At 45.3% G+C, this 144,179-nt stretch overlaps 2 protein-coding genes across 3 annotated transcripts; one reads left to right on the top strand and one right to left on the bottom strand.

The window, feature by feature from the left end:
• Positions 1-528: 528 nt before the first annotated feature.
• Positions 529-2,484, bottom strand: CCDC177 (coiled-coil domain containing 177). The gene has a single exon (XM_066611644.1). It carries the CDS (start codon positions 2,482-2,484, stop codon positions 529-531), a length of 1,956 nt encoding a protein of 651 aa, XP_066467741.1.
• Positions 2,485-39,067: 36,583 nt separating this feature from the next.
• On the top strand, positions 39,068-127,963 carry SUSD6 (sushi domain containing 6). Of its 2 annotated transcripts, none has more exons than XM_066638902.1 (6): positions 39,068-39,329; positions 80,580-80,778; positions 114,171-114,368; positions 115,787-115,925; positions 118,868-119,295; positions 120,516-127,963. In XM_066638902.1, exons 2-6 carry the CDS (start codon positions 80,658-80,660, stop codon positions 120,539-120,541), a joined length of 912 nt encoding a protein of 303 aa, XP_066494999.1. In that variant the 5' UTR covers positions 39,068-39,329; positions 80,580-80,657; the 3' UTR covers positions 120,542-127,963. The 2 variants fall into 2 exon arrangements, with proteins under 2 accessions (XP_066494999.1, XP_066495007.1); XM_066638910.1 differs by lacking the exon at positions 39,068-39,329 and adding an exon at positions 41,078-41,165.
• The last annotated feature ends 16,216 nt before the right edge of the window (positions 127,964-144,179 follow it).

The following is a 144,179-nucleotide window of genomic DNA, read 5'->3' as shown; positions in this document are numbered from 1 at the left end:
ATTGTTTCCAAGTTTCAACTGCATGGGTAAAGTGTGCTAAATGGACCATACTCTATATGGACTTCTATAAAATAAACTCTTCTTAAATATGGACACATAGTAGAAGATACTACAAGTTCCAGCATGCAACACTGCATCGTGATCCAATCAAATACAGTCCAAATTAAGTTTCAGTGTATAAGGATGAAAACAGCCATTGCTTGATTGTTTGGGAAAAGCACATTGAAATGGCCCTTGATTTTCTTGGAAGTTTTTATCTAGTATTCAGCAGTATGTTGCACTTTTTTTCTTTGTTTACAACTGTTGATTCAGCAAAGAAAGAATACATCTTTTTTTCTGTGCAGATTTTTGAATAAGTATAACAGAAGCATGTTGAAAATGGTTTATGAAGTAGCTGCCAGAGTTCATGTGCTCCTCAGATATAATAAATAAATGTAGGTTTTTTAAAAAATAAAACACATTTTTTCCCCCCAGTGGGAACTAGAATATACAGTATATTCCCATTTAACCTGAAATAGAAAAGACCTTTTATTTTTTAGTTAGGTTGGCCTGCAATTGTGCCTCCTTGGCCATTCTGTCAAAGGTACGCATGTTCATCTCTTCCCGTACCTTTTCTCGGACATGGAATGAGGCCCGAGCAACAGACCTGGCATTTTCCAGGACCGTTTTTTTCTCCTTACAAAACTGTTCACTCCTTTCTAGCTTTTTTTCAATGGACAGAAGGATCTCCCTGCGCCGGATATCTTCATATTGTTCCACCTTCCTCTTGTTCACTCTCTGCACTTTCTCCTTCTCCATCCGGCTCTGGACCACCTTCCGGGCTTTCTGCTGGACGACCTCCTCGGCCACCTGTGTAGCGTGCTGGAGCTTCCTCTCGGATGCTTTGGCTAAGGCCTCCAAGTGCTCCTTCTGCTCCTGTCCCCTCTTCTCCGCTATTAACCTTGCCCTCTGAAACTGCATCTCTTCCCGCTTGGCCTTCTCCCTCAGCTCCTGGTTCCTCTTCTCAATGAGATGCTCATAGTTGTCTTGAGCCTTGTTCAGGCTCCCTTCCACGGATGCCCGGAGCTGGGCCTTCTCCTCGGCTTCCTGCTTGGCCAGTTCCTTCACGATGGCCTTGTGCTTCCGCTTCTCTGCTTCATTCAGCAGCTTCTTCTCTCTCTGCAGCAGCTGCTCCTTCAGGAGCTTCTTCTGAGCAGCCAAGGCCGCCTTCTCCTGCAGCAGCTGCACCTCTCGCTCCATCGCCTCCTTCTTGACCTCTTCCTGGGCCTTGAGGTTGTGCTCCTGGTGACGCTTCTTCTGCTTGTCCTCCAAGGTGGCCTTCTGCAGCTTCTCCCTCCTCATCTTCCCCTGCCTCTCCATGTGTTCCCGCCACTTCTCAGCCTCCATCATCTTCTGCCTCTGCCTCAGCAGGGTGGCCTCCTCCTGCTCCTGGTTCAGCTTGGTGCGCCGCTTCTGCAGCTTGGTCTCCCACATCTTCTGGCACTGCAGCAAGGCCCGCTGCTTCTCCTTCTCCTCCTGCTCCCTCCTCTGTTCCGCCTGCCTCCTCTGGATGTCCCACTGGAGGTGGGCACTGTAGCGCTGCTCGTTCAGGATGCTCTGCTCCTGGTGCTTGGCGATCATCAAGGCCGCGATCTTGCGGTCCCTCTCCGGGACCACCTTGAGGCCTTTCTTCCTCCTGACCTCCTTGACGATCATCTCCACCTTCTTGGTGGTCTGCGGGGAGTGGCTCAGGTCGCCCAGGCTGAAGCTGCGGCCCACCAAGGAGGTCGCTGCGGCCACGGTCCTGGAGCCAGGCAACTCCTTAGGCCACCTGTCCTTCAGACTGTCGCCACTGTAGGAGGAAGAGGCCCCGGAGTCGGAGGAGGTCTTGTTGGAGCAGCCCTCCCTCCTCTTCTGCAGGGAGTCCAGCGAGTGGCTCTTCTTGGCCCTGGTGCCTGCGGCCTGGGCCTGCGCCACCCCTGGCGTGCAGGCCCCGTTGACCAGGCCGCCCTTGAGGGCGAGCCTGGAGGCGGGCGAGGGGGGCAGGCTGCCCAGCGGGAGGAGCCTGCGCTTCTCCTCGCGGATAATCCTTTCCCGTTCCTCGCGGCACTGGCGCAGCTTCCTCTGCCGGTCCATCTCGTAGACCTCGTAGAGCCCGGCGGCCACGCGCATGGACCTGCCCGGAGCCTCCCGCACCAGCTCGCCCAGGCTGCGCGGCAGCAGCTCCACCGGCTTCACCGCCGAGCGCGCGCAGGCCTCCAGCGAGCGCGGGCTGGTCAGCACGTAGCGGCTGCCCTCCGCCTCCGGCCGGTCGAAGTTGTACAGGTCCAGGTGCAGCAGCGGGGACTCTTCGCGCGCCCTCCCCGCGGGGGGCGCCTCCGCCGGCGCCGGGGCCGCGGCCGCGGGGGGCTCCGCCGCGCTGCCCGCCTCCGCCTCCGGGCTGCCTTCTCCCCCCGGATCCGTGCCGTTCTCCGAGCCCTCCGGCTCCGCCATGGGGTCCACCATGCTGCAGCACCTGCAGGGCGAGAGCAGCAGCGCTTCAACAGCAGTCCCAGGCGGGGCTACTCGGAAGTAAGCCCCACCATCTTCAATGGGACTTACTCCCAGGAAAGTGTACGACCGGGTGGCAGCCCAATCCTAGGCAGGTCTACTCAGTAGTAAGTCCCACTGTGTTCAATGGGACTTACTCCCAGGAAAGTGTGCACAGGATGGCAGCTTCGTCTCTCCGGCTCTCAACAGGGAGGATGGGGCTGCGATCCTGTGCACACTTGCCTGGGAGTAAGCCCTATGGACTATAATGGGACGTACTGATGAGCAGGCATGCATAGGATTGGGCTCTGAACCCGGCACAAATAGGACCTCGTTGGCATTTAGAGCCCAATCCTGTGCGTGTCTACTCAGAAGTAAGTCCCATTACAGTCAATGGGGCTTACTCCCAGGTAAGTGTGCATAGGGTTGTAGCCGGAATGCTTTGCAAACGAGGGATGCAGCCGGGCGCTGCGTCTCCACGCCCAGGACGCGGGCGGAGCAGCAGAGGCGCCCCGGAGTCCCCAGCCCACCACCATCCCTTTCCCTCTACTCAGGCCAGTGGCGTAGCAAGAGGGGGGCAAAGCACTCAGTTTGGCAGGGAGCAGCCTCACCGCTTTGCCCCTCTCCTCCTCCTCCCAGGGCCTGGCTTAACCTGGTTGGCTGTGCTGATCGGTTAAGCCCTTCCCCTTTCCCCAAATAATACACAGGGAGGGTTGGGCGGGGGAAAGAGCCCCCCTTCTCCCCCGCACGGTTGTTTAGCAACCTTGAAGTTATACCAGGAAGGTGGGGGGGGGGCAAAGGCTATCGCGGCCCCGATTCACCTCTGATCGCGTGGAGAGGGGCATTTGGTTCTCTGTGCCACCCGTTCTGCTGCCTCCCTTCCTTCTGGGGCTGGACTGCGGTGGCAGCGACCTCCCTGCAGGTCTTCCCAGGCTGGGCCAGCAGCTTCCAGCATGACGCTGGGCTGCGATCCTGGCCATACTTTCCTGGGAGTAAGTCCCATGGACTCGAATGGAATGCTCTTTTGAGTAGACACGCATAGGGCTGGGCTCCTGCTACCCTCCCATCCTCCCTCCAGGGGGCTACCTACCAGCCACCCCCAGCACGATCGCCTGTCGCCTCCCCCAGCATCTCCCCCCCGCCCCTCCCGGACAGACGTGCATCAATCCAGCAGCCCGTCTCTGCAGACAATGCACGGGGGGGGGGGGGTTTGATGCCATCCACTCGCTCACCAGCCTCGCCCGGGCGCTGGGGCTTGCGTGGGTCTGGGCGGCTCCTGATCCCCGTGGCCCAGCAGATGCAACCAACCGATGTCTCCGGGCTGCTGGATCAGGTCACCGGGAGTGACAGCGGCGGGGGCCTCTGCATGGCTCCTAGCAAACCCCGCGCGGAGCCTTTCCCTGCGGCCAGGAGGCTGCTGCGGCTGGGCTGGGGGCTTCTCCCCGCATCGATCCCCAGCATCTTCTGGCTGCAGGAGGCGGAGGGCGGCTTCCCATCTCCTTCCCACCGATCTCAGGCAGGCAGGCAGGCTGGAAGCTCACCTCCCTCCCTCTCCCCCTCCAGAGCTCCTCCCGCTAGAATGAAGCCAGTGAGCCTCTGCTTTTCCAGGGAGAGAAGAGCTGGGGGTGGAGGGGGGGCGCCCAGCAAAAACCCGCGATCCACCACTTCCCCCAGCAAGCAGGGTGCAGGGAGGGGTGGATGCGGCGCCCAAGAGGGGAGATGCATCAATGAGAAGAGGCAGTGAAGCCGTCTCAGAGTCTGGGCTTGGCCAAGAGGGGGGCTGTGCCATAAGCCGGTGGTGTAGCTAGAGGGGGGCAAAGCACTAAGTTCTGCAGGGAGCCTCACCACGGTGTGCAAGCGGGGACCGTGGCGAGGCCCCCTGCAGAACATGGTGCTTTGCACCCCCTCTAGCTATTCCACTGCCTTGAGCAGACCTGTGTCATCTTTGCGGTCCTCCTGCGTCTCCCATTGGAGTACCCTTTGGAACAGCGCATTGACTTCTTGATTACTCAGCATTTGTGTAGTGCATTTCAAGTGTACAAAAGGCACCTTTACAACAGCCTTGTAAGGTTGACCTCTGCCATAATGGATGGATTGCAGGTGGAGGGGGGAGGGATTGAGAGGGAGAATGTACATGGGTTTTTTTTTTGCCTAAGGCAAACAATCTTCATCACTTTTTCATTTCATGGCACACTGATAAGGTGCTAAAATTGTCAGTGCACACCATCAGGTGTTTTGACCATTGACAAGGCACACCGCACTGCTACCAGGGGTTTACATCCCCCCATGGCCCTACTAATATATGACCCTCCCCCAAACTTCCATGGCACACCTGCAAACCATTCATGGCACACCAGTGTGCTCTGGCACAATTGTTGAAAATTGCTGGCCTAAGGCCACATAATCAGCTCATGGATAGAAAAAGATACCACCCTTTCTTCCAAGTACAGATCAAGGTCAAGATGGCTATTTATTTATTTAAAAAATGTATGCCCCCCCCTTTCCACTGCTGGAGCAGATGGCTAGTAAATTCATATGCAAATTCTTCAGTATAACCTCAGATTTCTTTGTAGTTGAAAAATGTTCAAGATTTTGTGCACAACTTGCAACACTCTGATCCCAAACCTCCACTGCCTTGTGGCTACATCCAGTTATGGAAAAGGCTTCAGGAGTCAACCTCGAGGCAAAATCCGGAGCCGGAGTCCCTGAGGCAGTTCATGGCTGAACACAGCCACGTTCTGGCAACTCCTGCGACGCCGCTGGAACCAACCGTATTGGCCTCTGCCTTTCCATTGGACCATTTCAGCGATGTGGAGAGGGGGGATTTGCTGCATGGGTAACAGCCTATCCTCCATACCTACTTTACCCAGGCTTTGCGCACTGGAGAGGACACTCTGTTCCGGAACCACCATTCAGAGCGTGACACCATAGTCTTCCGAGACTGAAGGATGCCAACAACTCTGCAACATGTTGTATTTTTGCACAGTCATTTCTTTTATTATGATTATGATTATACCACTTTTTAACAAAAAAGTTTACAAAGTGGTTTACAGAGAAAACCAAACAGCTAATGGCTCCTGTCCCAAAAGGGCTCACAATCTAAAAAGATGCAAAAGAACACCAGCTGACAGCCACTAGAAAAGACACTGCTGGGGTGAGGAGGGCCAGTTACTGAGCCATTGGGGAACAGTGATCATGCTGCGATCCGTTTACATGCACGCTGGGGGAAGAATACCAGGCAAATCTCTAACAAAAACCCTTGACTTCCGACGGGTGCACTTCCCTCAAATGAGGAGGCTGGTTAGAAGGAGGTTGAAAGGGAGGGTAAAAAGAGTCCAATCTCTCCAGAGTGCATGGAGGCTGCTTAAAACAACAGTAATAGAGGCCCAGCAGAGGTGTATACCGCAAAGAAAGAAGGGTTCCACTAAATCCAGGAGGGTGCCCGCATGGCTAACCAGCCAAGTTAGAGAGGCTGTGAAGGGCAAGGAAGCTTCCTTCCGTAAATGGAAGTCTTGCACTAATGAGGAGAATAAAAAGGAACATAAACTGTGGCAAAAGAAATGTAAGAAGGTGATATGGGAGGCCAAGCGAGACTATGAGGAACGCATGGCCAGCAACATTAAGGGGAATAATAAAAGCTTCTTCAGATATGTTAGAAGCAGGAAACCCGCCAGAGAAGCGGTTGGCCCTCTGGATGGTGAGGGAGGGAAAGGGGAGATAAAAGGAGACTTAGAGATGGCAGAGAAATTAAATGAGTTCTTTGCATCTGTCTTCACGGCAGAAGACCTCGGGCAGATACCGCTGCCCGAACGGCCCCTCCTAACCGAGGAGTTAAGTCAGATAGAGGTTAAAAGAGAAGATGTTTCAGACCTCATTGATAAATTAAAGATCAATAAGTCACCGGGCCCTGATGGCATCCACCCAAGGGTTATTAAGGAATTGAAGAATGAAGTTGCAGATCTCTTGACTAAGATGTGCAACTTGTCCCTCAAAACAGCCACGGTGCCAGAAGATTGGAGGATAGCAAATGTCACGCCTATTTTTAAAAAGGGAAAGAGGGGGGACCCGGGAAACTATAGGCCGGTCAGCCTAACATCCATACCGGGTAAGATGGTGGAATGCCTCATCAAAGATAGGATCTCAAAACACATAGACGAACAGGCCTTGCTGAGGGAGAGTCAGCATGGCTTCTGTAAGGGTAAGTCTTGCCTCACGAACCTTATAGAATTCTTTGAAAAGGTCAACAGGCATGTGGATGCGGGAGAACCCATGGACATTGTATATCTGGACTTTCAGAAGGCGTTTGACACGGTCCCTCACCAAAGGCTACTGAAAAAACTCCACAGTCAGGGAATTAGAGGACAGGTCCTCTCGTGGATTGAGAACTGGTTGGAGGCCAGGAAGCAGAGAGTGGGTGTCAATGGGCAATTTTCACAATGGAGAGAGGTGAAAAGCGGTGTGCCCCAAGGATCTGTCCTGGGACCGGTGCTTTTCAACCTCTTCATAAATGACCTGGAGACAGGGTTGAGCAGTGAAGTGGCTAAGTTTGCAGACGACACCAAACTTTTCCGAGTGGTAAAGACCAGAAGTGATTGTGAGAAGCTCCAGAAGGATCTCTCCAGACTGGCAGAATGGGCAGCAAAATGGCAGATGCGCTTCAATGTCAGTAAGTGTAAAGTCATGCTCATTGGGGCAAAAAATCAAAACTTTAGATATAGGCTGATGGGTTCTGAGCTGTCTGTGACAGATCAGGAGAGAGATCTTGGGGTGGTGGTGGACAGGTCGATGAAAGTGTCGACCCAATGTGCGGCGGCAGTGAAGGAGGCCAATTCTATGCTTGGGATCATTAGGAAGGGTATTGAGAACAAAACGGCTAGTATTATAATACCGTTGTACAAATCTATGGTAAGGCCACACCTGGAGTATTGTGTCCAGTTCTGGTCGCCGCATCTCAAAAAAGACATAGTGGAAATGGAAAAGGTGCAAAAGAGAGTGACTAAGATGATTACGGGGCTGGGGCACCTTCCTTATGAGGAAAGGCTACGGTGTTTGGGCCTCTTCAGCCTAGAAAAGAGACGCTTGAGGGGGGACATGATTGAGACATACAAAATTATGCAGGGGATGGACAGAGTGGATAGGGAGATGCTCTTTACACTCTCACATAATACCAGAACCAGGGGACATTCACTAAAATTGAGTGCTGGGAGAGTTAGGACAGACAAAAGAAAATATTTCTTTACTCAGCGCGTGGTCGGTCTGTGGAACTCCTTGCCACAGGATGTGGTGCTGGCGTCTAGCCTAGACGCCTTTAAAAGGGGATTGGACAAGTTTCTGGAGGAAAAATCCATTATGGGGTACAAGCCATGATGTGTATGCGCAACCTCCTGATTTTAGGAATGGGTTAAGTCAGAATGCCAGATGTAGGGGAGGGCACCAGGATGAGGTCTCTTGTTATCTGGTGTGCTCCCTGGGGCATTTGGTGGGCCGCTGTGAGATACAGGAAGCTGGACTAGATGGGCCTATGGCCTGATCCAGTGGGGCTGTTCTTATGTTCTTATGTTCTTACTCTCTCCTTGCTATATAAAAGAGGAGTACCCACTTGAAAAAGTACCTCTTACCCAGTTAGCAGGGGTTAATTTTTAATTTAAAATTAAATATTTGAAATATTCAAAGCGACAAAATTATGTGTCCTAGATTCTCACGTCCTCACATAACTCTCAAGTTGTTGAAAAATACCTGCTTGGCGCTCACATTAAAATGATGGCACATCATCCAGCCACAGTTAAGCACCTTTAACCCATTTTCCCCAGCCAACACATTTGATCCTTGTTGCGTATATGCAATGTTGGGCAGAAATTGTTTAAGTTCCATGTATTTCAATGGAAGAGTTCAACACATTGGGACTCTTATTTGGCTTGTAGGGTTGTGACCATGGCTATTGGCGTTGTAATCCACAAAGTAGTTGCTAAATTGTCAGTTCTAGGAATTAGTGTAGTATATGACAGAAACCTAGAAATGTCAATCAGGATAATAAATTAAAAATTAAGATTTTTAAATTAAGGTTTTATGTGCACATATGGCTACAGAAAATGCACTTGAACTGACACTTTTTTTCCAGTTCCAGTCCAACTGAATGACAACCAATGACACAGAAATAGGGACTGCCCATTGAGAGGGGAGGAGGGGAGGCATTAAGCACCCCCCCACACACACACACTTCTTGGTCCTGTCCTTTAAATTGCAGCTTTCAAATAAGAACTGGAAGTGAGGGCTGAGTAGTAGTAGTAGTAGTAGTAGTAGTAGTAGTAACTTTATTGTCATTGTGCTACAGCACAATGAAATTTATGCACCTTTGAGATACAAGCATAAATATATACTACAATTCCAACAATCACATTCTACACACTCACCTACGCATTCTATATGACATGCATCATAAAATAAAAACAGTATAACAGACCATAATGCCCAGGAGCATGGTAACAACTATATTGCCTTATTCAACGTAATTATGGCTGTGGGATAAAAACTGTTCAGGAATCGTGTGGTGCTGCTCTAATAGTTCTGTATCGTCTACCCAAAGGCAACAGTTCAAAGAACTTATGAGCCGGATGGAAGGGGTCTCTCAGAATGCTATGTGACTTCTGCAGGCAGTGAGATATATAGATGTCCTCCAAAGCTGGTAGATGAAGGTTGATGATGTGCTGCACAATCTTAATAATTCTCTGCAGAGCTTTTTTGTCCCGTGCAGAGCAATTTCCGTACCACACCAAGATATCAAAGGTTAGGACACTCTCAATGGTGCAACGATAGTAAGACATAAGCAGCTGCTGTGACAAATTTAACCTCCCAAGCTTCCTTAGAAAATATAACTGCTTTTGTGTCTTTTTTATCAATATGCTGGCTATAGTAATTCCCAAAATTGATTGATTTTCTGATTTAATTTACTTTATTTAATGGACTTCTATACCATCTTTCAACAATGTTTCCAGGGTGATTTACAAAATACCATAGTAGAAATAACATTCGGAAGTACATGATGAAAAAACATACTGTTTTTCATGAATAAGCCACAAAAATGGTTTCCTTAAGGCAAATTATCTCTCATCTCAAAAATTGAGGGTCTTTTTTGGAAACGTTAGATGTTTTTAGGTCTTACTCAGAACATTCAGGGTGCAATCCTAAACTTATTTTGTGCCAGTGTAGGCCTGCTGTGGCAGTTCTCGAGTGTCACAAACGTGCTATAAAACACATCTGTGGTGACTCGGGACCAGGTTGCACCAGCATAAGGACATGCTCTGACCTGCTCCCACTGGATTCCATCCCTGCAGCATCCTGAAGGCATAAGTTTGCGCAGGCACAGGGAGTGGGAGAGAGTTGGGGGATATAATGGAGGTGGGGAGAGGGCATTTTGGGGCAGGTGAGGGCGATCTTGGAGGCAGATCGGGTGGGAGGGTTGGAATCAGCTGTGGCAGCCCACGAGAATCCACACCTCTGTCCCTAGCTGGAGCAGCCTTACATGGGCTGCTCAGATTTGCACCAGTGAATTTGCTGGCACGGATCCAAGTCCACCATAGGGCAGACTGGGGCTCGACATAGGGTAAGGGGAAAAAATATTCCCCAAAGTTGCCCACTAGCCACCTCTTAACCTGTAATGGATACAGGCCTGGCCAGTCAGCCTGCCTGTTCCAGTGTAGGTTACGATTGATCTGCCAGTTCGTTTTTATTATGTACCTTTGCATAGTATTCATTAGTGTCAAGGGGGCTTGCACAAGGCAGTTTTCCAGTGGACTGTAGCCACTATCTTTAATGGGGTCAACTTGTGTTCCTTTAGCAGGAATGTATGTGTGTGCACCACACAGATGTTTCATTTTAATTCCTTAGATAACTGGGAATACTGCCAACATTAGAGATTGCTGGAGGAAAATCTTCTGAACCCTGATAACATTTGGAATAAGCCTCAGTACCAGATGTGGAAGAGTTAATCCCGTGGAAACCCACAGAAACCGTGGGGCATGCTGCCATTGAAATTAGCATGCATTGAGGTTGGCACTGATGTTAATTGGAGATTTCCTTGTCCTTGGGTCCTTTCAATTGCTGTCTCTGTGTTAGCCTGGCTAAAACATACACACCCAAACACACACCATAGCATGCATGTGGTTATAACCAAAAGAAAAGCTGATGTCTAACACATTTTTAATGTTTGTCTTCTAATGAAAAGGTAGGGCAATGTGACAGAAACATTGGTCTGCTAACACCATTTCAAGAGTGTCTTACATTTACAAAAGCAGAAAGTGTAAAGCTTTACGATATGGTGAGAAAATGACAACTTCACAGTGCTGGTGTGTAAACCAGGACATAGTATAGTAAGATGAGATGTCCACTTGCTTTTAGCAGAAAATGGGAATTTGCTTCTTAGAGAGTGTGAAAGATTAAACTACGGAAGCAGAAAATTAATTTCCTTGGCCTTTATCTTGGTTTCTCAGTTAGGGCTATTCAAATATACTGTAGTCTTGTACATTCTGTGCACAGTGTACACATGAATTCCCTTCATGTTTCTGTGAAGGCCATTTAGGGCAGTAGCGTCACTAGGATTCACGTCACCCGGTGTGGGAGGCCTGTGCATCACCCCATGGAGCAGGCGGGGCAACACCCCAGGTGGTGGGCGTGGTGATGTACCATCGCCCAACCCTAACTGGTTTTTTGGCTGTTCCTTTTGATAAAACACAGATATTTCAATGTGGTTTCTTTCATTGCATTCTTCATGAAATTACGCATTGATTGATATATAACATGATGGGATTATTCCTCCAAACTCCAATTTTAGTGATATTGAAAACTTGTAGAGTCACACACACACCCTCCGTGTCAACTTACCAACACCTTATTGCAGCAGTTCTCAAACTTTAGCACCAGGACCCACTTTTTAGAATGACAATCTGTCCAGGACCCACTGGAAGTGATGTCATGGCCAGAAGTGACATCATCAAGCAAATTAAATAATTATAATTAAATTAAAATAAAAGAAATAATTAAATACGAGGGAGCCAGTCCTGTCCCACCAAGTGAATTTTCTCTGTAGCCTGCCTACAATAACCCCCCCCAAAGAATCAGTGAGATTTCCAGCCCTTCCCACTGCCCAGTTTAAAGTTCTTCTATTTCAAGTACATCAAGATAAAGACCCACCTGGCTTTCAAGTGCAGAATAGAAAACTTCCCCTGACCAGTTCAAGCCTCTTTTTTTGTCCTTTTTAGTGGGGGGGGGGGCTGCCTGCTGGAGCATTTGGTGTGCTCCAGTTCCATTGGATCAGGACCATTCTGGTGTCCTCGCATTCCCCTTTGCCTGGTCTGATCACAAGCCAAGGCACGCCTGCCTACTCACAAGTAAACACAACCCTGTGGCTTTGTTTTGCTGTCCATAGGACTCATGCAGTCTGAGTAGTTCATTTGTTAGTCCATTGGTCAGTGCACCAGTCTGCAGTCTGTCCTCCAGTCCATCCATCAGAGTGCCAGTCCATTGTTCACTTGCCGGTCCATGAATTAGTGTGCCAGAAAATCAGTCCAACAAGTAGAGCCGTAAGTCCACAAGCAAGTAGGTCGGTTTAGCCAAGAAGTCAATCCATTTTGCCAGTAAGTTTCGTCTCATCTCCTCCACTCTCACTCCACCTACAAGCCACAAACTCTCTCCGCATCAGGTGCTCCTTATATCCTATAATGGCCTGATTGCCTCTGGTGGTTGCAGCTGTGCAGCATACCCTCTGCTCAAAGCCCAGGCCTTAACCCTTAAAGGGGCCACTGCTGCCACCACATGCTATCTCCTCGTCCGATCTTCTGCAATTCCAGTATAGCATGCAGTTGGTCTGTGGAACTCCTTGCCACATGATGTGGTGATGGCAACGGGCCTAGATGCCTTTAAAAGGGAATTGGACAAATTTTTGGAGGAAAAATCCATCATGGGTTGCAATTGTGCAACCTCCTAATTTTAGAAATGGGTTATGTCAGAATGCCAGATGCAAGGGAGGGCACAAGGATGCAGGTCTCTTGCTATCTTGTGTGCTTCCTGGGGCTTTTGGTGGGCCACTGTAAGATACAGGAAGCTGGACTAGATGGGCCTACAGCCTGATCCAGCGGGGCTGTTCTTGTGTTTTTATGTTCTAAGCCAGCACACTTCTGTTTGCTCCCTCATGCATTGGCCCTCCAAGGGGCCATCATGCATGAGGAGTTTTAACTGAAACATTTGTGTGTAAACTTATTATTCACACATTATGTTCAAGGCACATACAGCAATACCAGTGGCTACCCAAGGGTGAGATGTCTTCCATCAAGCAGCGAGCTGCAGGGAGAGACAAAAAGACTTGGGATACTTTTCTTTTTACCCCAGGTACGCTGCATGTCCCAGAAGCTTGCCATGGATGGATCTGCTCCCTAAAAATGAGTAGAAGTAAATAGGAAGGTAGCGAGCCTGCCCTCTACTTCCTGACTTTTTCCCCTTTTTGCACAGCTCTGTTTAACAAAACACCCCTTGTTAAAAAAAAAAAAAAAAAAAAACAAGACCAAAAAACAGAAAGCTCAGAATGCATGTTCTCAGTGCATTTTGCACTTCTTGCCTTACTTAAAGGAACTGTACAAAAAAGATAAAGGAATAAGAAGGCAGCTCAGTGCCTTCCGTATGGGAGGGTGCAAGGTGGAGATGATGTCAGATATGGTTTACCTTTGGCCACCTGGAGCAATACACACAATCTGTAGGCTACATTTGAGAAATCTCTGTCACAAGAATTCCAGCCACTAGGTTCACTTGTAAAACAAAAGCAGAGATGTGCAAATCCACTTCGGCTAGATTTGAGTTGAATCCCGAGTCCCCGCCTCCTTTGACTTGACTCATGCACGGCCATGGGGACTTGACTTGTGCATGGCCATGGGGACTCGTCCAGAGCATTTCCAGGACTCTATTTGAGTCAGAGTCTTTTCCATAAACAAGTCAGGTATGGCTCTGTGGAAGCTGCTGGCAGTGTTTGTGTGTTTGTGTGTGTGTGTGTGTGTGTGTGTGTGTGTGTGTTGGAGTTCCCATTAAGCATTCCCCTCATGTCCCTACCCATTCTGTCAGTAAACAAAAGCTCTGCTGGTCTTCAAGTGACGACAGCAGTGCAGAAAGTGCCCATCGGTTCCTGACAAACCCCAGTACTGAATAACCTCACCCCCCCCCTTGTTCATATCATGCCTTCACACCAGGTATGCCAGAGCATGAAGCAACAGGGACTGGGAGGCATCTGAGCTCAGCAAGGCGGAAAGGGATGGGATGGACTGCATGAGAGCAGGAACAGAAGCAGCAAGCGGGAGGAGGGTTGTGTGCAGCAGCTGGAAGGCTTATCAGTACATCCCAATCCTTTGCAGCTCTTCTCAGAAGTAGTCCCATTGTGGCCAGTCATTCAGTGAGCCCACTGGAACCATGAATTTCTCTTGGATCTAGGAACCGCTTCCCCCCTACTTCCCCACCTCCTCCTTTTTACCCTTCCATGGGCTCTTCCAGCCACTCCTAAGGCAAGAACCTCACCCCATCCCTTGGGCTCCTCCTTCTCCCCCTCACTAGTCCAGAGAAAAAATCTTCATCCAATGATCATTGGTTCATTTAGAGATGGACAAGAGAGCCCGCTCACACCTCCTGTTCGATGCACAGCAAAAACATTAACCCTTCCCTGCATCCTGGCTGGAACTTCCTTGCTGCTCACCTGGTCTGAATGATGGCCCCACGAGGTCTTTCATGCTGCAAAAAAAGTAAACAAGCACACCCAGACTCGTGGATTCGAGTTTTTTTTCAGATTCATGACTCATTTCAGAGTCAGTGAACCGAGACTTGAGTCAGTGCCTGAGTCACTGATATGTGTGACTCGAGTGTACACATGTCATCAAAAAATACATGTTTTGCAACTCTGACTCGAGTCCTGAGACTTGAGTTCCCATCCCTGATTAAAAACTTTCACACAAAAACATGTATGCATGAACTCATACCTGTACACATATACAATATAATATGTAAATACTAATAGTCCAACAGCTACTTGAATTGCTGCCCTACTCACATGTTACATTCAATGTGTGCAGTTTGTGTACAGTGTACACATGATTGACCTGTAGGCACTTATAGTTATTCGTATGTTCAGTGCAAATGAAACAGTATACACCCCCTGTATTCTACATTTTTGAAGGGTCCAGTTCCCAGTTTTAACATGTATGTATGTATGGTCATTCATATAAAAACATGCACACATATACAGACACTATACATGTGAACAATATAACATATGGATAGCCTTAATTTTTAGTGTCTCACTTTTCTCAGTGACAATTAGGGTAGATGCGTTTTGAGAGCTACTTAGGTGAACTGTATCAGCACATTTCACCCACAATTCACATGGGGGCAGTGTCATTTTCCTGATACTGATGACTAGGAATCCAAATGGATTAGCACTGATGGCACAGTCACTAAGGCAGCCTAATCTTACGCTTTGGAAATGCCATTATGTGTGTGTACAGTATAGGATATGGTACATGGTACATGTACCTTTATGGTATGGTATGGTATATGGTACCTTTATGGTACATTAAAGATCAATAAGTCACCGGGCCCTGATGGCATCCACCCATTGGGGCAAAAAACCCTGATGGCCCTGAGTTATTAAGGAATTAAAGAATGAAGTTGCTGATCTCTTGACTAAAATATGCAACTTGTCCCTCAAAACGGCCACGGTGCCAGAGGATTGGACGATAGCAAATGTCACACCGATCTTTAAAAAGGGAAGGAGTGGGGACCCGGGAAACTATAGGCCAGTCAGCCTAACATCTATACCAGGTAAGATGGTGGAATGCCTCATCAAAGATAGAATCTCAAAACACATAGACGAACAGGCCTTGCTGAGGGAGAATCAGCATGGCTTCTGTAAGGGTAAGTCTTGCCTCATGAACCTTTTAGAATTCTTGGAAAAGGTCAACAGGCATGTGGATGCAGGACAACCTGTGGACATTATATATCTGGACTTTCAGAAGGCAATCAACATGGTCCCTCACCAAAGGCTACTGAAAAAAACTCCACAGTCAGGGAATTAGAGGGCAGGTCCTGGATTGAGACCTGGTTGAAGACCAGGAAACAGAGTGGGTGTCAATGGGCAATCTTCACAATGGAGAGAGGTGAAAAGTGGTGTGCCCCAAGGATCTGTCCTGGGACCGGTGCTTTTCAACCTCTTCATAAATGACCTGGAGACAGGGGTGAGCAGTGAGGTGGCTAAGTTTGCAGACGACACCAAACTTTTCAGAGTGGTGAAGACCAGAAGTGATTGTGAGGAGCTCCAGAAGGATCTCTCCAAACTGGCAGAATGGGCAGCAAAATGGCAGATGCATTTCAATGTAAGTATAAAGTAATGCACATTGGGGCAAAAAACCAAAACTTCACATATAGGCTGATGTGTTCTGAGCTATCTGTGACAGATCAGGAGAGAGATCTTGGGGTGGTGGTGGACAGGTCGATGAAAGTGTCGACCCAATGTGCGGCGGCAGTGAGGAAGGCCAATTCTATGCTTGGGATCATTAGAAAAGGTATTAAGAACAAAACAGCTAATATTATAATGCCGTTGTGCAAATCGATGGTAAGGCCACACCTGGAGTATTGTGTCCAGTTCTGGTCGCCGCATCTCAAAAAGGATATAGTGGAAACGGAAAAGGTGCAAAAGAGAGTGACTAAGATGATTACTAGGCTGGGGCACTTTCCTTATGAGGAAAGGCTACTACGTTTGGGCCTCTTCAGCCTAGAAAAGAGGCGCCTGAAGGGGGACATGATTGAGACATACAAAATTATGCATGGGAAGGATAAAATGGATAGAGAGATGCTCTTTACACTCTCACATAACACCAGAACCAGGGGACATCCACTAAAATTGAGTGTTGGGAGGGTTAGGTCAGACAAAAGAAAATATTTCTTTACTCCGTGTGTGGTCGGTCTGTGGAACTCCTTGCCGCAGGATGTGGTGACGGCATCTGGCCTGGATGCCTTTAAAAGGGGATTGGACAAGTTTCTGGAAGAAAAATCCATTACGGGTTACAAGCCATGATGTGTATGTGCAACCTCCTGATTTTAGAAATGGGCTATGTCAGAATGCCAATGCAAGGGAGGGCGCCAGGATGCAGGTCTCTTGTTATCTGGTGTGCATTTGGTGGGCCACTGTGAGATACAGGAAGCTGGACTAGATGGGCCTATGGCCTGATCCAGTGGGGCTGTTCTTATGTTCTTATGTTCTTATGACTAGATGGGCCTATGACCTGATCCAGTGGGGCTGTTCTTATGTTCTTACATGCCCTCAGATGCTGATGCAAGTACACATGGGATAGCAGTGATAAATCCCTGCTATTACTGCCCCAGTTGTGTGGGGGAATGTGTTGTGTATGCTGGCAAAATGTTAACCGCTGTAGCTTCACTGCCAGTGCTCTGGTGTAAACCCTAAAATGTGGTGGAACTGTGGACGGAATGGGGAGGAACCAATATATACCAAATCCTAAACCACTTCCAAATATCAGACATACCCCAAATGTCAACAAAACACCTTGATGATGTCAATGCTGGCATAGGAAAGCCCACCAACACCAGGAAATTTCGGCTCCCACTGCTCCCTCTGCCCTGCCCACTCTCCTAAAGTGGGTGGTAGAATACAGTCTGCAGTCACAATACATCAATTCAAGTACTAAAGCCCCTTCCAGAGATCCCAGATGCCAGAGTGTACAGTATGGGGCACTACCTTCCTGGACTGAGTCATGCATACTTGGAGCATTCCCATGAACCTTGATGATAGGGACCGTACCATGGGGAAAGAACTTGTTGCACACAAAGGGACCGCTACTCTCACACCATGTATTTGTATGTATAAACATTTGTCTGCTCAGAATTCTTATTCCAGTTATTCTGCACCGAGAGCAGTCCACATACAGACATTTAAGTAGTGTTGGAAATGAGTGTGTGTGTGTGGGGGGGGGGGGGGAACAGAGCAGAAGGATCTTTTCCTTACAGTAAAATCCACCACCTAGCTATCAATTGTCAGAAGGCCAGATGCAAGGGAGGGCACCAGGATGAGGTCTCTTGTTATCTGGTGTGCTCCCTGGGGCATTTAGTGGGCCGCTGTGAGATACAGGAAGCTGGACTAGATGGGCCTATGGCCTGATCCAGTGGGGCTGTTCTTATGTTCTTATGTTCTTTAATTAACATATACAGGAGCAGAGGCTGGTTCAAGCTTCAAAAGAAATGCCTTGCTCATAGTTTCCAAGATAGCTTATCTTCTGAGTGGTCAGAGGTTCCTACTTGTGAAACAGAGAACACGGAAGGCTGTTCTCCTTGTATGAATGTGTGTGGGAGGAAGTAGTCTGCCATTGTGGAGGCAGAGCACACATTCTCCTGCCTGGAATGTGTGGGAGAGAGAGGTGGGAGGGAGAACAGCGAGAGAGTATCAAGGACCATATCTCCTGCTAGGATCATAGAAAGCAGGTCTCAGGTGTCTGAGCAGTACACTGCCCTTAAGAGCCCTGCAGGCAGAGTTGCACCCAAATTCCAACAAGTGGAACCTCCACTCCAGCAGGGTGAGCAAGGACAATGCATCCTGTACAGGTAAACAAGGGGTGGAAGGGAATCCCATGTGCGATACAGTATACTGATGCTGCGTAGACATCTCATGTCTCTACCCCTCCCCCAGTATCACCAAAGCATCTGTGCCACACAGTGTCACCTAACCATCCATTCTTTTTTTCAGCAGCTAATTGGCATGAGTCTCTGCTTTCTATTGGTGAATACCAGATACTCCAACCATTGCCACTGCTGGCCAAACACTCATCTGGAGCCCTTTTGGTTTTTAAGAATGTGGCATTGCCACATGTTGGAATATGCAGCAATGTTTTTTTGTCACATCTGTACCAGCAGGGGGCAGTACAACTAGCTATAGTAGTAGAAGGACAGGGCGTTCTTTCTTTGTATTATCTGGTAATAACATGCCTTTTGGTTACCAAGAGAGTTTTTCTTAGGCCAGTGATTTTCAGCCACTGTGCCATGGCACACTGATATGCCATGAATGGTCCACAGGTGTGCTGCAAGAGTTTGGGGGAGGGTCTTTCATTAGTAGGGCCATTGGGGGATGTGAGCCCCCAGCCAGCAATGTGGTGTGCCTTTACAATTGTCAAAAAACCGATGGTGTGCCTTGACAATTTTAGCACCTTGTCAGTATGCTGTGAGTTGGAAAAGGTTGGAAATAGCTGTCTTAGGCCTTACATCTCTCTCTCTCTCTCTCTCTCTCTCTCTCTCTCTCTCTCTCTCTCTCTCTCTCTCTCTCTGAGAAAATATGAAAGTACACTAAGTCTTCCACATACATCATACATACTGATTAGGTTCTAGGGATCTGTATGTAAGTCGAAACCTATTGTGCACAGCTCGTAACATCCAGCTCTTGCTGGGCCAGCACTATCATGCTTGTGAGAAATCACCACCAAAGAATGTACTGCAAGCACACTAATGCAGCTGTGTGTAACTTTGACATCTGTAATGTGGGGAGCGAATGTATCCATATCTGTTTGCATGTAGTTAGACAAACAAACGGGATGATCCACTTCCATCCTTGCCTATAAAGATGTATTTTCTTAAAATCTTTTCCTTTTGAATACAGTATATGCCTTATGCAGAGGACTTCCCTACACAATGTTCCTGTTGTGTGGTTTTATTATCTCTGTCAACACCACATGAGGTAGATCAGTTATCACAGAGTTCCAGTGCAGCCCCCAGCAGGAGAGGGAAAGATATTGGTCTCAACTTCATGCTCTCACCCCCCACCAGAGCACTGGTAAATGAGCACTAAGGCAGCACCACTCTCCCCCACGAACACTATGCAACCCCTCCAGAGACCATGTACTGCTGCTGTCTATTCCATGCATCTCTGCTCTTCTCAGGTAGCTGTCCAGCAGAAAGACCCTCCACAGGGTCAGTCATGCAAACCCAAAAGGAGGTCCGTAGCATGCTTGGCAGCAGTGACCAGTGTGATCCCAGATGTTCCTCTGTGGTGTTGCTGACCTATTTGTTTCCAGACAGACCACTGTTGCTTTGCAAACTCCATGACAGACAGTGATATAACTCACTGACATCTGCTCCTTTGCTGTCTGTTGGATAACTTGCTGTCTTGTGGAAGGTTAAAACATGGACAGAAATCCAGTTGAGAGTTTCCCCCCCAAGCTCTTAAGTTTGAAAAAAAAGGCAGGAAGGGCAATTTTATTTGAATTCCCCTCCCAAAGGGGGGCCCTAAGCAGCTCTGAAAAGCATATAACAGCCAGCTCCTTGGTGGGAAATTAGAAGAGAATACAGGTGTGCGCCGCTTAACGTTCATTCACTTAATGACAGACCGCATATAAGACAGTGGTCAAAGCACAATAAAGGCTCTTAATGAGGCAATTGCATCTTCCATAGCCTGCAGCAGAGTGTCTGTTTACACAACAGAGAGGCTCTTAATGCAAAGAAGAGGCAATCTATCTCCTGTAGCCTGTGCAGCCAGCAAGTGTCTGGCAGGGAGAGTCTGTTTATACAACAGAGGCAATAGATTGGACTGAATGTTCACTTAATGACCTAATCGCATAAAAACAGGGATAGGAGAATGTATCCCTGTCATTAAGTGGTGCATGCCTGTATACAGCTAGTGAGTGGTGCATTGCTGGTTTGAGCTGGTGAAGTAATTGAGAGGAATATTATGACCAAAGTTGTTCTTGTAACCTTGTTTGGCAGGAAAAGCTGCATTGATTCTGCTTGCATTCCTCCGTTAAGTTCTGGCACAGCACCAGGTTACCAGAGGGTGGTCAGGGCTCAGGGTTGAGAATTCAGAGGGGAAGCATCCCTACTCCCTCAAGGCCTTGCAGAGAGTGGAGCCCTGGTAAGCTTGGGACTGGTTGCAGCAGAAGAAGACCAGGCAGGTCACAGTCTTGGGTCAGGAACTCCAAGAGCACCAGACTTGCACAGGCATGAGATCCCAATTGGGATGAGATGGTTGACAACCCTGCTTGTTTCTCTTTCAAGTGCTGCTCTTTCTTGTGGCTGGGCAATAAAAAACATTGACCTGATCACACATTGTCATTCTGTTAGCAGATAGGGATCCTTTTTCCCACCCTATCTGCTTCTTATCTTAGCTGGCCTCACAGTGGAACTCTGCAGAGGACAAAGAACGGCCTCTCTGTTACCAGAGCTTTGCAGCATCCTCACACCATGGGCTCTAGGGACTCTCTCTCTCTCTCTCTCTCTCTGTGTGTGTGTGTGTGTGTGAAGCCCCTCATTGGTCAATGTGAGTTGCCTGCTCTCTGCTGCCATGATGTGTGAAGCAGACAGTTGTGGGGGAAGCTGGAGGACAGCACAATGACAGCTATGCTGGGGCTACTGTGCAGCAGGAGTTCGAAATGTTGCGAAGGTCACAGTGTGGAGCTAAATGGGTGGGTGCCTACATCGTGTGCAGCAACTGGGACCCTTTGTAATGTGCAAGTCCAATGATTGGCCCATAAAGTTCTCCCTCTGATTGGCTCATGTCCTACAGTCAGGTATGCCTGTTTGTGGTGCTGCAGGAGGCTAAATGCCCCCACATGGTTCTCTGTGCTTATCTTCAGCTGTGGCAGAGTGATTACAGAGCAGGTTTGTGAACTGGTCAGTGTGGATTCCAGTTCTACTTTCACCTCCTTTTTTGTCCTTCTCATGGGTGTTTCTGGCCAGTCTTGCAAAGGGTGAGTGTACTGTTGGTTACAGCAAGCCCCTTGGCTGGGCTCAGACCTTCCTTTGCTGACTGCTAAGCTGGGTCTCTGTGCAGCAGGCTCTGTGCTGTTCAGGCTCCCCTTGTGGCTCATCTGAGTCACTCCTCCGGCAAAAGGGTTCCTCTCATGGCAACTCAAATGTGTGTTTATTTCACATGGGTGCTCTTGCCCAAGGAAGCTCTCTTCCTTCCCTTGAACTGCTGCAGTTTGTTGGAAGTGTGTGTTTGTGTGAAGGGCCTATGGGGACTTGAACTCTGGGATTCCTGGCATCTCTCTACTTTTACTTGTGCATTGGAGATGTGTGTGTGTGTGTGTGTGTGTGTGTCATAGTCCCCATGGTTGGTGGCAGCAGCTACCACTATGTTACTCATTCCTGGGGACTGCTGATGAGGTGGTCAGCCTGGTGATGGCTTCTCATTGGACCTGCACCTGCTGCCACCCCCTGATTGGTTGACCTTGGCAGTACTTCCCTGACCATCAGCATTGGGATTGGATATGTTGCAGTGATGCCTTGCAGGTTTCTCTAATGTAGGGCCAATACATGGCCGTTGTTGGGCCACCATCCTGTGACTAGTAGGGTTTCATGAGCACGGGTGGAACTGGGAGGGCAGCACTACCATGAAGTGGTTTGAGCTCAATCCTCCCCCCTAGTGCTGGATTGTCTTAGGATACGATGGAAGTTGCATCAGCTCAGCAGGGACACCAGTGCTACTCAGGCATCAGATTGCACTAAGAGGTACTCTCTCTTGCCCCAAGTTCTGTTTCATGCTAGCAAAGCAGGGGGAAGATAAGGTGGCAGTGTAGGGCAGCTGCGGGGTTGCGGAGACAGCCTAGGGTCTCATGGAGGTGTGCCAAAAGACAACACTTTCAAGTGAATGGCCTATCACAATAGTAGTCATCTATCCAAGGTGATTCTTTCTCCTAGCTGACACTAACAAGGTTGTTTTATCTATGGACAGTTTTGCCCCACTCCTACCCCTTACTATGATTTAAAATACCCTGACAGTCCCCAACCACTGATATGCCATAGGCCTTGAGGATGATACTGTCCCACTGAGATCCATAGTTTTGCAAGAACAGTTTATGTTGACATTGTTCCAGTCCTGTTAAAGTGACCAAAGACTTCCGGCTCAATCCTCTCTGCGCAGGCCGATAGCGGAAAGTGCATTTTGCTGCTGGTGACTGCCTTATTGCAGTTGTAAAACACACTTCAGCATTGCGCAGATTTATGCACTGCAGGAGTGCCAGTGGAAAGGCTAGAGCCTTTCTGTGCCTGATGGAGGTGTACTCCAGACCCACAGGGCAAATAGGATATTGGAAGAGGCAGGGCAGGATGGGGGGAGGGCAGAACAGGGCAACGATGAGGCAAAGGAAGGGTGGATTGAGTCTGGGAAGGGGGTGGATGGCAACAGTGGCAACCACCAAATCTTAGCCCCCTTCCTGGACCTGATTCTGTGGCACAGATCCACATGGACCTGAGGCATTAAATCCCCTTACATTCCCTTACCCAGTGAAGACTTCTGCAACTCCCCCCTGATAGGATGCAGTGGTAGCCATTTTGGTGCTGCTGATCAGTGGAGAGGGAAGAATAGGATTGGGCTAACAGCGCAATCCTATCTTGCACTGGAACAGGCAGGCCAGGAGTCCTGTGCTCTACCCAGTGTAAGATAGGGCCCCAAAGTTGCTCAGCCGGAGGTAAGGGGAAACTCTTCCCCTTACCCCTGGGTAAGCCACTGCATCCCCAATGGGTCTTCTTGGACTTGTGCTGCTACCTCTGGAGGTGGCATAAGTCCGAGGACAGCGAAGTGGCTTGAAGTTGCTCTGTGCTGCTCCGCACTGCTTGGGGAATGGGTTTGGGATCTGGCATAACTGCCCCGCTTCCTGCTCCTTGCTCACCTCCGGGACTTGCACCCGCCCAAGGGCACCTTAGGTTTGTGCTCCAGCTGCCATAAAATATTACTTGCTTTGTTGTTCTTGTTGATAAGAATATGTACACTATTGTTAGTATGGTTTTCAAATGGTATTTTCCAGAGATTCCAGGGATTTTTCAGTTGCTTAGCTGAGGTTGATCAAAGGGCATTGAAGATGGTTATTTCCATCTGTTGAATGCTGCCAGCTGAGTAGTGTTGCCATCGTGGCCCCTACAGTTGACCAATAAGGATAATCCTGTCCTTAATTTTGGTGTTAGGGCTCAGTGCACACACACCACTTTTTCTGCCTGTTCTCTTCCTGTTCATCTGATCTAAAGTCCTCCTGAACTACTACCAGCAAATGGAAATATGTGGTAGAACTCATTCTCCACAAATTGACAACTGTGCATGTAGAAAATGAGGGGAAGGGAGGGGTGGAGAGATGGGAAAGACTGCTCTCAGTCCCAACTGCCTATGGAAATTCCCAAGGCTCTTCAAAGCTTGGGATACTGTGCCAGTTTCCCCTGTTTTAATTTAGCCTTTTGGGAACAGCATGCTCTCATATTTACATCTTGTCTAACTAGTCATAAATAAATGATTTATGCTGCTGTGGCTAATACGTAAGAGTTTCTTGTGGATCCATGGAGTTTAGCAGCAAACGTTCAGAAGGGGGGGAGGAGGGAGGGGTGTGAGAGACTCTTTGTGTCTTTATCTTCCTATAAGGAGATGCAAAAAAAAACACCTGGAGAAATATTGCAATGGGGAAAGAACTCACGAGCATGTTAGGGAAGAAGATGAACAAGTTGAAGAAGCAAGCACCATTTGAGTTTTTCAAGAAAACTGCAGTGAGGACAAGTTGTGGGAACTTCCCCGTTGAAGTTTTTCCAGTGTGGGCTGGATAGCCACATCTCAGTGATGCTGTAGTTGCCTGCACTGAGCAGAGAATTGGACTAGATGACCTCCAGGATTCCTTCAAATTCTATGATGCTGTGATTTGAAGAAAGCCTCTGAAATGTTTGGAATATAAAAAGATAGTTGATCAGATCTTTTGATGTTGAGACTCCAATCCTATGTATGTTTATTTGAGAGTAAGCTCATTGACCACAATACTGTTTACTTCAGAGTACAGAGAGTGCACACATGCGTATGACTGAGCTGCATAGATACACTGGAGTACTATAAACTAACAAGAACTAGCTTAATTTACACTGTAATCTTTCAAAGTTTTTGCAAAGTATTACACTGAAATTGGTTCACTGACAACAATGTTTGAATTCCCGGATGAATGTTATGTGTTTAGTTATGCCATAACCCAAAGAAGAAAAGAAACTAATGCTTGCATTTGTGGCATGCATTTAATTTTGGATGCACAAATGTGGATTTTATTTTGAGTCAAGTCTAGTTACAGATTGCACTTGTAGACCCCAAGAGGATGTTTAGAAATGTAAGCAGGCAGGCACCAAAGAGACACCACACTACATATGTGTTTAAAATCTTTTTCATCACTAGAGGGCACTCACTGATCAAATAATTTCATCTTAAGTTTCAAAATTCAGCAAACTAAATTCCCACAACTTCCATCACAAAATCAGAACAGACAAAAAAAGTCAATCAGGCTAAAGGCCCATTTAGGCCAGCAACCTGTTTCACACAGTGGCCAACCAGTTGCCTCTGGGAGCCCACAAGCAGGGGAGAAAGGCAGACTCCTCTCCCGATATTGGTCTCCTGCAGCTGGTGTTATAGTGCCTCTGAGCCTGGAGGTAGCATATACCAGCATGACTAGTAGCTGCTGATAGTCATGTCCTCCATGGATCTGACTTTTAAAGTCATCTGAGCTAGTGCCCCTGTACCACCTGAAGTCTTCCCCCAAACGCTGCCTCTACGTACATGTGCCCAACAAGGGTGAGAGGGGAGAGCAGGCAAGTGAATGGGCAGTGGGGGTAAGTGGGCATGAGCCATAGCAGCTTTTTTCCCACTCCTTCCTCCAGTATACCAAGAGTGCAGCATACATGCCGCCTCCATTGCGCTATTTGTTTAAAAAAAAAGAAGAGGTGTATTCTGGTTTCCCAGCATGCATCACTTGTATTCATTGGAAATAGAAGTGGCATGGAGCAGGCAAGCAATGCACTTTGCTTCTGGTAAGTAAAGGGAAGGAAGGGGTCAGGCTCCAAATACCCTCTTCCCGCCCATTTGTAAGCACTGAGTAGGCAGGGAGAAGTGATTTGGAGCCGCAGCAACCTTTCCTCCCCCCTCTTCTCCCCCCAGCAGTGCTAGTGCTGTTGCAATCCTCTTCTCTCATGAAGTTGAAAGAAGATTGAAGCCCCCAGTGGAGTGGCAGGTTGGAGAGATGGTGGACAGGTGGGCTGATGACTCATCCGTTCACTGCCCTTCCAAGGGTGCTGCCCCATGCGATATTGTAAGGTTACTGCATGACAAGGTTGGTCCTGCTGTCACCATATCTTGTGCCAATTAATTCCACATTAGTGTATAATACTGATCATACATTGTCTTTTGTCTTTCCTGAACTTCCAGTCAATCAGTTTCAGATGACTCCTGAAAAACGTGTCTCTCCACTTTCTCCAGTGGCATAATTGTAAAAGTCCCCATCATGTCCTCCCTTAATTACCATTTTCTAAAGCCAAAAACCTAAAAGGTTCCACATTCCAAACCTCTTATCTTTTGATTGCCTTCTTTGGACCTTTTTCATTTCTGCAATATCTTTTTTGAAGGATGTCGATCAGAACTGTACCCAGCATTCCAGTGTGGCCCTAACATAGGTTTGCATAGGGACATATTAGTAGCATATTAGCAGTCATGCTTGCTCCCTTTCCTAATGAATTACAGCCCAATCCTAAGTTTTCTGGTGCCCAAGGCTGCAGTGGCGCCAAAATGGCTGCAGCTGCATCCCATGGGGCTGGAGAGCAGTAACGTGGCTACTTGTGGCTACTCAGGGTAAGGGAGCTTATGCTCCCTTACTCCTTGTAGAGTCTAGGCAGCCTTGATCTCCTTGGATCTGCATCTGTTATTGAGCAGGCACAGATTCAAGGAGAACCGTGTCAGATCTCCTGGGCCGAGAGGGTAGATAGGATGCCACACCTTCCCTCTGAAAGGTATTATTGTAGTTGCTGCAGCGAATGGTAAAATGAACTGATGGAATGTCTCCAAGGACCGAACAGACAACCTATACTGAAGCTAGAGTACTGTAGAGCTTTGTATGATGTATATCTATTGAGAACAATAAAATACGTATGAAGTGATTTGTATATCCAATTGTGCACTGGACATTGCTTTTTCCATGTGCAAGCATGTGCAATTGCCACATGCTTTTCATTAACACCGTGTTTCTCAAACTGTGGGTCAGGACCCACTAGGTGGGTCGCGAGCCAATTTCAGGTGGGTCCCCATTCATTTAAATATTTTATTTTTAATATATTAGACGATGCTACTATGGTATGTGACTGCATTTGGGGAAATGTGACATATTTGTACTTTTACAGGCTACTATGTATATGCTTTTAACAATGATAGTAAATGGGACTTACTCCTGGATAAGTGTGGGTAGGATTGCAGTCTCGGATTGTTAAAAATGTTCCTGCTTGATGGTGTCACTTCTGGTGGGTCCTGACAGAATCTCATTCTAAAAGGTGGGTCCTGGTGCTAAATGTGTGAGAACCGCTGATATACAGCATGGTAACCAATTGCCACATGCTTTTCATTAACAAATAGCAACAGTTACAGCTTTCATTTTGAAAAAGAAAGAGCTAAGGTTAGCACACAGATGAAAGTGTTGTTGCTCTGAGCACTGACTGGTATACTGAGTGTGCCATACCAGCAATCTATCACATCACAGTGGAAGTTCACATCTTCCTTTCCCAAAGGCTGCTTTTCATGGTAAAATTCCATTCGTGCAAATCCTGTGAGTGAAAATCTGTCTATTTCACAACATGGGAAAGCCTGAGTGAGTAACTTTTTCATTTTGGTATATATTTCTGGAAGCTAATTCCAGCTTTGTCTTCCAGATTCATGAATGGGACCAAATTCCACAACCATTCTCACATGACAAAATCCATGCATCTAAATGCATCAGTGTGGATGTGTACATGAGCAATGGGAGAAGCAACACGATACACCATTACATATGCCTTTATTTGCAAACATAGTGTAATAATATGTGAATCCGCTCAGCCTTCCCTAATTTGGGTAAATCTTGTGAACTTTTATATGCACGCTTGCAGGAATAAGCTTTCTTATTTATTAGGTTTATAAAAATATGCGTGGTGTGTGAAGGAAGTAGAGGTTTTTATCCCTCTCCCATATTCCAAGAACTCAAAGTTATCCAGTGAAACAATCTGGCAGAACCATCTCCTGTTTAAGGACTTTTTCACAAACCACATAATTAATATATGGGTTTACTGCTGTAGAAGGAGATGCTCAGTGGCTTAGATCTGTTTGAAAGGCAATTAGACAAATTCATAGATGAGAGATCTGTCACTGGATATTAATCATGTTGATTATGTGGATGTTTTAGAGGCATGTTTTAGAGGTAGTGTAACACTAAATACCAGTTGCTGGAGGAGGGCAACAATAGGGGAGGGATATTGCACCCAAGTCTTACTTATGAACTTCCAAGGGGTATTTGCTTCCCAGGGGTATTTGTATGCAGGGCATCATGATGATGCAGATGATGTCCTGCAAGCCCCACTACTGGCTGAGGTAAGGCTGGTGAAGAAGCAGGACAGGGCTTTCTCAAAAGTGGTACCCAGGTTGTGAAATGCTCTGCCAGATGGCCTGGTTGATCCCAGTGGCTCATCTTTAAAAAAAACAAAACAAAACAAAACTTGTGAAGATGCTGCCCTTAGCTTGGCTTTCTGTTAGATCAGTTGAGCTATTGTTATCTTTGTTTCATGCTAGCATTAAATTTTGTACTTCTGCTTGCATTTTACCTTGTTATTGATTTTTTTTTTTTGTATTTAAATTGTTCTAATATTGTTTTAATTTTGTTGCTGTCATTGTTGTAAACCACCAGGTCCCTTCAGTTGGACCAAAACAATTTGGGTATCAAATGGGTATCTTTAATGGGTATCAAAACAGTATCAAATGGGTATCTTCAATGGGTATCAAAACAATTTGGTTGGCTATAATATGACAAAGAATGCTGGACTTGAAGGGTCCTCGGTCTGACTGACCAGGGGCGCAATCCTAACCCCTTATGTCAGTGCTTTCCAGCACTGGCATAGTGGTGCCAATGGGACATGTGCTGAATCCTGCAGTTGAGTGTCACTCACTTCCCTGAAGTGAGGTGACTTTTTGGTTTTAAACTGATGCAGACGAGCAGATATCAAAACCTTATGTGGATATTTACTTACTGTAATTGATGCCAAATTCAAATCAAGTTCAAAATCACATTTTTGATGCCAATTTTTTAAAAAATAACTTCACAACAGTGTTATTGTATTCAGGAATGTTGGGGTGGGGTGGGGTGAAGGGAAACATTTTTTGAGAGACTAATACCAGCCCAGAAAAGAATTGCAAACCATACAGCTACAGAAATTTTATTTTCCGTATACTGTGTTTTCTTTAAATACTGATTTTTATGTAATTGTGATAATTGAAAAATGTTCAATAAAAATCTATAATTTTAGGAAAGGAAGAAAAAAAGAAAACAATAGTTCATTAAATGCTTATGGGCACCATCCTAAGAGGGACTTGGGCGGGCCCGGTCCAAGAGTGTTGTAAAAGTGCCATAAAGTACTTTTGTGCCACTCTGCTGTGGGTTGGGCCAGTGCATGCACATGTGCTGGCCTCCCTGCCCTGCTGTGGGCCCTGGGGACAGAGTGAATTGCGCTGGCCAAACTTGGCCAGCACAGGGGTCTGGGGGTGTGTGGGGAGGGTGGGGAGGAGGCGGGAGGGAGGTGTGCTGAGGCAGGGGGAGGGTGGGCGGCGGGCATTCCTGGGGGTGGGTAGGTGGGGAGCGGAAAGTGGGGCTAGGACCTGGTGGTTATGCCAGATCTTGACCCCTGTTCCCAGGTGGCACTGAGGTGGCTCAGATCTGAGTAGACCCATTGGGGCTGCTGCAGCGCGACACATGGTAAGGGGACTGGCTAAGCGCCCTGTGTTTTCGTGCCTTATACTCCGGGTGCTGCACACATGCTTTACATCACGTTTGTGACACCCAGTGCTGTAGCTCAGTGCTGGCACTCAGCCCAGATAGGATTGGGTCCTTAAGTAGCCAGACATCTATATGAGTTTCTGCCAGGATAAAAATAGATGATATATTGATAACGTGGGTGTGCCATAATTTAGCAATCCTCTTTCACAATCTACCCACACAAAGATTGCATCCTGGATCTGGTTTAGCAATAATATTACTCCATGTTTCATCTCTAATTTCATGGTGAAATACTGACTCTCAATGGAAGTGTGAACACAGCTTTTTCTTTTGTTACTGTACTTACATTGTGACTGCCTCAAGCTTGGGGTGGATGTGGAATATAGGAAAAGCCAGTTGCTCCTGGATAAAAGGCTAAGGGCACAGAACCAGCCTGTCTCAGTGACTCAGTGTTTGCCCCAAGGAAAGGGTCTGGGGCATTACAAAGATGGATTTGAACCCCTCCCCCCCCAAACCTTCAGATCATTTCAAGGCTCCTTGGCCACCCTCATTCAGGGTGTGAGCATTTTTTTTCTTGCTAAACTTTCCGAGCCTGCAGCTCCTGTATTTGGTTTCATTTTCTCCCATGTAGTGGTTCATGGTGGGAGCAAAATGGTCCAGGTAGGTAGGCAAAATGCTGGTAGGCAAGGGAACATTTATGCCATCCTTTCAGGGTAGGTGAAACTGCTGTATCTGTAATTTTTTTCTCTCTCCTTCCTTCAGAGGTAAACGTGAGCAGGTATGTGAGAGTACTAGCATAATGGTAGGCAGAGCTGCAAGTGTGTCACCATGCGGGGACAACCTCCTGGTGCCTGCAGCACCAATGAACTCTCACTCACCTCTTGAGGTACCTGTCTCTGCTCCTCCCACTCCTAGGAGGTCATTTTGACACCCAAATATTTCCTGAAGTCCTAGAAGATCCCTGCGGTGGAAGAGACCCTCTCCAATCCTGTCTTCCCTGCACTTTGGCTCCCAGCACATCTACCAATATAGGGAATGAACACTCACTGTGGACATAAGTGGGAAATCAGGATAAAACATCCATGTGCACAAACAACAAGGGAAATCTTGTGTGGCTCTTTCACCGTCTCTAAGTCCACCTTGTACTTTCCTGTCTCGGTGCATATTGTCTCTAGCTGATAATACAGCTGCTTCCTGCCTCTGTATAGACGTTGTTTATACAGGGAACATTTTGAACAGCTAATGTTTTGTTCACAACAAGAGTGAAGTCATGTCCTTGGGTTAAATATACGTAGGTTGCATGTATGTTCCAGTACAATCCTTCTCATCAGTATTCTGGTTCAGTCACCGGTGCAAACAAAATGTGTCCTGCCATATGGGCCCAATCCTATCCAACTTTCCAGGGCTGATGCAGTTGAAATGAAGCCCCGTGGTAAGGGAACAAATGTTCTCTCTGTCCCTCTACTGCAGGTTGCGGTGCATCAGTGGTGGAAAGATGGATCGTTGGATAGGACTATGAACAATAAGGAGGGTTTCTTTCACAAAGAAGAACCACTTTTTTCTTGATAATGGCTCAGATCCAACAATAGATGTGTGCCACAGGCAGAAATTCAGCAGCTTTCCCCATTATTCCATTTCCAAGATGAAGCTACATCTGGTGAAAGGCTGTCTGTCATCTAGTTCTTAAAGACACTCAGCTTTATTTCTGTTAGAAAGAAGGTAGCAATTTGAGGTCAAATGCCACTTTTTAGCCATATACTTAGGTTTGCAGTACCCATTTGTAAAGTGCAGGAAATGGCTGTTTTATGAAGGACTGCTGAATTATACAGGAAGCGAGTTTATAATTAAGGGGCTAGGGAAGTGCTTGTCAGAATGATGGGTAGGAGGAGACCTCTGTTACAGCCTTGCCTTTCACTAAACAACGTAACTCACTCTACGTGTGTGACTGATATGTTGTCCTTAAAGCACATTCAACATTACACATTCAACAGCTAACAGGTCCTCTTACCCAGAACTGGCCTTGCTGCTGAATAAAAGAGACAGCTGAGCTTCACAGCAGGACTGGGCTTTGCAGAGAGAAGGAGTCTTAGATATTAGTGACAATGTATCTTCCCATCTGCCACTGGGGAAGAGGGCAATTTTGCATCAAACAGGCCAGGAAAAGCACACATGTCCCGCCACTGTTTTCCATCACTGTCGGGAGACTGATTGCTCATCTTCTAGCATCTTGTCTATTTTAGTCCTTATACCAAATCAAAGCACTGGTCTATCTAACCCAGTGCTTTCCAACAGTAACTGAATCAGAGACCTTTAATGTGCAAAGTATGTGCCCTACTACTGAGTCCTGGCCTATGGAGGCCATGCAAAATGCATGCAAAAGGTCAGTGAAGTGTGTCCAGTGGTTTCTGAGCCCTTTGAACTCCTTGTCTAATGAGCAGAATCATAAGTGGTGTCTCATATGGGTTACCATGGGGGGAGGCAATGCCCCCTCCCCCTTTTCAGCCCAACTACAATGAAAATGGGAACTGAGGACATATTGTCTGGCAGCACCATCCTAACTTGTGTGGAACAGGCAGGTCAGTTGGCCTGCACTGTATCCAGCATGAGTTTCGGGCTGCAAGCAGCTTGGCCTGGGGCAAGGAGAAATGCTTCCCCTAACCCTGGAGAGAGCTGCTTCAGCCCCAATGGGTCTACTTGGATCTGCACCACTTAAAGAGGTGGTGCAGAACTGAGCAGCCTGGAGCCATGCCACACTGCCCAGGAATGGGGTCAGGATCCTGCACAAGTGCCAGTTCCTGCCCCCACCCCCGCCCTCCTGCCACCCACCCACAAGCCCCCCTGCCGCCTGTCTTCCCCCGCCTCGAAATGCCTCCTCCCCACCATCCCCACTGCCCCCCAGACCTCCAGGCCAGCCAAGCTCAGCTGGTATGAACCTTCCCATCGTCAACGGGAAAGGCAGCCTCCACGGGCCCGGCACATGTCCTTGCACCAGCCCAGCTGACTCCTAAGGAGGTACAAACGTGCTTTATGGCATGTTCGCAACCCTCCCAGGCCAAGCCCTCAGTTTGGATTGCGCTCTTAGGGCCCAATCCTATCCAACTTTCTAGCTCCTGTGCAGCCGCAATGCAGTCCCGAGGTAAGGGAACAAATGTTCCCATACCTTGAGGAGACGTATGTGACTGCTGCCCCCACTGCAGGATGCAGAGCATGCCCCATTGGTACAGCTGCACTGGCCCTGGAAAATTGGATAGGAACTGGGCCTTAGTTGATAATAGTGTCAAAAGATTCATAATAAAGGCCTGTCCTATAGGAGATCATTCTATAGTATGTACAGTATGTACATACTTACCTGGGAGCAAGCCCCATTGAACTGAATGGAACTTATTTCTGGGTAGACATGCATAGGATTGCAATGTAAGAAACAGTCAATAGGACTTGAACTGTTTGTGGCTTTTAAGGATATATTTAGCACATGATTCATATGTCTCTTTTGTACACTGAGGATTTGTTGTTCCTTGCTATAATTTTCCATCCCTTCAGAACCGTTTTTGTGCTGTTGTTTTTGGCTCATAGGAACTATATGTTGCCAAGGGTGGGTGGGTGCGTGTGTGGGAGAGACAGAGACAGTGGTGGAAGAAAGCAAATCTTGACTGTATGGAGAACAAAGGAATGGAGAACACGAGAATTTCACTTACACTGTTTGTGCCTTTCCTAATGAAAAACTCTGTTCTCAGTGGAATTTGCCACTCACTGCATAGTGTTCAAGAGGTACAGAGATGTTGTCATGAGCTGTTCCACACAGGTAGGAATTTCTTGCATCTGTGGCATTAAATGATCAAGCACTTAAAACTATTTGGCTATTGTGGTTGATGAAGGTATCTGACAACAGATCATAATTTTTTTATTATAAGCAAGGCATTAAGGTAATAGTTTGGCTCTCTTTTTATGATGGATTTCAAGCTTTTAGTGGGGCAACTACCAAGAGGAATATGAGTTTTGTGCAACAATTATAGTTCCGCATCCTGATTTCTATAGGACTTTATGATGCATTGTTCTTTTGCCATGTAATCTGCCTCCCCACTGCAGGATGCAGTGCACACCACATTGGCACAGCTATGTCAGTGCTGGAAAGTTGGTTACGATTGCGCCCTGAGTGTGGTAACATCACATTGTGTTGCTGCTGAAGAATTTATTTACACATTAATGCACAAATGAGTCCTACATGATAACATTCCACTGAAATAAATACAGCACATGGCTTCAGAACTATATTGTGGCAGTCCTCTCAGTTTCGCTTTGTCTGAAGAATTGGAAAATAGGAAGTGTGACAAACATGTCATTAGATTCTTAAACATACCCCAGAGAAGGAAAATGAAGAAGTGCACAAAGTTGCGTACTTGCAGGATTTTCAAGACTGAAGTATGATTCTTAATGGGAAAGTAAAGTGAATGAGCAAATCCAATGAAATTCCAATAGAAAATAAAAGCTTCTATGAAGACACTTTTTCAAATCTTCTTCAAATCCAATGCAATATAAAAGCCTCTATGAAGACACTTACCTTGGGTTGCAATTGTATACACACTTGCCTACGAGTAAGTCCCATTCAACACAATGGGACTTCTGTCAGAGTAGACATGCGTAGTACTGCGCTGTATCTTGTACCTACTTGGGCTTATGGGAAAACTAGCAACCAAAAATAGCAATTGTTAATACCGTATTTATCTGAAACCTTTTGTCCTGACCCCTTGCCTCCATCCCTCATAAATGCATTTATTGAGGAACAAACATTTTTTATAGAGAGGGGACCAAGCCTGACCAGTCAACATTCTGTATGGGTGTGTTTTTCTTTTTTCTTTCTTTTTTCTTTCTTTCTTTTTTAAAACTATAATTTAAAAAAAGAGAAGAAGAAGGAAACGCACAATAAAATGAAAAGAAAAACGAACAACATTAAAAATTAGAAAACCTCAAAAAATGTAGCATGGACGGAGTTGAATATTCTAATTACTTATAACTTTATATCTTAATAATCTAAATTTCCACCTGTATATACTTTATATCTCCAACAGCCCATTTCAAATTGTTATTTCAGAATAATGTTCTCTATCCCTTACAATCTAGTCTTCAAATCCACAACTCATTAAGAGCCCAATCCTGAGCTTGGTGCTCCGGCTTTTCATAAGGCACGTTTGTGAGGCTTACCGCCGGGCTACTGCCTGTGCTAGCCCAGCGTAGGCCAGGCTAGCACTGGCCAGGCACCCAACCTCCGCAGCTTGGCAGTCTCACAGACCATTGAGCCGTGGAGAGGAAAGCGAGGGTGGAGGGAGAGGCAAGGAGGAGGCACTCCGGGGAGGGGGAGGGTGGGCGGAAGGTGGAGAGAGGGCAGGGAGGAGGTGTGACAGGGAGTTGGGGGGTAGGGAGAGGGTGGGCGGGAGGTGTGCCAGGGGGAGGGAGATGGGAGTCAGAGAGGTGGGTCTCCTGTCCTTTCATGTAGGGCTTGGCTCCCTACACAAATGCATTTAACTTACCACCGACCTTTTGGTTGTCAGTAAAGTGAGTAGCCCCATTGTGGGGCTGCTTCCCTTACCGAGGCGCCGCCGGTGGTAGCCCAAGGCACACAGGATGCGGCGGCAGCCATTTTTGGTGCTGCTGAAGCTGGGTGCCCTGCGCAGTTCAAGATTGGGCTGCCCCTCATTATTCTCTCTCTCATGAAGAAAGTCGATGATTTGTTTCCAGTGCTTCATAAAGTTTTCTGTTGAGTTCTCTCTAAGTAAAGTCATCAGTTTGGCCATTTCTGCAAGGTCCATAACTTTTGTCCATCATTCTTCTATTGACGGAGTTTCTGTAGTTTTCCAATATTGTGCATAAAGTATTCTAATTGCATTTATTCTATATAAAAATAAAGTTTCAAATCTTTTTACCACGGGCAGCCCAGTCCTGAGCTGCCTGGCGTGTGGGACTGCAGCGGTGCCGAAAATGGCTGCTGCTGCATCCTGCATGCTCCAAGCAGCCGCTGCCACCTCCTCAGTAGAAGGGGACTTTTGTCCCCTTCCCCCAGGTAAAGGGAGTAGCCCCGCAATGGGTTACCACTTGATTACCTGCTACTCGATTCACCGCCGACCAAAAGGTCAGCGGTGAGATAAGCCTTCATGTCAGGAGCTGAGCAACGCTCCACCAGTCCCATCTCCCTCCCTCCCCGCTCTCTCTTCCTGGCATGCCTCCCTTGCCCTCTCCCCACCTCCCCGTCACGCCTCCTCCCCACCCCCTCCCCGCCCTGCACCCACCTCCCTCCTCTCTGGAACACTGACTCCCCAACTCCCCCCACTTTCTGCTGCTCGATGGTCCATGTGACCGCTGAGTGGTGGAGGCCGGGTGCCTGCCTGGCCAGCGCTGGGCTAGCAAGGACACTCACCTGGCGTTGGGACTTGCCAACATGCCATAAGGTGTGCTGGTCGAGCTAGGATTGGGCTCTTACTTGGTGTCATATACTATCTATAAATTATATTGTATATGTTTTCCTTGATGTTGACATTTAGAGTAAATTTCATATGCTTATTCATAGTTTCTCCCATTTTTCTATTGAAAGTTAATGAGCCACATTTTTAGTCCAATGAATCATACATTCTTTAACCTGTTCATGTTCCATTTCAAGCAGGGGTGTGTTTTTTTTATGATATTTTTTTTTCCAAAATTTCTTGTTTCAAATAGCAAATTGTGGTGTTATATGTTTTTATTCCAAGGGTGCATTTTAATAAATTATAATTATAAATGATAATTATTTTTAAAATGTACTAGGTGGGTAATATAGATGATATAGTGTCAGCAAATGCAGCCACAGTATTATTTCTTACTGGAAAAGTAATCTATTTTAATTTCTGGAAAATTAACCAAAATGCGGTGTTTTGTGTTTTTATGCAGATATTTTAACACCAAAAAGACTGTGTTTGTGTTTTTATGCATTTTTAACAAAGCAAAACAAAAAAATCACCCCAGCCATGAGTGAGAAACACTTCAGTAACAGTTATGGGGGGAGGTGCAGTAAAGGAAGTTTACTATTGTATATAAGGAAACTTCCTATTGGAAATGGAGAGGGTCAAAGAAGGAAATGGGGCAAGGGAAGGGGAACATTGTGGAAAAGATAATGGGGAGCAGGAGCCCCAGCTATCTGCATGTCCCTTTGATAACCCCGATAACTGGGCCTGATTCACTTTTCCAAGTGGTGCTCCTCTTATATTTAACAGGGGGAGAGTAACTGTCCTTTTTTGCCCCAGCACAAGTTCTTTTTTAGTGGCTGTTTGCTGGTGTGTCTTCTGAATCTTTTGAGGTTCTGAGCCATTTTGGGACAGGGAGCCATTTAGTTCAGGGGTGTCCAGCATAAGGCCCGGGGGCTGAATGCAACCGCAGAAGCTTTTTATCTGGCTCTCAGCTGCTGAGCAATGCTGAGGTGTCACTGCTGAAAGTGTGGCCCACATTATATTTGGGCTCTCCCATATCTTGCAATATGACTTGTGTATTTTCTCTTCTGTCATTTGCAGCTAATGAGTTCCTACATGAGAAGAGAGTGCTTATTTCTGGACCTGGACATTTGACCTGTCTAATGACATCACTTCCTGCCTAGTGACATAACTTCTGGCCCTCAGCAGGCATCATGAATGCTATTCGGCCTGCTGTATGAAATGAGTTTGACACCCCAGCTGGGCAGCCCAATCTTGAGCTGCCTGGGGAGCCCAGGCTCCTGGGCGCCCTGGGCTACTGCAGGAGGTGCCTCAGGAGAAGGGGACTTTCGTCCCTTTCTCCCGGGTAAGGTAAGCAGCCCTGCAATGGAGCTACTCACTTTACCACTGACCAAAAGGCTGGCAGTAAGGTAAAGGCACTTGTGTAGGGCGCGGAGCCCTATACGAGTGCCTTGGATCCTGGGGACCTTGGATGTGGTGCCTTGGATCTTGGACCTGCCTCCCTCCCTCCCTCCCCCCCACATGCCTTCCCCCGCCCTCTCGCTGCCCCCCTGCTGGCCTCCCCCCTCCTTGGAACACCTCCTCCCCACCCCGTCCTGGCCCACGCCTACCTGCTGCAGCAGGGCGGTCCAGGAGCCTGCCAAGGACCTGCCAAGCAGTGGAAGCTGGGCGACCGCCCCACGCTAGCCCAGCTCGGGCTGGCGCTGGGCTAGCACGGGCGGGAGCCTGGCAGTGAGTGTTCAGCGGCACAGAGCCATGCCGCTGAGCACAGGATTGGGCTTTTAGTTATTTGACTTTGGGCCCAATCCTATCCTGGTGCAGCTGTAATGCAGCCCTGAGGAAAGGGATCAAATATTCCCTTACCGGGAGGAGGCCTCTGTGGCTTCCCCCTTACCATAGGATGTAGCGCATACCTCATTGGTATGGTTGCACCAGTGCTGGAATGTTGGATAGAATTTGACCCTTAGGGTCCAATCCTATCCAATTTTCCAGTGCCGGTGCTGCTGTGCCAATGGGGAATGCACTGCTTCCTGTGTTGGGGTTGCAGTCCAGAGGCCTCCTTAAGGTATGGGAACATTTGTTCCCTTACCTCCCGGGGTGCATTGCAGTTGCACCAGTGCTGGAAAGTTGGATAGGATTGGGCCCTTAGTCTGTAAACTGCTTTGTGAACTTTTTGTTGAAAAGCGGTATATACATATTGTTAACAACAACAGCAACAACATTTTGCATTCAGAAGTCTTCCATACTTGGGGCACTTCTAGCCCAGAGAGTGTGCACATACCCAGTGGTGTAGCTGGCAGGGATACAAAGTACTATGTTTTGCAGGTGCCTGAATGAAAAACTGAGTGCTTTGCCCTCCCCCCTAGCTACGCCACTGAGACAATCCACAGGAAAGTGAGAAGAGGATTGCAGTCTCAGAGCCATAAGAACATAAGAACATAAGAACAGCCCCACTGGATCAGGCCATAGGCCCATCTAGTCCAGCTTCCTGTATCTCACAGCGGCCCACCAAATGCCCCAGGGAGCACACCAGATAACAAGAGACCTCGTCCTGGTGCTCTCCCCTACATCTGGCATTCTGACTTAACCCATTCCTAAAATCAGGAGGTTGCGCATACACATCATGGCTTGTACCCCATAATGGATTTTTCCTCCAGAAACTCGTCCAATCCCCTTTTAAAGGCGTCTAGGCTAGACGCCAGCACCACATCCTGTGGCAAGGAGTTCCACAGACTGACCCATAGCCCAAGCCTATGCCTGACTACTCAGAAGTAAGTCCCATTATAATCAATGGAGCTTACTCCCAGTAGAGTGAGGAGAGGATTGCTATCTCAGAACCAAATCTTATGCCTGTCTGCTCAGAAGTAAGTGCTATACTAGTCAGTGGGGCATACTCCCAGGAAAGCTTATAGCCCAATCCTATGCCTGTCTACCCAGCAGTAAGTCCCATTATAGGTAATGGGACTAACTGCCAGGAAAGTGTGGCTAAGATTGCAGCCTTACAGCCCAAGCCTCTGCCTGTCTGCTCAGAAGTAAGCCCCATGACAGTCAGTGGGGCTTACTCCCAGGAAAGTGTGGCTAGGATCGGGCTGTCGGTCCACGTGCGGGGAGGGAGGGAGGGAGGCGCTGGCTCAGCCACCTGGCCCCGGCGAGCCCGCCCCCTCCGGCCAGCGCAGCCTCCTCGCGAGGCAGTCTCTTTAAAGCCTCCCGGAGGCCGGCCCCTTTCTCCTCCTCCTCGCCAGGCCCGGCGCGTGAGGCGAGCTGGCGCTAGAGCGCAGGCGGAGCCAGAGCCGGGCGGCTGGTGCTTGCAGCGGGCGGGCAGTCAGTCAGGCTCTCTTCCTCTCTCGCGGGGCGCTGCTGGTGGTCCCTGTGCGGGCGCGCCCTGGATGCTAAGGCTGTCCATGCGGGCACCTTCCGGAGGCTGCGACGCCAGGAGGAGCCGGCTCCCGCCCCGCCCCGCCTCCCCCAGCCAAGGGCACACGGCCCTCGCAGCAGCCCCGGCCCCGGCCCGGCCTTCCAGTGCCTTGCAGCGCGCAGGGGGACCCGCCGCAGCCCGGTGAGTGGGCGCGCGTCGCAGAGCGCACGGGGAGGCTGGCTGCGCTGCTGCCGCCGCGGCGCTTCCTCTGCCTGCAGTGGCTCTGGAGTGGGGGAGGAAGAGGGCCAGGGCTGGGCACAGGCGCTGGCCCGGGCGCCGCTGGACGCAGCTCAGCCCCACTGCCTCACACCTGCTCTGGGGAGGAGAGGGACAAAGGGAGGCGGCCTGGGTTTGGGTGAGGGGCGGGGGCTGGAGTCAGGCTTCCTGTGAGGGGGGCTGTCTGTCTGTGGGGGGGAGGTTGACAGTGGAGGGCACTTTCCCCACCAGGCCCAGGGAAAATCCCCACTGCTTGGGGGGGAGTTGAGAACTTGTCTGGGCAAAGCTGCTGTAGGAGCCAGACTTGCTTGCACTTCCTGGAAGATGGGCTGGCTGGCTGCCTGGCTAGAGCGTGGGTTTTTCCTGTACTGACTCCTGTGGGAGCCAACCAGAGGCGTAACTAGGGGGTCCTTGAGGGGCACTTGTCCCAGGCATTATGCTGGTGGGGGGGGGGTGCAACACACAAAGCAGTCTCTTCCTGGTACTGCTTTGCACCCCCCATTCCTTCTCCTGTGGAGGCTCCCCTTCTGTTTATCATGTAAGCCTCTACCATGTAAAGGTAGCGGTACATTTTGGACTCTTATGACCCAGAGTTTTCAAGGTTGCTGAATATAGGCTGAGTGTATATCTGACAATCCTAGGCAATACATTCCATGCACAATTGACTAAAAATATTTATTCTACAAATAACTTTATGTAAGAGAGAACTGAAAGTTCTCAGTAACTAAGTACAGGCATGCCCTCTTATCCACAGGGGCACTGTTCCAGAACCCCCATGGTTACCTGAAACCACGGATACAGACAAGTGCCCATCCCTGTGGTCTGTGGGTGCTTATAAGGCATTAAAGGAAGTTTCTCTGTGAAACCGGAAATTGCGTTATTTGAGCTATACGCTGAGCCTATCAGAAGCCAGGGACAGATGTTCCCAGCCTCTATTGAGCTCTGGAGATGAGGGAATTGGAGCTCTGCTTGTCTCCAAAGGGGGGGGGCAGGAGTGTGCATGCTGGGAGGGCCCAGACCTGATCTGCGGATAACTGAATCGGGATCCGCAGATAAGAACATAAGAGCCCTGCTGGATCAGGCCCAGGGCCCATCTAGATATGGGCCCTCCTGTATTAAGATAGGCACAGAACTAGTTTAAAAAACCAAAGCAATCTCTGACACCAACTCCCTCCTACCAGAGTACTGCAGAACCCCAGATTACTAAAAAAAAACAACCAACTCCAAGATTTAAGAGTAGGAAGCAAACCCAAGGGACAAACAGAAAGGGAAGTTGACTGTCTGTAGTAGAAGTAATGGGGGGGGGCACAAAGCTGCCAGTGCTGCCTCCCCTGGGGAGAACCAGGAAGTGACATCACAGTCATGTGACATCATTATGTAACTGCCCCAGGCACCAGGGCTTGTAGTTACACATCTGGATCTGACCATGCTGTGGCTGTGCTGAAGGCCATGGCCAGAGAGATTTGCTGAACTGGATGACTTAACAGAACACAATCCTTATTTTGTATCGAGTATAAAACCCTCTCTTGTGGAGTGGAGTGGGTGGCGGAATGACTTCTTCAGGCTCTGGTTGTGAGCTTGTTCTTTGTGTCTCAGTTGTAGCTTGCTTGGGAGATGTTTGAGGAATTGCTGGATTTCCTGGGGGAAAGCTGGAGATTGCGACTGCCTGGAAAGAAAGCAATTTTATCTAATTCATATTCTCTTGGAGAACATCATATGCTTTGCTAGCTACTTACTGGAACAACGCCACTGCTTGGGAAGGTGAATTAAACTTTTGCTTTTGGGACCTACCTTGGTTAAAAAGAAGGGCAAAGTAAGATGTGGTAGGGAAAAGAATAAACAGTCTGTTATTGGAATAAGAGAATGAATGCTTTGCTTTTCTGTAACATGTGCCTCTTCTGAGAAAATGCATTGCTAATTGTATATAATGTGGCCGTTGTGCTGATTCTGGTTGATCTTAATATCAGCCTGCTAACAGCTAGAATGTGTTCTACAATCAGTTTAACTTATGAAGTAGAAGAGGCCACAATAGTCTGTTAACCTGATGAGGGAGGGTTTATCTTTGGCCTTGTCAGTTCCTTGTAAAAATGTATATGCAAGATCAGCATAAAGATGTTTCTTGAAAGCAGTGGCAGCCTTAAAATCTCTTTAAACTTTGTTGCAAGTTGTGATGGTTGTGTTTGTAACTATGATGACACTATCCTGATTCTTAGTAACTTGATGCTGAATTTTCTTATAAAAGCTCTAAGGCTGCAAACCTATAACACTTTTCTGGGAGTAAGCCCCACTGATCACAATATAACTTCTGAATAGGCTTACTTGTACTGTAAATCTGTTCCAGCTTTTCACGGTTAGTGAATTTCAGACACTGATGTATATGGAAGAAGCTGGCAGAAAGTGCCAAAACAATGCCTGTCTGACAACTTGCATGATAAGAGTTTAAGTTCTTAGCTTTTTGGTTCTAGTGTATTTGTCAATTTTCATTGGGGTTTGCTGTATATTTTTTGAAACTTCACTACCTTCCAAATGGTAGAATTGCTTCTAGTATATAGTTTTATCTGAAACAAAATCCCAATTGATATTTGTTTTTAAATGTCTACAGACTTTTTTCTTGAAATAATTTTTGTGTAAGCATAAGTGACACTGTTAGGCTTGAAAAGCCAGAGCGCCTGCGTCAATATGGAAAGCAGTTTGAAAATTGGTGGTGGGGGGCGGTGGGAGGAAATGACACTCAATACATGAGAGAGCTTAGTCTTGTACTCAATACCTATTTTTAAAATCACAAGTAAACAGAGTATAATTCCTTTTAAATTTAGTACTGTCAAATAACTCATTAGGCTCGATTGCCTTTGTTTAGGATGTTCTAGTAGGCGTTGTTTGAATGGCTGCTTATGACTGTAACTGCGTATCTGGTTGTAGTGGGAGGAAGAAGGGAACTGGAAGATATTTGAAGTTCTTTGGTAATCTGTTGTTGCCATTTCCTTTGTGTTCCTGTAAATGTTATGTAATAAAGGTTTCACTTGGCAAGATCCTTCATATCACTCTAGCTATGCAGTGGCTTTTGAAAGAATGAGCTTGTAGAAGACACATTTATCTTCTATCACCAGTGAGAAGGTTTTGAAAACCTAGGAGAGGGCTGTTTCTTTAAGTTTTCAGCATCCTGATCCTTTCCTAAATTTATACACTAGATTGTCTAGTCTTGTGCAGTCTAAGGCCTCTGGCCTACTGCTTAGATCTTGCAGCAGAAAAGACACTGTATGTCCATTTCAGTATGCTTGGCCTGTTCCAGAACAAGGGCAGAAGTGAAACTGAAGCACATACAGAGCCCCAAGATCTATGTAGGTAGAACACAGAAGGAAAGCAAGATAAATTGTTTGTGTGCGCCATGGCGAGATAAAACAGTTGAATGACCTGTGTGTATTCTGAGTGCTTTAAGGACTAAAAAGTTTGTCTTCCTGTATTTTGTTTTCCTAATTCTGAAAACATAGCTTCTTAACTCATTTCTGCCGAGTCCACAGATGTACACATTTGTTCCCTGTTGCATATATGCAATGTTGGGCAGAAATTGTTTAAAAGAAATCTAAAAGTCAAGAGAACCTAGTAGTTAAAATCCTTCTTCCCTTTACCAACTAGGAAGAGGTAAAATGCTGTTTCAAAATTCTTAGCTGCAGAAGAAGCTTTATATTGAGTTGGACTTTTGTCCATGTGCCATATTAATACTGACTGGCAATGTCTCTCCAGAGAGTCAGACAAAAATTTTTCACTGCCCTATTGGGAGATGCTAGGATTGGACCTGGGATGTTCAGCATTTGACATACATGCTCTTTCACTGAGCTGTGGCCCCTCCCTATGTACACCTCCCTGTACACTTATACCAGGAATTTAATTTTATTTACATTTCCGTCCTGCACTTAATGTGTAATTTCTTTCAGCTCTGTCTACAATCATTTCAGATATTGTCATCATGGAGACGGTGGATGTGCAGACCTTGTGAATCTGAACTGCCTGTATATATAGTGAAAAAGTGTCATGAGGAAGGCTCATAATGTTATGTTGTAACTAGTTTAATGATTAGCCTTATTTATCATAGTAAGAGATCCATTATTTTGGGAAGAGTTCTAGTTATATTTCTTTAAGAGATAAACTTGGAGTTGGTGACTTGTCAGTTGTGCTCTGCATTTTTCTCTGTTGTAAAACTACTTTTGTCACACAAAAGGAAGACAGTGTTATTGAAGCTGAGGCAATTTAAACTGATTTTTGTTAGTATTCACAGGCGTACCATCTGACCAAATATTCTTTTGCTAGCTGTTCGCTTTGGGATGGGAGAAGAAGGGGGAAAATGTGACTGTTTCATCTATGTAGGATTTATTTTTACCTTGGAGCATCTTTGCACAAAACATTTGGAACACTTTTTTTTTAAAATGCTTTATTGGGAGCAGTTACTGGAAGCTTAATTCTTCTGGAAGTGAATTCATTTTGACAGCCAGAAGAGCAGAATTAGCTTTATATTATGTTGGTTGCCTCACAGAGAGGGAACAAAAACAGGAAACTGTTCAGAGAGCTTGTTCTGTGCTGGAGTTTGCTAACAGGATGTTTTCACTGAACCAAAGTTGCTCGGTTAAACCTAATGGTACTTATAAAGATTATTTTGATATAATGCCATGACATTTTTGGAACAAGGTTTAATTATTGCGTTTGCAAAACAGTGTACATCATTGGTTTCCAAGCAGGAGGGTCATGGCCTACCAGGGGAACCAGAAGCCGGCCATGCCCCCTTAAGTGCTGCAGTGATTCTGGCACCACTGTGACCAAGGGGCTTTGTAATGTGCCTGGGGGAGTAGGGCTGGCCATCTGGAGTATGCAGGGGAGGCTCACAGCTCTCTCTGCGGGCCTTCCCACTGCCCCAAACAGTTCTTATCTCTGATCATGGCCCACTTCCCATTTGCGATCACGAGGCATTGGGGGCCATGACAAACTTGAGTGATAGGTACAATACTTGTTACATCACCTATGCTAACACCACTTTGCTTGAATCATAATGACTGCAAAAGTGAGGAAGGCGGCGGGCGGTGGTAAGGAAGACGGGCTCTCAAAGCAGGTGCTCATGCTGATCTATCTTCACAGCAGAAAGGACCAATTTGTCTCATGTCACTTAAAGCTGCCCTTGAGGAATTAGTAGTCTTCCTGGAAATCAGCCCACCTGCCAATAGATCCACTTCACATGCATGAAGTTGAATGTAGCAGTATTCTTGGCAGCAGCTTAATGGACTTTTCTTTTACAGTGTTGTGATTGTACTTGCTTAGCTGATGGGGCATGAGAGGAAGAAGAAATGAGTTCTTAAAAATACTTGAACATGTTGAGCTCTCTGTTTGCTATTATTCTTTGAATAGGTGTTTGGTGGCACAGATCTTTTGATACCATATGGAAAATGTCTTGAAAAATGGAGTCTTGAGGTGGCACAACTTTTTTTCTAATATATAATTCATGTCTTGTGAAAATTTTGAAAGATCTTGGATGGCTGTCCTAAATGGTGGGGTTTAAAACCAAGCTGGCATAGTAAAATTGAGAAGTATAATCTTGGTTTCTGGAGACCCAGAATTTTCCATTTAAATAAAAAGCTAATCAAAAAAGCTAGTGCTGCTCTGTAAGTCAGTACAGGTGCACTAAAACATTGACCGATCAACGTTTGCTGCATAAAATACAGTACGGTTGTTCGTTTGTGATCCAAATACAGATCTTTTCCTACAAGTTTCCATTCTTCTAACTTCTGCTGTGGGAGCAAATCATTTTCCTCCCACTGAAAGCACCATATTTTGTGCTTTGGGAAATACAGCTGGCATCATTGGCACTTCTAGGTTTTAAAGCTTCAGTTGTTCACTGTTCAGCACATTTGTGTCTTGCCCTTCCTTTAGGGAACTAAGAGCAGCAATTAACCACAATAACAATCTGAATTTGCCAAAGGACATGCTGTGAGCTTCGTGACTGGGTGGGGATTTTAAACCTAGGTTTGCCACAACCAGTGTTGCACTTCAGGCGCTGTACCATGCTGACTTGCAGTAATGGCAAAACTGCACAGGACACAAAAGACTTACGCAAGTGAAGATTAGAGGACTTTTGCTTGAAGTGCACAACTAAAGATACAGCGTAACCAATTGAAAGATAGACAAACTCAACAAAGAGTTAAGAAATTCTGGACCCTTTTTCATGCTGCAACAAGTAACCATGAAGAAGGTATGTAGGCAGTAATCAAGGTGGGGGGGGGGGGAGTAACTTCCCAGGTCATAAAAAAGCAATGTGTAGCTAGGTATTGTTGAACTTCTCAACAGGCTTTATTTTGTCATGCTTAGAGTTCTTTAGACAGTGGACACAACAGAATTGATTTAAATGTTTCTGCATTGATTGAATTGTAATATCAGCTGAGTATAGAGCTGCCTGCAGGCAAATTGGGTAATGAGGAAAATGTTAATTATAAGGTTTAAGTTTTCAGGTTGGATGCCAAAAGCAGATCTCTTGGGGAGCTAACTACATATTACATACAAATATGGGTAAAAGTGTTCTAATGCTGAAAAGCAGATTCTGAAGAAAGGTAATTAATAGTAGAACAACAGCAGAAAAATAGTGGTTAACTCTTTTTTCTTTATCTCTTGCTACTTCTGTATTCTAAATGTTTATTACTCTGCTTGGAATTACCCTGCATCAAAAAATAAAATCCAAGTGGCTAGGGTTTTTCTGTAGCTTGTTCCTAATTTTGGTCACTCATCATACATGAGATATGCCTGTAGGCTATGTGTGCCAACATATGAGAGGTAAGCTTTTTAAAAAATTGTGTGTATGTACTGATGAGACCCAGGGCATTGTGTTATGTGGTGGGACAGAAAGATAAGGTTGCATGTTGGGGAACACTGGATTATGCAGTATACAGATGTCCACTCCTTTGTCTTGAAATGTGTGATTCTGATAATACTATGGTTATAATTGTGTGGGATTAATATGCTGGAAACATAAATGAGTGCCATGGCTTGAGGATTCCCAGATTACCAAAATAGTTTATGTGACACTATCATGAGAAAGTAAACTGATGGACAGTAGTATAAGTAGTGGGTGTGAGAGTTCCTTGTGCTTCTCCTTCCCTATTGCCAATGTAATGTATAGGTTGCTGTTACACATGTCCACTGTGGTCATTTGTGTGCCCCATGTCATTTAATTCTGGATTATGGGTGTAACCACTAGTGAATCAATGGTTTGGAATCAGAGGAGCAGGTGACTGCCACATCTGTTTGTGCTGATAAGGCTAACATCTGCCCTGACATATGTTGTTAATGTATGTATTTCCATTCCAACAAACTACTTCAGAAAGTAATTGTGGATAAATGAAACTTCTCTCTGTTTTAAAACAGGATTGTGGGGGCAACTTTTTTCAACGAAGTCTAGCAGTGAACATAGCTGGAATACATTTGTTTGATATAATAAATTTGAGAGCCAAGCACAAAGGGTGGGAATGAAACCTAAGCCACTGAGTACTTTGTTCCTTTATCTACAAAAGTGGCTGAAAATGATGCAGATTCAGTGTTTGCATTCAGTTCTTGTTTACTTGAATAAACTGCTGGGGCTCTTCCTCCTTCTGTGAGATATTTGTAAGCATGCTTGTGCACTCAGGTAAAGCTTCCAAATATGGTTGCGATAACAAAGGCTAGCTTTTTGGTCAGGAGGTGGGAGCAGTGTTAAAAAGAGCATGCTAACTCTTATGTTCGTTGTGGCCTTGGCTGACATCTGACAAATTCCTGTTTACTAACCTGTTGCTATTAATCAAGGATCATGGCATTTAGTATTGATTAAAGAAAGACCTTGTAAGCTTCACTTCAGGCTGTCAACTAGGCACTCCTTAGAAATTGGGAAATGACCTGTCTTGACATAATGATTGTTCTTTGAGAGGAAATGGTAACATTCTAGGAGGTGGAGAGGTGAAATTATCTATTCAGATGACTGCTGATATATGCAGAGTACTGGTCTAGTGAATTAATGTCCTAGAATCCAGGTGTTCAGATACAGGTTTCCTAATGTAACGTTATGCTTGTATAATTGGAAACCATTCTCGTCCTGCTTGGCTTCTTGTGTATCTAATTATGAGGTATGCTTGAATAGGAAGTAGGGCAGCATGAGATATGTGGGAAGTGAGACTGTGTGCTGCCATTCTCCCCTTGTGGTAGTCATCCTGCAGCAGCAAGATGAGAAGCAATTATACTTTTACCCAAGTGAAGTGGTACAATTCTGAAGGCTGTCAAGGCAAATATTCTTTAAGTAGCGAAAGTACACATACTCAAGGTATGAGGACAAAAGAGGAGGATGTTGAAATATAAAAATGGTTAGTATGTATATGAGCTTGAGATTATTTAGGCAATATGGTACCACAATTTGTATTGCATTTCTTCAATCTTTTTCTGTAACCGCGTCTGTTTAAATTATTTTTTCTTGGGCAACTCCAAATTATTTTTGGGCATATTCTGTTTAAGTTTCCCTGTCATCTGACCTTAGCAGGATTGCTGTGAGGGAGGTGTGCTCCTCTTGGCATCTGAGTCCTTCTTGCCTCCAGAGAAAGAGTAGAAACTAAGGGAGGTTAACTGGCCCAACAGCCAGGATCCCTGAACCAGGCCTCAGAGTTCAGCAAGTGGGGAGGGGGTTGCTTCACTCTTCTTTCTCCTTCTTGTCCACTTGGCTCTTTCCTGCCCTAATCCCAGGGGAGCAGACACAGAGCAGTCCTTGGGTAGCCTGGCTGGAGAACTCTTCATCATGTGCCCTGAGTGCCTTATGAAGCCCTGAGCCCTCCTCTTCCTGGGCTGCATCTCTCCCCTCTCCACACTTTATCTGGTCCAGCCCTGGAGTCAAAGGGCCAGCACTGCCCCAGAGTAGGAAGGCCCTCATCCTCAAGGAGCAGCCAACCCTGTGCCTTGATGGCTTGGGGGACAGTAGGAAGACCAGATGTACAGCCATGTTTTGGCTGTAGAGTGCTTGTGGCTGCTCCCCCAGCAAGGTTGTGATGGAACATATGGAGTCTCACAGACTGTGGGGCTAGTCCAGAAGTGGACATCCTGTTATGGAAAAACCAATTTCATCCCTTTGTAAAGGTGCAGATCATTCATTTTTCTTGGTATTGTTACTGATAATATAAGTGGTTTTGCAGTGTCACACTGCAAGTGGACACTGCTTGTCCCTCTTCCCACTGGCTGTTTTTCTGCTCCAGATTGCCCCCACTGCCCCCTTCATGGCATTCCAAAAGCATGTTGGAAGGCAGACTTGCAGTTGGAAATCCGTTAAACCCTTTGTCTGCTGGTTGTCATTTCACTCCAGTCATGCCTGCCCACTCTGCTTTTGATAGTGTTTAATAGCTTTTAAAAAATTAATAAAGGAGTAGGGAGAAGGTTGCATGATCTGTGCACAAAGTGTGGCCTTTAGTAGTCTGTACTTGGTTATATTGTATGTCTCTTTCTCAGCAGCAGAGAGTGGTCAGCAGTTCTGTGGTTGGCTATTTAATTTTTTTAATTTGGAAGGCCATTCATTATTGGCAGATCAGTGAAGTGGCGAGTCCTTGCAGATAGCTACTTATTCAAATAACTTATATCCCATCTGCCCTCCAAATATGTGAGTGGCTAATTTGGGCTGACCTGTCTTATTTGTGCCACCAAGTCCGTGGTAAGGCCTTTCTCCTGGGGAAAACCTTTCATCTTCAGTGCCCTTATGTAGAGCTGAAGAAAAACTGATTTGTGAAGTGCCAACATTGTAGTCTGTAGACAAACTCTAGATGTCTGGGATTTTTCTGGTGCTTCTCTCTTCGCCCAATATATTTCTTTCATAAACTTTCAGGAGTGGGGAGGGGAAGGTAGTGATTGATGTAGTTGCCTAGGGTTAGCAGGGCTGGACTTGCAGTGAAGTGAGCTGAAGCAGTCACATGGAACAGCATCTTTGAAGGGGTGTCAAATGGACAAGTCCCTGGCCCATCTGGTGGGCTCTGAGCTTGTTTCAGCTTGCTCACGGCAAGTCGGAAGAGGATCGCAGAAAATAAAGAATCTGCAGCTCCAGATAGCTACTCCCTACCTTGCTGGTGCTTCATATGATCCAGGCGGACAGGGAGAAGCTTTCTGGAGCCCATCCCACTTCCCTTGTTTTACAAGAGGACCCTGTCCAGCCCCTTTCTCCCTCCCCTGTGCCACTTCTGTTTGAAATGAGAGAAGCAGTGAGAAAAAGGGGAGAGGCTGCACAAGGACCTCAGTTAAGTCAAGGGACCTGCTGTGATGCTGTGTCTTCTCCCCACCTATCCCTGGGCACTATTTGGCAACCTCCTGCTTGCTTGCTGACTCACCTGCTATGGGGATATGTGTGCAAGTGAGCTCAGGGGTGGCAAAATTGAGGGGGAAGGATTTTGGTGGTGTGCAAGCACTAAAGGCTTGATATACCATGAAGGTGTAATTTTGTAATTTTAATTTTCCAACTTCTGCCATCTGGCAGATCTCTTATTTGTACACATGGGCTGATTTGCAGCTTGCTATTCAGATGAGGTGAATAGTATTTGCCCCCCTATCACCTCAGGGTCAAGATGTCTCTGTGGTTATTCACCAACTGCACATGCATCTTCACAAAACAAATTGGAACTGCACATGCAAGTCTGTGTCAGTTCTGCTTTAAACGTTACTAGTTCTGTAAGGCAGAAGCTATGTGGTGACTGAGATGCATAGGTAGTTGCTGTATTTCTCAATTGCCTGGCAGCTGGTTGTACTTCCCCTCCTTCTTTTCCTCTGTCATATAAGGAAGTACACAAAGGCTAGCAGCCCAGCCCAACCCAACTCCTAAAGCATTGTCCTTGCTTTCTGGTACAAGAAAGCATTCAGAGAGCTTGGCAGTGCTGTTGTCCTGATGCGTCCTGGGAGTTCATGGTGAAAGGCTGCGTTGGTGGATGTAACTGGTTCTTTATGCATCCTCATAGCTGAACAAATAAAAGGTGAAGTTTGCTCGGGTGAGGAGACCAGAAGGTAAGTATATAGTAACCCCCTGGAATTATCTGCTACCCTACAGGGAGACCTTGATTCTTGCTGTGTCTTGTTATATACGAGTATGTTCAACTATGCAATCCTGTAGTCTTCAGCATTGTGTTGGTAGTACATTGTATAGTTAACCAGCAGATATGATTTTCAGCTGGACCTTAATGGCTTTAGATGATTCCATCAAGTGCTGTCCTAACCCTGTCAGGTTTGCCAGAAAGAGGAATCTCTTGGGCAACCTGATCCTGTGCTGCTCAGCAGCAGAGCTCCAGCCCCACTGCCGGAGCTGGGTGTCTTAAAAGTGCTGTAAGTGAGCTCACTGGCAGTGAGCTCTCTGGGTGCTGGGCCTCAACATTGAAAGGACACAAGCCAGGAGTGCTGGGTGGTGGGTTTCCCCATGGGGCAGGGAGGGAGTAAAACTGAGTGGGGGGGGAGAGAAGGCTGAAGGGCATATCAGGGCTGGAAGGGGGCAGAGGCTGCCACTGAATCCTTTGCCCCCTCCTGAGCTGCCTGATACTGGTTTCCTGTTATTGGTTTCCTTGGTTCTGTGCCAGCTCAAGGCACAGACCTGTTGGGGCTAGCAGTGCTTGATATGGGGTAAGGGAACTGAGGGGTTCCCTTATCCCAAGGACACTTTCAGCAGCTTCCCTTGCCCCACAGAATACAGTGGTGGCTATTTTGGTGCCTCTGTACTAATGGGTTCTGGGAAAGGATAGGATTGGGTTCCTTGGAGATGGCTTCAATATTTAATTACAGCACAAAGGACATTTGGGCCTAGATTGACCTTATCTACTTAGAGCTTGACAAGCAGTGGTCTTTGTGGAAGATTTCCTTTTCTTCCAAAGTGAGAAATCAAGGTACCTATGGAAATGGGGCACATTGCTTATTTACCAATTTCATTGTCCAGTTTGTGTAACAGGGCAGGCCACAATTGTGTTGTGCTGTGTTAGAGAGTAACTGGTTTCAAGTATCAAGCTGGCCACCTTTAAAAGCGCCAGTATTTCCTCCTCCCCTCCCAAAGGGGGGGGGGGTTGTTTCATATGTACTCTTCTCTTGAGCGTCTGACCATTAGGCAGAAGTGACTGTAATGAATGAAGGACTCTGTCTTCCTCTAGAACAGGGGTGCCCAAACCCCGGCCCTGGGACCACTTGCGGCCCTCAAGGCCTCTCAGTGCGGCCCTCAGGTTGCCCCCAGTCTCCAATGAGCCTCTGGCCCTCTGGAGTTTTGTTGGAGCCCATACTGGCCCGACACTCCGCTCTCAGCGTGAGGGCAACTGTTTGATGTCACAGGTGAGCTGTGGATGAGGGTTCCCTCCACTGCTTGTTTCACATCTGTGATGCAGTAGCAGCAGCAAAGGAAAGGCCAGCCTTGCTTTGTGCAAGGCCTTTTATAGGCCTTGAGCTATTGCAAGACCTTCATTCATTCATATAAGTTCCATCTTTAATATATTCATTTATGTAAATTTATTCAAATTTTAAATGTGAATTAGTTCTCCCCCCCCCCCCCGGCCTCCTGACACAGTGTCAGAGAGACCATGTGGCCCTCCTGCCAAAAACTTTGGACACCCCTGCTCTAGAACATAAAGGCTACTATTAGTAGCATCTTAAAGATCTACACAGATCTGTCTGTTAGTCTATAACAGGGGTACCCAAACCCCAGCCCTGGGGCCACTTGTGGCTCTCGAGGCCCCTCAGGTTCATCTTCAATGAACCTCTGGCCCCCCGGAGATTTGTTGGAGCCCGCACTGGTCCAATGCAGCTGCTCTCAGCGTGAGGGCGACTGTTTGACCTCTCACGTGAGCTGTGGGATGAGGGCTCCCTCCACTGCTTGTTGTTTCACGTCTGTAATGCAGTAGTGGCAGCAAAGGAAAGGCCAGCCTTGCTTTGTGCAAGAGATGGCAGTTACCCAATTGTTTAATTTAAAAGCAATTGCTTCCCTGTGAGGTTTTTTTTTGGGGGGGGGGAGCACACTAAGGAATTTGGAAGACGTGGAATGGTTGTCTGAAATTGAGTAGTGATGTTCAGGAAGGCCAAAAGTTGTCATGGTAATTGGTGCTACAACTTGTAAATTTGGAATGCTTGAGACATTTTGGAATCTAGTGTCACTAAAACACTAGAAACATGGGTTCTCTTAAAATAGTTGCATATTCATAAAGCACCAAGAACTTTGATTGTGTGTTTTCTGGGGGAGCTTATATTTGAGAGATTCTAGGTTTGGCTTCAATTCAAAAATTGCCATTACTGTTGCTGGAAGTTGGAAGTAAACACTCCATGACATAAGTATTGCACTGAGTATAAAATTTTACTCCTTGTCTGACATTGGAGAGACTGGAGCAGGGGTGTCAAACATAGGGCGTGCAGCCCATGGAACCAATTTATCCGACCCCCGTTATAATTGGGCTCTCTCATATCTTGGAAATGGGAACAAGTTTTGCACATTTTCTCTTGTAATTTGCAGCTGATGTGAGAACAAAGTTCTTATTTCTGACCATCACCTACTTAACTATGTCACTCCCTCCTTAATTATTTACCAACTTCGGGCTCTCATAGGTAATGTGAATTTAATTTCAGCCTTCTGTATGAAACAAATTTGACACTCCTGGTCTAGAGCAATGTCTTCTGAGCCTTTTACTGGTTATGTACTACTTTTTTCAATTTCTTACCCTAAAACAGTAGTATTGACATTTCTTCAGAGACTGTCAAACTTGCTAGATGATAGCTTAGAAATAGGTTGGCTATCCAAGCATATATTCAGTGCAATAGCTCAGTTAGCTTTGTGCATCATTAACATCATTGAATCTTCCAGTTATGCATGCTTAGGGTTCACCACGCCCTCAGTGATAAAAGTATCCCATGCCATTTTTTGTATTCAGTGGTCTTGAGTTATACAGATACTGTGCAGCAGCTGATGAGACGGGGGGTTTGAATTAAACTATATGTCCTGGTTTCTTACTTTAGAAGTGCATAGACCAATACTAGAGGGAATAAGATACATAAGGTGACTGATGCATAATTAGTCACTGCTGTGTACCTTCTGGAAGAAGATCATTGTTTAAATATGAATTTTTTTGTTTGGATGACAAGCCCTGCAGAGGCAAGGGTACTATAGAAACTTCTTCATAAAATGTATGTTTTGAAAGCATGGCTGCTTAAAATTAACAAACCAGCTGGTGCCTCCGTGAATCCACTATTTTTTGGGCTGGAGTATAATTGCATGAGAAAGCTGTGTCTGTGCTTCATGATAGCTTGGTCATATTTTATGCAGTTTTGTATAGCACACAGTGTGTTTCCCCTGCGTCATCTGCTTCTTACTGTGCTGCTATTAATATAGTGTCCTTTTTTCTTTTGCGGTCCTTGTGTTCACAGGATGTGCTGTTGTAATGCTAGTGCCTGGTGCACTGGCAGAGTTTCTGTTGCCATTTTAGACAGGCATTTCAAAAATATGTGAGAATTGAATAAATACTAGAACAGTGCAGTCATGCAGTGAATGAAGAGTGCATTTATGTGTTAAGGAGAGAATGAACCAGGTGTCAGACGGACTCACTGGGGAGTACTTACGTCTCAGGAGACTGAACAGAGATGGCATGTAAATAAGTGCAAGTATTCAAATAGGTGGCACTTTTAGCCCTAGGTATCTGTTGGCTGCTGTTCCGCCTCCCAAGAGGCCCTCAAGGTGGCTCAATCTTGTTTAAATCACACTGGCTTCCTCTTCTTCTTACCCCATGGAGGCACCTGCTGGTTCTCTGTAAGGGGGAAGGGTACGCTTCAGCTTGTGAAAGCAGAGCAGGTGGCCATGGTGACTCCCACCCCATGACGAACATGAGACAGTACACATGTGAAGCCTGATCAGTGCCCACATGTTGGTACTAAATTGGAGGGACACATCCTGGCCCATTTTGATTCCAGTAACACATTCAGTTAAGCTGTGAAGATTTCTATCTTTCACCTGCACTGGAATGAAAAAAGATTATTATGCAAATATTAAGGAGAGTTTGAGAGTCACACTTGCTTGGTGAAGATGAACTCACCTTCTGAAGAGCCTTGCCAACCCTTTTCTTGGGGAAATAAAATATTGCTTGGGTACTTGCATCCTACTTATCTTTCTCAGGTCACTGTACATAAAACATAGGAAACCGCAGCTCTCTAGGATTTCAAACTGTAATTATTCTCTGCCCTACCTGGAGATGTCAGCGGTGGAACACTTTGTTTGCAAAGCATGCAGATCTACCACTGAGTCATGGCCACTCCCCATGGAAGAGTTTCATTTTTATTTTCATGACAACTTTTTCAGGTAGGTTAGACTGATTAGTACAAAGCTATGCTGTGATCTTTTTAACTGGGAAGAAATTTGAGCCCTGGTCAACCCAGCCCAGGTTCAGCGCGCTGCCACATTTGTACCAGCTCTGTCTGCAGGCCCTTTACAGTGGGTGTCTTGCTGTAGGAATTGTTTCCCATAGATTTAAATGAAAATACCTTTGATTACCACTGTATCAGAATACTTAAATTGCCAGCATGCCTAAGCAAGTGACGTAACTTAGGACACCATATCATGAGTTGATCCGATCTTGTGTGACACATGGCAGCATAATGAGAGCTGCAGTTACTTGGCTACCCATCACTTTGTTTCAGAGTACTTGGCAGGTATTACTTACTGGAGGTGCTAATTGGCTTGCTAGTTACCTGCAGGGCTTTAAGGAGCTTTAGTTTTAAAGCTGGGTATAATTTTGTCCTTGTCAAAAGCAAAGCTCCCTGTTATAACCAATAACTGTTTCATTTGTATTCAACCCTATATTCTTAGTTGTTGTGGCATGACTAATTTCAACCTGATTCATCTTTCAGCAGTATAACTTTGTCCCATTTGTAACACATTATGGCTAGGATTGCATAGATTCAACCTGATAGCCAGTCCTGCCTTTGGACAGGGTTTGAACTAGATAACTGCTTTTTGGTGAGGAATCCCTTCTGGCTTTCTCTTTTGAGGCCTGTATCACAGTAGTAAACTTGGGTCTGCTGCAGAGTGCACACCACAGGGGACTTTGGCCTATAGTGCCTCTCTCACATGGCCAATATTGCTATGTGCATCATACCGGTACAGTGACTCAAACCCTTTGTTGCCTTCATACATCATGTGCCACATAAAAAAGCTAGGTATACACTTAAATCTGTAATGTGGTCCTTAATGCTTCTTTATAAGAATGTAAAGTTAAGAAGTTCATTTATATTTAGATTTTCCAGGGAGTTGGGCACTGATTGTTCTGCTTTTTTAAGAGGTGCATTATGGCACATATTGGAGGAAAGTGCCCTGTATAGAGCTACTCATGCTATGTTTGAATAGTTCTTTTCAAGTGTGTCCTCAATGTAGAAGTAGAAGACCTGATTTGTCATCATGGTTGGCACCATCTTTCCTTTGTGAAAATATAGAATTTCCTATTAGTAGAGGTCCTTGGTAGATTTCAAAGGCGTATTGGTTTATAGAAATGCCCTGGAGGAGAAGTTGTAATAGAACCCAGAATTGCAGCTTGTAATTTGTCAGATTACAGATTCTAGAGGGATTGTTAGACTCCAAGTTCATTTAGATTGGGGAGAAACACTGGCCAATATAGGCACACAGAAATAACATGTTCTGTATTTGTAACTGGAAAGATACCTGCAGTTAGAAACAACTAGAACAGAAGAGCCCCGCTGCATCAGGCCAAAAGCCCATCTAGTTCAGCTACCTGTATCTCACAGTGGCCCACCAAATGTTTCAGGGAGCACACTATACAACAGACACAACCTGTGTCCTGGTGCTTTCCCCTGTATCTGGCAATCTGAGGTAGCCTACCCCTAAAACTAGGAGCTTGCACATACCTACCATGACTTGTATCCTGTGATGAACTTTTCCTCCAGAAATTTGTCCAATCCCCTCTTAAAGGCATCTAGGCAAAATGCCATCACTACTTTATGTGGCTAGGCGTTCCTCAGACTGATTACATGCTGGGTAAAGAAATATTTTCTTTTGTTTGTCCTAACTCTCCCAACACTCAATTTTAGCTGCTGTCCCCTGGTTCTGGTGTTATGTGAGAGGGAAAAGAGCGTCTCCATCCATTTTAACCATCCTCTGCATAATTTTGTATGTCTCTTGAAGCAGGGGGGAGAGCTAATGAAGAGCTTGAAGATAATTGGACTGGATGACAAATATTAAACTAAATGCATGTGCCTTGTCAACAAAGTTTGTGTTAAAATTTAGCAGAAAGTTTGTTTTTCGTTTTGCTTATTTACCTTATTTCAATCCCACCTTTCTCCCTCTTAGGGGTTCCAAAGTGGGTTACAAAGTTGTTAAAGTATTCACACTTTTGCCTATGGGAAAATTGTTCTGCTTTTTTTAAAAGCAGAACAAATCAGCAATGGTTTTTCTTTCACTCTTGGAAATAACCTTGGATTAGAAAATGAAACTTGTTCAGAAGTAGAAGTGCTGGGAAGGAAGAAAGGTGTTTAGATCAAATCTATGCTTCTGTCATTTTGGTATGATGTGTGAAAATGAGTGCCTGAAATTGATAAAACAGTTTACTTTGGACTGCCTGGAATAGTCACAGGAGCTGTCAAGTCAAAAGTTTGTCAGAAGGAGTGATACTACTTATGACTCTGAGTCACTAGTTTGTGGTGTTCAACTCTTCTAATGAATCTCTTGATAATACCATGTGATTGAACTGCTTGACAATTTCTTCCGACTATGAATTGGATTAAATGTTTGAATAATGTTTGGCACGTTCAAAACCAGCATGTCGGGAAGATTTTAGTTTTGCCTTGCATAAGGAGCGTATGCTATCACACAAGAAAGTATTCTGATATTTGGTCCCCCTGCATGCAGTTCAAGAGATACAATGAAGAAATAGGTATTTCCTTTGAGGCTTCTGATCATATAGATCTTGTAGGAAGATCTCGTAGGAGGAAGAATATACAAGTCTAGGGCAATCATTCTCAAACGTATTAGCACCATGACCCACTTTTAAAAAATGAGAATCTGTCAGGACCCACCAGAAGTGATGTCATGATTGGAAGTGGCATCATCAAGCAGGAAAATTTTTAACAATCCTAGGCTGCAATTGTATCCACACTTACCCAGGAGTAAGTCACATTAACCCGACTCACAGTTATGCTGGTCTAGGGAATACCTTTGGGCAAAACTTACTCCTGTACGAACACTGGACTTGCCTTAATTTAGCTTGTAATTTTGGCAAAGTAGGTCATTGAATACAAAAGTGGTGCAAAGCTCTGAACATACTTTGCAATCGTGTGCTTTGGTAGCTGTACTGTGTACAAGCACTGAGCGTGACCAGCATGCCACTCAAACTATTGTGTCCTTTGCACGAACCTGTCTGTGGCAGGAATCTCCTCCTGGTGTGATTTAAGCCTGTGCTCCATTTTGAGTTTGCATATTTTATATCTGAGCAAGAGAGTGCATGGGAGAATTTAAGTAGCACAGTGCTGTAAGGTGAAAGAACACTAATAAAATGCCACTGAGCAAGTTCAGAGGTCTTAGTCAAAGCCTTTACTGAAAAGCAGCATCTTCAGGAGATGTCTGATGGTTAAGGTAGACATCCGGGGGGGGGGGAAGAGTTCAACAATTAGGTTGTTGCCCCTGAGAAAGTTCCTTTCCTGGTAGATGTATATTAGCTGCAGAAAGTCCAGAACACAGGGTTGTACAGCAGATTCTTAACTCACTTGATAGTATCTATGGATTGAGGTGGTTCTTAAGATAACCCATTTCTAGGCTGTTGAGAGTTTTATAAGTCAACACCAGCACTTAGAATTTGTGAGTCGCATGTCATACATATTAGAAGCTGGGAAGTGGGGGTAGGGGAGTAGCCAAAGATTACCTTTTGCTAGATTCTAGGTGGCAAGAATCTACCTGTAGCATCAGGAAGACCTTCTTAACCATTTGAGAACAAAGACTGATTGTTTTATCCCCAAAGAGTGAGCTGGTTGATACCACCTGGAAACACTGTCAGATGGAAACGCCTTCATTTTATCAATTGGGGAAATCTTGGGTGTGTCAAATCAGTCCAAGTTAGATAACACTTTCTGTAAATTTGCAGCTGTTTGGGGCTGCTATTATAACTTTTGAAAATTGCAACCATAAAAGTATAATAGCTTCTTGGTTGACTCTGGGCAGTCTATCCCACACTTGTCTGCCAAAGCTAAAAACCAGCAGGATGATTTTTTTGTAGAGTTGCATCTTTTAGATGTTGCAACCTTGCCTCTATGCAGCACCACTTGTTGGTTTGCCTGTTTTCAGACATGATGACCTCATATGTCTGAAAGTAGTACAACATGTGGGGGTGGGGGAAGAACTGAAACTTTTCTAGTTCCTAAAGAAATGACAGGTTTGCATTGCTCTCTATATGAATTGCCAGTCCCTGTTTCTGATACAGGCCATATGGTATTCCAAGTGAAACCAGCAGATGTTTCTCTCACTCAGTGTCTTTTCTCTGTTGCTGCCTGATCTTCTTTGTTCCCACATGTCCTGTCTGCAGAGGGCCGTCAGCAGTAGTGTAGGCAGCGATTGTTGTGGTGTGTCGTGTTATTGCTGTGGATTTAATAATACAAAAATTCTTGTCAAGCTGAATAAAGGAACTGCTCAGAATGTAGCAACGAAGCTTGCCTTTTCAAAGAGCTAAGTAAGTACATCCCAGTTTTTCAGTCACCACTCCCAACTGTGTATCCTTTCCTTTGTATTCTGCCTGCTGTTTTTCAAAGCCAACTGTTTTTATTTTAAAAGCTTAATTTTCTGCTTGCATTTGGGAGGGGGTGAAGAGTGAGCACGTAGAAGAGTCTACACAGATCAACTGTTGGAGTGTTTTTTTGCTCTGTTAGTCTCATTGTCTGTCTTGTATGTAATGATGAGCTAACTTAGGAAGGAGAATCTTAGCGCACAATAGACTGTTTCAGAGAGGCATTTGCGAAAGAGCAACATATGTAGGACAACGTCACCCATGTATTATGGAGGATATAGATAACAATGCTTTTCTTAGCTTCTATTATCTGAAATAACCATGTTCTTGAATAGCTGCTGTACGTAACGGGAAACTGATGTGTTTTCAAGCCAATTATGAATGAAATGAAATTCACACAGTATTGAAAATTCTGAATATATAGTTATTTTGTTAGATGCTTGCACAATATCCCTGGTTCAGACCTTAGGCTCTTGAGTAATCTTGTTGGATAGGTAACAGGTATTGTATGCTATCTCAAATACTTGTGTTGTCCTCTGGAAATGCCACAGAAATGTAGGCCTACAAACTCTTATTTCCCCAAATAGAGGATGCCTTTCGTAGAGGCAGGCTTCAGGTTTTTTCTAGGAAGATTCTTGCATGTAATGAATTGACTTAACAGCTTTTCAGTAGGGTCGACTTGCAACTTCTTAGAGAAACAAATTGGTTTCATCCCAAGTATAGCAGTGGAGTAAAATATTTATATGCATCTGAGCCCAAAGACTGAACACATGCTGAACCTTATTTTGGTGGTTCTTCCATCTGTGAAGATATCATTTGTACCCTTGGCCAAAATTCCCTTTTCCCTTTCACTAGGACAGGGGTCCACAACCTTAAACATTCAAAGAGCCATTTGGGCCCGTTTTCTGGAGGAAAAAAAACCTCAGGAGCCACAAAACCCTTTTGACATCTAAAATGAAGATAACACTGCTTATATAGTTTTTTTACCTTTATGCTCTTATAGGTCCCATTTTTATAATGTAGCCCCCTCTCATAGCTTTTAGTTAGTTTTGTCATACATTCTTGTCCTGTGTTTTCAGATGCCTGGTCCTCTATGGTGTTTTGCCTGTTTCCAAGGCCATTCTCTGCCTGGAGAATTAGGCCCACTTTAAGCAAATTAGCTCCCCTTCTTTCCCCCAACAAATGACCCTGGTTCTGCCCTGCATTCCTGCTGGACTCCACCTCCAGGGTAGCTCGCCTGTTCAGCCTGCAGAGGTCCTTTCTCCTGCCAGCAGCTTCCCACCACTACAGCAGACCCTTGGTCCTCAGCAGGTCTTGGGCACAGCAGCCATACACCAAACTCCAGTGTCTCCAGCAGTCCCTTAGTCACAAAGTCAGTCAGAGTATCCAGGGCAGAGTCCAAAGTCAATAAACCAAGTCACAGTTCAAGGTCAGATTCCTCAGTCAGTCAGTCAAATCAGAGTATCCAAGTCAAAGTCAATAAGCCCAGTCAGTCTCCTCTCCAACCTGCAAGCCTTCTCCAACCCACACCCCCCTTCCTGCCTCAGGTGCTCCTTATATCCCTGAGGGCCCTATTGCCTTCAAGTGGCTGCAGCTGTGCAGCACACTCTGCTGGATGGCCAGGCCTTACCCTTAAAGGGGCCACTGCTGACACCACATCTACCTCCTCGCCAGATCTTCCAGGATTCCAATACATATGGTGGTTATGACATCTGCTTATCTTACATGGATACTGAAGATCTCCCCTCACCTTCCAGAGGCACCCTGCTGGAAGGAAAAAAGGACACAGACTCCAGAGGTGAGGAAGAGAGGAAGCCAGAGGGGGAGGGCAGCCACAGGCCAGTTTCTGGCTGGCCTGCCTGCCCTCCCTCACTCAGGCTGCAACCCACTCCACACTATCCTGGGAGTAAGCCCCATTGACTACAATGGGACTTCTGAGCAGACAAGTTGGTTGGAGCTCTCAGGTTGCAGTCCTCTCCACACTTTCCTGGGAGGAAGCCTCACAAGTAGTAGACCTGCACAGGAGGGGGCTGAGGCTGCAGCCCTCCACACCTTCCTGGGAGTAGCCCAGGGACTACATCCGGGCTTGCTCTCAAACAGACCTGTGTGGGCTCCCACTCACCCGTCCTTGAGCAGGCTCCAAGGCTGCCATCCCAGGTACCCTTTCCTGGGAGTAAGCTTCATCTGCTGTAATGGGGCTTACTACTGAGTAGACACACAGGATGTCTCCTCAGCTGTGGAGGAAAAGCACTGGGTGGGGACCTGCTCAGGGAAAGGCGGGCTGCAAGGGCTCGCAATGGCTGAGGTGGAGGGCGTCCTGCTGCAGAGTTGGGGAAGGGAAAAACAGGGAGCTTAAGCCTGGTGCCTACACAAGTGCCTCCTGTTACCCCCTTTGCCACTTTCACCGGAAGGAGCTGCAGCAGACAGCTGAAAGAGCCACATGCAGCTTATACACAGTCAGACCATTGGCCCTTCTAGCTTTGTATGAGCTACTCTTGACTAAAAGAAGTTCTCCAGGCTCTCAGGCAGTGGTGTTTCCTGACACTGTTGTTACCAAAAGGGCTGTTTTGTTTAGGGGAATTAGTATATTACCCTATTTGAAAACTTCAGGATCGCAGGCTAGATAACAAGATGGCGTAATGCAGAGAAAATTCCTTTTTGCTTAAAAGGGAGACTGAGAGACAACTTTCAGTACAAGATTATAGTTTTATTACAAAAGCACAAAGGTAAACATAATGCACATTTCTTGGTTCTAGTTCTTGAATATATTATACCTAGCTTTCATGGTGGTTGCGTGTGGAAGATATTTGCTGCATCCAAGGAAATTAGGAAAAGGGAAATTTGTAGGGAAGGATTTTAGGGGTCCCTGGTCTGCATAACCCAGTTGCTAACTAAAGATGGGGAGAGAAGTGGAGAAAAGGGGGGGAGAAGGGAAAAGGTTCCAGACGCAGATATAGTTACCTGTCTTGTGGAGCAGTTACATAAGAACAGCCCCACTGGATCAGGCCATAGGCCCATCTAGTCCAGCTTCCTGTATCTCACAGCGGCCCACCAAATGCCCCAGGGAGCACACCAGATAACAAGAGACCTCATCCTGGTGCCCTCCCTTGCATCTGGCATTCTGACAAAACCCATTTCTAAAATCAGGAGGTTGCACATACACATCATGGCTTGTACCCCGTAATGGATTTTTCCTCCAGAAACTTGTTCAATCCCCTTTTAAAGGCATCCAGGCCAGATGCCATCACCACATCCTGTGGCAAGGAGTTCCACAGACCGACCACACGCTGAGTAAAGAAATACTTTCTTTTGTCTGTCCTAACCCTCCCAACACTCAATTTAAGTGGATGTCCCCTGGTTCTGGTGTTATGTGAGAGTGTAAAGAGCATCTCTCTGTCCACTGTCAATCCCCTGCATAATTTTGTATGTGTCAATCATGTCCCCCCTCAGGCGTCTCTTTTCTAGGCTGAAGAGGCCCAAACGCCGTAGCCTTTCCTCATAAGGAAGGTGCCCCAGCCCCATAATCATCTTAGTCACTCTCTTTTGCACCTTTTCCATTTCCACTATGTTTTTTTTCAGATGCGGTGACCAGAACTGGACACAATACTCCAGGTGTGGCCTTACCATCGATTTGTACAATGGCATTATAATATTAGCCGTTTTGTTCTCAATACCTTTCCTAATGATCCCAAGCATAGAATTGGCCTTCACTGCCGCCGCACATTGGGTCGACACTTTCATCGACCTGTCCACCACCACCCCAAGATGTCTCTCCTGCCTGATCTGTCACAGACAGCTCAGAACCCATCAGCCTATATGTGAAGTTTTGATTTTTTGCCCCAATGTGCATGACTTTACACTTACTGACATTGAAGTGCATCTGCCATTTTGTTGCCCATTCTGCCAGTCTGGACAGATCCTTCTGGAGCTCCTCACAATCACTTCTGGTCTTCACCACTTGGAAAAGTTTGGTGTCGTCTGCAAACTTTGCAACCTCACTGCTCAACCCTGTCTCCAGGCCATTTATGAAGAGGTTGAAAAGCACCTGTCCCAGGACAGATCCTTGGGACACACCGCTTTTCACTTCTCTCCATTGTGAAAATTGCCCATTGACACCCACTCTCTGTTTCCTGGCCTTCAACCATGAGAGGACCTGTCCTCTAGTTCCCTGACTGGAGTTTTTTTCAGTAGCCTTTGGTGAGGGACCGTGTCAAACGCCTTCTGAAAGTCCAGATATATAATGTCCACGGGTTCTTCCACATCCACATGCCTGTTGACCTTTTCAAAGAATTCTATAATGTTCGTGAGGCAAGACTTACTGTTACAGAAGCCATGCTGATTCTCCCTCAGCAAGGCCTGTTCATCTATGTGTTTTGAGATCCTATCTTTGATGAGGCATTCCACCATCTTACCCGGTATAGATGTTAGGCTGACCGGCCTATAGTTTCCCGGGTTCTCCCTCTTTCCCTTTTTAAAGATAGGCATGACATTTGCTATCCTCCAATCTTCTGGCACCATGGCTGTTTTGAGGGATAAGTTGCATATCTTAGTCAAGAGATCTGCAACTTCATTCTTTAATTCCTTAATAACTCTACGGTGGATGCCGTCAGGGCCCGGTGACTTATTGATCTTAAATTTATCAATGAGGTCTGAAACATCTTCTCTTTTAACCTCTATCTGACTTAATTCCTCGGTCTGGAGGGGCCGTTAGTGCAGCGGTGAGGGGGGAAGAGTCCTATGGAGAAGGACCTCTGCCTTGGAGGTGCAGCCAGAGAGAGCATGTGGCGAAACTCCCTCTCTTAAAAGGATTTTTGCTGACCTGGATGCTGACGTGAATGACCTGGATGTGGCCTAGATCTGATCTGGATGCGCTTGCTCACTACACACAGTGGGGCACGTGGAGCATGCAAAAACAGGATGATCAGGAAGTCAGCTATCAGCCATCAGCTATCAGTCAGCTACTTGACCAACCCCTGAAGGCAGTTTGCATATGGTACTTAAGAGTGGTTGAGTTACAACAATGAGACATAAAAGCAAGAATTTACAGTGATTGAGACAACAATTTACTCTTCCAGACTCCTTGACTGGGGGATGGAGATGTGGTCACCATGAGCTTGACTTGACTTGATTGTCCTGTGTGTTGAGGTTTAATGGGTTTGCATAACAGTGATTGGATCAGGAGACCCTTTTGCATATATTTCTTAAAATAATGCTTTAGTCTTTGTTGCTAGAGTCTTTGTTGCTGTGTACATGGAGAGGCAGAGGTTGTGTAAACTTGTGACTTTTACCAGGATTTTGGAAATTGGGCCTGTTTGCTTGGCCTGTATGATATTTTAGTCCATAATAACATAACCAGATATAAAAATCACAAAAGGAAAAAGGGGATTTTCACGTAACACTATTATGTGACATGTTAAGATTTGAACCTGGGAGCTTGTGCATATACAAAACATGACAGAGGAAGCACTGAAACGTGGTCTTGCACTTCTGTTGTGGTGAGGATTTTCTTTTGGTGTTTTGTTTTTCTTGAGTAATGACTCAAGAACCCAACTAACCTTCCTTCAAGCCAATACTGTTGCGATAGGCAACAGCTCTCTGGGGTCTTGGGCAAGAGGTCTTTTCCCAGCCTGCTACCAGAGATCATTCAGATGAAACTGTGCTCTTGCACATGCAAAAAAGGTCTTCTCCTTGTGCCTACTCAAGATCAGAATGTCTCTGCTGAAATAATCAAAGGGGGTGAGAACTTTACTGAGCAAGGAAAGGAATTGGTGCTCCTGCTCCATACAGTGGATTTTAATGCAGACTTAGAATTCCACCCCCCCCCCCACCCCTGTGTGCTATTGAGCAGTCTTTGAAAGAAATCTGCACTGGATGAATGAAGATTAAGGACAGTATAACAGCCTCCCACATGGCTCTGCTGCTTCTGATAACTCTTTGCAACAGTTACCTTCTAGGGAGGTATAGCCTTCCTCGATGGCACTATACATTTTGTTTTGTTTTGGAAGATCTCGAACTGTAATTGAAAAGTCTGTATAAAATAGAGTGAAGATCCCATAGAGTGTTTTTCAATTGTTACTAGTAATGTAGTAAAAAAAAAAGGATGCCTCAAATTTAAACAGTTGTTAGTAGGGTGCTTTTGAAATATCCAAGTAGATTTTGAAAGGTGAACTCTTAGAAAGATTTACCTTTTGTATGCCCTTGCATAATTACTGTTATTATTTATTATTAACAGTATTTATGTACTGCTTTTCAACTAAAAGTTCACAAAGCGGTTTACAGAGAAAAATCAACTGATTATAACTGATTTATAAAACTCTCTGCAGTGCTACTTTATGAAAGTTTGCTTTATGAAAGCAAACTTGTAATATGGTCAACTGTTTTGAGTTAGGGTCACCCTGGAGATCTTTCTGATGAGCCCCTTTCTGAAAAGCAATGCAGAAAGTGGGGGGGGGGGGGAAGAGAGCTTTTGCACGGTAGTTTCTGCACCTATAAAACCTTGGTTGGATACCCAGGTTTCCAGATCTGGGTTTCTGTGAATGTCTAGCATTCATATTCAGTTGCAGTGAGTTGAATAACTTTGTGTCAACTGCTCCTCTGCTTCCATTGCTCTGTGTAGGATAGGAAATGTTTAGAGCAGGGGTGTCAAACAGGCTGAAGTCAGCATTCATGGTTCCCGTCAGAAGTGATGTTGTTAAGTAAGTTATGACCAAAAATAAGCAATTTGTTCTCACCTAGGAACTCGTTTATAAACTAACAACTAATAATAAAGAATAAAACCAGAGGAGCCCAATTGATCATGACAATTAACATTAAAAATTTTTAACGTTTAAATTAAAAAAAATTAAGTATTGGATTGTAATATTCTTTCAATCTCCAACTAAATGTTTGTTTTTGAGCCACCTTAGAATCTGCTCAGCCTAGCCTCTCCTTTATTCAGTGGAGATTTTTTCAGCTGGACTCTGTTCAACCCCCTTCTTAGTTTTTTGCAGTTTTTAAATGAAAGCAAGAGAATAAAATGTTGGAGCATTTTTCACTGTGCATTGCATGTTGTCCCATTTTAAACGGATATGTCTGCATATCCTCACCCTGATGCGGTGTGCTTATCCCACAAGATTTAAAGTCACTGGCTTTTTGTTACATTCCTTTCTGCTTCTGTAGTTCTGCACACAGCTATGAAATGAAATTCATGGAATGCTGCCAGAAGCTTAAGTGACTTGCAGAAACATTCTGTTGGTATGCTTTTCCTCTTTTCTCACAGCATTGCTAGAATGCTAGTTGTGACTTCTCTGGTCTGATTCTGAAATTAACTTGCCTGCCAAGATTTCCATTCTAAATACCTCTTAAATCAGGCATCTGACCTCATAGAAGTGGCAGAAATGGTTATTAACACAATACCTGATGGATCAGACAATTGGGACAGAAATCTGATCTATTAGTTTGCATAGTCTCATCTATTGTGTATTGTCTTCCCCCGCCCCCCAAAAACAGGTTGGATAGGAGTATCTCAGTGCAGTCCTGTTCCTCACTTTGCAAACTCGCTTGGGATGACTTGTGTGTAAGCCACATTGGTGTGAAGAGTATGTTCGTGTCTGAAAATCATGTGTGTAGCTAGAACATACCTGGGAGCCATAGCCATTTGCATCTCCCTGTGAATGGGGTTCTTACCATATGCATGAGAAACCTTCTGACATTACAGAAAAATGGAGTTGATCTTTGAGAGAAATGCAGTGACAAACTTTGCTGTAATTTGGGAACTGACCGCATCTCACCTTTTCTGCTTATGAAAGGAAAATTCTGACATGGTCTTTCTCTTCTTGCTGATCTCAAACTTTACTTGTACATTTTTTGTATTAAACTTTGAAGTTGGAAGGCCTGTGTTGTATTGCTGACAAGTTTGACAGTATATTTCAGCATTTAGTCTGAACTAGTAGACACACATCCCTTTAATTTTTTGTATGAACTTACTCTCTCAGCTAAGTATGTTGATTTTTCTTACTATTGTATACTTACTGCTAAAGTGATTTCAATTTTTGCTTACTACAGAGCAAGTCTGTTTGCCTGTGTGCAAACAGGACCTAATTCTCAAAGGGAAAGTGTGCGCATGTGTTTATTTTAAAACATTTAGATGCCAGTTTTCCCATCTTGGGTATAAATCTTGTTGCATGGATAAATTACAAACCCACTTCCTGGCAGCTAAACTCAGTTTGGTTCTGTTTCAAGCTTCTTTGCTGCTGCAGTTCACAGTATTCCCATGTTCATTCTGAAACCTTCCACCCACCAGCATAGCAGTTACATTTCCCACAGCACATTATCTGTGCAGGGACTTACCTTTTATGAAATCTGCATAATGTGATCCCTTTAAGCAGGTGAGGGGTGGGGAGCCTGGCATAAAATAGCCAAGTGCTCCATTCAGATGCAGATTGGAGGCCCCATTAAAGACAGGCTTTTACCTTTTGAACTTGGTCTCCTGCTGCTCCCCTCTTCATCCTCCTTTATGCCTTATGCCCCCTCACTCCTCACAAGTGACAAAAACCCTGGGTGTGCGCACACATCTGGTTAGAGTTCTATGTCAAGCCTTACTAGAAGGCTTTTTCTGGTGGCTGCTAGGCTGTACTGTGCTCACTGCATGTGCATAGGAAGCAGTTCTTGGGAATCTTTTGTAGGCTGCTCAAAGCATCCTACTGTCTAATTCAGAAGGCTTTCTGTTGGGAGAATTAGTGCAAACAAAGGTGTGCAGGAGTGAGAGCGAGTGGTAATTATGGTGTGTGCAGTTGCAGCTGAACATTTTGCCAGGTTTAAAGAGTCTTGGGTGAGAGGTGAGGAATGAAAGAGGAGAGGAAAAGAGCAGGAGTGCTAGCCCTGTAGGCTGTGTTTAATTGCCTTAGACCTGTTTTGTGACTTAAAAATCAAAGGGTGAGTTCTTTGAAATCAGCCCAGGTAGCATTTGCCTTTAAGCTGCTACTTAAATGTGTGCACCTGGTGGCTGAATGTTTCATTCCATTCAGCAGAATTTTATTACCTGAAGGGAGGAAGCCTGTGGGTTTTGCATTTTCTCCTTTTCCCCCCTTCTAAAAGCAGCCTTGGTGAACATTGCTTAGCAAAGCAAAATGTGTAAAAGGCTTCTGTTAACAATTTATTGTGTAAATGTAAACAATGTATAGTTATGAATGTGCATGTACCCAGGGTTATTTTTTGCCAAGAAACTAAAATGCACTATTGAGTAGTGGATAAGGCTTTCAGTAGTGTTAGCTCTTTCATGAGGCACACAATATTTTGAAAGGGGTTTTTATAAAAAATGCTTTGGTATTATCAATCATAAACTAAGGCTTCAGCTGTGCTGTAGGAAAGTGTTGATTTCTAGCTGCTTTGAAAAGAGATAATGGAATGAGTTGTATCTGAATTCATTCAAGAAGGCAGATGTCAAGGTTGCTCTTGCTAGCTACTTAATAGAATTGAACAATAAGGCCATCCTTGATTGAGCAAGGTCAGCCTTATGTATATGTGTTCTGTGGCACCTAATGTTAAAATGGCAGCCCATCAGAGCTGGTCCATACATGAGATTGATGGAAGTGATTACTTCAACTATGCAAAGTGGTGGTAGGCATCCACCTTTGTGTGCCCATTTACCTCTTCTGCTCCTTTTCCTGGGCCCTGGGTTGAAAGAGGGAATGTGAAGATGATCTAGTACTCCACCCTCATCTGCTTTCCTCCTCTTCCAATCTAGGGAGCAGATGGAGCAGAGTCTGGTGCACCAACAGATAAGAGGGAGTGGCATTTGCCATGCCATCTTCAGGTGTCATGAGATATTGGACCAATTCTGGCAATCTTATGCCTGTCACCTCTGCCTAGCCCCTTTTACTGTCTTATATTTACTCAGATGAGAAATCCCCAGGGATACAAACACTATTGCCTGATCCTTCCTTAGGGTTTAATAGTGGCAGAAACCTCTTTCTTTTCTCTTGTTCTTATAAGGGCATGGAAAGGAAAGCTCTTATCACATGCTGCTATGTATTACAAATTGCTGCCCACGGTCAGCTGACGAACCACCTGTGCTGCAAAGCTTGATTCTAATGCTTGGGCATTATGAAGTTGTAGGAGTGCTCAACTCACTGGCTAACTCGGAGGGAAGAGCCTGCATATTGGGGCTCTCACGGGACGGTTGGGGTTGAGCCAGTTTAGGCAGTTCCCTGCTCCTTCCTGGTAGTAGCAAGTGTCATGTTTGGGAACCATTTGTGTGGTCAACTTGTGGTTTGGAGCCTAGCAGAGTCTCAAAGACCCTACCCACTAATAGAGGTTTGTCTTTAATAGTGTAATACTTTTTGGAATTCCATGAACATATAAAGGTCCCAGTAGCTGTAAAATGATTTGCCTAGAACAGGGGCCTCCAAACCCCAGCGCGGGGGCCTGATGCAGCCTGTGGCAATCCTCAATCCGCCCACAGCCAGCCTGTTGTCCCCTCAAAGCCACTGGCCCACTTTGCCAAACATGACTGGAATTATGCTCTGGTTGCATCTGGAGGGTGTTCTAAGGGCCAGAGAGGTTGAATGAATGAGCCCATTCATTCATTTATTCACACATCTCCGTTCCAGCTCTTATTTATATAAATTTTATATTTAAACTTTTTTCCGACACTCAAAACCATGCCAGACACTTGATGCAGTCCTCTGGCCAAAATGTTTGGAGACCCCTGGCCTAGAAGAACATTATAAAGAAAACCCCCTTGTACGTTTTGTTTTAAGGCACATTCTTTATCCTTCTAGTTTGCAAGTCATATGTAACACCTCGATGCCTTGGTGTAACTGGAAGGTTGAGGTCTTTCCACATGAGACTGGGAAACAGGATAATAATAATAATAATAATAAAACTTTATTTTTATCCCGCCCTTCTCCCTAACGGGACCCAGGGCGGCTAACAACATATTAAAAAAACAGATTTTAAAAACATTAATACAAGCAGATAAAAACATTTAAAAACACACTACAGAGGCCATAAAAACAGTAGTCAGATTAAAAGAGTAAAAGAGCAGATCGCCAAGGAATCAAGCCTGTAAAACTAAAAGATGTATAAAAAAGTTAAGAAGGCCAGAAATCAGAAGGCTTGTATAAACAACAGTGTTTTCAGGCCTCGCCGAAAACTCTCAAGAGAGGGAGCCATTCTCAAGTCAAGGGGAAGGGAGTTCCATAATGTTGGTGCCACTACCGAGAAGGCCCTATTTTTTGCAGCCGCCCCCCGGACCTCCTTGGGTGGCGGCACTTGTAAAAAGGCCTTCTCTGATGACCTGAGAGGACGAGCCGAATTGTACGGGAGTAGGCGGTCTCTAAGATATCCTGGCCCAGAGCAGTATAGGGCTTTAAAGGTCAAAACCAGCACCTTGAATTGGGCCCGGAAACGAATGGGCAGCCACTGTAGCCCCCGGAGAAGCGGGCTGACAGAGTCAAACCGCCTGGCTCCGGTGACCACATGGGCCGCCGCATTGTGTACTAATTGTAGTTTCCGAACCGTCTTCAGGGGCAGCCCCACATAGAGCGCGTTACAGTAATCTAACCTCGATGTCACCGTGGCATGGATCACCGTGGCCAGGTCTGCATGATCCCAAGTACGGTCACAGCTGGCGCACCAGCCGAAGCTGAGCAAAGGCCCCCCTAGCCACAGCCGCCACCTGGGAATCCAGGAGCAGCTGCGAGTCCAGGAGGACCCCCAAGCTGTGAACCTGCTCCTTCAGAGGGAGTGCAACCCCATTCAGAGCAAGTCGATAATCCAGCACCTGCATCGAGGATTTCTGAACCAGGAGAGCCTCTGTCTTATCCGGATTTAATTTCAGCTTGTTAGCCCCCATCCAGATCCTCACTGCTTCCAGACAGTGCTCCAGGCCCTCAACCACCACCCTGGAGTCTGGAGGAAAGGAGAAATAGAGCTGGGTGTCATCAGCATATTGATGACACCTCACTCCAAACCCCCGGATGACCTCTCCCAGCGGTTTCATGTAGATATTAAATAGCATGGGGGACAGAATTGAACCCTGTGGCACCCCGCACCTCAAGGGCCAGGATGTCGAACAGGCATCCCCCAGCACCACCATCTGGGACCGACCCTCCAAGTAGGAGCGGAACCACCGCAAAACAGTGCCTCCCACTCCCAACTCGGCCAATTGGCCCAGAAGGATACCATGGTCGATGGTATCGAAAGCCGCCGAGAGGTCCAGCAGGACCAACAGGGATGCACACCCCCTGTCCAGTCCCCGGCGTAGGTCATCCACCAAGGTGACCAAGGCAGTTTCCGTCCCAAAGCCTGGCCTGAAACCAGATTGAAAAGGATCCAGATAATCCGCTTCATCCAAGACCCTCTGGAGTTGGGCCGCCACCACCCGCTCAATTACCTTGCCCAGAAATGGGATGTTGGAGACTGGCCGATAGTTATTCAACACAGTGGAATCCAGGGAGGGCTTCTTCAGGAGGGGGTGAACCACCGCCCGCTTCAAGGCGAGCGGCAACGTACCCTCCATCAAGGAAGAGTTGACCACCCTCCCCGTCCACTCAGCCAGTCCCCCCCCAGGCCGCTCTAATCAGCCAAGCTGGGCAAGGGTCAAACAGGCAGGCAGACGGCCTCACACTCCAAAGGAGTCTGTCCACATCCTCAGGCTGCACAAGCTGAAAAGAATTCCACAATACTGGACAAGCAGTTGCCAAGGGGACATCATCAGACATAGTCAATGTGGCATCCAAGTCGCGACGAATACGATCGATTTTATCTGCAAAGTGTTGGGCAAACACGTCACAGCGGCTGACCGTGTATTCCTCCTGGACTACCGAAGGGGCCTGATGAAGGAGGCCCCACACCACACGGAACAGCTCTGCCGGACGGCTATCAGCAGACACAATGGTAGCAGAAGAACGATCTCTTCGCTGCTACCACCGCCACGGAGTAGGCTCTATAATGAGCTCTACTCCGTGTCCGATCGGATTCATCATGAGTTTTCTGCCACCGTCGCTCTAGACGCCTGCCCTGCCGCTTCATCGTTCGCAGCTCCTCAGTAAACCAAGGAGCCGCTCCGAGTCTGCAGCGTGGCAGAGGTCGCTCCGGAGCAATCTCATCCACAGCCCTGGACATTTCCCCATTCCAGAGGTCGACCAGGGACACAGATGAGGCGCCAGTCTTGGCAGTGGGAAAATCCCCCAGGGCTCTCAGGAAGCCTTCAGGATCCACTAGCCTCCGGGGGCGGACCATAGAAAACGGTCCCCCACCTCTGCGGAGGTAGGAAGTCGCAACAAGCCTAAACCCTACCAGGAAGTGATCTGTCCATGACAACGGAGTGATGTTGATCTCCTCTGCCACCAGATCATTGCCCCCGTGCCCAGCTGTAAACACCAGGTCCAACACGTGTCCTGCGGTATGTGTCGGGGCCCAGATCTTCTGGGACAGGCCCATGGTTGTCATGGCAGCCATGAAATCCTGAGCTGCACCTGCCACAGGGGCCTCGGCATGAACATTGAAGTCCCCCAGCACTAACAGGCGGGGGGCCTTCAATGCCACCCCCGAGATCACCCCAGTCAGCTCAGGCAGGGAGACTGTTGGGCAGCAGGGCGGGCGGTACACCAACAGGATCCCAATCCTGTCCGGCCCTCTCAACACAACATGCAAGCACTCGAACCCAGGAGACTGCTGGACAAGGCACCTGGTAAGGGAGATGGACTCACGATAGACCATTGCAACTCCCCCTCCCCGTCCCTGCAATCTTGGCTGCTGCAACACCTGGAAACCTGGCGGACACAGTTCAGAGAGACTAACGCCTCCCTCCCCGTCCAACCAGGTCTCTGTAATGCATACCAGGTCGGCTTTCTCATCCAGGATCACATCCCGGATGATACAGGTCTTGTTATTCACCGACCTGGCATTCAAAAGCAGCAGCTTCAGATCCAGGGACTCACCGCCAGGACCACCAAGTACCCGAGAATTGGGGGAAGGACCAGAAGGGGAGATAATCTGCCTACGATGAACTCTCCTTCTCCTGTAACGGCCTGTCCGACCCCCACCACCATATCTCCCCTGGCCCGTCACACTCTTGATAGTGGCACCCTTCCCTCCCCCTGAGCTCCCTCCCGAGACATGTGGCGAGGCCCACCTTCTGAGCCTGGCCTGCAGGCAGATCCTCGGCTGTTAAAATAAATATTGCTCCACTCTCCCCAGCCTCAAACAAAAGGGGAGAATCTCCGACGACTGTTGATTGGACCCTGTTCAGGATGGCAGCAGATCTTCTTGGCACGAGCACCAGGCTAAGAGCCATGGGCCAAGAGCCCCTTTGGCTCTTGCCCTTCGGCTCGCGCCTCTGGCGAGCCCAGCACTGATGTAAGTACCTGCCAGGGAAGGGAGGAGGAAAGCAATCAGGCAAGCAGGTGGACAAGCTTGCAGACTCCACCCCTCAGCCAGCCAGACCCCCAGCTGGGCCTGATGGGCCCTTCCAATACTGCCTCTGGTGAGCCCAGCACTGATGTAAGTACCTGCCAGGGAAGGGAGGAGATCATAACCTTCCAGGATAATAACAATGACACTTGACCATAGGTATCTTGTGGTACACCAGATTTGACACTAGATGAGTTCTTGTTACTTTCCAGAGTGCTTCTAGTGTGCTTTTACTGCCTTTAGCCACACATCTTTGCAACAGCCCCCGGATGTTGCACTTGTGTGTATTTTACAGTTGAAGAAGAATGACTGAGCAGAGATTTCTGACCTTGCCTTCTGGGCACACTGGCTCATATAATAACTTCCCTTTCCATTCACTGGGCGGCAATGCCTCCTAAAAATTTTATTTGCCATGGAATTATAATTCCAAGCTAACTTTTCCATGAGAATTTATGAGATCCGACTGTTTAAAAAACATTTAATTTTTTTCCCCACGGCTAATTTAAGAGTTGGTGATTAAATATATAACTTATAAAAGAACTAGGTTTTCAAAATATTCTGTTTTAAATTAAATTGATTAAAACTGCTGATTAAGCAACAAAAAATAGCAGCTGGAATCTATTCAAACTACACTTTTGAAATAGCAATACACCAAAAGGAGAAAAAACTAAGTCTTTGGCCTCTTGAGTACATCAAGAAGACTGTTTCTCTACTTTAATCTTATTTTGGTTGAGCGTCGTGGTTTAGCCTAACTCCTTTTTATTAGAGTAATCTGACCTTTTTGGCAGAACTCAAAATTCCATATGGCTTTGATGTGCCCATGGTATTCTGAATGGAGAAGTGTCCCCTGTGATTTGAGAGTGTGTGTACATGAAACTTTCTTTGTGGAAGTGAATGCTGCAAGTTCAGTAGTTTCAGATGCAATTGTCTGAAATTGTCTATGTGAAAATTCTTGGCGTGTTCTAGGCTGAAGTTGTTGCAGTTAAATCACTGGCCAGGCCTGTGCAGTGCCCTGGCACTGCCATGTGGCTGCACATTGCAGGATAAGGTTGGGAGTGATGGGCAAGCTGTTGTCTGGCAGCAGGAGGTCTGGTCTAGAGGGTAGAGCCTCCATTTGCCTGTAGATAACATCCACAAGGTCGCCAGTTCAAGGCCACCGGCACTGTGCGACCTTGAAGCAGCTGATAAGCTGAAGCTGAGCTATTCCATCCATCTGCTCTGAGCGTGGGAGGATGGAGGCCAGAATGTGAAACCAGATCAGAGAGAAACACCTGAATGTTGTGGTTCTTGAAAGAAAGAACCTTCTTTCATCCATAAAAATCCCTACGGGGATTTAAATATGCCTGCCTATGTAAACCGTCTTGAATAAAGACCAAGAAAGGCGGTATATAAATACCTGTATTATTATTGTTCAGGGATCTCTTTAAGGAGCTCAATAAGCTTCTAAAGAATGTAAAGAGTTCTTCAGAAACTCAGCTGGAAAACAGATGCTTCTGGCCCTTGAACATGCTGAGCTCCATTTGTGTATTTATGTTATACACAGTGCTGTCTGACTTCTCAATGGGCTTCTCCCACTCTCCAGTGTTCTAGCGTAGCACTCTCCTACCTTCCACATTTCCTCTCCCACCCTGTTCCCCTTTTCCAATCCAAGTAGTGGAGGGAGGAGGAGGAGCAGCAGTGGAAGTAATATGTAGACCAGTGTTTCTCAAACTGTGGGTTGGGAGCCAATTTCAGGTGTCCCCATTCATTTCAATATTTTATTTTTAATAGACTTGATGCTTCCATGGTATATGACTGCATTTGGGGAAATGTTACAGATCTTACTTTTGACAAGCTACTATGTATATTCTTTTAACAATGATAGTAAATGGAACTTACTCCTGGGTAAGTGTGGATAGGATTGCAGCCTAGGATTGTTAAAAAATTTTGTCACTTCCAGTCATGATATCACTTCTGGTGGGTCCTGACAGATTTTAATTCTAAAAAGTGGGTCCTGGTGCTAAATGTGTGAGAACCACTGTTGTAGACAGGTGGGTACACCCCCCCCCAATCTGCTGCCTGAAGCCATTGCTTCAGTTGGCCTCATGGTTGGGTTGACCTTGATTGTTCATACTATACTTGCTGGCTAAAATCTGCTGTATGGCAGTGTTTTTCTTCTTTATCACCCCAGTGTGCATGAAGGAGTAACTTGTAGGTGTACTTTAATATACAAGCTTCAAAAGCAGAACATTCAACTTGCCTGTGCTGAGTTGGTCTAGAACTATTTTTGTTTAGAATGCTTTGTCCTTCAAAATTGACTCTGCTACATGACTGTGCAAAGTACAGTGACTGTTGTAAATATTAATCTAAAGAGTTTGGGCCAGTTACAAACATTTATGACATCTAGTTAGTTTTCTGTGTGCAAGACAAATAGCCTTCCCAAAGACTTTCATGGCCATAAGGGAGACGGTCCACGAAGCTGGCTAACAGTTTTTTCTGCCTGGCCTTGTTGTGTCCTTAAAGCACTTCATGCTGTGTCTTTTCTCATGCCCTTTATTGCATAGGGAGGTGCTCTTTGGCCTGGAGTCTGGGAGCTCTTCTCATGTGAGCTGCTGAGATCAGCAAATGATTCATGTGAAAAAGACTCCCCCTTTTTTTGTCCTGCCAAAGAGGATGTTTACATTGTAGGGTTTAAGATTCTCAACCAGGTCCATATGCTGGTTTTCTGTCAAGTGTCTGGCAAATATGAATGTGAAACACCAGAGGCAACTGTGTTTCTAAACATTTCAGAGCCGAAAGCAATGGTAATTCCTAGAAAAGTTGCGGGGGGAAATGCAGGTTGTGTCTCGTTATCTGCTAGGGTTCCATTCTGGAACCTCTAGTGAATTTAAAAAATCCATGGATGAAAAAACAGTGGAAAAATAGATTTAAAGACCCACTTCCAGGTTTCTTGCCCTTCCATTGCTCCTAATAAGACTTTGTCTCGACATTCACAGGGTTTGATTCTGGGACTCCCTGCTGAAACAAAATGCGTTAAATAAAAGCAGTTTTTAAAAAATGTGCCCCTTTACAATTGTGGTTTAAAAACTGCTTCTTACTGTTGTAGAGAGGCAGTCAGCAATTAGAACCCCTGCTTTTGCCTGGCTCAGCTGAAGAATGGCATGGTCACTTGCATGACAGTCTCTCTACACAGTAAGAAAAGCAGTTTTTTAAACTGATTTTAAAGGGATGCTTTTTTCCCCTTCTCCAGGGATCAGCACATTCCTTCTCATTTGCAGTGACCATTCATGTTGAGTCAAATCCATGTATATAAAATCTGTGTGTAACAAGGTTGGACCTGTGTGACCGATTGTTAGAATAGCTCATTCACCCCTCGCATATTCCTTAATGGGGTGGGCAGGGGTGTGTATTGTTCATTAGATAAGGTTGTGCTGTTCAGCATAGAAATAACCATCTGTAAAGACGGGGGGGGGGGAAGAGGCTGCCTTGAGTCCTCCTAAAGGGGGAGAGCTGGGATAGAAATATGATAAAGAAAAAGCAAAGATAGAACTTGCATTGACTTATGAAAATGCACATTTCTGTAGGAGAGGAACATCCTGCTCCCAAGACTTGCATGTATGTCAGTTGCAAGTTATGGATACAAGAGAGTGAGTATGAGGTTGGGGGACAGGAGTTTGAGTGGGGAGCAGCAGCAGCATGGAAAAGAATGGAAATGTCTCAAATGACCAAGGGCAAATTTATGCACAATTGAGTTACAGTTTAGGGCCTGATATGGGGGGGGGGTGCTCTTCTGTAGTTTAAAAGTTAATTAAGAAGTTGCAAAGCAAGTACTTTACCTTGAAGGTATTTTATAATGCAAATAGGATTAGTACAGGGTATTTGTTTAATGAGCTTTTGTTGTACCTTTGCCTCTGAATATCTGCAAGTATAAAGCATTAGTATTTCTATTTTTTATCCTTTCTGTTTGAACTTTCTTGTAATGTTAAGGGATGAGCTTGAGGCAAATTATGCTTGGCATATTTTCAGGTCCCAGCATGGCTTAATCTGGTTCTGCAAAATCAGGTTGCACTCCTATACACACTTTCATGGGAGTTGGTTCCATTGAAGTCAATGAGTAGACATGTGTAGGATTGAACTGTTTTGCATAGTACTTTTAACTTAATATTTTAATTTTAAAGTGTATTGATGCACAAATGCTAACATGCATCTATTGGGAATGTCTATTTTTCTTCTCTGTAGTATCAAAGTTGGAATACAGCTGCAAAAACCTCAAGTGTGGAACTAAGGTATAAAGTTGGCCATTGAGGGCAAAGAATTTTCATTCTTTTACATCCCTGTTTTACATGGAGATAATCAAGTTTTTCTTACTGCAGTGAAAAATCAGTTGCAATGTTAAAATTACACAAATGAACAAAGATATGCAAATAAGGCAGTTACAATATGGCAGAATAGCAAATTGTTGTAAATGGAAGACCACTCCTCCAAACTGAAGGTTGATTAGCCGAAGCTGGTAACTTTTAGTTGTGATATCCCTGCCTTTGCATGTTATTCGTTCTAGCTCAATGTCATTGTTCTCGAATATAGTCTTTGATAGACTATGGCTTTATCAGTGTCTTCAGTATCTTTTTAAATTTCCCTTTGAATATTCTAAAATTTAAGATTTGATGAAATTATGACCAGTCCTTGAGTATCTCTAATATTGGTTTTTGAAACTGCTTTGTGAGTGAACAGACAGAAAATATGGAGTGGGAAGGTTATGCAGTATGCCTCCAGGGAGTGTGCTTGAGTTTAATTGCTAAATGGTGCTAATTGGTAGAGCATGATATGTCAGTGGTATGAACTTCTGAGGTGTTTTTCTCCCCAGTGAACATGCTATGTAGCTTTAATTCTTATTCCATAGTTCATATTACTTGAAGAATTTGATAAACTTGAATGAGAGTGACTTTCTTTTGAGCATGATCTAAATTAACAAAGCTTTCTGGATACATACAGATAGTATTCTGCAATACTATCATAATTGTAATTACATTAGTAAATATTGGGGGGTAACGAGAATACTTGTAGCTCATCTTTCTCATATAACCAAAGTCTTCATATGTAATATCTTGATTCTCATGGAGCTACTCTGAGACTGGTCTCTGTAAGGAGGATGGCATCTGCTGTGCCAGTAACACCAGAAAGCTACAGAGGTCCTTTAATATTGTATCCCCTGTTGCCTCTTACCTGACCCACTAGAATGTTTTTGTACAGCGTTTGGTTGCACACTGTCTTAGGGATGTTTGATTGAAAGATGGAACATGAATCTTTTAAAGAACAAGTTGGGGCTACCTGCAGTTTTTGTGGGCCTTGGGTAAGATACTGTCATTTGTTCCCCCTCTCCCATTCAGATAGATAGGACTTGGTGTGTGTTGGAGGACAAAGCCTAGTAGCAACTCTAGTGGCAGAAGAAGACTATTCCTTATCCACCTTGCCTCTTTTGGGTAGCCACTGTCTGAACTTAGAAAACCCCCTCTTTCTAATCCTTTGCAGTGTGTATTAAAGAGAGAGGGGAAGGTGGGCAGCTCCTGTGAGTTCTGGAAAAGAAGTGGTAGGAACGAAGATGAACCCAGCTGGATCAGGCCAAAGGCTGATCTAGTGGCCCACTAGATGCATCAGGGAGCATATAAGACAACAAGAGACCTGCATCCTGTTGTCATTCCCTTACATCTGGCATTCAGAAGTAGGCTATCTCTAAAATGCAATGGCACCAGGCCTGCTTGTGGTAACTCTGTTACAGGTAATAAAGCTGGGTTTACCATTGTAACAGTTGTATATCTGTGGATCTTCTTGATACCCAAAGTAAATGTTTCAAAAGAAATTGGATTGAATTGTCCTGGCTTTGTTGTACTAGACTAGGGGTGTCAAACAGGTTTATATAGTGGGCTGAAAAGCATGCATTGTAATTCCTAAGGGTAAGGGTAGGAATTGACATCATTAAGCAGGAAGCTGTATCAGAAACAAGCACTTTGTTTTCAATTTAGAAACTCATTACGTACAGTAGTTAAAATAGCAATACAGGTACTAAGTAAAATACCTTTAATAAAAGGCACTCTTATCTGTGATCATGTCCATCTGAATCAATATCCAAGCTTGCTAACCTAATCTATGACAGTTATACTTTTAGACAGTGTTTGTCTATATTTTTCTGAAATCCAGATCTGAGCAGCTGACAACATGTAGATCTTGTATTATTTAGGGTCTTGGTGATTGTTAGATTGACATCTCTGACTGTATTGATGTCTGTCCTGCTGCTGCAACTCATTCATGAACTCCCTAAAGCTCTTTATCATAGGGCAGGTTTTTGGCCATTGGGCTTGTTTCAGCGTAGAAGGTGACATACATCATCAGCTGAATCTAATTGTCCCCACTCCCCAGGTAGCAATGATGTCACTTCCTTGAAGGTAAATAGCTGCACTGTTTTGTAATTCAGAGGCATGATGTTTTGACACTGCAACTTGTTTTTCTGTCTAGCTTCCCCTTGTGCCGCAGTTCATTTTAGGTAGTGTAGGATGTCTACAGGTTTCTTTCTCTTGTGGTTTTCTGGTCTTTCTCTCTCTGGGTGGCTAATGAAGGATTTTGATTTATTTATCTAGTCCTACTGCTGCTTCTTTATGAAGCTTTCGCTCCTCTTCAAAGACAGAGGAGGCATCTGAAGCAAAACTGGTTTACCTGAAGTCTCTTGGGTGAAATACCCAGATGGGACAGTTTGCCAGATTCTTTTTTGAATCCTTGAAGATATACAAACTTAATCACGTGTTAGGCTTTATGTACAGCCTGTCTGAACTCAAGTCAGTTCAAGCAAAGCTCTTTTGTGGACTCTTGGGCTCTTATGTGTTTCCTGCCTCTTGTTTTTTCCATTTCATTTTTTTATTCTTACTCCCTCAACCCCCCCCCCCCCATGTAACTGACTTAAACCAGGGCCTTTGTATTCATTTGGGAGGCTTCCAAATATTCTGAATCTCCTTTTTCCTGGCATGGATATATTTTAACCCCTTTTTCTCCCTCTTGTTTGTAGGTAGAAGTGATCCCAGCCAGACAAAACCTTAAAACTTTCAGCAGGAAACAGAGGTTGAAAACAGTTGGTGTCTAAAAGATGTGCCATGGAATGGTAGTAACAAAGATCACCACAACGTCGCTGTTTGCTTTGCTCAGTCATGGGATATTTTTTCCATTGGTTACCTTCAGTACCCTCATGGTGGAAGGACTGGAATCCTGTAAGTAATGCATTTCCTACTTCTCTTATGTTTCTAGTCCTCTCAGTCTTGATTGCTCATGGCAGGTAGCAATAGCTGTGTATTAAAGATGAGCTCCTTTCCCTAAATATGTTTGACAGCTAAAAGTGTACAGGTTGAGACTAATTCGCTTGGGTTCCTTTCCAAGCACTCACATGGATAAAAAACTGCACTATAGCAAATCAATTTAAAAAACAAAGTTTCTTTGCTCCAGTGATTGAAAAACAGCCTTGCTGACCTATTGACTCTAAGATGAGAGTCATTAAGAAGACAATCCATCAGCACTTCACTCAGCCCCTCCCTTCACCAATGCAAAATGATCACCTTTCTTTCACATACTGGGGGAAGAGAGGGATCCTAAGGAGAGAGAAGGATTGATGGATTGTCAGCCAGCTGCCCTCTCTGTCTCATTAAGGAGGCTGTTAAAGGGCTGTTCAGTTTTTAGAACTGATTTTAAAGGGATGCATTTTTCCCCTTCTCCAGGGATCAGCACATTCTTTCTCATTTGCAGGGGGCCTTTCGTGTCGAGTCAAATCTGTGTATAAAAAAATCGGTGTATAAATAGGCTGGACTTGTATGTCCTGTTTCTTAAGGCAGCTTACTTACATGATCTTGGTGTACTTGTAAGGATGGGAGGTTCTTGCCCTTCTGGTGCATACTGGTGAGTGAAGCAGAAGTCCTAATCTTTCCTAGTGAAATGTGGTACTAGGGTGGGCCTAATTATTTTAGTGAAGTAACACAAATGTGTGTATGTAATCTTGAGTGTGGCATCAGTTATGTAGAAGGTTAGGGAAAGACTCCTTCAGATGTTCTTGTTTAAGTGCTAGAATGGTTCTCAAACAGAGTCTCAACCTGACTTTTGGTGGTTTGTGAAACTGATAGCTGACAAGGAAAATGTATTGAGCCTTACACATGCATGTAAGAGTAGGTGAATGTGCCTTACACATACATGTAAGAGTAGGTGAATGTGCCTTGATCTACTTTGAAGGGCAGGCTGAGGGGAATGCGAGGCCACCAGAATTTTCCTTGTCCTAAGAATGGGGAGCTCAACAAATGCTCCAGGAGGCACTGCTCCCGCCATAGTGAAAAAGATAAGAGGCTTGAGAGGCTGGTAAAGTGAAACTTTTTTCTTAGTCTTATCAAGCTAGGGAGATCATTTAAAAAGGGGATCCCATTGTTAAAAGGTTTGAGAACTGTCAAGAGAATAAAGCTGTGACGTTCGGTTTTCTTGACTCTATCTCTGGTGTACTTTTTCTTATGACCAAGAAATACTAGCAGGGCTATGTAGATAAGACTAGGCTCACTTCTCAGTGACTCTCATGAAGTTTCATGAGGTTAAGTTTCCATGAGGAAACTGCAGTACACCACAGTGACTCCAACTCTGTCTTCTTCCTACTCTCTAACCCCACCCCCATCCCAGCTTCACGTGTTGCTATACAGAAAGCCCTAGTGCTCAAAGCTGGAAGAGGTTCACAAACCACTTCAGCCAGCCAGATCTCCATTAGACATTTCTCAAGTCAGCATGCTCGTTCCGGATTAAATCCTGGATGGCAATTGTGTTCCCATTAATTGATTTAATGTTCGGCCTAGGGGCCTGCCATTAATCCTTCCACAGGATCATTGTCTGGGGTGCCGTCCAGAAGGAGGAATAGGTAAAATAGTAGCTGACCACCCCCTCCCTTGGTCTTCCACTCACTGGGTGACCATGTCCAGATCTCTCCCATTTCTTCAGCCTCTCCTTCAAAATGGATGTAGATGCCCTCCCATCTTAGCTAAACTGCTAACTTAGTGTAGTGGTAAAGCTTATGTTAGGGATTTATTTTAATATATCAGAATAAATTTGTCTTCCTACCCAGTAAGAATAGTGCTATTTCTACCCTCCAGCTATGGAACTGACCACAAAACAAATCCTGCCCCTTTCCAAATCGGACCCTTGAAAAGAAGAGTCCTATTGTCCTATGGACAGCTTAAAGGGCTCGCCTCCAAGAAATAACCCAGTCTTTGTTAAACTGACCTTAAGCAACCAGATGTTTTGGTCTGTCTAGGTCTTGTTGAGCACTGCTGTTTTTCCAACACAGCATCTCCTGGCACTTGAGGTGGGGGAGCAGTAGATGAAACAAGACCCTTCCCAGCAATAATACTGCTGGCAGTTGCTGCCTGTTACAGTTACCTTGGTTGTGGGCCCTTTGAGAAAAGCCCAGCCCTATATAATTAGCTGCTGTCCTCAGCACCTGTGAGGGGCAAGGAGAAAAGTATTGCTCTTAGAACATCAGCAGTTGATCCAGAGTACACCCCTTTATTCTAGTCTCTACTAGAATAAGAGCACATGGCAGGTTATAGTGTATCCCTGCAGAATACAAGCACTTGTTGGCTTTTCCTTCTTACCCTGTCCACAAGGCATCTACTTATATACTAAGACTTCAGTATGCTAAACACCTTTCATTCTCAAGAGAAGATAAGAGCTTCAGTGGCTCCTTGTTCTTCTGTATAAAAGGAGGAGAGGGCTGGTAACTTGGGTGTGGAATGTGCAATGTTCCCATATTTTTTCTTTTGGGATTGATTAGACAACTGATATCCAGCAACATTATCAAATAAGTATCATAGCAAAAGGTTCCAGGTGCAGTCCCTAGAATCTCTGGATACAGCTGGGGAAAAGACTCCTGCCTGAAGCCCTGGAGAGATGTTGCCCGTTAGTAGAGCCAATACTGAGTTGAACAACAGTCTGACCCCAGTGCAGGGCAGCTTTAGACATGCTTGCCTGCTGCATCCCATTCATTTCTTAATGCTTGAAATGAGCAGTTAGTATGTAAGACACATGGATAAGTATGCCCAAGTACAAAAAATCTTCTTGAGGAAAAAAGTGAATTTTAGACACCTTTCCTGACATGGTCAGAAGCTTCTGCTTGAAGATAAATGATTGTTTTGTATCTGTTGGGAATTGGATAGTAGCTGCAGGGAGAAGTTGAGGGTTCTAGGTATAGAATTAATGTCCACTTGTAGCAATGTCTTAGATGTTGTAACCTAATAAAAAAGCCTGCCATTGATTTGAAATCAAGAGAAAAACACCCACTTCGCTCACACGGTTTGAAATGGGTTCTCTTGTCCTTGAAACACATTTCTTCGATTTTTCCAGTTTTCAGAACTAAAAATGCATGTTATGTGGGGGATAAATTTGTAGAAGACATATATTTGCAAATGTTTTGGTCTTTTTGCTGTTCAATGGCCTCTTTGTGTTAGAATGAGCTTGAGACATGGGTAAGCATTATCAGACATGATGTGTCCGGCAGTTCTGTTTCTGGGATTTCATAATAAACAATAACGAATTGTTTAGGAGATCAGTCTGGAACTTGAAATATTCATGAGTCTTCCAGCCAGATGTTCCTTTTGAATGATGTAAACTTTAGGTATCCTAAGACTCTAGTGAGTCACTGTCATAAACGGGTTTTGGAAAATGACAACACAGCAGCATGTATTGTCATAATAAATAAAACACAACAGCATGTGTGGCTGTGAGGAAATGGACTGCATAAAGATGTGCTGAGACAGACATGGTGAATCCAAATCTATTTATTTGTCATGAGCTCAGTCCTCCAAGTGTGTCCCTACTCATTTGCAAATGGCATGGTCACATGAACAAGCTCCTTTAGGTTTCATAAAATGCTAATACATGTGGAGGCATGAGAGGGGGATCCATTTCTGAACTCTCCCCAGATATTGTAACCTGTGGATAATGGAATCCATAGGTTTCAACCCACAGGAACTTGAAACACCTTGTTCGAGTCCAAGCCTTTTTGAGGCTTGTAGAGACCATGTGTGGCCTCTACAGCCTTCTGAAATCCCTCAGAAGCAGTTTGAAGGGTACTTCCAGTTTTTGCTGAAAACCAGAAGTACTGTACCCTTTAAAGTGTGGGGCGGGGGTGTGTGTGTCCTGAAGCCTGTAGAGGCTGCATATGGTCTCTGTGGGCCTCAGAAAGACCCATAGCATCTTCGGTGGCATCTTTGGTATCATCTGGAAGCTCAGGTCCAGCTTTCACTGTGGATTTGGAAACCATGGTTAGTTAAGACGGCAGGTTCTGAATCTGCAGTTACGGAGTCTGAACCTGTATTCTCTGTGCTATGAACTCTGAAGAAACATTAAAATGGGGTTGGAGAGAGAAATAGGAGAATCCTTCCTTCTGCTTTAGGAAGGAATGCATGCTATTCATGACTTGTTTGTTAGGAAGGTAGGGCCTGTTTCACAGTTCTTCTGTTGACTAGAAAGCTGTGCAGAAGAACACCCTGGGGCACTGCATGACTGCATTCAGGATTAAAAGATGAATGGCTTCCACTTCAAATGCAGAGATCTTAACACTGGAAAATCTTGATGTTGGCATCCATCCCTTCAAATTTCCCACAAAGGAATTTAAACTCTTTCTAGTTCCTTCACTGATTATGATCGTCCTCATGGGGAATAAACGCCTACAGACCATGTGTGTATAATATAGTTTATGCTTTCTGAATAAAGCCTTCAAACACTAACTAGAAGTTTGCATTTGTGTGAGTGCTGCCCAAATAAAAAAAGTTGTATAGGTGGGGAATTCCTGGCAAAAGTAGGGAGACTGACAGTCTTTGCTTCTTTGACCTCATCACCTGACATTCAATATAGGCTTTCTCTGAATGTGAAGGTTCCATCTGGATATAATCAGTAATAGCCCCAGGGTAAAATACTGCTATCTTCTTCCAGGTAACTGTCCTACCTTGGAAAACGGTAATCATCTTTCCAAAGAGCTGCCACTCGCTTTCTTTAAAGGACTTGTCATTTTTGTGGATGAGTCTGTAAGTCTGGGCTAGCTGGGTCCATGGTCTCCATCTCCCACTTAGAGCCTGGAAAGAAAGCCGTGGGCACAGGAGGAAGAGTGGTTCGGTCTGAGGGCTTCATGTTGCCAACATGAATAATAAATAGATACAGGAGGCTTTGGAGGGAAGGTGTCTTAATGCTTCTATCTTCTGAGATGGCAACAAAAATAAATAAAACATTTTGATGTATTCAATGTCTGTTGGCCTAACTAATCCTGACTTCAAATGTGTCATTAAGCTTTTGTGTGTGCATGTTTTTTATGTAAATACCACTGGGGGGAGGGCTTAATCAGGAGCATGAGGGGTGGGGGTATATAACTCTTGCACCCCACACTGTGGTTCCAGTGAAAATTCTTCCTGGGGAAAGTGGAGAGCTAAACCCCTGCTGCCCCAATTCTGATTTGCATCTTCACCTTTGCGCACCCCCAACCGCGATTTACATAGAGGCAGAAAATGAAGGGTGATGACAGATCTGGCCTGGCTATGTCTCATTTTAAATGAAAGCCTTGGTTTACCTTAGCTTGCCTTTGGCAGCTGCTTGCAGGCTTTGGCAGCTGCTTGCAGGACCGTTAGCATTTATACCACAAGTAGCTGCAGTACTTCGGAGGAGTGTGGTCATCTTTCCAAAGAGGTGCCACCCCATTCCAGTGATGCTCTAATTTTGCTGAAACTAAATGTTTTGTCACCAAATCGCCCCAGAATGCAACCAAGTTTCTGCACTGGCTAGACAGCATGGCATCTGCAAATAACCACCTTGAGTGCTAATACCTTTTTATTCCTTTTTTTATTTCAAGTCTATGCCTAATAGCAGAGTACAAAACCTGCTGTCTGAATTTTAAAAAAATGCTGCTGGATTTTTGATGGTTCACTCAAATCCTCTAATACAGGGTAGAGAGGATATAACTCCTGGATGAAGAAAAAACTATACTGTTTGTGGAGAAAATGGAAATAAGAGGCAGGGGGAATAAGTTGTTTATAAGACCAAATTTGCCTTGAGACATTTTTGTGGAAGCTCAAAGTGTGTTAAGTGTAGGAGGGAATTTTGTTTTGTAGAAGCAGTTCTCAGACAAGTTGCATTGTTCTGAATGCAGTTTACAAATGATTACCTACATTGCGCGCAGTACTGGTCCTAAATGATATGCAGCAGTATTTGAAGCTTAGAATTTTCATACGTTAACAAATGGTCTTGAGTTGCCAGTAGTCTATTGTAGTGGTTCTCACCCTTTTCAACCCGGGACCCACTTCTAAGAATTACGATCTATCTGGGACTCACCGGAAATGATGTCATCAACCTGGAAGTGATGTCATGACTGAAAGTGACATTATCAAACAGGAAGTGTCATCACTGTGAGGCCAGAACCAGAAGTGATGTCGTCAAGCAGGAAGTGACATCACTGTTCCTACCTAGCAACTCAAACTGTAAATGACAAGAGAAAATATTCCAGCTCAGAAGCTTTTTACAATTCTCCTCCCCCTGCTACCATTGCTATCAAGCAGAAAGAATAAAATTAAGACAACATCTGGTACAAAATATTTGTGACATATGCTCAGTACTTTCAGCCCATTTCACATACAACCCTGAAGATCACTAAAATCATGGAAAAGGTAATCTAGTCCAACCCCCATTTCACTCTCTAGCAACCCTGAAGAAGATCATTAAAATGCTCTCAGCCACATGCTCTGACCTCACTTTCAGTTCATTTCACATACAACCCCAAAGATCAGCCAAGTCATGGAATTGCAAGCTATCTAAAAGGTCATCTAGTCTAACCCCATCTGTGGCTTCTCAGACATATTCTCAGTGCAGAGGCCAAGGCACTTAGAGAGATGCATCTTATCTCTTTGACTACTTTTAATGGTGTGCATCAGAGAAATGTTGGGAGCGATGGAGCATCCCCCTCACCGCTGAAGGAGGAAGATAGGGATGCTCCACTCTTCCCCTCCCAGCTGCTAAAAGAAGCAAAACAGTGGGGTAGCTACACTGGAAGGGAGCACTTGCTTGTTGTGGCTGTGAGAGATGGCAATGGTGACAGCGCTGTCCTTTATCTTTGCCAGAGTGAGGTGGCAGGGGGGCGAACCTGCTCTGGGGAGGGCAGCGCCACAGTGGGGTTGGCTTGGTGGAGGAGGGAGAGAGGGAGAGGGGTGGGCTGGGGACTGAGGACCACCACCACCAGCAGCAGGTGAGGGGCGGGCACCTTGGCACCTGGTGATGGAGCGGGGGAGAGCCCCTCCAGCCTCCTCACCTGCCTGTGCCAGGGAGAGGTGAGGACACTGCCGCAGCCAGTGGAACCCATGGGAGGCGAGAGCCCAATGGAGGCAGTGGCAGTGGCAGTGGCAGCTGCGTTTGCACCTCTCCCTGGCACAGGCAGGCGAGAGGGCGCCTAGAGAGATGCCCTGAGTGGAGCTCCTGGAAGGAGGCACAAGCAGGAGTGTGAGAGGGAGCCTGGAGGAGTACCCTGTGCCAGGGAAAGGTGCCTACGTGGCTCTTGCAGCTGCTGCCACTGCTGCCTTCCAGCAGCTCTAGCACAGGGTGCCCCTCCAGCCTCCTTCTTACCTGCCTGTGCCACGGAGAGGTGTGCACGCTGCAGTGGCCTGTGGAGCCCATGGGAGGCGAGTGGAAGCCTGGAGGGACATCCTGAGTGGAGCCCCTGGAAGATGGCGGTGGTGGCGGCAGCAGCGATTGCACCTCTCTGACACAGGCAGGCGAGAGGGAGCCTGGAGGAGCGTCCTGTGCCAGGGAGAGGTGCGAACACTGCTGCTGCTGCCGCCACCTTCCAGGAGCTCCACTCAGGGCGTCCCTCCAGGCTTCCTCTCACCTCCCACGGGCAACAGCAGCATGTGCACCTCTCCCTCCCTCCCTCCACCAAGCTGACCCTGCTGCGGGCTCATCTTGACTGCCTGCCAGCCTAATCAGAAGTAAGCCCCATTAGAGTCAATGGGGCTTACTTCCAGGAAAGTGCGGGTGTGTGCCAGGGAGAAGGACAGACGCTGCTGCTGCCAGAGCTTACACTTCAGTGCACCTCAGGGCGCCCCTCCAGGCTGCCTGTGAGGTCAAAAGGGAACCAAGATTAGGGAGCATGCACCTGAAAACCTGCAGGGAGGCTCTCCTCTCCCAGGAACTGGGCCAGGCAGTAGCACGCTCTCACAAGAAAAGCAGTACGCTGGCTGCTCTGCGCCTGTGCGAGCCACTTCTTCCTACAGCGTTTGGGCATCTTCAGCCTAGAAAAGAGACTGAAGGAGGACATGATTGAGACATGCAAAATTCTGCATGGGAAGGATAAAGTGGGTAGAGAGATGCTCTTTACCCTCACATAACACCAGAACCAGGGGACATCCACTAAAATTGAGTGTTGGGAGGGTTAGGACAGACAAAAGAAATTATTTCTTTACTCAGTGTGTGGTTGGTCTGTGGAACTCCTTGCCGCAGGATGTGGTGATGGCATCTGGCCTGGATGTCTTTAAAAGGGGATTGGACAAGTTTCAGGAAGAAAAATCCATTATGGCTTACAAGCCACGATGTGTATGTGCAACCTCCTGATTTTAGAAATGGGTTATGTCAGAATGCCAGATGCAAGGGAGGTCTCTTGTTATCTGGTGTGCTCCCTGGGGCATTTGGTGGGCTGCTGTGAGATACAGGAAGCTGGACTAGATGGGCCTATGGCCTGGTCCAGCAGGGCTGTTTTTGTGTTCTTATGCGCCTGAGGAAGTCCCAAATGGCGGCGCCGAGGCTTTGCCCTCTTTCAAAATGGTGCGGGCCAGGTTTTTTTGCCCTTTTCCAAGATGGTGGATGCCAGCTTCTTGTGACCCACCTGAAATCCTCTTGCAACCCACCGTTTGAGAACCTCTGGTCTATTGTGTTTTGTCAGCAGTAGCCGGTACAGAATGAAGGTGGCATCAGGAATTCTAATAGAAAATGCCTTGGGCTAAATCTGTGTTCACAGCTGCATGTGAAATCCCTTATTAGAACTTGAGCTTATCAGGAGAATTGTTCATAGACACAAGAGAAATGTAATTGGCTTGAATACAGTTTGGGGTTATGCTATTGGGAGGTGTGCCCTTTAGATTCTTATTCAAACTCTTTTGGTGGTTTTAAATGTCTTCTGAATTGGAAAGATAATGACAGAGCATTCTTGTGCTGCAGAGCCAAACAGATAAACAAGTCATACAGTATAATTGTGTTTGAACTCTGACCTCATGCTTACAGTCATGCAGTAAGAGCTTGTAATGTTGCACTGTTGGTGAGTTACCAAAATGAACCACCTATTGGCTTATTTGATAAAAGTGTAGGCATTGACTCTGATTAGAATATATTTTCTAAATATGGAAGTTGTGGGGTGAAGTGAGCACGTAATTCCTCGTGAAGGGTTTCACAGTTCAACAGCTTCGGTGTGCACGCACACACACACACACCCATTGCACGGAGCTCTCCCCTGCACTGAATAGGGGAGGCTGTGCATTCTGGCAGCTGTGTGTTCACTGTAGTACTGAAGGGACTGCATTGGGTTGACAGCTGTTCCACAGAGAACACAGTGGCCTCTTAATGCTGATGCCATCCAGACCTTGTTTCTGCTGAATCATATACTAATGTTGCTAACAGATGACTAATTTTGTGTTCTGAATATACCATACTGAGCACAAACACTGATCTGTTCTCAGAAAAGAAAGCACTCACATGCTTCAGTGTCTCCTGTGACATTAATGCTGAAGTGCAGGCGAGAGCTCTAGAAAGAACTTCCAGTATTTCTCTTCCCTCCCTGCCTCATCTCCAGTTTCTTGTTGGATGCATTTTCCTTTGTGTGCCCACATTATTATTAGTGGGGAGTACTCTTCCCCAAAGTCGTCTTTGTTTTCATGCTGCAGTATGTGGTACCAGGTAGGTCTAGGACAGGGGTCTCTAAACTTTTTGGCTGAAGGGCCGCATCAAATATCTGGCACGGTGTCAAGGGCCAGAAAGAAAAATTAAATATAACATTAGAGATGGAACTTAGATGAATGACTGAAATGAATGAAGGAATGAATGGGCTCAAATGTCCAGGATTTCAACGAACACCAACACAGCCCAAGAAATAAAGCACATACACTTAAATGGACCCCCATTCCCCCACCCCACAAGCACAACTCAGGTTGTATTAGGTCAACTGGGCCAGAGGCTCTCAGGGGATCAGAGGCTGGCTGTGGGCCAGACAGAAGCTCTCCGCGGCCGCATCTGGCCCCCAGGTCAGGGTTTGGAGACACCTGGTCTAGGACATGGCACACAAGACTTGTGACACTGGATTGTGATTTGGGCCACTAAGACTGCAGTCTGATGCACACGTACCTGAGAGTAAATCTTTCTGAACTCAGTTCTGAGTAGACCTGCATAGGATTGTACTATAAGCTTGATTCTGTTCTCTGCCTGAGAGTGAATATACTTTACACGTAGCAAAATAACAAAAACACTGGTTTTAGTGATATATGAACTATTTGGGCATTCAGAAAATAAAACATCCGGTATCCCATAGCCTTAAAATATTTGGGCTCCTGAAATTACTGTAAAATATGTATAATGATGAAAATGCTCAAATCCAGCAAGGCTTGAATATTAAGCTACCTGCATCACAAAAAATAACTTCGTGTATTTTGGAGAGCCTTAAAAAGCATGGTATTGAAAGTGCCTGTGAAGTGTTTTAGCAGGTCTGTAATGGAAAATGGCAGTAAGATCAGAAGGGTTTCAATATTCCCTTGCAGTGGGGGAAGGTGTCGAGCTCTAAATTTTTTGACTGTGTAAGCTGCCTTGTGAACTTTTATTGAAGAACGCTATATAAATATTCTTAAAAATCATATCTGGGGAAAAATTTCTATGGTCCTAAGTATGGTCTGAGGGCACATGATTCAGCTACCTTGCTTATGCTGAACAGCTGGTCTGTGCTAGAATGGGATACTGCTGAGGAAGCCAAAGGCTTCCTTGAGTTCTACTGTGGTAGAAAGGCAGAATATTGATGTAGTAAGAACATAGAAATGGGTTTTAGCATGGGGTGGATAAAAGAAGGAAAAGGCAGTTGTTGAAGATGTTCCAGAGCAACCAGGTTCAGCAACACCATTGATGTAGGAGGACAATGATGGGGAGACTGTCCACTATATTTGGATGCTGTCATTCCTTTCAAGAAGCTTGGAGCCATATTTTAGTCTTGTGACAAATCGTACTGGGTGTTAGGTAGGCTAAGAAACAGCAAGTCTCTCCAGGCTATCCTGAGTGTCATAGGCAAGCAAGAAATTGAACCACATAACTGTTCAGATTCTGTTCACATGGCAGGTGAGCCTACCCTTTGTCCTCCATATCTCCTCTTGAAGACAGTCAAGGATAAATTCATGCAAATACTTGGGGTATGTGCCAGGAAACTGTAACTAGCCCACACTCCCTGAAATGTGACATAACGTGTGTTTATAAATGCATGTCCCCTCTTTGAAATGTTACCCAGATTCACTGGGACATAGAGTGGGCAAATGAGTCTGCCATATGGATGGTGAATAGCTCAACCTGGCTTACTTTGCAACATGCTAATTTTAAAGCATTTACACATTGGAAATAGCTATAAATAAATAAAATGCCATTGATTATTCACATGCAGCAATTTCCTCTTAGCTATTTTTTTGATGTTTGCTCCTTCTCCCCCTGTGCAAGTCGCCTGCCTTACTGTGAAACTGTATGAGGAGACAGGATATACTGCTGCAGTGAACTTGTGATAAAATGGCTTCTTTATATGAAATCTCAGTTTTTACTGCTTTTGGCACACCCTCTTAAAATGTTCATCACCAAGTCCAGCCAAGGCACAGCGATGGAATGGAAACAACTTTGAAACACTGGAATATTCATTCACTGAATACAGTAGCTTAATCAGCAGTGGATTCTGCCAGTTAATGGTGTTTTTTCACCTGTTGAAATGTTATAAATGTTTGCCTAGTTTCCGCTTGACTGAAGGCTCTTGAGGCTTTGTGTGTAGTCTACTTGAAGACTTCTTGAAATACCTACAAATTGGAAGAAGGAAGAGGTGACACTTTTGTACAATCCAGCATCTTAATTAAGTGTGATGGTGTTTCAGGTGGGCCAACAGACACTGTTTGGCAAAGAACACAAGTGGTTATTCCTTGGTCAGTGGCAATGAAAAGCCTTTTCCTACAAGCTCTTGTCTGTCAGTACTGTATCCACCAGTGGATATTCTGCTCGGCATTTTGAGAGGAACGTACCTCAAGAAAGAACCTTCCTGGTGCTTTGGTGTTGCATGCTTCCAAAGAATAGAACAGTTTCTGATGCAGTAGCTAAAACTGTGAGCTGACTAATATTGCCTCCCCTTTGAATGCAACCAGTTAGTCCCTCAAGCATGCTGTAAGACTGCCTGAGAATATATGTGAAACTCAGTGCTCAATACAATCAGTTTTCTTTATATGCAAATTCCTGTATCTACAAGGGGCAGATGTGCCACTGACCTCATGTTTTCCATGCATGTGTTCTTACTATCTGCTATTCAACAGGTCTCTGAATGCTGCAGAAACCTTCCAGAGGCAGCAGGGACATTCAGAATGGTGCTGATGACCAGTGCAGACCTCTTTAACCCATTTCTGTTGTGTGTATGCAGTGTTGGGCAGAAATGGCCAGCAAAAGCTTCAGAAATTTTCCCCAACCATTTGAAAGAGGTCCATGCTGGTCACAGGGGCCGTTCTGAAAGTTCTTGCAGACTCCAGAATGTCCCTGCTGTCTTCCTGAATGCTGCAGAGATCTTCTAGAGCAGGGGTGCTCACACTTTTTTTGGCTCGAGAGCTACTTTGAAACCCAGCAAGGCCCGGAGATCTACCAGAGCTTTTTTTACAATGTTTGCGCCATCATAACATATAACATTTATGTGTACAATGTATGTTGGTGTACCTTGAGCCCCACTGAGTATAACAGGACTTACTCCTGAGTAGACATGCCTAGGATTAGGCTGTGAGGCTGCAATCCTAGCCACACTTACCTGGGAGTAAGCCCCATTGAGTACAATGGGCCTTACTCCCGGTGTTTCCTCCCAGAGGCACCTGAAGGGGGGGGTCGGCACTCCGCGATCTACTCATTTTGCCTTGCGATCTACCGGTAGATCGCGATCCACCTATTGAGCACCCCTGTTCTAGAGGTTGCAGGGACCTAACCCCATTGATCCCATAGGATCAATGCAGAGACCTTCCGGAGGTCTCATTGATCCTATAGGATCAATGGTTTGTTATCTGTGAATTTGCTGCTGGGGTTTCCAGGAACCCAACCCTAGTAAATAACGAGAACAGACTGTATTTGCACATAGCACTGAGCAGGTTATTGGCATGCTTTTCACTTGGAAGACTTTCTCACTGCCCCCTGTGACCAGGCTGTACATGTCTGGACCACAGCTGCAGGGCTTATCAAGCATAATTCAGAGGCAATGCTATTGGGGGGTGTAGGTGGGAGGTGAGATGGCTTACAAAGGGTTGTGATTAAACCATCTGTGTAAGGGTACTGCCAGCTTCTGTCATCTAGGCCCTGCCACTTGTCTTTGGGTACTGTGCTTGTAATAACATTAGCATTTCAAAAGGGGAATTACCATAACCTCCAGGTTTTAAGAGGTAGAAGGTTTGCGTCTTAATTGAAAAGTTGCTTTGAGGCTATTGTAGTACTGATTGACGTGCATAGCAGAAACAAAACAAAAAACTGATGAAGGTTACCACAAACCCAAAACTTCAAGTGCTTCAAAGTAGAACTACTTTGGGGCATTTGGTGGGCCGCTGTGAGATACAGGAAGCTGGACTAGATGGGCCTTTGGCCTGATCCAGCGGGGCTGTTCTTATGTTCTTAACTATTTCTATTCATTTTAGTGTATGAGAAATGGATGTGGTTCATAAAACTGCTGAACTGAGCTGTAACAGAAGATAGTTGGGAGAGACTGAATTAGTCAAGGTCAACGTTTTGTTAAAGGAGTACCATTTCTTTGGAAAAACTTTTTGTATTTAATGTTTAAAGGATGGGCAGGTACAAACAGTTATTGTCTTTAAGTTTCTATTAAGAGTAACAAGCTTGGCTCCCCCATCAGCTTGAATTTGCCTTGTGCACAAAGGATACAGATACTTAGAGCTTATTAGTTTATTTATTTGATTTGTATTCCACCTTTCTCCCCGAAGAGCACCCAAGGTGGCTCACAATATATACATAAAATACAATACAATAAAAAAACATACATTCAGAGCAGGGCGATAGTCCAGCACCCGCATCAAAGAGGACCACTGTCTTGTCTGGATTTAATTTCAGCTTGTTCACCCTCATCCAGATCCCAGCTGCCTCCAAGCAATGCTTCAGGAGAGAGACAACCACCCTGGAGTCCGGTGGAAAGGAGAGATAGAGCTGAGTGTCATCCGCATACTGATGGCACTGAATTCCAAATCCCCAGATGACCTCTCCCAGTGGTTTCATGTAGATATTAAACATGGGGGACAATATAGAACCTTGTGGCACCCCACAGCTCAAGGGCTAGGGTGCCAAGCAGGAGTCCCCCAGTACCACCATCTGGGACCAGTCAAAGGACTAGAACCACTGCAAAACAGTGCCCCCGCCCCATCTTGGCCAACCGCCCCAGAAGGACACCGTGGTTGATGGTGTTGAAAGCTGCTGAGAGGTCCAAAAGGACTAGCAAGGATGCACTCCCTCCGTCCAGCCCTCAGCATAGGTCATCCACCAAGGCTGTCTCCATTCCAAAGCCAGGCCTGAAGCCAGATTGAGAGGGATCCAGATAATCTGCTTCATCCAGGATCCTCTGGAGCTGTGACGCCATCACCTGCTGGATCACTTTGCCCAGAAATGGGAGGCTTGAGACTGGCCGATAGCTGTCCAATATAGAGGGGTCCAGAGGGGGCTTTTTCAGGAGGGGGCAAACCACTGCCTGCTTTAATGCCAGAGGCAACACCCCCTCCCTCAGAGATGAATTTTCTACCCTCTCTGTCCACTCGGCCAGTCCCTCCTGGGCAGATCTGACCAGCCATGCTGGGCACGGATCCAGCAGGCAGGTGGCTGGCCTCACACTCCAAAGGATCCAGTCCACATCCTCAGGTTCCACAAGCTGGAAAGAATCCCACAAAACAGGACTGACAGATGCCATGGGGACATCACTAGACATTGTCAACATGAAGCCCAAGTCATGCCGAATCCGAGCAATTTTTCCACAGAGTACCTGGCAAACATGTCACAGCGGACCTCCGTGTGTTCCTCCTGATTAATTATTGGGGTCTGATGGAGAAGACTGTACAACACGGAACAGTTCTGCTGGTAGGCTCTGTGCGGATGTGATGGTGGCAGAGAAGAAGGAACGCTTCACTGCCATCATTACCACAGAGTAGGCCCTATAATGGGCCCTAGCCTGTGTTCGATCAGACTTGTCACGAATCTTTCTCCTCTGTCGCTCAAGATGTCTACCCTGCCGCTTCATCTGCAGCTCCTCGGTAAACCAAGGAGCTGCATTGACTCTGCTATGTGGCAGATGCTGCTTAGGAGCAATCTCATTCACAGCCCTGGCCAGCTCCCTATTCCAGAGGTCAACTCGAACCTCAGATGTGTTGCTGATCTTAGCAGCAGGAAAATCCCCGGAAACCATTCGGATCCATTAGTCTTCGGGGGTGGGACTATACAATAAGGCCCTCAGCCTCTGCGGAGACAGGAGGCCGCAACAAGTCTAAACCTTACAGGAAGTGATCTGTCCATGACAATGGACTGATCTCCACATCCAGGTCACCTTCCCTTTGCCCAGACACAAACACCAGGTCTAATGTGTGTCCAGCCTCGTGAGTAGGGGTTAAAATCTTCTGTGACAGGCCCGTGGTTGCCATGGCAGCCATGAAATCCTGAGCTGCACCTACCTCTGGGGCCTCTGTGCGCATTGAAGTCCCCCAACACCAATAGGCCTCCAGTGCAACTGGGTCCGAGATCAACCAAGTCAGCAAAGGCAGGGAGCCTGTTGGGCAGCAAGGCGGACAGTATACCAACACAATCCCAATCCTGTCTCTCCCTTCCTATGAGACATACGGACACTCAAGCCCAGTGAATTGCCAGGTAGGGCTCCTGGCAAGGGAGAGGGAATCCCGATAGACTATTGCAACCCCCCCTCCCCATCCTTGCAATTGTGGCTGCTGCACTACCTGGAAACCTGGAGGACAAAGCTGGGAAAGATTCACTCCTGCTTCATCCAACCAGGTCTCTGTAATACAAGCCAGCCAGATCAGCATCCTCACCCAGGATTAGATTCTGGATGAGACAGGTTTTGTTATTGACTGATCTGGCATTCAAGAGCAGCAGTTTCAGACCCAGGGCACTACTGCTAAGGCCCCCAGTCGTCAGAGAGCTGGAGGGCAGGCTGGAAAGAGGGACAATCTGTCTACAAAGGACCCTCCTTCCCCTCGAATGGCCAGCCTGCACCCCACCACCATATCTTCTATGGCCTGTCACTCTGTTGATGGTGGCACTGTTCCCCTCCCCTAAGCTCTGAAGATAAACACATCCCTTACCAGCGAGGCCAGCCCTATAAACCACTATAACAATACACCTGCTTAAATTAAATTTGGCACTGAAATTTCTACACTAGAAGTTAAAAATTAAAAGCTTGAGGAACGGGGGAGGGGGCAAGGGAAGACCCTGGTCTGTAAAGTCCAACAGCCCACTCCCAAACCACCTCCCCTATGTCCCATCAAGTCCTGATAGCAGTACTTCAGATCTTCCCCACCCCTCTTTCACAGAGGTGCAACCTCACCCCCTCTCTCACAGGGGACAGCTTCACATAGGATCCCTCACCCTTCTCTTACAAGGGCATGAGCCTATGTGACTCCCTACTCTTCCCTCATTCTTGCAGCAGAACTTAGGATAAAAGACAAGGGGGAGGTACCATCAACCATGACATGCCCTAAAGGAGTAGATAAGGGATTAACCCCCTTTTGTATTAGCCCTTTGGTGCAGAAAAGTTCCAGGCTAGACCAGGCCAATCACTGGAAACAAATAGTAGAAATTCCAGCTGTATCCACCGTGTATTCTTTAATCAGGCTACTAAAGATAATGTGTGCCTCTTACTTGCATCTATGGTGTTCATCCCCAGCAGGTAATCACATGGGGGAGGAGAAGATATTGCTGCTGCTCTGCTCAACACATGTCAGCTACTAATGTTTGCTTCTGAGGGGGGCTTTCTGGTCCCCTACAGCCCTAGCCCCTGACAAAGAGCCCTTTGGCTCCTGCCCTTCATCTCGCTCCACAGGCTGTCTCCTCTGGTAAGCCAGAGGCTTAAATAGGGTACCTGGAAGAAGGGAATTCAGTCACAGGTTGCACAAGTCCCAGGTGTTGGTCATTGAGAGCACTCACTCCAGTCTCCCTTCACTCCAACCTCTCAGCAAGATGACTTCTAGCTGACTAATGTCACTTTATTCAGTCTTGCTGAACGTGAATTGTTTCCATTAAAACACACAATCTGTGATTTAGACTTTAAAAAACCAGAATTATTCAAGAGTAAAACTATGTTTTGATCTTATATACTTTTGACTGTTCTGAGAGTTTGATTTTTGTTAATCAAGCTAGCAGAATAAAACTGACAAAAGTTAAGGTCTAAATTTTTGTGTCAAATGGGTAGCTTCCTCATATGCTATTATGTTTCAGCCTGCTAAATGGATTTGCAGCATCACAAGAAAACATGTCATATTTTTGCAAGGGCATTTGGCCACTGTTCATACCCCCTTAAGAAGAGGTTGATGCTTCTGTTAAATCTTGTATAGTCAGTTCTAGTTATTCATTATGTCTAGATTCCTAGAAAACCTAGTGGATACCAAATTAGCAGATACCGAACCATTGAGCCTATGGGGGAAAAGGGGTTAAGTTCAAGGAAACCTTCTTCCAGGGAACTTTATGAACCTGAATCTTAACTTGATGTCTGTAGTGTTGGATGATAGTGAGGGCTGATCAACATCTCCAACATCTGATACTTCCTGCACTCTGCTGGATATCTCTTGATGCACTGAAGATTGTGGCAATTTCTTTGTGCTGTCTATCAACTCATTGAAGGTTGCTGGCCCAGCAGAGGCTTCAGAGTTAAGTAGTGGGGAGGGGTTGCTTCATCTATCCTCCTCCACCTTGAGAAAGGCTCTTTCCCTTGGTTTGCCCCATCCCCAGAGCAACCCTCAAGTAGCCTTCCAGAGACCTCTCATCATCTGCCTCTGATCACTGCCAGGGTTTTGAAGGTTCAGCTGCAGTCCCCATGATGGTGGGGCAAGTCTGGAAGCAGACACAAATGTGTCCAGTTCTCCATGGGTCAGTGCCCATTTGATGCGGCACTGGCACAGTTTTTGCGGAGAACAAGAGCGAAATCACTGATGATGAGGTAGGTGGCAATTCTGCCCCTATCAGATAGCAAATTCTCTTATAAAGAGAACTGACTGTATACTGGTTAATGATGATAAATATCCGTCCCTCAAAAAAATGACACTTGATGTTTTTTGAGACTGCAAGAGGGAAAACAACTTTGAAGCAGACAAGCACAGTGATGGACTTGATGATCAAAATCCATTCTTTGACTTCTATTGTCTATTTTATAGTTTTTATGTATTATGTATTTTTATTGTTGGGTGCCCTCCGGGAATAGGGTGGGGCACAAATCAAATAATTAAATAAATCTTTAAAAGTGCAGAAAGTAAATTGGTGGTGAAATAGAATCGGACCTAAAAAACTTAAGTCTCTTTGGATGTTTATAATCATAAACTCCAGAAAGTCAGCTGCTTTTTGACTGTTGCAAAGTCCAATCTTACTATATAATTTATTAATTAGACTTTTAAAGATTTACTTCATTTTAACTTGCTGTATTCTGTCTCTGCATTTTCTTTTATCTTGTTCTGTTGGGCAAGGAATGTGTATTGCTGCTTTCCTTTTAGATGGGGATCTAGAACATGTCCATATGTTTTGTAGTGCAAATTCAGAACTGTAATTGCAAAACCTTAGCATGTTAATTTTTAGTCTTTTCTAATTTTTAAAGTAGACTTCTGTAGCTCTTGTGAATGTGGAGGGATTTGGGCAACTACAGACTGGTCAACTGGCCATCAGTACTTGAAATGATCCTGGGACAGATTAAGCTGAATTTCCAAGTGCTCATAGATAATAAAGGAGTGATCTGTAGAGAGGAAATCTTGCCAGCCATTTCTTAATAGTGACTACCTACTGTGCACATAGTATACCTAGATTTTAAGACCTTGTTTGACAAATGTATTCCTTGATATAATTGTTGATAAAAATGTTAATATGTTATATAGATGGTATGATAAAGTGAGTCCAAAACCAGTCGAGTAACCATTCCAGTGAGTGCTAATAAATGGTTCTGTGTCAACGCAGAGAGAATTCTCAAGGGGGGGTGCTACAGGGGTCTATGCTGTTCCTCATTTTTATAAATAATTGATGAGGAGGGTAGAAGATGATGTTTATCAAATTGGCAGATGAGACCCAGTGGAGGGGCATAGTGAAGACCCTGAAAAACAGCATGAGGGTTCACATTTATTTTGACAGGCATCACTAGCGGGTCCATACTAACAAGATGAAATTCAGTACAGACAAGTTGCTTTGACTTTGAAAAAAGTTTTAGAAACCTTTTCAAATAAAATGAAGTCCTGCATCTAGAAAAATTGGGTACACAAGTGAAGGATGGGGGAGACCTGACTTGGCAGTAGCATGTGTGGAAAAGACTTCAGTATCTTAGTGAATCATAAGCTGGACATGAGCCTGCTGTGTAATATAGCTCCAAAAAAGGCTAATGCTATTCTGGGCTCCCTTTAACAGAAACATAAGAGCCCAGATAATAAAATACTGTATTCTGCACTAGTTAGACTTCACTTGAAATAATGTGCCTAATTTTTGATGCCACATTTTAATGAGGACACTGATAAGGTAAGATCTGTTTCACTGAGAACAGTGAAGATGGTGTGGAATCTCAAGAACAAGTCCTATGTAGAATAGTTAGATGTTGTTGGCAACCTTCAGTCTCAAAAGACTATGGTATCGCGCTCTGAATGATGGTTCTGGAACAGCGTCTAATGTGGCTGAAAAGGCCAATTCGGGAGTGACAATCCCTTCCACACTGGGAGCAAGTGCAGTCTGTCCCTGGTCTGTCTCCCTGGCTATGGGCCTTCCTTCTTTGCCTCAGACTGTTGGCCAAGTGTCTCTTCAAACTGGGAAAGGCCATGCTGCACAGCCTGCCTCCAAGCGGGCCGCTCAGAGGCCAGGGTTTCCCACTTGTTGAGGTCCACTCAACAAGAAGGCCTTCAGATCCCTCTTGCAGATGTCCTTGTATCGCAGCTGTGGTCTACCTGTAGGGCGCTTTCCTTGCACGAGTTCTCCATAGAGGAGATCCTTTGGGATCTGGCCATCATCTATTCTCACAACATGACCGAGCCAATGCGGGCGTCTCTGTTTCAGCAGTGCATACATGCTAGGGATTCCAGCTCGTTCCAGGACTGTGTTGTTATAGGAATAGTTAGAAGACCTTGCTATACTTATTTGAAAAAAGAGAAAACTAAGAGGAGATATGATATCTGTAATAAAATACATACTTAAAAGGCTGTCATCTAGAAGGGAAGGGCTTGCTGTCTTTAGTTCCTGAGGGCAGACCGAGAACCAATGTGTTGAAGCTGCAGAGCAGTAGGTTTAGGGTGAGGAATAGTTTTCTAACTGTATGTAAGAGTTGTCCAGCACTGGAACAGTCTTCCCCTGTAAGCAGCAGTGAGCTCTCCCTAACTGGATGTTTTCAAGCAGAGGCTAGACAATCAAGTTACCTGTCCAGGATGTTGAAGCACTTGCCTTTACTGAGCAGACCATTGACTTAGAATACCTCCAAGGTCCTTTCCAATCCTACCATTCTGTGATGGGAAGTCTGATCTGCATCTTCACAAACTGAAGAGTGGCTTTTCAGGTCTTTCAGTCAAGAGTGGGATTTTAGTGTTGAACTTTGCCACCACACAGTGTGGATTATGTTAGAATATTAGCTTGTTTAACTAGGTTATTCTGGTATAACAGTAACAGTCTGGAAGTAAAGTTCCCAAAGTGCCAATAAAAATGTGAAGCAGTTCACATGCTCTTCTCGCCACAGTTGGTGTTGTACTTTGCAATCATCCTAGAGCCAAGGCTCAAAAGTTTCCTAAATTCCAGACTTGAACCCAGCTGAGTTCGTGGAATAGGAGAAGTAGGTCAGAATGCTGTGGGGAGAAGGTTTGTGTTGCATTTGGGTGGGTATATCCAGTAACGAGCTGGTGTAGTGTAGTGGCTAAGAGAACTGTAAATCAGGACTTTCCCCATTCAAATTTTGCCTCTACCACTATGTGGTCTTAAGCAGTTAGCTCTGTCTTGGCTGTATGTGGTTATAATACTTACCTTAAAGGTTGGTGGAAGGGCTCCAACATACATAAGACCCATTAAGTGCTTTGTACAGTAAGAAAGCACAATGGGTTGATGATGATTTTGTTTCTAAACTTCTTTTTCCTGTCCAAGCCTAGAAAGCACGTGCTGGAAAAGATTTTAAAGTTTTTAGAGGTGCAGTTTTGGCTCTTGATTTTGTTTAGCATTGACAAAGTTCCAAACAACACAGTCCTGGAACGAGCTGGAATCCCTAGCATGTTTGCACTGCTGAAACAACACCTGTGTTGGCTCGGTCATGTGAGAATGGATGATGGCCCGATCCCAAAGGTTGTCCTCTATGGAGAACTCGTGCAAGGAAAGCGCCCTACAGGTAGACCACAGCTGCGATACAAGGACATCTACAAGAGGGATCTGAAGGCCTTAGGAGTGGATCTCAACAGGTGCGAAACCCTGGCCTCTGAGCTGCCCGTTTGGAGGCAGGCTGTGCAGCATGGCCTTTCCCAGTTTGAAGAGACACTTGGCCAACAGTCTGAGGCAAAGAGGCAAAGAAGGAAGGCCCATAGCCAGGGAGACAGACCAGGGACAGACTGCACTTGCTCCCGGTGTGGAAGGGATTGTCACTCCCGAATTGGCCTTTTCAGCCACATTAGACACTGTTCCAGAACCATCATTCAGAGTGCGATACCATAGTCTTTCGAGACTGAAGGTTGCCAACAGATGACATGTGTGAGATTATTTCAGAGTCAACAATCCAAGGCAAACCCTGGCTCTCCACTCTTATCCTGGATTTACATTATTATGTAATAGTAGCACCTTAGCTAGCTCTGGTATACAGAGGTGGATAAAGGGCAGTTTGCTAAAGATAATATCATGTGACCAGCCCTAGGTAATAGGTAATAGAATGTGGTTTAAACAGCTTAGAATTCTTGATTTGTGTGGACATTGGTTCATTGTTTCAGGACGATAAACTTGAGGATTTTGTGCTGGGATAGCCTCCACTCAGCTCCAGATTTTGACTAGTTTGCATGAGCAGATGAGTAAGGTGATATAAAGTTGGGTAGAATGGTAAACTCTTGCAACATCAAGAACCATGGCTTCTTTCTCTGTGATCCTAATCTAAACAATGATCAAATAGCACAATTTTAATAAGCAGGATTATTTTGAACCATTTGTGCTGATGCATAAATGGGAGGCTTGAGCCTGTCTGATAAATTGTCCATGTGTCTGTATATTGAGGTAGAGGGGTTGTCTTGGGACATGAACGTTGAGACAACTTCTGAACTGCCACTGTGCCAGCCATCTTCATCATTTCTTAATGTGCATACATGTTTCCAGATGACTCCTCTGGAATCTTGAGAATCTGAGTTTTCAATTATTGAAACACACTCCCAATTCTCATCGCTGCGTGAAGTCATGTGGGAGGATTTCACAAATTTTCCTAGAGCTCCAAGATGTCTAGTGGTCAGAGAAAATGACTCCATTCAGAGAATCTGAGGACTGATCAGTGAACTGAGCTATAAAGAGCCCACTCAAAAGTTCTGTCATGACTGTAACTATCTTCCATGTGGGCCAGTTGGCTTCCACTACTACATAAATAGCAGGATAGAGGCAGGCTTGTGGTCCTGGGAGAATGCCCTGGAGCTTTACTGAAGGAGTGGGAGCAATTACATCAACAAGTAGTGCATTCCAGTGGCCTTGGCTATTCTTCTATCACTCTGGCCTCTAGCTCCTGCCTCTTTCTGCCTTTTGAAAAGAGAGGAGAAGGTGGGAGTAGCTGTAGAGACTTGAGTCTGGCTGTCTGGAGCAGAGTCTCTACAGCACCAGAGCTGATGTGAAAATGAATCTGCACACCAACATACAAATGTAGCAAAAACACTTCCATTCTCCTTCAGGGGAGAAGCTGTTCTTTTCCCTCAAAGTTTTCTGTAAAGAAAAGGGGAGGTAGTTTCTCTTTTCCACTGGCTACATTTTTGCAGGCGAACAGACTTCTTCCTTTCCCTCAAAATCTAGTTCTGGGTTTTGCAACTCCCATCCAACAGTTTTGAGGAATTTTTCACTCTCACCCACCCACCAGGAAGTCTCACCAGGAAGTCTCTCCCCTTTCTGCACAGGTGAGGAGGCAACTGGGTTTGCTGGAATCTGGTCATCAAATTGTGAATTGGGACTTCATCAGTTCACATTTTACATTTCCTCCAGTTCACATTGCCTCCAAACTTTCCAGGTTGGCCTACTCCATCTAAGCCTCAGCTCCCCAATATGAGGGTGATAATAGTTGCAAAAATGGATGAAAAATCGTGATGATCCATGTGAAATAGCTTGCACACTCAACACTATACAAATGCTTATAGTATTTCCTTCTCCGTCATCTTTTAAAAACAATTTTGTTTATTGCACTGCTTCCATTGCAGTCTTTACCTACCCGAATATTTTTGTTTAACTTGTAGTTTCGTGTTTGACTTAAAACATGGATTATCATATTTTTGCTCCATAAGACACACCTGACCATAAGACGCACCTAGTTTTTAGAGGAGGAAAACAGGAAAAAATAGTGTAATAAAATATTTAATAAACTAACAGAACAACATTTGAACCATGTAAAGTGAACAGCAGTCAACAGTGGCATTAAGAACCATTATCACTGTCATTAACAAATGGAGAGACTTAAAGGTTTGAGTACTCTAGTTTTCTGGAAACCCCAAGAACTCATCATCACTAGAGTCAGAATTTATGAAGCTCACAAAAGCAGGTGCACTCAAATAGGGGATCACATTATCTTTCTGCTACAATGATGTTCTGCCAAATCCCAATCTACTGGGTCTTGTGCCCGCTTAAGGCTGATCAGTCCCCCTTGTGCAACTCACCAGTGCAGCAAGCAAAAGTGAGTCCAGTTCTAGTCCACAGATGCCAAGTAAATCAGTCCCATCAATCAGAGTTGCCAAATCAGAGTCCAGAGCCAATAAGCCAAATTACAGTCCAAGGTCAGTCAAATCCATCAGGGTATCTAAGTCCAGTCACAATCCACAGTCAGATTCCAAATTCAATAAACCCAGTCAGTCCCCTCTCCTACCTCCAACCTGCACTCCTTCAAAACCCACAAACCCTTTCTGCCTCAGGTACTCCTTATATCCCTGAGGGCCCTATTGCCTTCCAGTGGCTGCAGCTGTGCAGCACACTCTGCTGAATGCGCAGGCCTTACCCTTAAAGGGGCCACTGCTGACACCACATCTACCTCCTCGCCAGTTCTTCCGTGATTCCAATACAAATGAACAAGTGGAAAGTCCAACCACAACTTGAATTCTCAAGACACAACAAACCTCTGGATTTATGGTGAGAACCGAGCCTTACCTGGGGCTTGTGCAATAAGCAAACACTGGCATTCTGACCAAGGAGACAGTTTTTTCTTTGTGATGGGGGGGACTTACATTCAGATGCTGGATGAGGTGAGTGAAAGCACCCCTCCCCTGCTGTGTGAGTGAGTGTGTGTGGGGGGGCAGAGCATCTGTGTGTGTAAGAGAAGGGGGCAGCCTGTGTGTGTGAGAGAGGGGGGAAAGTGTTTGTGTTGCAGAGAAGTTGTGATGCTCCAGGCTTGGGGTGGGGGGGGGGAAAGAGAGGCTGTGATGCTCCAGGCTTGGGGGGGCAGAGAGAGGCTTTCCTGGGAGTAAGCCCCCCCTGACTCTAATGGGACTTACTTCAGAGTAGGCATGCACAGGATTGGGCAGTGAGACTGCCACCCCACCCACGCTTTCCTGGGAGTGAGCCCCAGTGACTCTGAGACTTACTTCTGAGTAGCCTCTGACTGGGAAGCAGAGCAGAGCGAGCGGGCAGGGGGTGGGGCCAGGGCTGGGGCGGAGTGTTTTTGTTTTTGTTTTTTGTTTTTTGCAGTATTCACTCCATAAGACGCACACACTTCCCCCCCCACTTTTGGGGGGGGGGAAAGTGCGTCTTATGGAGCAAAAAATGCGGTATGTTACAACTCTCACTGTTGCAGAGGCAAGTTTAAGCAAGATAGGAAAGTAGAAACAGAGTCGTAGAATTAGTGATTTTTGTTTGGTTTTTGAAAGCCCCATGTCAGTCTTTTCAAGGTCTGAGTGAAACTTTTCACATTTAGTCAGATCCTGGGCCCTGTGCTTATAAAACCTGACAAAAGTTTTCAACTGTCCACTGCAGCCCATGCTGTTGCCTGCCAGACTTTAAGCAGCTTCAGAGATTGGATGTATGAAAATGGTTTTAAACAGTTCTCTTCTTCATCAGTCTGTCACCTGATGTACAATAGGGAAGTCTGTTGAAAACTGGGGTTGCCTCTCTCAGCAGAACTGCTTTTTGTTTTGTTTGTGGCTTCAGTCACAGGGAGACTGTGTGATTGGTTGTCTTGCTACAGTAATGTTGGTGTTTGCAAACAATGGTCCATGTCAGAACATGTTGAAGTGCTGACTAGGACTATCTATGAGAATTAGCATGTTCCAGGAGACCAACTTGTTGGAAAAATAATCACTTCCTTCTTAAAACATAACTTACTCCTCTACTTTTTTCCTGTGGAAAACCTCTGAGCTGGATTTCTATGATGACAGGTTTTTTTTTTTGTTGTTTTTTTTTTTGCTGCAGCGTAAAACTGAGCTGTTATGAAAACATGAACCTGCTTTTTTCAGTTTGCACTCCTTGGCTTTCTTGCCCTAGCAGTGGTAGATGATTGGTTTATGATTTGTGCTGTAGAATGCTCAGTTTGCTGTGTGACTTTGTCACCTTCCTGCACACCTCAACTGCTCCCTCTCCATCCTAATGAGAATGATTGCAGTGCGTTCCTTTAATTTTTAAAGAAGGTGGAAGTTACCCACTGATGATGGTGTCAAAATGGAAAACAAGACTTTATCGCTCAGACCTGGCCACGGTGACCCATGCCCTTGTGACATCTAGATTAGATTACTGCAACATGCTCTACGTGGGGCTGCCTCTGAAGACTGTCCGGAAACTGCAATTCGTGCAGAACACAGCTGCCCGTGTGGTTGCTGGGGCTAGTGGGTTTGACTCAGTCAGGCCACAACTACACTGGCTGCCAGTTTGTTTCTGAGCTGAATTCAAAGTGCTGGTTTTGACTTTTAAAGCCCTATATGGCTCGAATCCAGGGTATTTAAGGGACTGCCTCCTTCCATACAACCCAACCCATCTTCTTGGGTCATCAGCAGGGGCCCTTCTAATTGTGCTGCCACCAGTGAAGGTGAGGGGGATGGCAGCAAGAAAGAGTGTCTTCTTGGTGGTGGCACCCTGTCTTGGAATTTCCTCCCCCAGAAACTGAGAACAGTTCCCTCTTTAGTCCTTTTGGCAGTGTCTTAAGAACTTTGTATTCAGGGAAGTCTTTTTATGCTGACAGCGGGGGTGGGGGTGGCACTTTATGAATGTATTTTAATCGGGATCCAAGTTTTACTGTGTTTTATTGTTCTAAAATATCTTATTATATATCAATGTTTTTAGTATTCTATTTGTAAGCTGCCTTGAGTGCCCTTTGTGGGATTTAAATAAACCTTTTGGGTAGGTTTGGCTTGCATTTTTTATACATTGGTCACTTGCTAAATAATATGCTTAGTATACTAACGTCAAATATTTACAAAACATCAATTCCAATAAAAATATGCCAGTATGTGTTTAAAGCTAAAGAATTGAGACTAAGACTTGTAGTGGGGGAAAAAGGAGCTGCCCTGATGAATGGGACAGGTGGTGAGAATTGCCTTGTCTGTAATTGTTTGCAGGACTGAACATATACTACATATCCTTCACTGTGATTAAATTATGCAAACATTTTCAGTTCCGTATTTTTTAGAACTTGAACTAGAATACAGCACTTGAAACAAGTTTTTATACTTGCCTTTGTATTAGCTTACCTAGCAGTGGCAAGCTCATACAGTTATTTGGATGCAAATGCATGCAGGCAAGAGCTTGCAACATTTACTGGTTGTATACTAATAGTTAACAATAAGTACTATCTACATCCAAATTGACATACTACTCTTTTTTAACAGCTCTGCTTACACAGTGACTCTTCGTCTTTCTTCTTGAGCTAGAACCAAGTGAGGAGAAGTATTTTGCCAGCTCAGGAATGGTATATCCCTGAAGGTGCTTCAGATGCCTTTCCTGTGGCTCCATCTCAGCAACCAACACCTGGGGCTCTGCGTGCAGCTGGGTTATGCTGATTTGGGAATTTTGTGTGCAGTGCTCAATGCAGACCTCCTGTTGGCTGCACAGCACTGGCTATCTGAAGCTGCTGGAGATGGAATGTGTGGAATAAGAATTTTTTCTGAGATGGTAGCAAAGCATGCTAGCTAAATTGTAGATGAAACCAAGGGAGATAAAATGTGACTTCTGCTCCTGATACATTTTAAAATAATTATTTACTAAAAAGAAGTATGTCTTTAATGTTGAGTTCTGTAAAACTACAGTCAGTTCTCATTATCCAGTAGGATTAGAAGCAGCTGGCTGGAAAGGATTGGAGAGACCCTTTTTCTTGTCTGCAATGCCCCAGAGTGACCCTGCCTGTGTTGCCTCCCCTGGCAAGGCTTTGGCAGGAAGGGCTCTGGGCCACAATCCTATCCACACTTACCTAGGAGTAAGCCCCATTGACTATAATGGGGCTTACTTCTGAGTAGAAGTACAGAGGCTTGGTCGCACTCTTTCTTGAATAAATGAGCAGGCAAGTGATGCTTTTCTTTCCCCCCACCTCCCCTCCTGCACACACATCTTCCATCATAATTGCAGTTAACCCCTCTCTTTCTGCCCCTCCCCTCCCTCTTCCCCACCTTCCAAAGTTCAGAGGGTGCCTCCCATTTTCTCTCTCTCTTCCCCCACCCCAGTGAATCCTGCACTTGTTTCAGCCGCATCTCCTCACTGTCCCTCACAGCACATTTTTATTTCTCCAGTGTGCTCAGTCTCAACTCTCTTTGCCAACACATTTTGGCATATCAGAGCACATCAATTGATAACAGTTTGAACAGACCTGCTTCAAAGCCTTTCCAGAAACCACATACACCTCCCTCTCCAAGCTTCTTGGGAATTTCTTTCATTGTCATGTAATGATCTAAGGCTGCCATCCTAACCACACTTTCCTGAGAGTAAACCCCATTGAACAAAATAGGACTTACTTCTGAGTAGAGCTGGTTAGGCTTGTACCCTTAGTTATATTAATTAAATTAATTGTAACATAATGTAATTAAAAACTAGTAGTGTGCCTTGATAACTTTAGTGCCTTGTCAGTGTGCCGTGAGCTGAAAAAGGTTGAAAATGGCTGTTTTAGGTACTGAGACCTTTAAATGTTCATGCAAAAGTGGCCACTAATGTATTACAGCCAAAAAAAAAAACAACAAAAAGCCTGGAAAGCCAATAAATACTGATATTGACAATCTCCTTGTCTATAGCTGACTACAAATGCATTGAGTTTTATATTTTATGTTCTGTAGAAAGAAAACTGATCCAGGAATCAATGTTTTAATGATAACTCGGCTTTGTTTTCTGTGTTCTGGAATGGCATGACTAATTCAGCTACCCCATGTTTATTCTACCCTTCCTCCTAGGAGCTCAGAATGGTGTACATAATTCCTTCCCTCCTTTTTGTTCTCACATCAACCCTGTGAGGTAGATGAGGCTGGTGACTTGTCCAAGGTCACCCAGGCAGCTTCATAGGTGAGCTTTGAACCTGAATCTTCCAGGTCTTGTCCCACTCCAGATTCAGCACACCATCCCAGCTCTCTTAAATACTTGACAAAACTACAGTGTCTTTTCTCTTTGCTCAGGGGATGGTCTTAAGCATTTTAAAACTCATATTGACTATGTGCAGTTGAAGAGAGGTGGGCAGGGCAGAGCAGGGCACCAACTTGTCTTTCTCCATTCTGGCTAAGGCAGGGGTCGGCAACCTTAAACACTCAAAGAGCCATTTGGACCCATTTCCAGAGGGGAAAAAAACCTCAGGAGCCACAAAACCCTTTTGACATCTAAAATGAAGATAATACTGCATATATAGTGTTTTTTTTTTTACCTTTATGCTCTTATAGGTCCCATTTTTATAATGTAGCCCCCTCTTGTAGCTTTTAGTTAGTTTTGTCATACATTCTTGTCCTGTGTTTTGAGATGCCTGGTCCTCTATGGTGTTTTGCCTGATTCCAAGGCCATTCTCTGCCTGGGGAATTATGCCCACTTTAAGCAAATTAGCTCCCCTTCTTTCCCCCAACAAATGACCCTGGTTCTGCCCTGTAGTCCTGCTGGACCCCACCTCCAGGGTAGCTCGCCTGTTCAACCTGCAGAGGACCTCTCTCCTGCCAGCAGTCTCCCACCACTACAGCAGCCCCTTGGTCCTCAGCAGGTCTTGGGCACAGCAGCCACACTTCAAACTCCAGTGTCTCCAGCAGTTAGTCACAAAGTCAGTCAGAGTATCCAGGGCAGAGTCCAAAGTCAATAAGCCAAGTCACAGTCCGAGATCAGATTCCAAAGTAAGTCAGTCAAATTAGTCAGAGTATCCAAGTCAAAATCAATAAGCCCAGTGAGTCAGTCTCCTCTCCAACCTGCACTCCTTCTACAACCCACACCCCCTTCCTCAGGTGCCTTATATCCCTTATATAAGGGATATATATCTTATATCCCCCTTCCTCAGGTGCCTTATATCCCTGAGGGCCCTATTGCCTTCAAGTGGCTGCAGCTGTGCAGCACACTCTGCTGGATGCCCAGGCCTTACCCTTAAAGGGGCCACTGCTGACATCACATCTACCTCCTCGCCAGATCTTCTAGGATTCCAATACATATGGCGGTTATGACATCTGCTTCTCTTACATGGATACTAAAGAACTCCCCCCACCTTCCAGAGGCACCCTGCTGGAAGGAAAAAAGGACACAGACTCCAGAGGTGGGGAAGAGAAGAAGGGGGGGGGCAGCCACAGGCCAGCTTCTGCCCTGCCTGCCTGCCCCCCCCCCTCACTCAGGTTGCAAACCTCTCCACACTATCCTGGGAGTAAGCCCCATTGACTACAATGGGACTTCTGAGCAGACAAGTTGGTTGGAGCTCTCAGGTTGCAGTCCTCTCCACACTTTCCTGGGAGGAAGCCTCACTGACTACTTGAGAGTAGACCTGCATAGGAGGGGGCTGAGGCTGCAGCCCTCCACACCTTCCTGGGAGAAAGCCTCACTGACTACAGCGGGGCTTACTTGTGAGTAGACCTGCATAGGAGGGGGCTGAGGCTGCAGCCCTCCACACCTTCCTGGGAGGAAGCCTCACTAACTACAGCGGAGCTTACTTGTGAGTAGACCTGCACAGGAGGAGGCTGAGGCTACAGCCCTCCACACCTTCCTGGGAGGAAGCCTCACTAACTACAGTGGGGCTTACTTGTGAGTAGACCTGCACAGGAGGAGGCTGAGGCTACAGCCCTCCACACCTTCCTGGGAGTAGCCCAGGGACTACATCAGGGCTTACTCTTGAACAGACCTGCATGGGCTCCCACTCACCTGTCCTTTCGCTTGGCCTTGAGCAGGCTCCAAGGCTGCCATCCCAGGCACCCTTTACTGGGAGTAAGCTTCATCTACTGTAATGGGGCTTAAAACTGAGTAGACACACACAGGATGTCTCCTCTGCTGTGGAGGAAAAGCCTCTCCTTGCACTGAGTGGGGACCTGCTCAAGGAAAGGTGGGCTGCAAGGGCTTGCAATGGCTGAGGAGGGTGGCTCAGGATTGGCTGGTGGTCAGCCAGTGAAGGGCCCTGAGCCATTCCAACAGAAAAAGCCAGGAGCCTGCTGGATGCTGATTGGCTGAGCCTGCTGGAGAGTTAGGGAAGGGAAAAACGGACCTTAAGTCTGCAGATCCCGAAAAATTGAAAAGGGAAACCAATTCGGGCAGGTGGGGCTGAAGGGAGAGGAGGGCAGTGAGCTCAGGGGGCGGAGGGAAGCAGCCTGCCCTCCCAACACATGTGCCTCCTGTTAACCCCTTTGCCACTTTCACCGGGAGGAGCCGCAGCAGACAGCTGAAAGAGCCGCAGGTTGCCGACCCCTGGCCTAAGGGATGCTTAAGATAAAAATTGTTACACAGTTATGGGCTAATATAAATGAAGATCACAAAGGGATTTGAGGTAACATCCTTTGACTTTCTGAGAACTCAAAATACTTCTGGGAACAGGATCTGTTGCTGTAAATTGCTGATGCAGAGGCTCTAAACTGCAAAGTTAGAACATGCTATGAAACAGTATTTTTAATAGAAAGCTGTTAAATGTTCCCAATTATGGTGGGGCTGGCAGCTTTCTCCATGGCTGACTAATCATGGCAGAGGGTTAATAAGCATACGGTATTTCTAATGTTGCAGCATTTTAATTAAGATAATTCAACTCTTTGCTTCTTGTGAATCACCAGCTGGTGACTGCATTGGTGCAAGACTGTAATTAGTCTTTATTTCCTCTCGTTTTTGGAATCTTTTTACAAAGCTTTTGGGAAGTCTGAAATGGCTGGGCATATTATTTTACACTGGATAAGTGCTTGCATCTAATTACATAAATGCGCAGCGATGATTACATAGACAAATCCTTTTTTCTGCGCATGTTCTCATTTACCCATTTTAGTTTATAAAAACTAATCTCCTCTTCAAAATGTATCCCTGACATGGAAACAGTAATTTCCCAATAATGACTTAATACGAAGAAAGTCAAGACACGGTAATATGTGCTTGTTTCTGCTGCACTGTGAATTCAGTAAGTTTAAAACAAAATGAGTAAAATTAAATGGAGCGTGTTTTTGCTTTTTTAACAAGGTAAAAAGGGATTGAGTGAAGAGTGCAATGGTGATTGAAATGGCTAGTGCTTTTTGTTTAGAACTTGTATACTGCATGCCCTTAGGAAATGTATATATGCGCACGCAATTTTTGCAGTATCTCTTCCCAATAGTTCTTCAGCCCCATTGTAATGTGGCACATGTGAACAGGAATCTTCTTCAGCTTGCCCCTTGGTGACTTGGCAAGCCATCTTCTGGTGTATTGGAGATACCTGACTTTCTGTTTACAATAAGTCTCTATAGTATGGTGGGGATGAGGAATAAAACCAAGAAAAAGCTCATATACTCAAAGTCTGGGCTGCTGCTTTTGCGCTGCTACACTGAATTCGGAGCAGGTGGAGGTAGGAAGCTGTGCCAACTTTCCCCTTTGTGACTGTTTTCATATTCTAATACAAAAAGCTGTTTTTTTCTTCCTGTGGTTTCTAGTAAGTATGCACATAAGTGATGCAAAAGCTGTGATGGATTTGGATGTAGAAAACCCAGTAAAGGGATAAATGAAAACAGTCTCATTATTCAGCACTTGTTTTTCAAAGAGGATGTTTGGTGCCTTAAATTGCCTTGCATTGTGAAGGACAACTTAGGTTTGTACCAGTAAACAGTTACATGAATAAATGGGCGAAGACACATGTACTTTTGTCTTGCCTTCCTATTCCTTAACAGTTGTCCTGTCCCGTCCCGTCCCCCCCAGGTTTCTCTTTGGCTGTCTACCTTTTTGATCTTTGGGTTTTTCGAAAGGGTTGTAATTGGAACAACAATGGAATGCAATTCTGCTTGATGCATGGAAGTTGAGGTTACCAGGGATGATCAAAAGTATTGACAGTGGGCTAAGAACTTGCAACATGAGGTCCTGTACCAGATCCAGTCCCTGATAAGTCCTGTCTTGCTCCTTAGGTGCCAATTTGGAAGTAAGAGATTAGGAGGAGGTGGTGTCTGTGGAAGATACTAACTTGCTTAAGGTGGAGATTGAGGTGCTGGCCCACCATCCATCAGTCACTTTTGAAAATGCCCCTACAAGAAAAACAGTTAACCAGGGCTACAAAAGAGAGAACTCTATTTTCTCCCTGCCCCCATTAACCCTAGAAGAGAGATATTTTCGATATCTGTTAACTTGCCTGATCTCCTATGGTATATAAAACTTACTTGCAAGAGTTGAAGTGCAACCCCAGCATGGAGGGGGAAAAGTACTTGGGCTGCCTTGCCATGTTTCACCAGCTCTGTTTCTGCTCTGCTATAAATCTTAACAGCGTCTTTTTTCTTATATTGGATACATCTGCCACCTTCTATTTCCTATGGCTCTTAGTCATTTTGTACCCTGTTCTTCCCTATGCCATGTTTGCATCATAGATTCTGCTTTTCTTTTGCAGTCTGTCCGCAGCCACCGGAGCCTGAGAATGGAGGCTACATATGCCACCCAACACCCTGCAAAAACTCCTTGATATCTGGCAGTGTCATTGAGTATTTATGTGAGGAAGGCTATCTACTGAAAGGGGACTACAAATACTTGACTTGTAAGAATGGAAAGTGGAATCCAGACATGGAGGTTACCTGTAGGCTCAGCCAAGGTCAGTTGCTTGTTTGTTCAGTGTGTGTTCACCTGTACTGCTGTTCTTGCCTAAGGCTTTTTCAGGTACTGGCATATAATGCCCCTGCTAAGTGGGTAAGAGGCACTCTTTGAAGTGGGTGCTTCAGAAATATTTCAGAAATTACTGTAAAATCACAAAACAATATTAGCAGCAGTAAAATAAACCTACAATCCAAACATGAGTAAAGCAACAGATGGTGGCATGTATTAAACTATAAAGTACAAGTATACTGAACCAAGATATTAATGCTCAAAGTTTGTGCCAGGTGAATCTCAGAAATGAGGGCATTCGTAACTTTGGCAGCACCACCACTGCTACAAAGGTCCAGTCGCGTGTACCCACCAATCTGATGTCATAAAAGGGTGGAAGGAGAGCAGGGCCTTAGATGTGGATCATAAGTGTTGCAGGTTCATGTGAGAGCAGTAAGTTTTTGAGGCACTTTAAAGCAAACATACACTAAACTGTGAAGGCATATTTGGACTTGCTGAGTTGCACCCTGTTCCAGCTCAGAGCATTCCCTGCCTGTTTTGAAGCTCTCATATGGAAGCTTTGTCTGTTTTTCCAAAGTAAGGTTGATGAGTTTTTTGGTCTTGCAAGGGCTTTTACCAGTTGGCTAAAAATTCCTTTCCCATGAAAGAAAGCCAAGAAGTCTGCAGGAAAATATTTGTCATGTAGTTCTAATTGACCATGAAGTACAAATGCAGGGAAGAGAAGCGTATTAATTGAATGGATCTTCATGGAAAGAAAGCAGAAAAATTCCCTACAAGCTCAGTAATGTGCTGAAACAAATTATATTTAAGCTGTGTTTGGAATGAAAGAAGTTCACACTCTTTTCCAAAAAGAAAAGTGAATTAATCAGATAGGAAATGACTGTGGTCTCTGCATTTTTGTAGGCTTTGACTTGCTTGAGTCTACTATCCTTTCTCAAAATTTCACCAGTAGAGTTGCTCAATCATTTGTAAGATGGTGATGTCTAGTTTTGTGAGATGGTAACTCGGTCATCCAAACGTGGGCAATGCAAGGACAGAATTCCTTTTCTTTTCGGAATAAAAAACTTCAAAAGGTTTTTAAGTTCCTTGTGGTGTTTGGTTTGTTGTATTCACATGGTTCAGCACCAGAAATGGTTCCTAGAGGCCAAATTGTGAAGGTTCTCTAAGAGCTGCATTGGAGTGTCTGTCACTTGTGTGCTAGTCACAGTCCTACTCCCATCCTTGTTTGAAAGACTTTACACCTGTCTACATCTGTGTGATGCAGATGATCACATTGGCCACGTGAAGACCAGGAGCATCCTTACAATTCTGCCGGCTTTCCCAACCCAGCTTATTGGAAATATCATTTGGTGGGCTAGGAAACAGAGGATACCATTTTAACAACACCTTTTTGCTTTTCCTTTACAGATAAAGGTTCTCCTCCAAGTGTAGGAGTGCCTACCTTATCCATAGTGGCTTCCACAGCAAGTTCAGTAGCCCTCATCCTTCTACTAGTTGTGCTATTTGTTCTGCTGCAGCCAAAGCTGAAGTCCTTTCATCACAGCAGGTGAGCTCATGGGAGTTTTTGCGGATGACTTTCAGCTGTTAGTTGGGTGTTTTATACATGTAACTGACCACAGGTTGGATTTTTTTGGGTGGGAGGCTTATTGCTTATTTTGTCCTGCATCCTCAGTTTTATTTTCCTCCACCCTCTTGTTCTTTTCCAGCTCTTGTATAAGTTTGGCTCTAGAAGGCATCAGGTCTGTCTACTGTTTTGAAATAAGAGATGCTGTCAAGACTGTATTTGGCTTGATGGATTACATCTCATGCAGGTCTGGCCTGGTGATTGCAGTCTTGCCAGCTAAGATTCCATCTCAGTGGTTCTCAAGGAAGCACTTCCTGTACACAGCTTTTGCTGAGGCACTTGGGGGGACTTATCTGTGCAGATGAGAGAGTTTTGTATACAAACTTAGTCAGCCTTTTTGAAGTCTCCACTGAGATGGTTAAAACGGCAGCTGGCACCAGCGAAGCTGCTATTCCTGTAATACAGGCATTAGTGTGGGGGTTTTGGATCAAGTCCTTGGGGCTAATTGCACATAGAATACATCACTCAGTGAGATGGAAGAAAGGCCTCTTCTTTTGAAAGAGGAGGGAATAATTTCCTGCCCTCTTAAATGGCAGAGATCTTGAATGTGGCATAAGGGGTGTAATTTTCCCACCACCACATCTAATATACACATGTGGAAGAGGAAGTGGTATGGTGGTAGAAAAGACAGCTTGGTTCTTTAATGAAGAGTTGAAGACAGGTTCCATTTGTATCATACAACAAGAAGTTATTCCTTGAGGAGGGTGCTAGAAACATCTATGGTGCACTTTTTCAAAATCTGTGTGGGCAGGGAGGACCATGGCAATAGGGACTGTTTAGTTTCTTGATGGCTAATTCCTGTGGCAGTCCCTGCCCCATCTGCTGTTCTGCCTTCACACCCTCCAATTCTGCATCTAAACAGATCTGAAGCTTACGTTCAGACCCTGAAGTCTTGAGTGTCTCTCCTCTTTCGCTCTTGGATAACGACCAAAAAAGGAACTGGACATATGTGCATTCCTTTCCTCCTCCCAACTCTGAGCTTGTCCCTATAGTTCCAATACAGCTACCGAAAGCTACAAACCACATTTGTTTTAGAAGTCAATGTCCCTGTGAACCTGTCATTTAAAGCAACACTTTGTTCTCAACTTGCTTTATCCTTGTTGAGTTCCTTAAAACAAAAAAGTAGCATGTTCGGTGGGAGGATGTCCAAACCTTTGGACATACTGAGAATTCTCCCTTCTTCCACTGTCCTAACACTGTGCTTATAGCTGCCTTATTCCTAGTCATCCCAGCTGCTTTGAAGTAACTGCTGAGTGCGCAGGCTTCACATGTAGGCTTCAATCAGAAGTGTTTCTAGTTGAGAAATTTGGGTTTGAGACTCTCTGTTTATCCCAACTTGACAACATGTGTTCAGAACAGGGGTCCCCAACACGGTGCTTATTGTTGTGCATGCACCTATGGAGGTGGTCTAGTAGCATCTACTCTGCTGCTGCCACCACTGCCATTACCTAGCCCAGTCTTGGCTCCATGGACTCCACAGGCTGAATTTTGAAAGAGTACGTAAGGGGAGCAGAAGAGAGTGGAAGGCAGAGCATCTCCCTTTTGTGCACACTTTCTTTCACTCTCAAAATACAAGTGCATGCTCAGCCAAGCAAAGCTTCGAAGAGCAGCATTGCAAAGCAAGCCCAACAGGCAGAGGCAAGGAGGAGATGGTAATGAGGGTTGCAGAGGGCGGAAGGAAGGATTTAGGGTCTTTGCTTCTTGGTGGGCTGCAAGATGCCTTATGTGTGAGATTTCTTTTGGAACTCCCCCCCCCGGCAGTCATTTTTGCAGCAGTGCTGATCATCCCTTGTCAGAATTCCCAAGATGCTCATGGGTTCCACAAGGTTGAGATCCCCGGGTCTAGTACTGCTTAGACTTCAGGGGCAGACAAACACTTCAGAGAGGTCTAGATGATATTGTGATACCAACCCAGAAAGTTAATGCAATTTATAAAATGCAGGTTGCAGAGTTATAGTTTCTTATAGTCCTGATTATGGGATGGCACAAGTGTTTTTTTTTAGGTCTGTAATGTATAGAACTAGTGTGTAGCCCAGTTGTTGTGAGCTACTAGTCTTCCTGTTGTGATATCTGCTCAGCTATGAAAGTAGAGGGTAGCCTTTGCTCAGACAAATTTAAACTGGTGCCCTGGGACCAAGCACAATGCCAGCCTGTGGAAGCTGCTCATCAGGCCAACCTGTGTCCATGTGCAGTAGGACACAGCTGATTTTGCTGTCTCTCTCTCACTTCTCCCTCCTGGAGCCCTGTTTATACAGCTAAGCAGCTAATTAAAGGGACCTGCTTTGCAATGCTTGTCACTCTGAACTTATCTAGCTCAGTGAGCAAAAACATGGGGTGGCGCCAGCTTTATCACAATCCAACAGTCCTCCCTCCCCCGCCAACCATTGAAGCAAGGGCCCACTGGGTCTTTCATACCTCAGTCTGACATGGTGTAATTCCTATGTTCTGATGTGTTTGCATGAAGCAGGGACAATGACAACACTGTTCTTTTAGGGAAAGCTTACTGATGTTGCAAGAGACCTGAAGTCACGGGGCAGGGCAATGCACAGCAAGTACTGGCATCCCCTGCTTCCTGGCAGTTCTTTTTTTGATGTTCCATTCTTTCTACACATTTCAATTATACGAGTATCAGGTAGTCGTTCATTCTAGGCATGCTCTGCTCTTTCAACCTCTCTGCTGGTCTGAAGGCTAAAATTGCCTTTCCCCCATGTTGATTTGCATATGACTTGGTGATTCAAACTGAAACAAAATGAGTAGGGCTCTGGGGAAGATTGGGTGTTTAAATGAGTGTTGGTTCTTGGAGCTTTGACAGTGCAGGATGCTTCGTTATGCTAAAACAAGATGTATTTAAAATCTTCCCACAGGCGTGATCAAGGTGTTTCTGGGGACCAAGTCTCCATCATGGTAGATGGAGTTCAGGTGGCTTTGCCCTCCTATGAAGAAGCTGTCTATGGCAGTGCTGGGAACTGCATTCCTCCCTCGGAGTCACGGGTACAGATTGTCCTGTCGGAGGGAGCTGGCCTGAGTGGAGCGGGGGAAATGCAGCAGCCACCACCGGAGCAAGTGGGTCCTAATAGCTTGGCTGGAGAGGATGAAGTTCCTGGACACTCTGGACTATGTGAAGCTGGCAGCTCTCGCCACTCGGAGGCTGTTCTAGTGCATCAGGCCACCTCCTCCTCCTGGGTAGCTGGCACATCTAGTAGTAGACATGAATACAAGGAGGCTCCAGACTCGGAAAACAGTGATGTACAAAGTCTTCTATCACTCACTTCCTCAGAGGAGTACACAGATGGTAAGTAGTCTGACAAAAAAATCTTGCACATGAACTCCTGCTGTCCAGAATAAAAATACAAACCTCATACACTGTGATATTTCAGTATGCCATTTTCCTGCTTTAGTGGAGCATGCACAACAAATGGCACAGAGAAAAACATTGGTGTTTTCTTTCCTGTCTCAAACACTCGTAAAGTGTTGCAAACAAGGTGCACTCACAAGATTTGAGCGTCTCCATCTTCGGTCTCACAAGATTTCATGAGATCTAAGATGGTAGTAGTGCCTGGTAGAGCCAGGAAGAAGAGGCTGCAGGGGCACCATGACTCCAGGAATGGAAACCAGTGCCCTATTGTCTCAATGATATCGACCTAGGAGGCTCTATTCTGACTTCCTACCCCATTAGAGGTGCAAAGGGGATCACAGCAACTGATCACAGAGGTCTTTTCAGTGGTGGCATTCCTTTTGTGAATTGCCTTAAGAGTGGGTGGTATACCTGGCACAAAGTGTCTGTATCAGATTAAAACCTTATTTGACCAGGCTTTTGTGTGTGAAACTAGCTATGTTATGTTTATGTTCTGCTGAGTGAATTTGTTGCTGGTGTTTTTATACTGTTTGTGTGTGTGTGTGTGTGTGTGTAGTTTTGTAAGCTGCCTTACAAGTGGCTTTGCTCCTATTACCTGAAGAGCAGGAGAAAATTAACACAACACAGCATATTCTTAAAACCCACTCTCCATTTGTATAGGAATCAAGTATGCTAAATCAATAAAAGGTTCCATTTGCAAAATTTTGGGAGTGTGTATATCTTGTGAATGGCAGAAGTTCAGACTGTTGCAGCTTAAAAAATGCGCACACGATTTTAGAGCTTTGCTAGGTCAAAAAATTATTGCAGAAACAGTTGATTAGCATTTTTTCAAGTACCTATAAAAATTAAGGGTGCAATCCTAACCCCTTACGTCAGTACTTTCCAGCACTGGCATAGCAGTGCCAGTGGGACATGTGCTGCATCCTGCAGATGGAAGGCTTCCTCAAAGTAAGGAAATGTTTGTTCCCTTACCTCAGAGCTACATTGCCACTGGAAAACACTGACATAAGGGGTTAGGATTGCACTCTAACAGTTTGATCAGGTGGACTTTTATGGATATCAGCCTTGCATCAAAGCTGTGCTGAGTGCACACTTGGAAGGCTACCATGACAGTTGTTTAACTTTCTCTTTCCTTTTTCTTCTCTCTCCCAATCTAGATATTCCATTGTTGAAAGAAGCATGAAGTTTGCTGTATTCATCTAGCCTTTTATCTCAGTTTCCCTCCTCTTCGGGATAGTGAGCACTCCGTGCAGACTTCCCTACCTTTGTACGCTGTGCCCCGAATACCTCTAACCAAACACCCCTTAGCTGAAGATCCAAAGGATGCCGCCAGGATGCCTCCTCTTCGCACCAGTGGGGTGAACAGGGTGCCAGCCTCTCCCCTCCATTCCAACTGCATCATGGGGGGCTTTAGTGATGTTAATGGACTTGAGCTCCTCCTACCTCTCCCCTTTTCCAGCAGATGTTTGAGTGGTCTCTGAAGAGCTGCTATTTACTTGTGCCTTGTCCCTTCTCTCACCGGCTTATTGCAGCTTCTCACAGGCCTCATTGGCTTCTGAACTTCTGCTCAGATAGCAGGGGCCAAAAACCGCTTGCTTTGTTGGGTGCAGATAGTCTCCTTCCATTTATTCTCTAGCTTATGAAGGCAAAACAGAACTCCTGTGGATAGGCTATGAGAGGGAAAAAGTCCAGTGGGGGTGACACATAACATACTGCAGTCTTCAAGGCTTTCAAAATCACATGAATGTGTTAGGCAGTGCTGGCTCTGTTTAAAGGCAATCACAATAGTCCAACTTAAGAAACTTTATTATTTTTAATCACAAGCTTAGGCTGCTCCTTGCTCTGTGTTTCCCAAAGAAAAGGGGGAGGGGAAGAGTACCATTGCTGGGCAAATTATCTGTAGCTCTGTAAGCTTCCACTTAAAAAACAAACAAAAAAGCCCTCAACCATCTTTACTGACATTGTAGCCCAACTTTGATGTGGGCTAAAGTTTAGGGGTGTCCTAATGCAAAAATCTCTGAGTAATTCACATGTTGTTGACCAAGTGTAGGAGTTTGTGCAGGTGCAAGCCCAGGTTGAGAAGTGAGTGCCCTTTTCCACAAGGAGCCACCCTGTCAGCAGTGCTGTGGCTGAATCAGAATAGTTCTAAAGCATTCCATCTTCCATTGTGCTAAGAACTTTTTGGGTTCTGTTTGGGTGGGCTGCTGGGTGCCATACTGTGGAGACATCATTGTCTGTGGCTTCTCCTCTGCATCCCTCATAATGGAAGAGTGATTTTTGGCATTACTGCTTTGTTCATTCTCATCCCTATGGACGCAATGCCAGACTTTTGGTTACCTAGTTTAGATTCTTGTGTCTTCCTTCTTTCTGCTAGAAATACTGTAATCATCAGAAAAAAGTGATCACCATTAGCAAGAGTGTAGATCTTTTTTTAAATAACTGCCCTGCCTGATCTGCCTTGAATGAATTACAGTTATAGTCTGCCTTAAGATTTGAAATGGAAAGAGCCATGCTGCTGTCTGGCCTGATACAAGATCCCATCCCCTCTTTTTCATTGCACACTGTTTTCACCTGGAAGCATCTCCTTTACTATGCAGGAAACATTTTTACTTACTTCCACCCCCCCAAGCGTTCTTTGCTCTTGTTCATATAGCTGTTTGTGGACAAAGCAATATGGTGTCTTAATGGCATTGTCTAAAAGTGTGGATTCTCAAATTGTTCCCTAAATTAAGTTTTGTGAGCTTTCCCAAAGGATAACTTTGTCTTTTCCTAGTCATAGGGACAGGGAGACTTCTTTCAAATACCTAGAGAAGCAAAAGTCCATGCAAAAAAGGGTTAGTGCAGGGAACATTGTACTTACTGCTCCCTACAATGCATTCTTGGGCTGTATGGGCCCATCAGCAGGTTTTGCTTACTCCCCAATTTACTCAACCATTCTCAAACCGTCCTATTTCAGGAGGCAAGACAGAAGCTGCTGCCTCTCCTGTAACCGCCCAGGTCCCCTAATTTTTAATGTGCATAATATTCTGTGCAAGCTCAGGGCTGAGAACCAAATTGTGTGCTTTTGTTGTGTCTGTTCAGCATATACTGAGTGTAAAACTCAGTGTCTGAAAAAATGTAGTTAAACTTCATTTAAATAGAAAGGAAGTGTGTATATGAAGATGGCTCTGAAAAATGTGTGGATGAAGTTTGATGAAATCTTAAAGCCTGATAGTAAGATCGTGAGTGGTCTTGGAGCAAGGCTTCAGTGCTTCTTGCCCAGTTCACAATCAGCACAAAGCAGAATAAATGGCAGAGCATAAGCAATAAGATGCCAACTTGCTTAGTTGTAATAAACTGTACAGGTCACAGAATTTGGATTACCTTGGCCTGTAATTTTGATTTATCTCAGGGGTGTCAAACATAAGGCCCAAGGGATGGTTACAGACCATGGAAGAGCTTCTTCCATCCCCCATGATAAGTGGGCTCTCCCAGCACCACCACCACCTGCTGTTGAGCTGCAGTTATTGCATGATAATCAGGCTCTCCCAGCACTACCCTTTCAGCAACACTGCTTCTGTTGCTGGGAGGGAGAAACTGGAGGAGGTCTCAGAAGGCAAGGAATGGTATGGGGGAAAGTTAGACCAAAAGGAATGAGAAAGGTACTGAGGCACTGGGAGAGCCCAATTATCATATGAGCCCACCTTCAGCTCCACTTCTTCCAAAGTGTCACTCCTCTCAGCTGCTGAGCTGAGAAGTGACACTTTGGAAGAAGAGGCACTGCTGAAAGAGTGGCCTGTGTGATTTCTCATCCCTTTTGGCTCTCGAAAATATGATCAGTATCTGCATCTCTTCTGTCATTTGCAGCTAAGAGGAAAACGGTGCTTGTTTCACTGTTTTATCAGGTGACTGACAGTGATCATCACTTGCTTAATGATGTCACTTCCTGCTTAATGACATCACTTCTAACCCTCAGCAGGCAACATGAATGCTATTCGGCCCACTGTACGAAACAAGTTTGACACTCCTGATTTATCTTAAAAGAATGTATACAGCCCTATCTGTAAGGATGGCTGCCTCATACTTTGAGAGCACTGGTTTTAGAGCATGCTCTTGTCTATTTCAGAAAGTAGCTGACATGCCTCTTAATAGCTAAGTGCTATATTAGCCTGGTATATTTGGAACTTTGCATATTTAGAAATGGAGAGGCTAAGCCGTAGACATGGAGTACCAGAGAGAGAGAGAGAGAGAGAGAGAGAGAGAGAGAGAACATGCATGCACGCTATATTACGATCCATCTCCTTGGGATATAGTGGTGGCAGCAATTAAATGTTTTGGACAGAATGAAATGTGTTGGTATCTTAGCTGGATGGAACTTACTGCAGAAGAACTTGCTGACCTTTTCATTGCATAATTGGATGGCAAAGTAGTACCACTATTCCTGTTCCTCATTCAAACAGGAATGGCTAAGCCTTTCTGTTATATACATCTTTGAAATGGAATCTGGTGTCTGTATCTTTAGGATAGTTTGCACCCCATCACGGAAGTTAGATCCAGATTTCAGCATGCAGCAAAGGCAGTCTGTGTTCAATCTTCCTTATCTTTTCTCAGTTCCCTGGGCAACTTTAGCATGGAAAAGTTTCTGGTTGAAACCTTGTGCATTTGAGGTCAGCCGTCAACAGTTTACCTCTTTATTAAACATGGGAATGGGGTTTTAGACCTCTCTTGTGGATGCTGTACCCAGGTTCCAGCTCCCACATTTTCATAATGTCTGAAAAGGGCTTATGTACACCATGTTAAGGTTGCACAAATGCCAACCTCATGTTTACTGTAGGAAACACCAGTGTAACACAGATGTGGCCACTGTATAGGTGATTGCCGTTTAAAGTGGTAAATGGCTCTAACTTTCTCATGGAGAACCCAGAACTACAGGCTGCATTTATTCTTTGTACTGTTGTCAGTGACTGATCATGTGAAAATGATCGTTTAAGGAATGAAAATACAACCTTTTTTCCTCTTCAGACTAAAAATGTAGGTTTCTATTTTCCCTTAGCTTTTTACTGTCATTTTCTTATATTTAAATTTATGGAAAGCAAGTATAGCGACAGCTGTTGCGTACAGGGCATTTTGTTCTGATGGTTGAACTGAAAGTGAATGGGGTATCCTGTTCAAAAACAAAACACCAAGTCCATGCTGTTTTAACCTTCCTGATGCTTCAGCAAGTTTTTATTGGACCACTGACCTAGCATGGAATTGCTGTTAGGTGCCTGATAACCTCTCTTAGCCTTGAATTTCTACCAGATGCATAGATGGTGCCTGGCAGGAATTGCATCTTGTCTGGGTCTGTAATTGTGTACACTTATCTGGAAATAAGTTCCACATAATGCAGTGGGACTTACTTTGAGTAGACATGACTAGAATTGTGCTGTAAATTGTGCTTGATTTGAAGGGTGAACCTTCTCTGGAATTGGATCCTGCAGGCTACCATTGCCCATTAAATACTGGAACATTCTGGAATGAGGATTCCCATGTCATTTGAGGAAACCGTTCAGAATGGCGGTTAATTATAGGAAGCTACTTTGCAGTGAGTTAGACTATGGGTCTCTCAGTACAGATTGCCATTCATTATGGTATACATTTAATTATGTCATAAATTACCACTTGGCATACTATCATTTGTACGCAACCCATTTGCATGTGTGTGAGTGATATAGCAACAGTGTCCCTTAAACTACTACTGATCACACTGAAAAACAAGATAATTTGTTTTGAGGTATGATGCTCAGTAACCACTTATCTTGAACAGCCTTGCATCCATAGGAAGTCAGGGTGTCCTTCCCTTTTAGCAAAATCTGAAACTTTAGCGCCTGTGCAAGTTGGAGCAAGCAGGACTGTCTTAAGACCTCTACTTTGGGATCGTTATTGTTCAAGTAAAATAAGTTGGAAGAAGAGACAGGGATGGAGGGTTTGGAAACGGTTTTGTTTTTTTTAAAAATGGCACATCTTAAAATGTTAAGCTTTGGTGTATCTCTCTTTAATGATCTGGGGAAAAACTAGAACCAACAGATGGACAGAAAAGAAACTGGATGATGCTAGATGCTCAGGGGCAGGTGACTCATGCTAAACTCTTAGGGCCATATGGTGCTATACCTTTAAAATCCAGAAACGCTGAAGAATTTTCTTGTGTTGTACAGGTGTACCCCCATATTCTGGGGGTTCTGTTCCAGAACACCCCTCCCCATGGTTAACTGGAACTGTGGATAACAGGGAATGCCCCTCTGGAAGTGATGGGAGCTCTGCTTCCTTCATCTCTGGAGGGTCTTCTGAGCATGGCAGATGCTGCACAGATCTGCCTGCAGCCTTTGCTGGGCTCAGAATGACAGAAAATAGAGAAAAACACTACTTCTGGTTTTCACAGAGAAACTGGAAGTAGCATTTTTTCTTTTCTGTCATTCTGAGCCTGGCAGAGAGTGTGGGCAGATGTGCGTGGTCTCTGCTGGGCTCAGAACATACTCTGGGGGGGAGCTCTGCTCCCTTCACCTCCAGAGGGGGCACACGCAGGAGGGGGCTCTATGGACCTGATCCACGGTTAACTGAAACCATGAGTACGGGATCAGTGGATACAGGGTACCCTGTAGTTTTCTGCTAGAGGGGCTTTGATGCATGTTGCTGGCTCTTACAATACTGATGGGACCCAGCTATTTATCACGTTGATATGAACAAATAAAATCTCTTTGCAGTTTGCTGGGAGGATTTGCATGAACTCCCCCTTGCAAAAATATCATGCAATAAATTGCCCTCAAACATGGATGGTAAGGTCTGCCAGGCTTTTAACTTGAAAAGGCTGCTTTAACATTCTAAGATAGCAGTTTGCAAACAGTGTCTGTGATCCACCAGTGGATCATTATCCTATATTTATTGAATGGTAAAACTGACAGGGTAGATTAGGCTGTGTGCATCGGGCAGAAGCCTCAAGGGCTGAAAAGTTTGGGAACCATTGCTCTAGGATAATCTCTGCCACTTCAGAAAAGCACTTTTTTTTTTACACCAGGCATCACACTACCTGCATAACTGTTTTGTTTCCAGTAGTGTTAAATCCTGTCAGGAGTGCAAATAGATTATTAAATGTCTAAATTGCTTAAGAGTTAAAACTGCTTTGACACATTGGAAGAGATTTCCACAATCAAAGGTGCTCATTTTTATCTGTGGTTTAAGAATAGCACACACAACTGATGCTGGTACTACGTCTCCTCTGCTTGTCTGATCATCATTGCCTGTAACATCATTATTATGTGTCAGATGGGGTCATCACTCTGTAAGCAGATATTTTTCTATTGGATACATACAGACACATTCATGCCCTGTCTTAGTTTTCATGGTTCTTCAGACATGATGCACCCATACAGTAAGAGCACAAGAAGAGCCCTGCTGGATCAGGCCAAAGGACCATCTAGTTCACCTTCCTGAATCCCACAGTGACCAACCAGATGCCTCAGGAAGCACACAAAACAAGAGATTGCATCCTGTTGCCATTCCCTTGCACCTGGCCTTCTGAGGTAGCCTACTTCTAAAATGTTAGGCTTATATACTGTTCAAAAGCATTGAACTGGTCATGAGTTGGGGGGGCACATTTACCATGATAGGTGTGTGTAGTGACAGCATAAAGTAATGAAGAGCTGAGGCGTGCCTGTAAATACCCAACACCTCATCCACCTGCACTTCATTGGATGCTCCCCTGAGTTTGTACACTGTGTGCAGACGAGCATTTGGCAGTGCGTGCCTTCCCTTCCCACTTCATGGTGTTCACTGCATCTGTGGCACACATTGCTTTACAACCAGGGGATGTGACTGATGGGTCAAAGCATGAGCTTGCCTCTCTCTTTTATTACTGCTTTTATAGTAGCAAAATTGCACATAAAAGGGGGAGCTTAATACTAAGATTCATTCCCAATTTTCTTTTTGGTAGGCTTGTTTTCATTTGGTTTGATTCCTATTAGTTGGTATTCAATGGCTCTTTCTCTTTAATGCCTCATTCTTCCATATCTAGTTTGTTTCCTTGAGATTTTGGATTGCTTTTGAATTTGCCGACCTCTGCCACTTTATAAAGGTCTTAGTGCTTGCATCAGCGGAGATGTGTACTGAGTAATTACGTCCTTCTGCTTCAATGTATATTTGGAGATCCTAGCTTCCGTTTCTTTCCAGTGGTGAGCCAGTGAGAAGGGCTATCTAGATCTGCCGGGAATGTCCTGTTTGCTTTTGCATGGAAGCTCACGCAGTCCATACCACACAACTTGTCAGAAGAACACACAGACACACTCACTCTGTTACCCGGTGGGCAAGCTGCAGGTAGTTAGATGCAGACACACGGGGAGAACCTGGTTGCCTTCAGTGCTTTTTATTTGTTTTGTAATCTGAGTTGCACCACTATGAAATTTATTTGCAGAATGGTACTCATATGTGGGATTTAAAAATACCATAATTAATGCTGTGCAGGATGTCAATCAGTTTTATTTTGCTTTATTTTATATATATATTTTTCTGGTATCCTGTACATTGCAGTGGGTGTGAAGATAGTATTTTAATATTTGTACAAAGTTTAATTTAATTTCAATTGTTCTATGTATATAACTGCATTTCTAAATTAAAAAAAAATCTTTTGAAGTGAATTGCTTGGTTTCTCTATTGTCTCTTGGACTGCAAAAAGTATTTGCCTTGATCCTCTCTTGGTGGCTGCTTCCTGAATGGCTCAATAATGGCCTCCATTCAGTTTTTTGGGAACAGGATGCCCATGGGGCTGTTCTACAGAAACAGCTCTTGCAGAGAACTGAAGGGTCCAGGAAGCCATTTACTCCTACTGTCTGCAAGTCACTGGATGCACTTTGTAGTCAAATGTCAGTCTTGATCTTCCTATGTATTCAAAGAGAACTCAGTATTTGAATATATAATCTTCCCCATATCTGTGGGGAATTAGTTGCTGCAAGGCATTCTGGGGCGTGGCTGTAATCTACTTGGCACAATCAAAGAGAAGGCTTGAAAGCACTAGGCTTCAAGTAACTATGCTTTGGGTAGCAGTAAGGAAGGGGGCTGGAGGGCTGCAACAAAGACAGAGAGGAGGCAGTGCAGGAGGGCTGCAAATGGGGTCGGATAAACAAAGACACAGTCATGAGCATGATGGGAGTGATGGAGCACAATGGAGGAATTTGTGAACTGTAGATAAGTGAAACCGTAGATACGGGGAGGGCCTACTGTATGAGCAATAAAGACCCAATAATAGTGTACATGAAGCGTGGCAGCATAAGTTGATCTTATGCTTGGATCCTTCCTTGCCCATTTGGTCTTCTGCAAAGCCATGGTAAGCATAATCCATTCTCTATATCAGGGATGCCCAGCCCGGGGGCCACTTGTGGCCCTTGGGGACTCCCAATCCAGCCCGCAGGAAGCTGTCAGTCTTCAATGAGTCTCTGGCCCTCTGAAGACTTGCTGGAGCCCATGCTGACCCAATGCATCTGCTCTCAGTGTGAGGGCAACTGTTTGCCCTCTCATGTGAGCTGTGGGACGAGGGCTCCCTCCACTGCTTGCTGTTTCACGTCTGTGATGCAGCAGCAACAGCAAAGGAAAGGCCAGCCTTGCTTTGTGCAAGGCCTTTTATAGGCCCTGAGCTATCGCAAGACCTTTATTCATTTATATAAGTGCCATCTGTAATATATTCATTTATGTAAATTTACTCAAATTTGAAATGTAAATTCTGACACAATGTGAGAGAGATGATGTGGCCCTCCTGCTGATGATGTGGCCCAAAATGTTTGGACACCCCTGCTCTATATACATAAGGGAGGAGAATGAATGGGATGGTGGTCTCCAAAAAATTTAATGCAAGACCTTCCGTTTAAGTTTAGGAAATGTAAGTTTGATTAATCACCTAAGCTTTATCTTTAATAAAGCTAGTGTTAAAAGCATTTTATTTTGTCAACTGTTATGACTTGTGGAAGTAGCTTAGTAAAACTGTGGGGAAAGCAAGATACGCTCATGCACAAATCACTCCATTGTTTCTGTTCACTGTAATTCAGACACTGTGGTCCAGTGCGGAAATGGGTCTTCTCACACGGCTCTACACTGAGAGCACAAAGTACACTTTGGGCAGGGAAATGCTGCAGTTGCTGTCTGAGGGCCCAATCCTATCCAGTTTTCCAGCACCAGTGCAGCCGCAATACAGCCTCAAGGTAAGGGAACAAATGTTCCCATACCTTAAGGTGACCTCTGTGACTGCTGCCTCACCACAAGATGTAGCGCATGCCCCATTGGCATGGTTGCACCGGCACTGCAAAATTGGATAGGATTGGGCCCTTAGCCTCCCTATCCATCAAGCAGATTAGTATTCTGAAACCTAGATTACCTAGAGCAGTGGTTCCCAACCTTTAGGAGCTCAGGGACCACTAAGCCAAAATTTGGAGATGGTGGGGACCACATGCAACCCCCCCCCCCCGCACACATAAGTACAGCCCCACTGGATCAGGCCATAGGCCCATCTAGTCCAGCTTCCTGTATCTCACAGCGGCCCACTAAATGTCCCAGGGAGCACACCAGATAACAAGAGACCTCATCCTGGTGCCCTCCCTTGCATCTGACACTCTGATACATAGCCCATTTCTAAAATCAGGAGGTTGCACATACACATCATGGCTTGTATCCCGTAATGGATTTTTCCTCCAGAAACTTGTCCAATCCCCTTTTAAAGGCATCCAGGACAGATGCCATCACCACATCCTGTGGTGAGTTCCATAGACCAACCACACTCTGAGTAAAGAAATATTTTCTTTTGTCTGTCCTAACCTGCCCAACACTCAATTTTAGTGGATGTCCCCTGGTTCTGGTGTTATGTGAGAGTGTAAAGAGCATCTCCCTATCCACTTTGTCTATTCCCTGCATAATTTTGTATGTCTCAATCATGTCCCCCCTCAAGCGTCTCTTTTATAGGCTGAAGAGGCCCAAACGCCGTAGCCTTTCCTCATAAGGAAGGTGCCCCAGCCCAGTAATCATCTTAGTCGCTCTCTTTTGCACCTTTTCCATTTCACTGTCTTTTTTCAGATGTGGCGACCAGAACTGGACACAATACTCCAGGTGTGGATTTACCATAGATTTGTACAACAGCATGATAATATTAGCCGTTTTGTTCTCAATACCTTTTCTAATTATCCCAAGCATAGAATTGGCCTTCTTCACTGCCGCCGCACATTGGGTTGACACTTTCATCGACCTGTCCACCACCACCCCAAGATCTCTCTCCTGATCTGTCACAGACAGCTCAGAACCCATCAGCCTATATGTGAACTTTTGATTTTTTGCCCCAATGTGCATGACTTTACACTTACTGACATTGAAGCGCATCTGCCATTTTGCTGCCCATTCTGCCAGTCTGGAGAGATTCTTCTGGAGCTCACAAAAAATACAATTAAATTTGTAATACATAAGAAGATTATTTAATAATGTGATGTTTGTGCTTGCATTTGCTACACTAGCTGTGAAAGTCTTGGGTTTACATGGAATACATGGAACACAAAATAATTCACTCAGAGGTTTCACACTCACCCAATTCAATCCAGTCTCTTTTCCCCCCACACCAGACCACATTACGCACAGCCCTTGCATCTTTTAAGTGTAGACAAAACACCTCAAAAAGAAGAGGGTAAACACAAGGGGATTATAGACAAATCATGCAAGGTAGTTAAATGAGCCAACAGAAAGCACACACATCCCTCCACAGTTCCCTTTGTTACACAGCCCTGGCCCTGCTCCCCCCACTTGTGAGTCCAGAGTCCTTTGGAAAGTGTTCAACACAATTTAGGCAGGTGGGTCCTGAAGGAGAAGAGACATGTGAAGGAAGCACCAGCTCAGAGAGACATCTCAGAATGGCTGCTGCATGTCTCAGGAAGAAAAGTCCTTTTGGTGTGCACTGCAAGGTTTTAAGGGGGGGAAAAAGTCACTTCCTGTTCTAATTGCCGTCATGCTCTAGCTGTGGACTACTTTGGTTGAAGCTAAGGGAGTGTGAGCAAGCCTATAGGTAGGCTGCAGCCACAAAACAACAGCTGCCTACTCTGCCATTAGTCTGTGGAACTCCTTGCCCCAGGATGTGATTGTGGTGTCTCGACTAGATGCCTTTAAAACGGGATTGGAGAAATTTCTGGAGAAGTCCATCACAGCCATAGTGTGACTAACAACCCCATTCTAGGCATGTCTACTCAAAAGTAAGTCCCATTATAGCCAATGGGGCTTACTCCAAGGTAAGCATGCATAGGATTGCAATCTGAGGAAATAGGGGAACTGGCCAAGTGTGGGGTGGGGGGAAGGGCTCCCCATGGACAAAGCTGCTGCTGCTGCTTTCTGAGGAGGAAGAGTCAGGGGTTACACCTGCTGTACTTGGCTACGGTGGTGCCTGTTCTGCAACTTCTGGGATTGCTTCTCCCCAGGTGGGCAGCTTGCAGTAAGACAGCAGAGGTGCTGCCTGTTTCCCTCTCCAAAAGAGGTGCCAAAACCTGCTTGCCTGGATCCCTTGCTCCACTCCTGGGCATTAGAAGAGCACATCCAGGGGGCCCAATCCTGCCAACTGGGGAGGGGGTACCAGGGCTGGGGGTTGAGGATACTGTTTCTCCCCTCTCCTGCTGCCACACTACCTCCAACCCCCTTCCTCTGTGTTCCCTGGCCAGCTGGAGTCCGGACTCCCAGGGAAATCACATCCAGAGAAACCCACTCCCAGGGAAACCCCACCAGCCAGCCAGCCATGCCTTTGGGGGCCTGCTCCTTCTCCTCCTCCTCCTCATTACTCCCATTCCTCAGGCCCCCCTCAAGCCCCTCCTCCTCTGGTCGCCCCCCCCCATCCACCCGCCTGCCTGCCTGCCCGCCCGCCCACCTGCCCACCTACAAAAGGGACTTCCCAGGCTGGCTGGAGTCCTGATCGAACTCCTGAGAATCCAGGCTGCCAGGGCTCACCTGAAGGCACAGGGTCAAGAAATGGAGGGAGCAGACTGGAGGGAGCGGGCGGCAGGGCACCTCTCCTCTGCATGCAGCTGAGCCACGAGGCTGCACAAACACGTGGGCACCTTACAAGGCACGCCTGCACTTCATTTTTTTCTTGTCTGGGCACTCACAGACAAGAAGGGAAGGGAGGTGGAGGGGGGAGGCAGGAGATGGAGAAAGGCTATGCTTTGATTGGCTCTGAGCTGCTCTGATTGGCTGCTGGCGCTGCAGAGGCTTTTCTTCTTCCTGGAAGGGCATTTTTTTTATTTTTTCCCCAGAGAGGTCACGGACCACCTGGGGGGGAGCTGCGGACCATGGGTTGGGAACCCTAGACCTAAAGTGAAAGTCAGTTATTCAACAGGTGAAGAAAGTATGGGGACACATGATCCCTATGTGCCAAGATGCTGTGCTTGTGTTAGGTGGGGACAGGAAAGCATGTCCCTAGTACCGGATCAAGCTTATATTTCTTCCCTAATTTTTCAAATTAGATTCTTTTACATGTTTTCTCTTGCAGCTGAGACACAAATTTGGAAAACACGAGGAGAGGATAAAGCATGACCGGCAAAGGGGGGGGGGGTTCACTGAAACATTAAAAAAAAGGAAATTCTGGAACTAGAGGAATCCTGATGAAATGTGCAGACATGTCACTCCTGCACTAAGCATTTTCTTTGGAATGAACATACTTCATGCACTCATTTGCGAAGCATCCAGACAATAACAAGGCCAGCTCATTGCATTCCAAGTTTTTTCTGTCTTGTTTTCCCATCTCTTTTTTTAAGAGAAATTTTGTGGTGATTTTCCCCCTAAGTTTAAATGCAACTGTAGTACCACCCTGTACACTGGCCTATCAGTATGACAATTATATTTGTGATGCTACTATGGATGCCCCACCATTTCCTAGCTGTAATGCCATTGTGTGTCCCTATGTGGCCTCAACAACGTAGCATAGTCCTCTGTTGCACATAAACAGGTGGAATTTTGCCATTTTTGGTTGGCAACCTTCAGTCTCAAAAGACTATGGTATAAGCCTACAGCAGCCGGTATCGTATTCCCAGGCGGTCTCCCATCCAAGTACTAACCAGGCCTGACCTTGCTTAGCTTCCAAGATCAGATGAGATTGGGCATGTGCAGGGTAACAGTTGCTGTCATTTTTATTTTTTCCAATAAAATGCACCTATGGTAGCAAAATACTTTATTTTCATTTCCCTGATGGCTAAGAACAGTCTTGATGGCTTGATTGTGAGGGAAAAGAGTTTGCAGGCACCTTCTGCCAAAGCTGCATTACTGACTTCCATCCTTTTAAAGATGGATTTTTTTCTCTAGCTGTTTGGTCATCTCTTTCCTCCCTGGCTACCCATGCTGTACCAGCCTCTGCCCCACCTACCTATTGCTCGCCAGTAGGTGGTGCCTGGGATAAAACTAGTTGGTGCATTTGTGCCTTTGCCCTCACTACCCCCCTCCCCAAAAAAAACTCATGCTATTGCCTCCTGCTGTGGAAATTTGCAGCAGCTCAGTCCAAGCTATGCAGAGCTTCTCTATGCCTCATGGGGAAAAAAGGTAAGATGAGTGGCAGTACTCTGTCTGCCACTCATCTCCAGCCTTCTCCATTTTTCTCTAAAGCACCAGAGTGCAAATGAAATTACAAAAGCAAATGATGGGATTACTATGGATATGAAGGAAATGAGTTCAGAAAATTAGCAATTAAAGGACCAAAATCAGTGCCTGAAACCTTGAATTAATGGGAGTGTCAAACTCATTTCATATAGTGGGCCGAATAGCATTCATGGTGCTATTCTGAGGCCCAGAAGTGACATCATGAAGCAGATGATGGCCACAAATAAGCACTTAGTTCTCACATAGAAACTTATTAGCTGCAAGTGACAGAGGAGAAAATGAGCAAATCTTGTTTGTATTTTCAAGGTATGGGAGAGCTCCATTATAACAGGGACCAGATAAATTGCTTCAGGGGGCCACATCCAGCCCATGGGCCTTATGTTTGACACCACTGATCTAACAGGGTAGGGACACCTATCTGCATCGCACTTTGTAGAGAATAACCCTCATTGAGGGTTATATAGTCCCTCAATGGGGAGATATAGCTGTAAGCAGGGAATAGTGCCATTCTCTTGGAAATGGAAAAGGTGCAAAAAGAGAGCGACTAAGATGATTACTGGGCTGGGGCACCTTCCTTATGAGGAAAGGCTACGGCGTTTGGGCCTCTTCAGCCTAGAAAAGAGACGCCTGAGGGAGGACATGATTGAGACATACAAAATTATTCATGGGAAGGATAAAGTGGATAGAGAGATGCTCTTTACACTCTCACGTAACACCAGAACCAGGGCACATCCACTAAAATTGAGTGTTGGGAGAGTTAGGGCAGACAAAAGAAAATATTTCTTTACTCAACTCAGCGTGTGGTTGGTCTATGGAACTCCTTGCCACAGGATGTGGTGACGGCATCTGGCCTAGATGCCTTTAAAAGGGGATTGGACAAATTTCTGGAGGAAAAATCCATTATGGGTTACAAGCCATGATGTGTATGTGCAACCTTCTGATTTTAGAAATGGGCTACGTCAGATGCAAGGGAGGGCACCAGGATGAGGTCTCTTGTTATCTGGTGTGCTCCCTGGAGCATTTGGTGGGCCACTATGAAATACAGGAAGCTGGACTAGATGGGCCTATGGCCTGGTCCAGCGGGGCTTCTCTTATGCAGTTCCATTGCCCCAAACCTGCATATCCCTTGCATGGCTCCTTTCTTTGTGTTGGTTATTTAAACAAAGCAGGAAATACAGAACACACTGTGAGTGATCACAATACACTCTTCTTCCATGCAGGCTCTTTAAATGAAGCAGGAAACAAAGACTGGTAAGGGGCTGTCTCTGGTTGACTGAAGGGAGCCAGCAGGTCTCTCTTGCCCTTCCCCTCCATCTGCTACTAGATGTAAATGACATGCACCTCATGGATAGGCTGGCCTTGCGGAACTGTTATAATTGTAGGTAAATCAGTTGTTGCCATTCTCCGCTTTGCAGGGTTGAAATGGGGAGTGTAGCACTACACCAAGTGTTGTCTGGAACCACAGTTACAATTGCAGGCCCAGCTAATCATGAAAGAGCAGTGACTCAACAAAGGTCTTAGTGACACCAGTTTTAAAATTATTTTAAATAATAATAATAATAATAATAATAATAATAATAATAATAATAATAAACTTTATTTATATCCCGCCCTTCTCCCTAAAGGGACCCAGGGCGGCTAACAACATGTAAAAAAAACAGAATTTAAAAAACATTAAACACATAGCAGATAAAAACATTTAAAAACACATTACAGAGGCCATAAAAACAGTAGTCAGATAAAAGACAGAATAAAAGAGCAAATCACAGAGGAATCAAGCCTGTAAAAAGCTAAAAAATGTATAAAAGATGTTAAAAAGGCCATGAAGTCAGAAGGCTTGTTTAAACAGCAAGGTCTTCAGGCCTCGCCGAAAAGTCTCAAGAGAGGGAGCCATTCTCAAGTCAAGGGGAAGGGAGTTCCATAACATTGGTGCCACTACTGAGAAGGCCCTATTTCTTGCTGCCGCCCCACGTACCTCCTTAGGCGGCGGCACTTGTAAAAAGGCCTTCTCTGATGACCTGAGAGGACGAGCTGGATTGTATGGGAGTAGGCGATCTCTAAGATAGCCTGGTCCAGAGCAGTATAGGGCTTTAAAGGTCAAAACCAGCACCTTGAATTGGGCCCGGAAACGAATGGTCAGCCAATGTAGCCCCTGGAGAAGCGGACTGACAGAGTCAAACCGCCTGGCTCCGGTGACCACACGGGCCGCCGCATTCTGTACTAATTGTAGTTTCCGAACCGTCTTCAGGGGCAGCCCCACATAGAGCGCGTTACAGTAATCTAAACTCGATGTCAAAATATGAGTAGTCAGCCAAAGGATGCATGAGTGAACGATTCACATTTAAAGAAACTATATTTTTATGGAAGATTTGAGTAACAATAGAGTGTTAAGGTATGCAAGTTTACGTGAAGGCTTCTTCTCCAACCTGAAAGTTAAACCATTTCTTTCCAGCCCACACGTGTACACATTTGGCCCCTGTTGCGTATATGCAACACTGGGCAGAAATGGCTTAAGCAAAGTGGAATGGAGTGTTTAACAGTCAATAATTCCATTTATCTTAGTTTAGCATATCACGAAGTGAGTGATTCTGTAGAATTCTTGATCTGCCATTTTGAAAACATGGATTGCTTGGAACCAGACTGACCATGTCTTCCTCCACTTTCCCTTTCATCAAGAACAACTTTTGACCAAAGAGTTTGTAAAGTTTGGGAGCAAACATGGAATGCCAGGGAGGTCGCATCTAGTCTCTCCCCACCCCTGCTTAAGCCATTTCTGCCCAACGCTGCATATATGCAACAGGGATCAAAAGTGCACACCTGTGGGCTGGGCAGAAATGGGTTAAATCTGAAAACTGGTTTCCAAGAGTGATTGTTGTCTTCAAACTTCCATAGTGGAGGGTGGGTGGCTGTGGGCAGCAATCCAGAGGGTGGAAAATAAAAGAATTCGCAAAGGAAGCATGGTGATTGGTCCAGGAACCCACTTAATGGCCTAAAAGCCAGAGATGTGGGGGGGGGGGGGAGAGAAAGCCCACCAGGAGGCCTCTTCTGAGAAAGGCAATGGAAAAAAAAAAAGAAGCAGATTCAGAAATCGCTCAAGCTGATATTTCTTCTCTTGTGTACACATGTGTATACTTGTGTGCCTATAGTAAACCTGAATGTATTGTTCTTAAATTTTTTGGCTGGCTTTTTTTAAAACCAATTCAATTGTCTTTCTTTCTCCTTTCCCCACTTCCTCTCCAAAGATTTTTTTTCCCCATGGTGCTGCAATTTGTCTGATAAGTTATGTTTATGCACAGAAAAGGGGACCAGAAGGGAAAAAACCAACAGAAGCTTGAAGTGGGAAAGTGCATGCAGGGCTTCTCAGCATCTTCTTCCTGTGTAGACGGGTTTCGTCTGTGGTGCGTGGGTGGTGGCAAGCTTCAGGGAAACTGGCCTGTTTTTATTGCCCTTTGTTTTGCGCAAGACCAGACTTTCCTGCAGCACTTGCTGCTGGGCTTTTTATATACAAGACTGAGCTGGTCTGTGGGAGAGGAAGGAAGTGACTGTCTCTCAGATAAGGAATTGGAAATTCCACTTCAGTCTCTGTAGCCAGAATGGACATTTAATATATAGAATATAGATTTGTTTGCATTCTCCCCTTCTTGTCTCTTTTTTCCATCCCTTCCCCCCTCTACTATCTGAATTGTAGAGAAATCAGAGAGAGATATTTTGCTTATATTGCTCTAAAGCAGGGGTGTCCGAAGTTTCTGGCTGGAGGGCCACATCATCTCTCTGACACTGTGTTGGGGGCTGGGGGAAAAAAAGAATTAATTTACATTTAAAATTTGAATAAATCTGCATTAGTTTACATAAATGAATATATTAAAGATGAACTTATATGAATGAATGAAGGTCTTGCAATAGCTCAAGGCCTATAAAAAGCTTTGGACAAAGCAAGGCTGGCCTTTCCTTTGCTGCCTCTGCTGCATCACAGACATGAAACAGCAAGCAGTGGAGGGAGCCCTCATCCCACAGCTCACATGAGAGGTCAAACAGTCACTCTCACACTGAGAGCACTTGCGTTGGGCCAGTGTGGGCTCCAACAAATCTCCGGAGGGCCAGAGTCTCATTGGAGACTGGGGTCTCCCTGAGGGCTGCATTGAGAAGCCTTGAGGGCTGCATGTGGCCCCAGGGCTGGGGTTTGGGCACCCCTGCTCTAAAGCAGTTGTTCTCAAACTGTGGGTTCAGGACCCACTGGTGGGACATGGCCTGATTTTTTGGTGGGTAGCCAAAGGGTGATGGAAAGATTGGATAACCAGTGGCGTAGCTAAGAGGTGTAGGGGGTAGCAGTTGTACTGGGCAACAAGCTTTAGGGGGGCAACAAGCTGAGCTTGACACTAGTGGCCAAAATTGTGAAACAAATTGGTATATATGAATAATACCATCATATAACATTGAAAAGGTAATTTAATGAGGAATGCAATAAACCCCATTGGAATATCTGTATTCTATCAAAAGTTATGGCCAATTAACCAGAAAATGAAATCACAACTGCCGTATGGAACAAAAAGTGGATTTTCATAACTCAAAACTGATCTATGAGACTACAAAATCTTCTTTAAGCCCAGGTAGCAAAGAGATGCTTTAGCGATGCCACTGGCTGGGGGGAAGTGGCAGAGCAAGCGAGTGGTGAGCTTCTGGGGGAGGAGGCATGTTTTCCCTCGATTTTCACTTTTAAAAAACTTGAGTGTGACATCACTTCCGGTTGTGACATCACTTCCGGGGCATCATTTTGATGCTTCCGGGCTACGTGAACATTAGCTACGCCACTGCAGATAACTAATTGCCTCCAGCCATGAAATTATTCAAAAATCAAATAATGTAGCTGCTAATTGCCCTGCAAATAGCTCAGCTCCTGCAGTTTGCAAGCATGTGTAAATATAGGGAGATAAATGTTTGAGAGTCTTTTCTCTTGTAGTTGTTACTTATAAATGAATGAATGAATGAATGAATGAATGAATGAATTGATATTTCTTTCTAGGTCTCCTTTTTTTAAAGTCTGGTAAACCTAGGTGGGACCTGATAGAGTGTTGCTTTAAAAAATGGATCCTCACGCTAAAATGTTTGGGAACCACTGCTCTAAAGTGTTATGTACATTGATAGCATAATGTTAAATTGCCATGAAGGTCTACAATACAGGGCACATTCTGAAAGGATAATCGCTAAAAATTTTTTTTTTAAAACAAGGTCTCACAGCATGAATTAGACATTTCTGCCCAACGTTGCATATATGCAACAGGGACAATGTGTACACAATGTGTACACCTGTGGGCCAGGGAGAAATGGGTTAAAGGAATTATTTGTGAGATTTCTGTGAATAAACGTGTTGTGGATTTAGCAAAACCAGTTGCTGAAATGCATGTGGGATAACAAGAAAACCAGAACAGAACTCTGCCACGATATATGCTGTTGTCTGCCACCAGTATGTCCTCTTGCTGTCTACGGAAGACAGCCAGGTCTACTTCTATGCAGAAAAAATAAACTGATGCAAATCTGACAGCAATTATAGCAATTTAAGAAACCATTTCAACCTATTGGGACTCTACTGGTGACCTGAAAACTGTTCTTTAATAGAGGAACCTTAAAGGGAGATTCCAACATGAAACTGCTGGATTAGAATTTATCAGATCGAATTCTGACCATCCAGGCTTGAATGGAAACAGCGGCTTCCTGTCAACTGTAGTTCACAAAAGCATATGGATGTGTTAGTCTCTAGGTGCCACAAGAGTCTGTGCTGTGACAACCAACCCAGCTACCCTTCTGGACCTTCATTTTGCCTTACTCTTTAACATAGGGACAACATGCGGGAAGGACATCTCCATTGCCAAATGTGTTGTCCCACCAACAGAACTCCATTGGTTTTGATGGCATTGATAATTCTGTCTGTTTGGATCTGGTTTGCAAATAACTTGAAGGGAGAATAAGGAGATCTGTTAAGAATAAACTTAAGTTCTTTCTGTACGAACTAATTTCTCAGTGGAGAAGAGAGTCATTGGAATATACAGCCATCAACCAGTCTCAGCTGTTGATTGTCTACTATCATAAATTATTTTGATTTCTTCCTGTGCTTGTGAATGCACCTTGGTCTGGGACATCAAAGGCTCTTATCTCCTTTATACTGTATTTATTCCACTAATATCCTTCACTTGCCATTCTTAATTTCTACTGCAGCATTGGCTCAAACATGTTAAATTGTTTGTTTTTGTAGCCAAATGACTCATAATTTCTTCTCTTCCTGGGATTTATGATCTTTACCTCTGACCTTATCCTGTTTGTACTGTTCCCACTTCCAATTCATATACAGTGGTGCCTTGCAAGACAAAATTAATTCGTTCCGTGAGTCATTTCATTTTGCGAAATTTTCGTCTTGCGAAGTGCGATTTAAAACAAACAAACAAAAAAAAAGGAAAAAAATTCGTCTTGCGAAGCACGGCCATAGAAAAATTCGCATTGCGAGTCACCAAAAAAATCGCAAAACGCTTTCGTCTTGCGAGTTTTTCGTTGCGCGAGGCATTCGTCTTGCGAGGCACCACTGTATTTATATTTAAAATGCCTCCTACCTTAAAGTGTTCTTTTTTTTCTGCCAAAGTCTGCATTCTGTTTCTGGAAATCACCTGATGGCAGGGAAGATGCTTTGAGAACTTGCATATTTTGTTGTTGTGGGACTTTCTGTTTAGAAGTTAGGAAATCTGGGCCCTAGGTCTAGTGAGCTACCATAGGGGAGATCTCTGCTCAAATTCTGAGAGTCAAGCAGTTTGAACCCAAACAGAACCACTCACATGGAGGCTTCTAGGTACTTGCTGGACTTGAAAAGTTTGCAGAATTGGCAACTTTCCAAAACCAACCAGCCCCCCAAACACTTGGCTGGTGAAAGAGAGAGTGTTGAGGTCCTTTGAGAGGCTTCACACTGTTTGCCAAAACCAGGGAGGGGACAGGCAGGCAAAGGACTTCACTGTGATGAGCGCAAGTGCATTTGAAGCACGCGAGGAAGCTGACTGTGTAAATGGGTGGAAAGTGGGAATAAGGAAGAGAATTGCCTAGAAAACTGGAAACTGTGAGTGAAGGCTTTTTAGCTGAAGATTTTGATGCCGTGCATGTTTATTCTGAAGTAGACCCCATGGAGCCCTGTAGATTAATGTGGGGGGAAAAGCTGGCAAGGCGAGGGTACCGAGAGAACACATTATCACCCACTCCTTGCAGTGTGATTTGGGGCATGTGTTCTCTGAAGCAAACCCCTAAAGTCCAATAGAACTTACTGCAACAGATATGTGTATACTGTACGGCAGAACTGTGTTGAGAGAGCCCTTGTGTGTCATCTAGCGTTCGGGAATCTGTGGAAATGTGAGAGTTGCAGGTGGAGTTGGTCACTTGAGCTGCTTCCCTTTCCTGGGGTTGGCAGCTGAGACTTGTCTGTTGCTATAGGAACTGAGCTTCAAGGGCAGAGATGATAAGAACACAGCTGTCAAAAGGATGGCACCTCCACCATCACTGCCATGAGCAAGACCTGGCCTGGTAACTGGTTAAGAGGCACTTTTTCAAGTGGGTGCTCCTCTTTTATTTAGCAGGGGGAGAGTAACTGGCCCACCTCACCCCAGCAGTGTCTTTTCTAGTGGCTGTCTGCTGGTGTTGCATCTTTTTAGATTGTGAGCCCTTTGGGGACAGGGAGCCATTAGATATTTGATTTTCTCTGTAAACCGCTTTGTGAACTTTTTGTTGAAAAGCGGTATATAAATACTGTTGTTGTTGGTAGCAGCTTCTTTAAGGGCATGGAAGAAATTGGCCATATGAAAAACCTTCCTGGTTCAGCAGGGCTGGCACTGCCCCAAATGGCTCCAATGGCAAGTGGGAGGGGCCGTTTACAGCACACGTTGTGGTGTGGGCAGTACTTATTAAACTGCCCCATGCGGTTGGTCTGTGCCACAGGATGTGGTGACGGCATCTGGCCTGGATGCCTTTAAAAGGGGATTGGACAAATTTCTGGAGGAAAAATCCATTATGGCTTACAAGCCATGATGTGCGTGTGCAACCTCCTGATTTTAGAAATGGGCTATGTCAGAACGCCAATGCAAGGGAGGGCACCAGGATGAGGTCTCTTGTTATCTAGTGTGCTCCCTGGGGCATTTGGTGGGCCGCTGTGAGAAACAGGAAGCTGGACTAGATGGGCCTATGGCCTGATCCAGCGAGGCTGTTCTTGTGTTCTTATGTACTGCGAAAGCATGTCTGTCCTGGTGTCTGAAGGGCTTAGCAGAACCTCTGAATTTGGTGTGGCTTTGAATCTGGCTGGGGTGGGTCTGGCGCTTCCTGCCACCTTCCTTTCATGTGCCTGTTGCACTTTGTGAAAGTGCCTGCCAGGCAAACGCGGCAGTGAGGACGAGGTCATACGGGGCGGGTTTTTCTTGTTCCTTCAGTGTGGCATTGCCTAATGCAGACTGCACCTGCTCTTCCTCCCCAAGGACCAGGCACTCCCTGGAACAAACGAGCTGCTCTCCATCCCCATTTGATGTGGGGTTTTTTCTTTTCCAAGGGCGGCTTTTGGTTGAACATCTCCCTCCACCATTGCTGAGGGGCTTTCATATCCATGCCCTATGTACAGAAGTCTGTCCAAAAGATCTCTTGCCAGTACCCCTGGAAAAAGATAATAATGCCCCTGGCAGCAAAGCCAGAGGTCTGTTGTGACTGCACACAGAGGTCACCGGCACATGCCTTGCCCAATGTTTTCAACACCGAAGCTGTCAGCATCTTAATCAAAGAGAATACTTCCTCTTCTCAATAATTGTCATTAATTACAAAGCAATGCGGACAGTTCCTGGGTTGCAATGAAGACCAGTAATAGATGGCAGCCAGAAATAATAGTTCGCAGAAACAGAGGCATGATGATTGTGACGCGCAGTCTTGGAATAATTGCCAAATTACTACCACGTCCAAATGAGATGTAAATAATTGTCATTGTGCAAAGACCATTACAGAGTCCCAATTAGATCAGAATTCTTTCAGCTTGTCACTGAATCGATCCACAGAGCTGAGAGGCAGAGTCTGGGCTACATAGCTTTCCAATTAAAGGATAATTTTTTTGAAGCCCCTTCATAGTGCTCTGGCAGGAAAATATGATATATCTTCTAAATGGAAGAATATCTAATTCAGAATATGAAGAAGGCTAGGAGAACGGGTGATGGGAGGCAAATCCCTTCCATTCAAAGTTCTGGCTTCCCAAGCAAAGACCTGCTCAACAAATCACCTGCCTGGTTCAAATATATATGGGCAATTCAGGCTCCTCTACTTCCTCTTGGGGTTGCCAAGTTATACTGCTGCTGGCAGGACCACAGCTAGCAGAATTCTCCCTTCTCTGCAACTCTTAAAGGCACAACATTTGGAGAGAGAGGGCAGCAGCAGACTTTTGGGGTGAAAGGCACTTGGAATCCATTGGCCCCTCACGATCTGTCACTGATGCAGCCCACTTCAGGTTGGCCTGGGTGGGCCAGCACTGATCACTAGGTCTGGCCCACCCAGGCCAATCTGAAGCAGGCTGCATCAGTGACAGATCGTGAGGGGCCAATGGATTCCAAGTGCCTTTCACCCCAAAAGTCTGCTGCTGCCCTCTCTCTCCAAATCGCTGCCAATCCAAGCTGCATTGATCTGCTTCACACCTTCTTGAGTGTGAAACTGATCATACCCCTCTTTACCATGTTCCTTGCATGCTGCGGTAAAACCCAGAAGTATGGGACTTTGTTTTTTATACAGGGAGTTTGCACTGTCCCTGTGAATCAGTGGTGTCCAAACTTTTTGGCAGGAGGGCCACATTATCTCTCTGACACTGTGTTGGGGGCTGGGGAAAAAAGGAATTAATTTACATTAAAATTTGAATAAATTTACATAAATAAATATATTAGAGATGGAACTTATATGAATGAATGAAGGTCTCATGATAGCTCAAGGCCTATAAAAAGACCTTGCGCAAAGCAAGGCTGGCCTTTCTTTTGCTGCCACTGCTGCTTCACAGATGTGAAACAGCAAGCAGCGGAGGGAGCACTTGACCTGCAGCTCACATGAGAGATTAAACTGTCAGATCTTGCACTGAGAGTAGTCATGTGAGCTCCAGCAAGTCTCTGGTAGGGCTAGAGGGTCATTGGAGACTGGGGGCTCCCTGTGGGCCGAATTGGAGGTAGTCGAGGGCCGCAAAT

This window comes from Tiliqua scincoides, chromosome 1 (assembly GCF_035046505.1).
Source record: "Tiliqua scincoides isolate rTilSci1 chromosome 1, rTilSci1.hap2, whole genome shotgun sequence".
In the NCBI taxonomy this organism is placed as follows: Eukaryota; Metazoa; Chordata; class Lepidosauria; order Squamata; family Scincidae; genus Tiliqua; species Tiliqua scincoides.
Note: the sequence above shows the minus strand (reverse complement) of the source record. Positions and strands in the feature narration are given on the sequence as shown.

What these genes read in the sequence shown, in the direction of transcription:
- CCDC177 (XM_066611644.1), bottom strand. Translation starts at nt 2,484, where the DNA reads ATGGTGGACCCCATGGCGGAGCCGGAGGGCTCGGAGAACGGCACGGAT.
- SUSD6 (XM_066638902.1), top strand. Translation starts at nt 80,658, where the DNA reads ATGTGCCATGGAATGGTAGTAACAAAGATCACCACAACGTCGCTGTTT. An exon ending in GGTGGAAGGACTGGAATCCT is followed by an intron (nt 80,779 to 114,170) that starts GTAAGTAATGCA and finishes TTTCTTTTGCAG; the next exon opens with TCTGTCCGCAGCCACCGGAG. An exon ending in TACCTGTAGGCTCAGCCAAG is followed by an intron (nt 114,369 to 115,786) that starts GTCAGTTGCTTG and finishes TTTCCTTTACAG; the next exon opens with ATAAAGGTTCTCCTCCAAGT.